Below are 113,018 nucleotides of genomic sequence, written 5' to 3'. Positions count from 1 at the left end.
GGCAGAGCTCTCAGACGTGTCCCCCCATGGAGTGGGTGGATTTGGTTCTCTTAATAATTAATTTAATTCTGTTTAATTTATTTAATTAATTTGTTTTGGATTTGGTTCTGTTCAATAATTAATTTAATTCTGTTTAACTAATTTAATTAAATTAATTGATTTGATTCTGGTTTGGATTTGGTTCTGTTTAATAATTAATTCAACTCTGTTTAATTAATTTCATTTAATTAATTTATTAAATTCTGGTTTGGATTTGGTTCTGTTTAATAATTAATTTAATTTTGCTTAATTAATTAATTTCTGGTTTGGATTTGGTTCTCTTTAATAATTGATTTAATTCTGTTTATTTTAAATAATTAATTAAATTCTGGTTTGGATTTGGCTCTGTTTAATAAAAAGAGCAGTTTCCTCCTGGCCCCTGCTCCAGGCAGAAGAGGAGGAAGGGTGGAAGCTGTGCATTATTTGGCACAGCTGGAGCCTGGCACTGGGCACTGCTCTGCCCCACCCAGGGCACCTCCAGGAGGCCCCTCTGGCATAAACAGGGGCTGGAGGAGAGCAGCACCCAACCCTGATCCAGCAGGAGAAGGTTTTCATGCAATCACACCGTGGTTAATGCTGGAAGGAGCCTCTGGATGGCACCTGGTGCCCATCTCTGCTCCAGGACTGTGCCTAGACAGAGTTTTAGGATCTGCAAGGATGGAGAGCACACAGCCTCTGTGTGCCAGTAAGAAACATTGAGGTTGGGAAAGCCCAATGTAAGCTGTGCCAGTAAAAAACATTGAGGCTGGGAAAGCCCTCTGAGATCACCCAGCACTGCCAAGGCCACCACTGACCCCTGTCCCCAAGTGCCACATCCACTTTTAAACCCCACCCCTGCCCTGGGCAGCTGTGTCAGGCCTGGAGAAGCCTTTGGGGGAAAGAAATTTTCCCTGATTTCCATCAGCAGTAAAAAAAAAAAAAGTGTTTTACTGAGGATAAGATGGTGTTCAGGTGGTGCCCACAGGCTTTGGGCACTGCTGAGTTTCACCTGGTTTCACCCTTCCTTCTTCAGGTGAGGTGAGGAGGTCCCTCAGAGCCTTCTCTTCCCCAGACAACCCCAGCTCTCCCAGGCATTCCTCATGGCTGAGGAACTCCAGTTTTTCTCTCATTTTTTATCAAACTCTCCCCTGTGTGTCCATGCTGCAGTGGGGCCCCAGAACACAGTACAGTCCTGCAGGGTGAGGCCACTGAATTTGAGAATGACTCCTCATTGAATTTGGGAATTATCCCTCACTGAATGTGGGAGTGATGCCTCCCTGAATTTGGGAATGATTCCTCCCTGAATTTGGGAGTCCCTCATTGACTTTGAGGGCGATCCCTCCCTGACTTTGGGAATTATCCCCCCCTCCTCCTGCAGCCCAGGCTCCATCACCACCCTTACCAAGGGCACCCTGAGGCTCAGTGGCCGCCCCAGTGCCCAGCAGGAGCCCAGCCCAGTCCCTGTCCCAGCTGGGTGTCCCTCAGGGTGTGCCTGGGCTTGTTCCTCCCCAGGGCTCCCAAACACCAAATTCTGCCTACTCAGGCCAAGCCTGGAGCTCCCACAGCCCAGAATTGGACAGAGCAGAGGCCTCAAGGCCGATCCTGGCCCATGTGAGCTCAGGAATGATGACAACCCCTCTGATAAGGAAGAAATTCTCTTCTGAGCAAGGAATACCCATGGCTGCTGTGCCCATCGCTGCTGGAGATGACCAGGCTGGTGGCCCAGGTGGCCAAGAGGCTGATGCCAGCTCCTAAAGGGTGGGCACAGCTTGAGCAGCTCCTTCCTATACCTGTGCCAGTGAGTTTGGGGCAAATGGGAGCAGCACAGGGAGTGCAGAGGTTGTCAGTACTTTATTGGTGACAGGGACAGCACCAAGGGACACCAGGGACCCCAGAGCTCACCCCAGGAGGGTCTGGGTGTGCCCCAAGCTGGCCAGGTCACGCTGGGAGCTGCTGGGGGGGCTCCATCCCCATCTCCAGGTGCTCCAGGGTGGGGTGACAGGGCCATGCTGTCACTGCCCTGAGGCTGCAGTGCTCCCACCATCCTCCTCCTCCTCTTCCTCCTGGTCTGGCAGCAGCTCTGAGGGGTTGGCACCTCGTATGGGCAGAGCTCTGGAGGGCTGGTCCTCCTCCAGGCCTGCAGGAGATGGGCGGAGGGAACGGTGAGGAGATGGCTGGAGGTGCAGGAGGCAGCTCTGGGTCACCCAGAGCAGGATGAGCCCCTCCAGGGCTGCATCAGAGATCCCCCCAGGGATGGGGATGGAGAGAACCTCAGGCCCTGGAGCAGAAATCCCATCATGGGGCCATGCCTGGGTGTTTAGGGACACCCGGGGTGGAGCAAAAAGAGAAGGAGACTGCCCAGGAGCACAAGGTGGAGATGGCAAAGCAGAGAGAATGGGCTGGGGGTGCCTCAGGGACCATCACCTTCCTCATCCAGAGCCTCTGATGCCTTCCCCTCCGGGCTCTGGGACAGCAGGGTCAGCCTCTTGAGAGCCAGCAGGGCTTTCCCTGTTTTCTGGAGGGAGGAGAATGGGCACTGAGCCCTTCAGAGCCACCCCCATGTCCCCATCAGGGGTACTGAGCCCTTGGGCAGAGCCACCCCCATGTCCCCACCAAAGGCACTGAGCCCTTCAGAGCCACCCCCATGTCCCCATCACCTCACCAGGGCCACTGAGCCCTTCAGAGCCACCCCCATGTCCCCATCACCTCACCAGGGCCACTGAGCCCTTCACCAGGTGCATCCCCATGCCCCCGTCAGGGGCACTGAGCCCTTCAGCAGAGCACCCCCTGTCCCCACCAAGGGCTCTGAGCCACCCCCCTGTCCCTATCACCTCACCAGGGGCTCTGAGCCCTTCAGCAGAGCCACCCCCTGTCCCCACCAGGGGCACTGAGCCTTTGGACAGAGCCACCCCCCTGTCCCCATGTCCCCACCAAGGGCACTGAGCCTTTGGATAGAGCCACGCCCCTGTCCCACTGTCCCCACTAAGGACACTTAGCCTTTGGATAGAGCCACGCCCCTGTCCCACTGTCCCCACCAAGGGCACTGAGCCCTTCAGCAGAGCCACCCCCCTGTCCCCACCAGGGGCTCTGAGCCTTTGGACAGAGCCACCCCCCTGTCCCCATGTCCCCACCAAGGGCACTGAGCCTTTGGATAGAGCCACCCCCCTGTCCCCAGCAGGTACCTGCCACTTCCTCCTTGCCAGGAACTGCCTGATCCTCTCCTTGGACAGCGCCTTGGGGCTGCTGGGCTGGGGGTGCTGCAGCCAGGGGTGCAGCAGAGCCCCTGCACTGGGGAGCCGCCGGCTGCAGCACACACAGGGGTCACGGGGGGCTCCTCCACCCTGGAGCATCCCCTCCACCACACAGGCAGAGCTTTCCCTCACCCACCCCCTCAGCCCTCCAGAACCCGGCCCAGCTCCAGCTGAGCAGCCCCCAGGCCCTACCTGGGCTCTTTCTGCAGCAGCTGGCTGATGAAGTCCTTGGCTTGCTGGGAGATCTCCGAGAAGGTCTCCTCCTCAAAGCCCCACCGGGCAGCTGTGACATTGCTCAGGGTCTCCATGTCCGTGTCCCCCTGGAATGGGGACTCCCCGCTCAGCCTGGAGAGGGGAGCCCAGGCCATCAGTGAGAGCTCAGCCCCCTGCAGCCCAGCCTGCCCTGCCCACTGGGAGGGCACTCACAGGATGTAGCAGATGACACCAACGCTCCACATGTCCGTGGAGAAGCTCACGGGCTCGAAGGCGACCACTTCTGGAGCCATGAATTCAGGGGTGCCATGCAGCACCTTCACAGGGGTGTCTGGAGCTGCAGAGAGGAGGCAGGAGGTCAGCTGGGATCTCCCTGGGCCAGGAGGCCCAGCTGGGATGGTCCTGGGGGCAGCTGGGATCTCCATGAGGCAGGAGGCCCAGATGGGATCTCCATGGGATCTCCTGGGGCAGGAGGCCCATTTGGGATCTCCATGGGATAGGAGGCCCATTTGGGATGGTCCTGGGGAGTTGGGATCTCCTAGGGCAGGAGGCCCAGCTGGGATGGTCCTGGGGCACAGGACACACCAACACAGCCCAGGTGGAGGAGCCTCTGTGCCTAGGTGGAGTATGGATGGATGGATGGATGGATGGATGGATGGATGGATGGGCTCCTCCAGCCAGGTCTCATAAGATTTTGGAGATTTATTTCACACCCAAGATAGCTCAGCTACTTTAGAGGGCGTAAAATCAGCAGGATGGCTTCTGTGGTAGTGTTGGACACAGAAAAGTTTTTTAAAAAGGCAAAATAACAAAAACTCTTTACAGAGAAAAACTAAGCCAGCTGCAAAAGGTTCTTGCTGCTGGTAAAACACCTCACAAAAGCAATTTAGTTCCTTTGTTCTCTTCTTTATCTAGTGAATTGCTTAGGCTGGACTTTTTGGCTTCTGTCCAATTAGCTGTCCTTAAGTTTGAGGTGAAGTCCCCCAGGTGCTATGAGGCATCTTTTTTGCTAATTGAGAAAAAAAACTTCTGAGCTTTCATCCTTTTTAAGGAGACAAAGGATAATTTGTTCACTCCATCAACAGGGGACACATTCCTGTAGTGGAGCTGCCACCCTCCAGGGATATTGCAGCTCTTGGTGCTCTCCTAGAGCCTCTCTGTGTGCCCCCACCCATGGGCACAGGGGGATCTCCACCTCTGAAGCAGGGTTAGGGACACACAGAGCAGTGGTGGATGGCAGGGAGGGCCCAAGCAGGAGGACACCGAGCTCCTCACTGCTGTGCCAGGCCAGATGTGCCCCTGTGGCAGTGTCAGTCCCTGCCCTGGACCCCCAGGAGCCCCTTGGTGCTCACCCATGGGAATCCATAAAATCAGAGGGGTTTGGGAAAGCTGCAACAGGCAGGCCTCAGAGACAGCAGGATGTGATTAGAGCTAAGCAGTAGCCATGAGATAGATCAGCAGAAAAATGATGTAAAATATAGAAAAGTAAGGACAAATAGAACAATGGCCTGTGTATTAAGGCTTGGCTAGAATAACTTTGCTATCTCTGAGGCCTGCCTGTTGCAGCTTTCCCAAATGTTGGGGAAGATGAAACAGGAAAGCCTTATAAATATGATTGCCTGGCAAAAGATTTTGAGAATATGGAAACTATAGGCGAGATTGAAATGAAAGCAAGCTTTGAGATCCCTCAGTTAGTGAACAACTGGAAAACAATGGTGTGGCCAGCTGAAGGTGATCCCCTTTTGATGGAACAACACCCTCTGCTTGCAGACAGGCCCAAGGGTCAAAGCAGACCCTGCCAGCTTGGCAGAAGGGTCCAAAGAGGAGTTTTTAGGGTTTAAAATGTGACACAGTGTGGTAATGTAATGATTCTTATAGGCTGTATGGAAATGCTGTAGGATTTGTATATTGTACTAGATAGGTTAGTGAGAATTAGAATATTCAACACAGAACAAGATTTATTGTATTGGAATGGGAACCTCACTCTCTTATGCTTTTGCTCTCTTGCCCTTTTACTCTCTCACCCTCTCATCCTCTCTCCCCCTCTCTTCTCTCAGGCCTGCTCTGAGCTGTGCCTGGCAGCTCCCAGCAGGGCCCTGCACCCAGGCCCTTTGCAATAAACCCCAAGTTCCTGTCCTGCCTGCAGAGATCTCTCATCTCCATCCACCCCAACTGTCCTACCCCCAGACCCCTCTGATTTTATGGGTTCCCACACTCACCCAGCCTCCGTGCCAGGCCGAAGTCGATGATCTTGACGTGGTGGCTGCCGGGGCTGACGCAGACGATGTTCTCAGGTTTGAGGTCCAGGTGCACGATGGCCTGGCCGTGCATGAACTGCAGCCCCTCCAGGATCTGCTGCATGTACTGGGCACTGCTGGGCTCTGTGTGCTCAAAGTCATCGTCCACAATTCGCTCAAAGAGCTCCCCACCTGCCACGCTGGGGACAGCCAAGTGCTGGGGACACTTTGGGGTCTCACCAGCCCCGAGAGGGGAAACCCCAGTGGAGAACCCAGACCCAGCACTGTGGGAGCATCGCTCCACCCTTATCTCCAGGAGCTGTGGGTTCCCCATCCATCCCACCAGCACCCCATGGCACAGGGACCCATCTCCACCTGCCACTGTGGGGACAACCAGGTGCTGGGGGCCCTCCACACTGGGGACCCCTTTGGGATCTACCAGCCCCAAAGAGGAGAAGCCCCAGTGGAGAACACAGACCCAGCATTCTGGGAGCATCGCTCCACCCTTATCTCCAGGAGCTGTGGGTTCCCCATCCATCCCACCAGCACCTCATGGCACAGGGACCCCTCCCCATGTGCCACTGTGGGGACAAAAAGGTACTGGGGACCCTCCACACTGGGGACAGCCAGGTTCTGGGGACCCTTTTGGGGGTCTACCAGCCCTGAGAGGGGAAGACCAGCAGAGAACCCAGTGCTCTGGGAGGACCTCACCACTCATAACTCCAGAGTAGTCAGGTTCTCCATCCATACAGGGACCCCTCCCCACCTGCCATTGTGGGGACAATGAGCTGCTAGGGACCCTTTTAGGGTCTCACCAGCCCCAAAGAGGGGAAGCCCAGCAGAGAACCCAGCACTCTGGGAACATGTCTCCACCCTTATCTCCAGGAGCTGTGGGTTCTCCATCCATCCCACAGCAGCACCTCATGGCACAGGGACCCCTCCCCATGCACCACTGTGGGGACAAAAAGGTGCTGGGGACCCCTTTGGGATCTACCAGCTCCAAGGAGGGGAAGCCCAGCAGAGAACCCAGTGCTCTGGGAGGACCTCACCACTCATAACTCCAGAGCTGCCAGGTTCTCCATCCATCCATCCATCCATCCATCCATCCAGGGACCCCTCCCCACCTGCCATTGTGGGCACAATGAGCTGCTGGGGACCCTTTTAGGGTCTCACCAGCCCCAAAGAGGGGAAGCCCAGCAGAGAACCCAGTGCTCTGGGAGGACCTCACCACTCCAGAGTTTCCAGGCTCTCCATCCATTGGCACAAGGACCCCTCCCCACCTTCAGTGCCCCCCTGGCAGCCCCTAGCCCTGCTCCACACTCACTATTCCATGACCATCACCAGCTGGGTGGGCTCCTGGAAGGCCTCCAGGCACTGCACGAGGCGTGGGTGGTGCAGGAGGTTCATCAGCTCCACCTCGGCGCGCGCCGCCTGCCTCTCCTTGGCCGTGCGCGCCCGGAAATATTTCCCAGCACGGATCCTGCCCGTGGCCTTCTCCTGCAGCCTGTACACGGTCCCGAATTTCCCCCTGGGACAGAGGAGGAGGGATGGAGGAGCCACCAGCAGCACCAGGGCTGTGCATGGACAGCCAGGGCTATGCCCAGGGTGGGACACGGGAGCCTCACTCACTCCCCCAGCTTCTCCAGCTGTGTGTACACATCTGAAACCTTGTCCTGGCTGTTGATGACCACGTCACGGTGTTCAAAGGGCTCCTCAGCTCCTGGGGGATGGATTAAGGTGGGCCATGCAGGGATTTCCCCTGATTTGGGGAGCAGGGGCCTGTCTTCCCCTCCAGTGATGATTTCTGTGTCCCCCCTGCTCCATCTGGGACCAACCACCCTCTGCACCAAGTGTGGATGGCACCTGGGGAGGACATGGGGACAGGAGCTGGGATAGCCTAGCACCCTGCAAGTCAGGTTTGGGGTGAAAGGTGCTTTTAGGATCAAGAATCCAAGAGAAATGGGGCCAGGATGGGATGGAGATTGGTGCTGATGGGGGGTGGACAGGGGTCACACCATTGCTGGTGTTCCCTGTGCCTCTGCTGTACCTCCTGGCTGGGACATGGTGGTGCCACCGGCTCCTCACAGGGTGCTGGCACAGTCAGGACAGGTTCTGGATGTGTCCCCCAGGCTGGGACAGGTGATGGCCGTGTCTCTGCTCCAGCTGCTCCCTGGGGCTCTGCACCTTCCCCCTGCCACAGGAGACCACTGGCATCACTCCACCAGCACCCACACTCCCCATCTCCCCGATGGACCCAAAAGGACCGAGCCAGATTTTAAAGCAAGGCCCCTTTTTGGATGGGGACGCCCCTTCCCAGGCTCCAAGCCGATGTTTTCCCCATGCATTGTCTTACATCAGGCAGGAAATCCCCAGGAAAGCCTCACTTGTAGGGCAAAGGAGCTGCTTCCTTACACGTCCATCCCCAGAAGGGTTGGGGGGACAGAAAGTGACACTCAAGGGTGTCAGGCAGTGACACCCACCCCCAACCCGGGACCCCCAGCACTGACCTGGCACTGTCCAGCCCCTCCTGCAGCTCGCTGCCCTTTCCAGTGACTGCAGAGCCACAAAAGCTGGGGAGGGAGGGAAGGGGCAATGCTGGAGGTTGAGGAACCACAACTGGAACCACACAAATGGGGATATCTCGGGGTCCAGCTGGGAGCATCCCTCCCACTCCGGCACTGGGAGCAGCCCTGGCTGTCCCCTCCCTTTCCTTCCCAGCAGAGCGCTTCCGGACGGACGTGGGGGATAAACAACCCCCACCACCCACGAGCTGTCCCCAAACCCTGTCCCCAACGCCCCCTTCGGCACCGTGCAGGGCCACAGGTCTGCAACACAGAGCTGTGGAAGCCCAGGGCAGGGGGAATGCAGAGAGCTGACACACTCAGCACACAGCAGAGACCCCCAGCTCTGCCCTCCCAGCCCCTGGCAGGATCTGGGGCCTCTCACGGGTTAAATCCACAGCCCACCCTGGGGGATAAACAACCCCCACCACCCACGAGGTGTCACCAAACCCTGTCCCCAACGCCCCCTTTGGGTCCCAGGTCTGTAACACAGAGCTGTGGAAGCCCAGGGCAGGGGGAATGCAGAGACTGACACACTCAGCACACAGCAGAGACCCCAGCTCTGCCCTCCCAACCTCTGTGCAAGATCTGGGGGCTCTCACAGGTTAAATCCACAGCCCACACAGCCTCTGTGCAGGATCTGGGGCCTCTCACAGGTTAAATCCACAGCCCACCCAGCCCCCGCCCCCGTCCCACCCATGGGTGGGTTCCTGCAGAGGGGCTGAGCACCCACAGCTGCTCCCCTGTCCCTGCTCCACCTGCAGCCAATGTCCCATCCCAGGGCTTCGGCTTCCCGGGAATGCTCCAGGTGAATGGGGAGTTACAAAACTCCTCTGGGCCTCCAAAGCAGGTGATTTGGAGGAAAAATGTGTTTCCCAGCTTTTATACCCCAAAAGCGGGAGCGTGCAGCCGCTCTGTGCCCGGTGCTGCCGTTTGGTTTTCCTGGTTTGCCCAGATTTGAAATGGGAAGGACGCCGTGATTTCCTCCCGGAGCTGACTCCAGACCCAGGATCAGGCAGTGGCACCTCACAGGGACATGAAACCCCTGGGGACCGCGGTGGCACAGCAGTGGGGACACAGGGGGGGTCACCTGGGGTTACCTGCTGTCCGCAGCACCTCTCGGGGACCTTTGGGGCGATGCCAGCGCCTCCAGACGCGTCCCAGCGCCGCTCCCAGGCTCGGCTCAAAGTCCACGGGCTCCGGCAGGGAGTAGGTGACAAAAGTCCCCAGGGCAATGGCGGGGTCACCACGACCTCGCCGTGCCTTTGTCACCGCGACCTTGGAGCCCGGGGGTGTCCCCGAGTCACCCCCAGGGATGCGCGGATGCTCCGGGCTCGGCGCTCGGCTGGACCCCGCTGCGATATCGACTGCGGGGACACGACAGGACACGGGGGTGGCCGAGCTGGGGACAGGCGGCTGGAGCACGGCTGGGTGCATCCCGGAGCCCCGGGGCAGGACGAGGCCAGGCAGGCGGTGCTGGGCAGCTCCCGGTGCACCGGGACCGGAGACAGCCCCGGAGCGAGAGCGATGCCGGCAGCCGCTGGATGTCAGTGTCGGCCCGACGCTGGCAGCGGAGAAACGAGCAGAAAAATAAAGATTTAGGGGTCTGGGGGATCTGGGGAGGGCTGGCAGAGCCCAGGTCCTGCGGGATGGAGTGCCTGGCTGGAGGGGAGCCCCTCGGGAGCCGCATTCCCGGGGGATGGAGCATCGCAGCCATGAGACAGCAGCGGCAGCAGGGAAAGCTGCTGCAGGGATCGACAGCAGATCAATCCATCCTTTGGGGCTGCCAGCTCCATTTACCGGCCCTGTCCCACCCCTCTGCCTCCGGAATTGTCCCCTCCCTCGTGCCTTGACACCCTCTCCTTGTGCCTTATAAAATGAATTAATTAATCGAATTAATTAATCATTCGTGGTCACACCAGGCAGCCATGTGTTCTGCTTTGGGAATCAAGGTGTCCCCATCTGCCCAGGGATCCTCTGGCACGGCCGGGATGGGATTCCCAGGTGATTCCCCCAACCCCAAACCCACTCGTGCTGCCCATGGGGTGCCCCCCAGTTCACCCCAACCCCCCGTGCATCCCCTCCTTCCCCTTTGGGTTCAATCAGGACCCTCTGGGCAGGTTCAGCTGCCTCTGCTTTTCTGTACGTCCCACAATAAACGGTGTCACCCTGGTGCTGAGTGACAGCAGGAGAGACAGGGTCACATCAGTGGGTGCTGGATGTCCGTCTGTCCTTGAGCCCCTTGTGCCTGAGGGAAGGGCTCAATGACCTCAGGGGGACACAGTCCCTGCTCCCATCACCCGGGGGGGGACACAGCCCCTGTTCCTGTCACCCAGAGGGGACACAGTCCCTGTTCCCATCATCCAAGGGACACAATCCCTGTTCCCATTACCCAGAGGGGGACACAGTCCCTGTTCCCATCACCCAGAGGGGACACAGCCCCTGTTCCCATTACCCGGGGGGGGACACAGCCCCTGTTCCCATTACCCAGAGGACACAATCCCTGTGCCCATCACCCAGGGGGTGACACAGTCCCTGCTCCCCATTTTCCCAGGAAGGAAGACTCAGCACATGTGCCAGACATGCGTGGGGACATGGGTGACATGGGGACATGGGGGGCACTGGGGACTTGGGGGCACAGGGAACACAGGGGCACACGAAGGACATGAGCACAGGGGACACAGGGGGGTACTCAGGGGGACTTGGGGGGACCAGGGCAGCATGGAAGGGACACAGGGAAGGCAGTGGACACTGGGGACAGGGGGACATGGGAGCCACAAGGGCCCACAGGGCCTGCAGAGGCCATGGAGCAGAAGACATGTGGGGGACATCAGAGGGACACGGGGACACAGAGGACATGGGGGCACACGGGGGGACTCCAGGGAGACTCCATGGTGGGGGCAGCAGGGACAGCCCAGAAGGAGGGACATAGGGGCACAGGGGACATGGCAAGGGCTCGGACACCTGGGGGACACGGGGGCACACAGAGGGACACAGGAGGGGACATGGGGGGACACGGGGGCACGCAGAGGGACACGGGAGGGGCGGGAGGGGACATGTGGGCACAAGGGGGGACTCCAGGGGGACACCAGCGGTGGGGACAGCAGGGACACCACAGATGGAGGGACATGGAAGCACAGGGGACCTGGCAAGGTTTGGGGACACCTGGGGGACACGGGGGCACACAGAGGGACACGGGGGGGGGGGGGGGGGCACGGGGGCGGGGCCATAAGCGGGGGGGGCGCCGCTGGTGGGCGGGGCCGGCTGCGCACGCTCTGGGGGCGGGGCTACGATGGGGGCGGGGACGTTCGGAACGCGGCTTCCGGGTTGGGCGGGGCCGGCCCGTTGCGTAATGCTGTGGGCGTGGTCATCCCCTTATTGGGAAATGTGGGCGGGGCCAGGCGGAGCGCACGTGTGCGGCTCTGGCGCCCCGCAGCGCTCGCGGGAGGGGGAGCGGCCGGGAACTGGGAGCACTGGGAGCACTGGGAGCACTGAAAGCACTGGGAACACTGGGAGCACTGAAAGCACTGGGAGCACTGGGAGCACTGAAAGCACTGGGAACACTGGGAGCACTGGGAACACTGGGAACTGGATGCTGGGAGATGGGAACGCTGGGAGCACTGGGAGCTGGATGCTGGGAATGCTGGGAGCTGGATACTGGGAGCACTGGGAGTGCTGGGAGCTGGGAGCACTGGGAACAATGGGAACACTGGGAGCTGGATGCTGGGAGATGGGAGCACTGGGAGCAGTAGGAGCGCTGGGAGCTGGATGCTGGGAATACTGGGAGATAGGAGCACTGGGAGCAGTGGGAACTGGGTGCTGGGAGCACTGGGAGCTGGGTGTGGAGAGCTGGGTGCGCTGACAACTTGGTGCTGGGAGTGCTGGAAATACTGGGAGATCAGTGCTGGGGATGCTGGAATTACTGGGAACTGGGTGCGGGTGCTGGGAGTGATGGCTGATGCCTGCTGGGAGCACTGGAGCTGGGTGCAGGCTGCTGGTGGAAATGGGAGCACTGGGAGATGAGTGTTGGGTGCTGGAAGTCATGGCTGATGCATGGTGGCAGCGCTGGGAACACTGGGAACACTGGGATCCCGGAGTTGGGACATGGAGCCCTGGGGGATGGATGCGGGATGCTGGGGGATGGATGCGGGATGCTGGGATATGGAATTCTGGGGGATGGATGCGGGAGGAGGGGACAAGGGAATGCTGGGACATGGAATTCTGGGGGATGGATGCCAGGAGCTGGAGCTGTGGGTGCTGGCAGCTCAGTGCTGGGTGTAGGGCACTGGGAGTTGGGATTGTGGCTGCTGGGAGCTGGGGTCAAACCCCGTTCTGCAGGATCAAGGTTGTGCAAACATCCATCGCCCCAGAATTATTCCTGACAGCGTGGAAAGGGTTGTGGCAGCCTGGCTTTGGGATGCCACAAAGGGTGGGAGGACCCAGGGGTGGCAGTGCTCAGCCAGACTCGTCAGGGTGTGGAGGAGCTAAAATATGGCTGGAAAAGACCCAAATACATGGCAAATAAATCAATCTGGATCTATAAACCACAGTATCTCTGGCACCAGCTCGGGAATCAGCCTGTCCCTGTGTGGGCTTGGCTGATCCAGCTCCTCCAGGCAGCCTCGGGACCTTGGACCTGCTCCTGCAGCCCCAGGAGGGTGCAGGGAGTCAGGGATGGACTGGGGAGCGCCCTGGGGAGGGGGAATTGCCTCTGCAGCCTCACAAAAATCCCGCAAGGTGACAAATAATGGCCCGTGGCACCTCAGAGAGCCCCCGGTGGCTAAAGGCACGGCGGGGGAGTGCCGGAGCTGGGCTTAGAGATAAGCACAACGCCCCGAGGGGTTATCAGCTTTATCAGCAGCCCGGCTGCTCCTGCCTCCTCCAAAGCCCTGCGGGCTCCCTGGGAAGGGAAGGGAAGGGAAGGGAAGGGAAGGGAAGGGAAGGGAAGGGAAGGGAAGGGAAGGGAAGGGAAGGGAAGGGAAGGGAAGGGAAGGGAAGGGAAGGGAAGGGAAGGGAAGGGAAGGGAAGGGGAACAGCAGACAGGAAAGGGAAGGAGCAGAGAAGGACAGGAGCAGGCAGGGAAGGGCAGGAACAAGCAGGAAAGGGCAGGAGCAGGCAGGGAAAGCCAGAACAAGCAGGGAAGGGCAGAACAGGCAGGGAAAAGGAGGAGCAGGCAGGGAAGGGCACAACAGACGGGGAAGGGCAGGAGCAGGCAAGGAAGGGCAGGAACAGGCAGGGAAGGGCAGAACAAGCAGGGAAGAGCAGGAACAAGCAGAGGATCCCATGGTTGAGGCAGTCATCAGGCTCTGTCCCTCTGACAGCACAAAATCCCAGGAGATGGGACACGCTAGGAGTCACACCCCACCTGTGCTAGCTGGGGACTGATGTCACAGCTTGATACAGAAATCCCCAAAAATGGGTATTTTCTGGCCTGGAGGGATGGGTCAGCACAGGGAGAACATCTGAGAGCTCAGGGGTGCCAGGAGCAGCCCCCCTATCCCCGGAGCACCACAGAACTCCTGGCTCTGCCTCCCGGGGAGATCCCATCAGACCAGGGTGGGGGACAGGGACAAACCCTCTGTTTACACCTCCCCATCCCCTTTCCCACTTAGGAACAGCCAGGCCATATCCAACACCAACCCTCTGGCCAGAAAACGTTTGGCACAATTAACCCCCCACTCATTAAAATACATAATGGGGAGGAAAATTTATGATTGGGGTTTATCAGCCCAGAAAACAAACAAACAAACAAACAAAACCAAAAAACCCCAAAAAAACCCAAACACAACCCCCCCCCCAAAAGAAAAAACAAAAAAAACCCAAAAAAACCCCACCCAACCCAATATAAAAATAAAAACACCTCCCCCCCCCCCCCCCCCCCCCCAGAAAATTCCTCTTTGTCTTTTTGGAACATCAGAACTTAATTCCACATGCTTCAAGTGGCTGCTCAGGCTCATCCCCTGAACTGTTCCTTCCCAAAAATCACACAGGGACAGGACCAGGGCCCAGCCTGCCCCAGAAAATGGGAGTTCAAGATGACCAACTTTGAAGGGAGAGACATTTCAGGTTGGTAGTGAGGGGTTTTTTTCCTTTTATTTGCAAACTGTATTGCTTATTTTTGCCTTTTATGTGCCCTGATCCCCCAAGGACACATTCCCTTCAAATTCCTGCTAACTGAACCCCCCTGTCCACACCCCACAGGGCTCAGCCAGCAAGGGGCACAACCAGTGGGGGAAAAGATCCCCTTGAAACCCTGGGGAAAGCTCATGGACTTTGCACTGTGGGTCACTTATCTCCTTGAGACGAGAGATGGAGGCCAGATAAGCCTGGGAGGAGCCCTTGGCAGAGCTGGAATTGGGCAGATGGTGATTTGGGAGTAGAACTGTCACCAGCCGGGTGATTTGAGGGTAGAACTGTCACCTGAGCACACCAAGCTCCCACCGTGCTGAGGGGATACGTCTCTGCTAATTGTGGTCTGTGTCTGCTAATTGTGATCCATCTAATTGCGATCTCTGTGTGCCAATTTTCATCCTGATCTGTGGCTGCTGCTGCTGGAACGGTTCTGGAGAAGGACAGAGCATCGGGGAGTTAAATTCAGACGGCTGAAGAGAAAGGCACCCTCACTTGGGGCCGAACACCCCCCTGAGGCGCTGGGGTCACCCCCTCGACCCGTTCCTGGATCTTCCCCGCCCCCGCCTGAGCAAGGTCTCGGCGACTGGGCCGCCCCGGCCGAGCAGCCCTCAGGGCTTTCGGTGTCGCCATCCCGGACAAAATTCTCCTCTCGGAGCCCCACGGGCCCTGCAAGGCCTCCCTGGGCACATCGGGGCCTGCGGAGGCCTCGGTGTTCGGTATTCGTTGTTCCGCCCCCGCGGCGGAACCGGGCCCGGTTCCTCCGCCTCCCGCCGTGACACAGCGCCCGCCACGTGCGGCCGCGGAGCGTCCTGGGGCGGCGAGTCCGCAAGCGCCCCGGCCTCACTACCGCGATGCGCTGATGGACTACAGCCCCCATAATGCCTCACGGTAGAGACAGGCACCGCCTCTTCCTCTGCTATTCGCGTTTCCATTGGCTCCGCCGGGCCGTCACGCAGCGGCACGACGGGTTCTGATTGGCTGGAGAGCGACGGAGCCGGGACGGCGGCTATGGCGGCCGGGCGGGCGGAGCGGGAGCGGGAGCGGTGCCGCCGGCGCCATTTTGTGTGTGAGGGGCCGGGCTGGGCCCGCTCCCGTCCGCGGCCCCGAGGCGGCAGCAGGGGCGGCCCGGCCGGGGCTCTGTCCCGCGAGCGGAGCGTGAGGCCCCTCGTCGGCCCTAATGGGGGGCGGTGCCGCGGCGCCACCGGCCGTGTCTCCCTCAGCGCTTCGGGACCGGAGCTCACGGAGCTGAGCCGGTGGGGTGGAGGAGCCCGGCCCGGAGCTCTCCGGCTGTACCTGTGTTACTGGGCGGGGGCTGGGGCTGTTTTTCGATCAAAATTAGCGTTAAACGGTATTTGAACATTTGTCACGGCCGCAGCCCGATCTCGTGCGGGGCTGGCCCTGCCTGCCCCCCGTGAGGAGCAGCGAGGGAAGGAACAGCGCAGTTCTGAGGGAAATTGGGGCTGGATGTGCCGGGGTCCCTCACACCCCGCGGTTTGGGTGGGGGGAGATAATCCCTGATATTTATTTAATCCTTTGTTTCACACATTTCAGCCAAAGCCCGCGGGGTTCCCGGAGCGATCCCGGCCGGATCCAGTGGATCTCAGCTAACATGGCCTCCCCGGCGGGGAGCTCCGAGACTCAAAAACAAAAGCGTTCGGCTGTTGCCAGGGCCCGGGGGAACTTCTCGGGCGGTAACAAACGCGAGCGACCCCGGGCTCGCAGGGAGCGATGCCCCTCCGGGGCTGGCGAAGCACCTGCTGCGTTGTTTACCCCGTGCAAAGTCAAAACCCAGCTCTTTAAAAACTAAAAATGGCTTTTTTTGGGGGGAGGGATTGAGCTGGCGCAGCCTCCCCACGGCTCCTCAGTGGAGCTCCAGTTGCCAGCCCCGTTGTTGCCTCGATAACACCAGCTCATCCCCTGGTATTTGTGGGGCTGGGTTTAGGTTTAAAACAGGGAGATTTGGGAGCCTTCTGCTCTAAGTGCGGATTGTGCTGTCAGACGTGGGTCAGCAAGTTAAAACCAGATTATTTGACATTTAGGCACTTGGTGGGTGGGGTGGTTTTTGGGTGTTTTTTTTTTTTAATTGTATTTGTTGTTGTGACTCTGCAAATGTTGCTGTAGCAGGTCCTGAATTCCAAAGCATCATATGGAAAGGTGAGGGCTTCCCCATCCCTGGAAGTGTCCAAGGCCACACTGGACAGGGCTTGGAGCAACCTGGGACAGTGGAAGGTGTCCCTGCCCATGGCAGTGGGGGGGAACTGATCTTTAAGGTCCCTCTAACCCCATCCATTCTGTCATTCCATTATATTTTATATCCCAGCTGCATTTCCAGGGCTGGGATGTTTATTGTTTATGTCTTCAAATGCTTGTGACAGCTGAGAATGCAATTTCAAGCTGATTTTGCCGAACTCATGAGGGTCACACTTGGTTTGAGCTGTGAGCTTTGCACCTGCCCAGGTGTCACAGGGTTTGTGGGGAGCAGAAGGGGAACAATCCTGAGGGGCTGGAGCTGCCAGGATTTTTTGTGATGGCCCCACCAGCTGCAGGTTGACCTCTTGTTTCACCAAAATGCCACTTGTGTCACCTAGAGTCACCAGTCACCAACGTGTGCTGGGAAGGTGGGGCCAGTGAGGGGGAGCTGGGGCAGGTGAGGTGGTGGCAGGACATGGTGGGATGCCAGAGCTGTAACCCTGGCAGGGACCATGGAGCCACTGCCACAAAAGGAGCACCAGGAGCAGCTCCAAGGGGCTGCTGTGTCCCAGGGCAGGATTTGGGGCTCACCTCACCCCAACAGACACTTCCTTCTTGGATTTGCAGTGTTTCCAGGGATCTGCTGTGTCCCTGCTTTGCTCCTGTCCAAGGGGAAAGGCCATTCCTGCACATGGGGTGGAGCAGTGTCCATTTTTGTGTTGGTGCTGACAGAATTTCAGCCCTTTCTTTTGAAAACAAAATCCTTGGGAGGGGAGGAGCTGGGGGACCCTTTGCCAGAGGATCTCCCAATGCTCTGTGTTCCCTGGTGCCCCAAATCCAGCGTTGGTGCTGCCTTCCCACAGCCATGGAGCCCTGGGGAAGTGATTCCTGCCTGTCCAGAGAATCATGGAATGGTTTGGGTGGGAAGAGACCCTAAAGCTCATCTCATTCCACCCCCTGCCATGGCAGCTGCTCCAAGCCTGGTCCAACCTGGCCTTGGACATTTCCAGGGATCCAGGACCAGCCACAGCTGCTCTGGGAACCTCTGCCAGGCCCTCCCCACCATGGCAAGGTTGGCACTGGATGGTCTTGAAGGTCACATCCAACCCAAACCATTCCATGATTGCAGGCTCTGGTTGCAAGCTGAGCTGTGCCAGGCTGATCCCTGCTGCTGTGGCTCTGTGCTCACACAGCTGAGCTCCAGTCAGCTCCTGGAGCTTGTGGGAAGCCTTGGGATGGGCAGCTCTGTCTCCAGCCAGGGAGGAGCTCCTTGTCCATTACTGACCCACTCCGAGGTTCCAAAGGTCCCCAAATGTCCCTGGTCTGTGTCTGCAGGAGCTGCACCGAGCCCCTGGGATCAGGATAACCTGGTTTAAACAGATGGAATAAAGCAGGAGAAGCTGGTGGGGGCAGAGGAGGTTGGAGGGTTGATGGTTATGGTCCTTTTAGTTGGTTTGTTTGCTTTGGGTTTTTCTAAGTTGTATTTTTTTAAAGCATTTGCAGAGAAAACATTTATTCCAGGGCCTTGAACCTGGCTGACAGGTGTGGGGTGAGTGGATGAGGGCAAAACCCGGCTGAGAATGTCGCCTTGGCTCGAGCTTTTCCCACAAAGCAGGTACCGGGAGCTGCATTTCCCAGAGCTGGGACCATCAGGAACCCCCATCGGTGCCATCAACCCGGGGACAAAACGCCTCTTGTGGGAATCGCGGACACAAAATCGCTCTGCAGGGAAATAAACAGCGGGGAAGCATCGCCCGGGCCCGGGCCGGAGGAGCACGGGGGCTCGGCCCCATCCCAGCCCGCAGGACCCCGCAGATCACGGCCCCCCCTCCCCGGCGCTGCGGTGATGTCATGGCACAGAGAAGGAGCCGCTGGCTCCCGGGCTCTTGAGCAAGTGGCCCTGGCTCGTTTCCTTCCCCCCGCCGTGCCCCAGAGCTGGATGGGGGCTGGGGGGAGTTCAAATCGGTGTCATTCCCCCTCCAGCGGCTCCCTCGCTTTAACCCCCGGGTTTACACCGCCCCACCTGCGCTGGGGACGTCGCTGTCCTCTCCCCCTGAACAAGGCTGGTTTTCCCCCGTGGAGCCGCAGGGGTTTGGCCAGGCTGGGGTTAAACCTGGTGGGACCGTTCCAGCCCCGATCCTGCCCCGGCAGCGCTGGGACAACCCCATCCCTTCCCTCGGGTTTTGTGGAAATGCCCAATTCCCCCATTGCTGGGCATGTGCCCGGGCCCATCCCGGCTCCGGCTGTCCCCGGAGCGCTGGGACAACCCCGTCCCCCTCTCCTGCCCTTCCCGAGCCCTCGGGTTTTGTGGAAATGCCCAATTCCCCCATTCCCGGGCAGCTGCCCGGGCCCATTCCGGTTCCTGCTGTCCCCGGAGCGCTGGGACAGCCCCGTCCCCTCCCTCGGGTTTTGTGGACATGCCCGATTCCCCCATTCCCAGGCCCATGCCGGCTCCTGCCTCACCAGGTCCAGCTTTCATCACCTCCCAGCCCCATCCCCACTTCTGGCTGCACCTCAGCCCCTCCTCCCCTGCTTCACCCCTTCATGGACCTCTTCACCCCCCAAAAAAAGCCCCAGGCTCGGAGCTTCTCCCTCCTCCTCCCCCTCTCAGGTGCAGCAGGAGGGAGGTTGAGCCATCGCCTTTCCCTCGTCAGCCATTTCAGAGGCCAAGTGCTGACTACCAAAACTTTTCCTTGGGCTGCTCCAAAACTTTAAGGTTTTTCCTCTCACTTGTAGCTTTAAGTATTTTTTTTTTTAATTTTGGGGCAGTTTTTGCCCAGATTCCAGTTAATGACCTGGATTCCTGCAGAGCTGCGGGGAAACAGAGTCAAGTTTAAGTGAGCCTTAGGCAAACAGACAGACTTGAGGCTACTCCTACTCCTCTGTGTCCATCACACACCATTTTACCCCCCCTTCCAGGTACTTTGAACTATTTCAGCACATTAAGCAGAATTAAAATTGAAAACAAATGGGGTAAAATAATAACAAAAAGGGTTAAGCGGGGAATTACAACTAAGTTTAATCAAACAACAGTTATAACACCATGAAAATAATCCAGGATGTATTCCCTGGTGGAATGTCATTCTGATTATTTTCGAGAAATCACACCAAAACTATTACAGTTACAAGTAATTAAATTTATTAGACCTCTGTATTTTTTTTTTATAGTCAGTTTTGGCCAATTTACAGCTTTCCTGGGGAATTTTTTTTCTTTTTTTTTGGTTTAGACACAAAAAAAAAAAAAAATCAAAACAAAACAAAAAAAAAAACAAAAACAAAACCATAAACCAGATATCACCAATACATCAACCCCCCCCTCACCCCATCACAGCCACCTAAAAAAGGGGGAGCCCTCGGCCCACCCAGCTGCAGTTTAGCCCGTAAAAAGGGTCCGCGGCGATTCTGTACAAGGACCGAATGTTCCACCCAGCACTGTAAAAACCCCCCCGCGCCCCCCTGCCCAGTGTCACTCCCCCGGCTTGCAGGGGCCCTTTTCCTGCCGGGGCAGCTCCCGCTCCCGCAGCAGCCGCAGGTTCTCGGCTCGCAGCCTGTCCACCTCCCGCTCCAGCGCCTGCACCCGCGCCGGGTCCGCCGCTTCCCCGCCGGCTTTTTTGCTCTCCATCCTCAGCCGGTTGTTCTCCTCCTCCATGCGCGACAGGCACTTCTCCAGCTCCAGGTACTCCTTCACCAGCTCCTGCTTGCTCATGTTCTGCAGGCTCTCCACATGGTACCGCTCGTAGGTCTCCGAGAAGTCCCTCTGCAGAAACTCGCTGCCGTCCCCCCCCATCCCGTCGCTGCCCCCGTCCTCGTCCGCCGCGTCGTCCAGGAAATCCTCCTCGCTCGTGTCGTCCGACTTGGCGGCCGCTCGCCGCGGGTACAGCCCGGTTTTCAGGTCGGGCTCCTCCTGGTCATGGTCCTCCATGAGGAACTGCGTGGTGTTGTAGGGAGCCACCGGCTGCCCCTTGGCGAACATCTCCGCTCGCAGCCGGGAGGCGCGGAGGCTCTGCCGCTCGTCGAACTGCTGCTTCTCCTCCCAGCTCAGCTTCGAGTACGGCTTCCAGCGCCGCTTCTTCTTCGACGGCCGCCGACGGTGCTTCTTCTTCACCGGCCACTCCTCGGTGCGTCCCACGGCCCGGTACCGCGGGCCCAGGCCGGGACGCCCCGCTCCGCCCGCCGGCGGCCGCCCCTCGGCGCCGCCCGCCGCCGCCTCCGCCCCGGGGGGCGGCAGCCGCCCGGCATCGCCGTCCTCCGTCGGCGCCTCTCCGCGCTCGGGCTGCGGCTCGGACTCGGACTGGGGCTCCGGCCGCGCCTCGGGCTCGGAGCGAGGCTCCGCTTCGCACTGGGGCTCCGGCCCCGGTTCAGCGGGCGCCGCGTCGGCCATAGCGCTGCGCTCGGCTACGCTCGCTGACGGGCGCTACCGGCGCCGCATGGGGGCTGGCCCCGCTCAGGCCGCCCGGGACATGGCCCGGGGGAGGTTTAACGCCGCCGGGCCCGCCTCCCCGCGCGCACTGCACGCGCCGCCGCCGCCGCTCCCGCCGCAATCCCACCCCACGGCCCAACCCGCGCCCGCCGCCGCCCGCTCCCGACTGCCTCTCCCCGGCCGCGGCCGCTCCCTTTATAGCCGCGCGCGCCCCGCCCCGCCCCGCGCAGGCGCCCTGCGCGCCCCGCCCCGCCGCGCGTCGGGACCCGCCCCCGCCGCGCAACCCGCGCCGCCGCCACGGCCCCGAGCGCGCGGGCGGTGCCGCCTCGCGGCCAATCAGCGGGCGCGGGGGGCGGGCTGGCCCGCCGGGACACGCCCCTGGCCGTTGCGGGGACTGGTCGCCATTGGCTGGGATGGCCGTCACTCCTGCGCGGCGCCACCAATCGCGAGGGGGAGAAGGCGGGACCGGGCCGTACCACGAGGCGGGGGAGTCCCCGTGCGCGGGGACGCGCGCGCCCCGCGACCTTCAGGTCCGCGCCGAGGGCAGCGCGCGCGTTCCCCCCGCGGCGGGGCTGTGGCACGGTCCGAAAAGAGTCCCTGCGCGGCGGAGGTTCCGCCGACCATGCTGCGGCCCCGGGACCGGGGGGGTTGTACAGGGCCGGGCCGGGCCGGGCCGGGCCGAGCCAAGCCAGACTGGGCTGTAGGGGGCCCGGGAGGGGCTTCGGGGGTGCGCAGGCCCGGGGGGGAAGGGGGCGAGCGGAAGGATCCCGGTGCCGTGTGGAGTGCGGCGGTGCTGCAGTTGGCGGAGGGAGATGTAAACAAACCGAAGCGGAAAGAAGTCCTCTCTTAAAGGCGCCGCGTCCCTTTTCGCAGGGGCGGTGCGGAGCCGCGCTCCCGAAGCCCGGGGGGTGCGGGGGGAGGGGCACGGCGAAGGAGGGGGATGGGGAGGCCCCGGGCCTTGTGCCGGTCCCGGTCCCGATCCCGGCACTGCCACCCCCAGCCACGGTGGCGATGTCCCCCTCGGGCCCCATGTTCGGGGGGGCTGGCAGGGTTTGAGGGCCCCGCTGAGGGACACACGGCGGGGGGAGCCATGGCCGGGCCGGGGGGGGGCTCCATGTCTGAGGGGGAGCAGCACAGGAGGGCCCCGGGGCAGCCGCGGCCTCACGGGGGGAGGAACCCGCGGGTGGAACCCGCCCTGCCCAGCCCCGCACCGGGCACCCCCTCACGGAGGTCCCGGGGAGCCCTGGGGCTTCCCCACCGCCGCCTCCCGAACGGGGGCCGGTGGCACCCTCAGGGTGGGCATTGCACCCGGCCGGGGGGGGGCAGGCTGGGGCCTGGAGACGGACCCGGCAGGGGGACAGGGGGTGACCAAGCAGGGACAGGGGGTGACCAGCTGGGGACAGTGGCTGGGGCCGGAGCGTTTGGCCGCACTCCCCTCCCCTGGCAGGCGGGCACAGGCAGCGGGGCTGAACCGAAAATGCGACTTTAATTGAGGCAGGCTCGGTGATGTCCCCGGTGAGGCCGGGCCGGGCCCGGGGCTGCTCCGGCTCCGGCTGTGCGTGGTGGCGGCGCGGGGGCCGGTGCTGGCCCTCAGTGTCGGTGCCGGTGTCCCGGTGGCTGCTGAGGCGGTTCCCGCGTGGCTCCGTGCGAAGCGGGATGGCGAGGAGGGCTGGCGGTGGCGGTGGTCGGGGGTCACCTCTTCCTGCCCTGCCAGTGGCGCAGCAGCCACTGGGTGACGAAGGGCCAGGTGGCCAGGAAGAGCAGCGTGCGTGGGGACACGGGCAGGCGCCACCGGGACACGGCCTGGCCAGGGGACGGGGACAGAGGTGGCACCGATGGCAGCGACACCCCCTCACCGCCACTGCTCGGTGTCCCGGTCACATTCCCCCTCCTGTGTGCATCACACCGCTGTCCCTGGCAGTGTCCCCATGGATGGCCCTCCCCTGACCTCCCCCAGCTGTGTCCCCACACCCCCGTGGGCTGTCGGGTGGGCAGGGGGGCAGCAGGGCCACCCCCAGCACGTCCTTCAGCCCCAACTCACCTGTGGAGCGAGTGCCGGGCTGGGGTCTGTCTCCCCCTGAAAGACAGGAGAGGGTTTGGGGTGCAGCTGGGGCTGGCACCCCCTGCCAGCCCCTGGGAGAGGGAGGGAACGGCTGGAGAGGCTGTGCAGGGATCAGAGGGTGCAGCTGGGCCAGGAGCCCAGAGCTGTGGGAATGAGGGGGGAAATGGGAATGAGGGGGGAACTGGGAGTAAGCAGGGCAATGGGAATGAGGGGAAAACAGGAATGAAAAGGCAGTGGGAATAAGGGGGGCACTGGGAACAAAGGGGGCAGTGGGAATGAGGGGGGCAGGAATGAGGGAGGAAATGGGAATGAAGGGGCAGTGGGAATGCGGGGAGCAGAGGGAATGAGGGGGAAACAGGAATGAAGAGGCAGCGGAAATGAGGGGGGCAATGGGAATGAGGGGGGCAGCAGGAATGAAGGGAAAACAGGGATGAGGGGGCAGCGGGAATGAGGGGGGCAATGGGGGTGCGCAGGGCAATGGGAATGAGGGGGGCAGGAGGAATGAGCGAGGCAGTGGGAATGAGAGGGGAAAATAGGGATGGGGGTAGCAGTGGGAATGAGGGGGCAGTAGGAGTAAGTGGGGCAATGAAATGAGGGGGGCAGTGGCAGCAAGGGGCAGCCCTGGGCACCACCAGGCTCGGCCCCGGCAGGATTTGTCACCACCAAGCACCGGGGTGTCCCCACACCGGGGCCACCCCTTGTGGCAGGGCCCGGAGCCGAGCCCAGCGCTGCCCCCGGCCGTACCTGGGCAGCCCCGAGCGTCTCCAGGCGGCTGAGCCGCTCCCGCACCCGGCGCAGCTCCTCCTGCAGCGCCCGCACCGCGCCGGCCACGTGCGCCTCCAGCTCCGCCGGCAGCCCCGGCTCGGGGCTGCTCCCCACGGGCAGCCGCACATCTGCGGGCACAGCCACGGGCACACGGCTGCCAGGCCAGGCTGGCACTGCCCGCCCCGCGCTGCCACCCACCGCTGGGCAGCGACTCCCACGGGGCACCTGCCGTGGGCTGCCCACCCACAGGATGTCCCCAGGGCCATGCACCACTGTGACACTGCCTGGTGGTGGCAGTGGGTGGCCAGCCCACCAATGGGGTGGGTGCTGTGGGTCACCTGGTGACACCTGGTGAAGGTGCCACCACTGGGCTGGACACCCAGGGCCAGAGCAACTCATGCCTGGGCCCAGCAAAGGCCCCAGATCAGGCTGGCAAACCCCTGGGTAATTCAGGCAGGGAGCAGGACAGAGGCAGGGACTCGCTGCCAGCCCTGGGGACAGCCCAGCCTGGCCTGGGGACAAGCTCACTGCCAAGGTCAGGCAGCCTGGAAGGGAACAGTAACAGGGGAAAGGGTGAGACACGTGGGCTGTGCCCAGGTGAAGCCATGGCACCAGTCCCATGGGTGAGGGTGGCAATGCCACCCCAGGGCAGCCCAGAGTGTCTGGGCACAGCACAGAGGGTGCTGTGGCACAGCTCAAGGCCTGGTGGTGCCCAGGGGAGTGGCACTGCTGTCCCCAAGGCCTCCAGGGCACAGAGCCCAGCTTCCCCCCTGCCCTGCTGGCACAGCTCACCCTTGGCACCACCCACATCTGAAGGACAAGGGGCAGGGCATGGGGAGCCAGGGCCCTGCTGGAGGGCCAGCAGAGCATCCTCCAAACTCAGGCAATTCAGTACCACAGCAGGAAATGGGCAAAGGAGGGGCTGAGCTGCTTAGGGACCAAGGGATGCAGAGACAGGACATTTGTGGCTTCCTTCAGCTACTGAGCACCCAGTTGTGGGTGCTGGAGCCAAACTCAGCCCCCCAACCCCCCAGCCCAGCCCATGGAGGTGAGCAGCAGCAGGAAGGGGCGCAGGGACAAGCTCTGCACCCACCTGTGTCGGAGCCCAGGGCTGGCAGGTCTGTGCTGCTGCTCCCCTCGGCTCTTCTGCCTTCGCCCCGCTCGCCCTGCCCAGCACTGAGGGGCTCAGCCCCAGCCTGGGGGGTTTTTGGGGTGAGCCCCCGCATCTGCCTGGCCTGTGAGATGGGAGAGAAGGGCCCTGAGACCCCCACTCCCCTCCCCAGGGCAGGGGGGGCAATGCCAGGGCAGCAGTGCAGTGCTGCTCTTGGGGTGGCATTTTTGGGGAGGCATTTTTGATGGCATTTCTGGTTTGGGAGGTGACATCTGAGGTGAGTGAGTGCCCAGATCTGAGGTGGAAAAAGCGGGGGAGGGATTTCCTTCCTCCTTCCACCAGACCCACCAGGCCTCAGCATGGCACCAAATGTGGCAGGGGAACAATCCAGGCGGTGGCACTCATGTACACGGTGGAGCCTCACCACAGCAACGGGGGGCTGGGGAGGCTCCTCAGCATCCCCCAGTGACAGGGACAGGCTCCAGGAGTGACACAAAGCACAGAGAGCTGCAGGAGGGTGTCCCTGCTGGTTTTATGAAGCTCCCAGGCTGGTGCTGCTGTGCAGAGCGAGCAGGGCAGGGGTGGCAAAGCCTCCAGCGCTTCCTCCGTTACCTTCTCAGGCTCCATCTGCTCCAGGGTTTCACTGAACGTGTCCCCATCAGAGTCACTCGTCACCTGGGTCCCCTCGGGGGCAGGAGCCAGCCCAGGTCCTGGAAGGGAAGCACAGGGCTGAGCCCTGGGCAGGGCAGGACTGCCCAGCTGTGTAGAGGGCACAGCTGGAACAGGGGATGAGCATGCCCAAGACAAGGCTGGAGAGGGAAACTGAGGCACTGCAGGGGTGGGAGCAGCTCTGCTCACGTGGCCATGAAGCCAAGGACTGAATTCCCCCTTCTGCACAACCCCCAGGGCAGCAGTGGCACAGGCAGGGACACTGCCCAGCTCCTGGGCAGCACTCGAGGCTGGCACACTGGCACTCGCTCTGTGACCATATTTGCTCCTGGGGGAAGGCTGGAGCAGCAGCAGGAGGAGGAGGAACCTCCCTGCAGCACCCTGCCCACCCCAGGGCACAGCCAGGGGCCCTCGAGGGGGGCACAGCGAGGCAGGGGGTGAGAGAAAAGCCAGGGCTGAGGCACCACCAGGGCTTGGTGCTGTGAATCTCAGTGCCAAGGAAGCAGCAAACGTGGCTTGAGCCACGGGGGAACATCCCCCCATGGATCAGGGACCTTCCAGGGTGATTTTTCCCAGCCCATGGGGCACCAGCCTCCCCTTGTCCCTGCAGTTTAGCAGATCCTGGCCCCTTTGCACAGCAGGAGTGAGGCAGAACCAACCCCACAAGTCCAGGGAGAGCCAGACCCCTGACCTGGGCAGTGCCCAGAGCACCCAGGGCTGGGCCAGAGGTGCCAACAGCTCCATGGATGGATGGAGCCCCAGCCCTGGTTCTGCTGCACAGGGCTCTGCAAGGCAGGGACACCAACCTGGCCCCTGCTGCTGCTGCCCAGGCAGGGCGTCCCTGGGGCTCTCTGGAGCTGGGCTGCTCTCTGTGCCATCCTGGCTGGTGCCATCCTGCTGTCCCTGGCTCTCTGCATGGAGGGAAAGGCACAGCTGGGTCATTTTGTGGCTCAGAGCTGCTGTCCTGGCTGGGCTGGCTCCCTGGGGCCGGGCTGCCCATGGAAATGCCAGGGAGGTGCCAGCAGCTGGCAGGGAAGGAGAGGAGCCAGGTTTGTTTGCTGAGAGCCCAGGAACCCACCCTACTCACCCAGGGGTGGTGGGGTGTCCCTGTCCCCTGGGGCAGCAGGCAGAGGGATCAGCACTGCTGAGTGACAGTGACACTGCTGTCCCCTGGCAGTGCCCACAGCCCAGGGCACAGCCATGGTAACAGCCCAGGGCAAGAGGTGTTGGCTGGAGGAGCCTTGTGTGGCCAGCAGCACCCCAGAACCTGGGCCAGCAGCACCCCAAGATCTGGGCCAGCAGCACCCCAAGGAGCTGGGCCAGCAGCACCCCAGGGATCTGGGCCAGCAGCACCCCAGGGATCTGGGCCAGCAGCACCCCAAGGACCTGGGCCAGCAGCACCCCAGAACCTGGGCCAGCAGCACCCCAGAACCTGGGCCAGCAGCACCCCAAGGACCTGGGCCAGCAGCACCCCAAGGACCTGGGCCAGCAGCACCCCAGGGACCTGGGCCAGCAGCACCCCAGGGACCTGGGCCAGCAGCACCCCAGGGACTTGGGCCAGCAGCACCCCAGAACCTGGGCCAGCAGCACCCCAAGGACCTGGGCCAGCAGCACCCCAGGGATCTGGGCCAGCAGCACCCCAGGGACCTGGGCCAGCAGCACCCCAGGGACCTGGGCCAGCAGCACCCCAGGGATCTGGGCCAGCAGCACCCCAGGGACCTGGGCCAGCAGCACCCTGAGGGTCCTGACAGGCCCCAGCCCTCCCCAGCACCCCCTGGAGCCCAAGGGGTTAATCCCAGCCAGATTTCCAGCAGCCCCCAGGACTTTGCTCTCTGCTCCTGGGCAGGTGTGTGGCAACGCTGCCCTGCTGCTCCTTCCCTCAGTTTCTGCTGTCCCCAGCCTGTCCTCGCCATCACAGGGGACATTGAGGGGGACAAGGCAGCTGCACCCCACACAGGGGTAGTGCCACTGCTCTGTGATCCTCCCAAATCCTCCTCAGATTCCCAAAATCTTCCTCCCCATCCCCAAACCCTGCTCGGGGTGTGCTGTGACCCCCAGAGTGTGGCTCCTGTCACCTCCCAGAGCACCAGGACAGACCTGGCTGCAGCCACCACGTTCACAGGGCTCTGCTGAAAGCAGAGACCTGGATCCATCCACGGTTTGGGTTCCAAGTGCTGCTTCATAACTTTATATATAAATAAACAAACCCAAAGCTGCCCAGACCCCCAGCTCTGTGAGCTCTGTCACGCACAGGGACACCAGAGTCACACCGAGGGACACCAGAAGCTGCTGGAGGCACCTGCCACGCTCCACACTCTGAAATCTCCTTTCTGCTCCACCAAAGCTGAGATTGCAGGGTCTGAAGGTGATTTGGGAGCCTTTAACACAAATGACTCAACACCTTGAGGAGCTCAGTGCTTTGCACCTCAGTTCCAGCCACCCTGGGCTCGTTGTTCCACCAAGTTTGGATTTAAGTGACAATGTCACCTGTAAGTGACGCTCCCAAGTGGATAATGACCCGTTGAGACATAGATTTTAAATTTCAGAGAAAAACCAAATCTGCCTTTTAAAGGGATTCAGCATCAAAATGGAGAACAAAGCACCTGGGACACAGAGGGACAGTGGTGTCACACATGGGGACACCTCTGTCACACACTGGGACACCTCTGTCACACACTGGGACACCTGAGTCACAGAGACACACTTCGGTCACACACAGGGACACCTCTGTCACACAGAGGGACACCTCTGTCACACAGAGGGACACAAATATCACACACAGGCAAACCAGTGTCACACACAGGGACACCTCTGTCACACACAGGGACACCAGTGTCACACAGAGGGACACCAGTGTCACACAAGGGGACACCAGTGTCACACAAGGGGACACCTGTTTTACACATAGGGACTCCTCTGTCACACACAGGGACACCAGTGTCACACAAGGGGACCACTGTCACACAGAGGGACACCAGTGTCACACCCGGGGGCACGGCAGCTCTGGGAGCAGCACCGGGGGCAGCACCGGGCACGGCAGCACCGGGGGCAGCACCGGGCACGGCAGCTCTGGGAGCAGCACCGGGCAGGGCAGCACCGGGCACGGCAGCACCGGGGGCAGCACCGGGCACGGCAGCACGGGGCACGGCCCCACTCACCCGCTGTGCTCCTGAAGAAGGACTCGGGGGGCCGGGGCAGGTCGTGGATGACCTCGTAGAGCGGCTCGAAGTAGCGGAACATCTCCTGCGTGCTCTCGTCCATGGGCACGGTGTCAATGACCTGCGGAGGCCGCGGCTGGGCACGGGCACCGGGCAGCACCGGGCAGCGCCCGGCCCGGCCCCGCCGCCCACCCCGGTACCTTCTGAGCCACCTTCTTCATCTCCGCTACGTACGCGGCCATCGCCTCCTCCTTGGACATCGCGCCCAGGCTGTGCCACGCGTCCCTGCGGGGCCCGGGCCGTCAGCGGGGCCGGGACCGGGACCGGACCGGAACCGGAGAGGAACCGGAGCGGGACCGGCACCGGAGCGGGACCGGAACCGGAGCGGGACCGGAACCGGAGCGGGACCGGGAGGGGGACAGGGACCGGGACTGGATCAGGACCGGACCAGAACCGGAGCGGGACTGGAACCAGAGCGGGACCGGAGCGGGACCAGAACCATAGCGGGACCGCGACTGGGACCGGACCGTAACTGGAGCGGGACCGGGACTGGGACCAGGACCGGACCGGAACCGGAGCGCGAGCGGGAATGGAGCGGGACAAAAACCGGAGCGGGACCGGGACTGGACCAGAACCGGAGGGGGACCGGGACCGGACCGTAACTGGAGCGGGACTAGGACCGGGACCTGACCGGAACCGGAGGGGGAGCGGGAGCGGGACCTGACCTGAACCGGACCCGGACCGCACCCGGAGCGGGACCGGGACCCTCCGCCCCCCTTACCACTTGTAGCGGCCGATGGGGTCCCAGAAGCCGGGCCGCGGGCCCTGGCAGCGCCCCGCCGTCGCCTGTTTGTAGTAGCTGTAGAAGCGCAGCATCTCCTCGTACGAGGGCCGGTACGCACCTGCGGGGCACGGTCAGCGGGGCCGCTCACACCGCAGCCGCCCGGCCCCGCTCCCGGCCGCTACTCACCGCTCCGCGGCAGCCCCTGGATCACCTGCACGGCGGCGCGGAACTGCGCCCCGCAGCCCGGCTCCTCCATGGCGGGACCGACCCCGCACCGGCTCCGGCTCCGCTCTCGGCTCCGCTCCCGGTCCCTCTCCGTGCGGGGACAGAGCGGGGCCAATCAGGGCCCGTCTTACATCGGCCGCCCCGCTCTATGACCAATCAGCGTCTGCCTTACATTGGCCCCCTCTGAGCCGTCCCCAATCAGCGCGCGGCTCCCGGAACGGGCCCCGCCCACCCTGCGCTCCTGGCGCCCCCTGCCGGTCGGAGCGGGCAGCGCGCGGAGAGCGGGGAGGGGAGGCGCCGCCTGGCGGGGACGGGAGGGACTGCAGGGCTGGGACAGAGGGACAGAGGGACAGGGGGACAGGGGGACAGAGGGATAGAGACTGGGACACGGACAGAGGGACAGGGACACGGGACTGGGACAGGGACTGGGACAGGGACTGGGACAGGGACTGGGACAGGGACAGTGGGACAGGGACAGGGACTGGGACACGGACAGAGGGACTGGGAGAGAGGGACAGGGACAGGGACAGGGACAGAGGGACAGAGGAACAGAGAGACAGAGGGACTGGGACAGGGAGACTGGGACAGGGACAGGGGGACGAGGACAGTGGGACTGGGATGGGCACAGGGACAGAAGGACAGGGACAGGGGGACAGGGACAGGGACAGAGGAACAGGGGACAGGGATGGGGGCAGGGACAGTGGGACAGTGCACAGGGATGGTGAGCCAGGACAATGAGAGTGCACAGCGACAGTGGGACAGTGAGAGACAGGACAGGGACAGTGCGCTGGGAGAGGGGACAGTGAGGTGGTGCCTAGGGACAGTGCCCAGCACCTCGGAGCACCCAGGCTGTCCCCAGGTATGGAGCTCTGGGAGCCAGCCCTGGCACAGGGACCCTGTGCAGGAGCACAGTGCCATGGAGTGGTGGCAGAGCCGTGACACTGCAGCAGGCACGGGGACAGTGCTGGGGGTGCCACCTGGGCTGTGCTGAAAGTGCCAGGGCACAGGGATGCTCTGGGACACTGGCACAGGCTGCCCAAAGCCCCTCAATCCCTGGCAGTGCCCAAGGCCAGGCTGGACATCGGGGCTTGGAGCAGCCTGGGACAGTGGAAGGTGTCCCTGCCATGGCAGGGGTGGCACTGGGTGGCTTTAAGGTCCTTTCCAACCCACACCATCCTGGGATTCTGTGACAATCATCCAGGATTCTGGGGCCACACATGGGGACACTGGGGCCACGCACTGTGACACCAGGACACTGCAGTGGGGACAGGGACAATGGTGCCAAAGGTGCCAGGGAAAGGGCCCAGGGACTGGGACACTGCACTGGGAGGGTTGGACACTGCACTGGGGTCTGGAACAGGGCACTGGATGTGGAACATGGCACTGGGACAGTGCCACCGGGCCACCAGGCAGGAGAGGGGACAGCTGGGTCAGGCAGAGCAATTGTTAATTATTACCCAATTGCATCCACTGTTCTTTTATTCACCGGATACTTTTAACCACTGTTAATTATTATCCAACTTCATTAATTATGGTAGCAAGGAAGGGGCAGAATTTGGGGTCTCTGAGGGGTGAAGCCCCCCTACTCCAAGGGCTGTGGGGACATGGGGACGTGTGTGACCTGGCACAACAAGGTCCCCTGGGGGGGGTGGGAGGTTCTGGGGGCTGTGGGAGGTCCTGGGGTGCCGTGGAAGGTTCTGGGGTGCCATGGGAGGTTCTGGGATGCCATGGGATGTTCTGGGGTGCCATGGGAGGTTCTGGGGTGCCATGGAAGGTTCTGGGGTGCCGTGGAAGGCTCTGGGATGCAGTGGGAGGTTCTGGGATGCCATGGGATGTTCTGGGGTGCCATGGGAGGTTCTGGGGTGCAGTGGGAGGTTCTAGGGGGCCATGGGTACTCCCTGGATCCAGCCTGGCCCAGGATGCTGGGGTTGGGATGCAGAGCAGCTTTCAGCATCCCTGTTTCATCCTTGCCTCCCACTCTGGTTTTCCAACCTTAACCCCACCTCCAAATCCCAAATCCAAGTGGGTCAAGACCCCCCAAACCCTTCTAAATCCCATCCACATCGCCTGGGGAAAGATTTCCTTTGCCAATTAAAGACAAATAAATAAAAAGAAATAAATCATAATAATAAAAAAATGAAACAAAAGCAGTAAAATCTTTTAACTCCCCGGCCATTTCCAAGCTCTGACTCAGGATTCCTGCGCTGATTCACGGCACTCGTGCTGTGCTATAATCGGCCGGGAATGCGATCCCGAATCCCGCGGGATCCCTTCCAAGCTGGCAGAAAACAGCAGCGCCAGGGAGGGGAGGAACCAGAGCAGGGATTTGTTGTGCCGCAGGGCTGGGAAAGATGAAACAGGAAAGCCTTATAAATATGATTGTCTGGCAAAAGATTTTCACAATATGGAAACTATCAGCGAGATTGAAATGAAAGCAAGCTTTGAGATCCCTCAGTTACTGAACAACTGGAAAACAATGGTGTGGCCAGCTGAAGGTGATCCCCTTTTGATGGAACAACACCCTCTGCTTGCAGACAGGCCCAAGGGGCAGAGCAGACCCTGCCAGCTTGGCAGAAGGGGCCCAAAGAGGAGTTTTTAGGGTTTAAAATGTAACCCAGTATGGTAATGGAATGATTCTTATAGGCTGTATGGAAATGCTATAGGATTTGTGTATTGTACTAGGTTGGTTAGTGAGAATCAGAATATTCAACACAGAAGAAGATTTATTGTATTGGAACGGGAATTTAGTGCTTACTTTCTATTCTCTTGTCTCTTACCTCTTGCCTTTTACTCTCTCACCCTCTCATCCTCTCTCCCCCTCTGAGCTGTGCCTGGCAGCTCCCAGCAGGGCCCTGCACCCAGGCCCTTTGCAATGAACCCCAAGTTCCAGCCCTGGCTGCAGAGATCTCTCATCTCCATCCATCCTATCCCCCATCAATCCTACACCACGGGGTTTTTGCAGCCAGAGGTGTTTATCCTGCTCATCCCACCCAGGCGAGGCTGAACTCCTGCGAGGAAGAGAGCTTGGAGCAGAGCCCGCTGATGTGGGTTGAAATTGCATTTTTGGGGTGACTCCGGTGTCCTCGTGTGTCTTGGTTTGGAAAGACAGGAGTCTGCTAAGTGTGAAAAATGCCAGTCACTTGTCTTTAAAATTTTTAAAAGTTTAATAGTAATAAAATGGTTATTAAAAATAATAATACAATTAGAGTAATAATAATTTGGACAATTTGAATTAAGACAATATGAGACAATAAATACAAAGAGTTACAGATGTCCAGGTACCTCTTTCTGGGCAGCACGAGTCCAAAAAAGGACCCACGTTAACAAAGGATTAACCCTTAAAAGCAACAGCCTGTTGCATATTCATACATTTCATACATGATGCATAAATTCCATTCAAACACAGGATTCTGTCTGGTCATTGTCAACTTCTTCCTCTGAATCCTGACAGCGCCTTTGAGGCAGGAAGAAGTTCATTTCTTCTGATAATGGAGCAATAAATTCTTTTTCTCTGAAAGATTCAGGTGTCCTGTGGCTGCTCTCTCACTGCGAGTCCTTTCTTTAAAAAAAGCATCCTACCCAGCATCGTTTCTATTTTAACATTTTTATAACCTAAAACTATATTTAACACAGTACTTAAGAGAATTAATACAGCATCACTTTCTAACACAACACATATAATAGTCATTTGAATATTTGTGAAAAGCCAATCATAAAATGCATGCATTTTTCATACTAAGGAATGCAGGAGCCTTTTCTGAACTGGAGAATGTAAACCCTCCCCACCCCTCTGAATTGCTGTAAATTTTAAATTTAGGGGCTCTTAGGCAAAATTATGGGAGCAGGAAATAACAGTTCTTTAATAGGGAAAAAAAAAAAAAAAGGATAAAATAAACAATGCAGTACACCAGAACAACACTGCCAGAGTCAGAACCCAACCTGACACCCTGTGGGTCAGGCTGTTGGCACAGTCCCATTGGAATTGTGGCTCAGCCCTCCTGCAGTGTCAGGGGTGGCTCTGTTGGAGCAGGGATCCTGTAGAGAAGGATGGATTCTGCCTCTGAAGATCCAGTGGAGGAAGAGGCAGCTGCTGTTCCTCTGGGGAATCCAGTGGAGAAGCTGTGCTGGTGTCTCCAAACCTCTGGATTATATCTGGGTAGGAATGCTTGGCTCCTCCCTCTGGGCTCACATCTCCCAGTGGGATGCTGTAGTTCTTATCAGCCATGCAGGGACATTCCATAGCTGTTATCAGCAGTGTCCCCTCCTGAGGGAGGTGTGAATGTGGTCACTCAAAGAGAGAGATAAGGCAAACTGCCCACTTGACAAAGATAATCTGCCATACAGATGGTAATGGAAAACATCTTGCATTGCAGTCTTCAACACCCTGTCCCCAAAGTCTTCAGGAAGAGCTTTATCCCCCCCAAACACAGCCCAGATGTGTCCCCAGCTGTCCAGATGTGGCAGGAACTGCCCAGGTCTGGAACTACAGCACTGAAACTCTGTCCCAGGCTGCTCAGGTGCTGCCCAGATGTCTCCCTGTGTGTCCAGATGTTGCTCTGGGATAAGCAGAGATTGTCCCAGGAGTCCCCACTGGTGCCCAGATGTTGCTCAGGACACACCCAGGGTGCCCAGATGTTCCCTCAGTATCTTCCAATATCCCCCAGGGTATCCAGATGCTGCCCTAAGAGCCCAGATGTCATCCCAGGACACTCAGCTGTCACTCCAGGTGCCCAGATGTTGCCCAGATGTTGCTCCAGCCTGCCCTGCTCTCACCCCTGCATGCCCAGCTGTCCCACCCAGGGGCTGGGGACAGTCACCTCCTCCTCCTGTCCTGCAGCTCCTGGTCCCCACAGCCCCGCCAGGCCTGGGGTGCCCTCCCTGCTCCCCTGGACACTCTGGAATTTTGGAGAAGCCTCCAGTGACCCATCCCCTCCTGCCCCACCACCCTCAGGGGGCAAACGGCCTCAGGGCAGGCTCAGGGTGGGCACCAGCAGGAATTTCCCCATGGAAAGGGTGCCCAGGCCTTGGGAGAAGCTGCCCAGGGGGCTTTGGGGTGCCCATCCCTGGAGGTGCCCAAGGAATTCCTGGATGTGGCACTGAGTGCCCTGGGCTGGGGACAAGGGAGGGGTCAGGCACAGCCTCAATGATCCCGGGGTCCTTCCCACCCTAAACCCTTCTGGGGTCTGTGTGAGCGTGGCTGCACACTCACACTCACACTCACACTCACACTCACACTCTCGGGGCTCTGGGACTGGCACCTCCCGGCTCATTCTGCTGCCCCTCCCCAGGTGTCACTCACTGGGGACAGTCCCCCTGAGCTCCTCAGGTGTCCCTCACTGGGGACGGTCACCGGGAGGTCCCGGGCAGAGGGGGCTCTCCGCCGGTGCAGGCGGGGGACAGCGGGCACCACCGGTTTGTCCCGGGCTCGGACAGAACGGGACCGGCTGCACAGAACCGGGGACACGTCGGGACCCGGCCCGTTCCCGGTGCTGAGGCAGCCGCGGTGCAGAACGAGCCCGGTGTAGCTCGGCCCCGTCCCGGTGAGCCCCGGTGAGCCCCGTTCGCCCCGGGCCGGCACAAACGGTTAACAGAGCCCGGCTGCCCTGTGGCTCCTCCCGGTCCCTCCCCGCGGCCGGCCCCGGTCACGGCCCGGCCGCCCAGCCCCAGCCCCAGCCCCAGCCCCGACCTCCGCCACCGCCCAGCCCGGTTCCACCGGCCGGGGGCACCGGGAGCGCCGGGAGCGCCAGAACCGGCCGGGGCACCGGGAGCACCGGAGTCCCGAAACACTCCCGAAACACCGGGGGTACCGGGGGTGCCGGGGGTCCCGGGCCATGATCTGCGGCAGGAGGGCGCGTCCCGCCGCCGAGCAGCTCCGAGCCCCGTCCGAAGGTGCCGGGGGCTCCCGCCGGCCCGGGAGAGCCCTGAAGAAAATGGGTGAGTTCGGGGGAACCGGGGAGAAACCGAGAAACCCCGGCAGGGCTGGGCCAGGGGGGTCCGGGAGGGGTCCCCGAAATGGGGGGACAGGGATATTCCTTGGGACGGGAACAGGCCCCAGGGCAGGGGGGTCCCCATGGCTGGGATGGGTCCCCCTGACAGGGATGGGTCCCCCACAGAGGGAGGGTCCCCAAGGCCACCCCAAAATATCTGTGCATCACCCCAGCCTTTGGGGGACAGCGGGATCAGGGTTTGGCCGCATCACAGGTGACAGGAGCCCCCTTGCTCAGGGCATTTGTTGTCCCCAAGGCTCGGGTGCCACTCCCCAGCACCGTGCCTCAGTTTCCCCGCCCCAGGGGCGCTGCCCTGGCACAGGGGGCACACGGGGCTCAGCAGCCCAGCAGGGCAGGGGGTGCCCGCAGGGTCAGGGCGGGTCCTGGGAGGGAGCAGCAGGAAGGGGCAGGTCTGGCCCTGTGCCCCCAGCCCTGGACACGGGGCCGAGTGCCCGGAGCTGCTGCAGCTCCGTGTGTCTGTGTGTCCGTGTGTCCGTGTGTCTGTGTGTCCGTGTGTCCGTGTGTCTGTGTGTCCCTGTGTCCGTGTGTCCGTGTGTCCGTGTGTCTGTGTGCCCCTGTGTCCGTGTGTCTGTGTGTCCGTGTGTCTGTGTGTCTGTGTGTCTGTGTGTCTGTGTGTCCGTGTGTCCCTGTGGCTGTGTTGTCCTCCCACCCATCTGTCCCTGCACCTCTATATCCACACCTCCACGTGTCCATGTGTCCATCTGTCCTTGTTCCTCTATACCCACATATCCACATGTCCATCTGTCCCTGCACCTCAGTATCCACACATCCATGTGTCCATCTGTCCCTGCCTCCCAGCACCTGTGTGTCCATGCCTCCCCTGGGCTGTGTCTGGGAGCACCCACCTCTCTATGTCCATGCATGTCCGTGTGTCTGTCTGTCCATCCCAATGCTTGTGCCCGCATGTCCGTGTGTCCTGCAGCAGTGCATCCATGCTGGTCCATGCATCCCTGCATCCTGTCAGTGCATCCCTGTGTCCCCTGTGTCTGTGTGACTGAGGAGCTGTGTCCATGCACCCACATGTGCCTGCATCCCTGCATCCATGCACCTGTGCATGCACCCACCCACCTGAATGTCCGTCTGTCTGTCTGTCCTTCCATCAGCAGATCCATGGATTCACACATCCCTGCATCTCTGTATCCATCGTCCATGTGTCCTGGTGTCTGTGCATCCACACACCTGTGCCCATGGACTTGACATTCCCTGTGCCCACAGAACTGACATTCCATGTGCCCATGGATCTGACATTCCATGTGCCCACAGATCTGACATTCCATGTGCCCATCCCTGTATCCATGTGCCCATCCCTGTGCCCATGCACCTGTATCCATGTAATAATCCCTGTGCCCACAGACCTGACATTCATTCCCTGTGTCCATGCACCTGTATCCATGTGTCCCTACATCCCTGTGCCCATGGATATCTGACATTCCATGTGCCCACAGATCTGACATTCCTGTGCCCATGGACCTGTATCCATGAGTCCATCCCTATATCCTCATGCCCATCCCTGTATCCATGTGTCCCTCCATCCCTGTGCCCATGGATCTGACATTCCCTGTGCCCATGGAGCTGTATCCACGTGTCCATCCCTGTATCCATGTGTCCCTACATCCCTGCAGCCCCATGTTTGTGTCCCCATGTCCCCTCACCTGCCCTCTGTCCTGCACCTTGGGCAGGATGTGATGGTGCAGAAGATGCTGGCAGCTGGTGGCTGCACCCCCGAGGCCATGGTGGCTCAGAATGTCCCCAAGCCCCCAAACCACCCTTTCCCAGCCCAGGAGTGGAATCTCCATCCAGAGCAGGACGTGGTCATTGGAGATCTTAGAAATAGCTGCCAAAAGAATAAAGGGAGGAAATAACCATTCTGTGAACAGATGGAAAAATCCTGGCTGAGGCGTGGGCCTGCCAGTCCCCTGAGGCCACCCTGTCATTGTTCCCAGCCTGAGCTCTGCTGCTGGCACCGTCCTGGCACTCTCCATGCAGGATCTGGGCAGCTTTGCTGGGATTTAGCAGCTGGGCTGTGTCACTGCTGTGCCCTGTGCCCCCTGAACAGCCACACTGTGCTCCAAAGAGGGCCAGGGCAGTGGCTTTTCCTGTCTGTCCTCTCCTGCCTGTCCTGTCTCATTCCCATTCCCATTCCCATTCCCATTCCCATTCCCATTCCCATCCCATCCCAACCTGTTTGTTCCACCCCATCTGCTCTGTCCCATCCCATCTGCCTCATCTTGTCCCATCCCACCCTGTCCCATCCAGTCCAGTCTGCTCCACCCGCTCCTGTCCAGTCCTATTTGTCCCATCTTGTCCCATCTGCATTGTCACATTTGTGTCATTCACGTCCCACCCCATCAGCCTCTCCTGTCCATCTCACCCTGTCCTGTCCCATCCCACCATCCTGTCCTGTGCCATCCCATCCCACCCCATCCCACCCCACCCCATCCCATCCCATCCCATCCCATCCCATCCCATCCCATCCCATCCCATCCCATCCCACCCTATCCCATCCCATCCCATCCCATCCCACCCTATCCCATCCCATCCCATCCCATCCCATCCCATCCCATCCCATCCCATCCCATCCCATCCCATCCCATCCCATCCCATCCCATTTGTCCCATGCCATCCCACAGGATACAGATGTGCACCCAGATGTGCACCAATCCCCCCCAGCCCATGCCCCCCGTGCCCCCGGTAGCCCAGGGCTGTCCCCGCAGGGCTGACGGAGGATGAGGACGTCCAGCGGATGCTCCAGGGGTCGCTGCTGTGGAAGGTGAAGGCCCGGGGGGGCTCCAGGGCGCGGCTGTTCCGCCTGCAGGAGGACGGGGTCACCGTGAGCTTCGAGGGACGGTTCCGGCGCGCCCGCGCCCCCCGGAGCTGTGAGTGCTGCCCCTGTCCCACCCCCAGAGCTGTGAGTGCTGCCCCTGTCCCATCCCCGGAGCTGTGAGTGCTGCCCCTGTCCCACCCCAGAGCTGTGAGTGCTGCCCCTGTCCCATCCCAGAGCTGTGAGTGCTGCCCCTGTCCCATCCCCGGAGCTGTGAGTGCTGCCCCTGTCCCACCCCAGAGCTGTGAGTGCTGCCCCTGTCCCATCCCAGAGCTGTGAGTGCTGCCCCTGTCCCACCCCAGAGCTGTGAGTGCTGCCCCTGTCCCCCGGAGCTGTGAGTGCTGCCCCTGTCCCACCCCGGAGCTGTGAGTGCTGCCCCTGTCCCACCCTGGAGCTGTGAGTGCTGCCCCTGTCCCATCCCCAGAGCTGTGAGTGCTCCCCCTGTCCCCCGGAGCTGTGAGTGCTGCCCCTGTCCCATCCCAGAGCTGTGAGTGCTGCCCCTGTCCCCCGGAGCTGTGAGTGCTGCCCCTGTCCCATCCCAGAGCTGTGAGTGCTGCCCCTGTCCCACCCCGGAGCTGTGAGTGCTGCCCCTGTCCCATCCCGGAGCTGTGAGTGCTGCCCCTGTCCCATCCCAGAGCTGTGAGTGCTGCCCCTGTCCCATCCCAGAGCTGTGAGTGCTGCCCCTGTCCCCCGGGGCTTGGGGACACCAGACACAGCCTGGGCTGCCAGCAGCTGCAGGGAACAGGAGCCGGGCACTGCCCCAGACACACCCCTGGACCCCACCAAGGACCTGACCCTTACCCAGACCCCACCTGGGACCCCGATCCCAGTCCAGGACCTCATCCACAGCCTTGGGTCTGGACTCCCACACAGAATCCAGATATGGACATGTCCGTGTGAGACCCAGACCCCAACCCAGGACCCCCACGTGGAATCCAGACCCCAACCCAGGACCCAGATCCATTCCCAGCATCCAGAGCCCCACCTGGATGCTGACCACAGCCCAGTTCCCAGATCCCCACCCAAGACCTGGACCCCCACTCAGAACCCAGACCCCCCCTGAGTTCCAGGACCCAGATCCCAGCCCAGGACCCAAATCCCGCAGTGAGAACCAGGGGATTGCCAATCCTGGGGCATGGAACTCCACAATCCAGACCCCAACTGTGCCCCAGATGCCCCCTGTGCCCCAGATCCCTGCCTGGGTCCCCACCGGTGACCTGGACCCAGAACTCTGACATCCCCCTCACTCAGACCCCAGCTGAGCACCCAGACCCCAAACCTGCACCCCAGCCTGGGGTCCAGACCCTCAGCTGAGCTGAACCCAACCCAAAATGTGGACCCCCACCCAATACCTGACCTCCAGCACCCTTTACTCAGTGGCTCCCAGAGCCTTCCAGCCCTTCCCAGTGCCTCCCAGTACATGGAGCTGGGAGAGCCCCCACTATTCCCCATCCCCCGAGGTCCTGTCCCCATCCCCGCTGTCACCCGTCCCTTCCCACCCTCAGCCGGGATGGGTGCCTGGAGCACGGCGGCTCCGTCCCCTCCCTGGCAGCGTCCCCGTCCCCATCCCCGCGGGGACAGCGGCTCCTGTCGCGCCTGGGATTAGCGGGATAAGCCCGGCAGCGGCACCGAGCGGAGCCCAGCCCCGTCCCGGGGCTGTCTGTCTGTCCCGGGGGGTGTCTGTCTGTCCCGGGGGGGGGTCTGTCCGTCCCGGGGATGTCTGACTGTCCCGCGGGGTGTCTGTCCATCAGCAGCCAGGGTGTCTGTCCTTCCGGCAGGGTGTCTGTCCGTCCCGGGGGCTGTCTCTCCGTCCCGAGGGTGTCTGTCTGTCCCGCGGGGTGTCTGTCCTTTCCGGGGGTGTCTGTCTGTCCCGCGGGGTGTCTGTCCGTCAGCAGCCGGGGTGTCTGTCCTTCCCGGGGGCTGTCTGTCCGTCCTGGGGGCTGTCTGTCGGTCCCGGGGGCTGTCTGTCCGTCCCGGGGGCTGTCTGTCCGTCCCGGGGGTGTCTGTCCATCCCGGGGGTGTCTGTCTGTCCCGCGGGGTGTCTGTCCGTCAGCAGCCGGGGTGTCTGTCCTTCCCGGGGGCTGTCTGTCCGTCCTGGGGGCTGTCTGTCGGTCCCGGGGGCTGTCTGTCCGTTCCGGGGGCTGTCTGTCCGTCCCGGGGGTGTCTGTCCATCCCGGGGGGTGTCTGTCCGTCAGCAGCCGGGGTGTCTGTCCGTCCTGGGGGCTGTCTGTCCTTCCCGGGGGCTGTCTGTCCGTCCCGGGGGGTGTCTGTCCGTCAGCAGAACGGGGTGTCCTGCAGGGATGCTGGCGGGTGGGTGACCGGCCCCCGCTGCCCCGCTGTCCCCGCAGTCTCGGTGGCGCTGATCGAGGCGGTGCGCGAGGGTCGCCGCTCCGAGGGGCTGCGCAAGCACGGAGCCGCCTTCCCCGAGCGCCACTGCTTCAGCCTGGCCTTCAAGGGCCGCCGCAAGAACCTGGACCTGGCCGCCCGAGGCGAGGAGGACGCCCGGCACTGGGTGCAGGGGCTCGGCAAGCTGATGGGGAGGCTGCAGGCCATGAGCCAGATGGAGAAGCTCGACCAGTATCCTTCGAGGAGGGGTTGGGGACAGGGTGGGGACGGCTGTGGGTGACACCCAGAGGTTTCCTTAGCCCGGTGCAGTTGGATCCACGGGGTCCTGCAGCGAGCAGACAGGAACAAGGACAACAAGATGTCCTTCAGGGAGGTGAAGAGCATGCTGAGGATGCTCAACATCGACATGGATGATGTCTACGCCTCCAAGCTCTTCAAGGTACCTGAGCTGCACCACCAGTGGCTCCTTCTCTGCCTTGCCCAGCACAGAGAGCTGACAAACCCCTCACACCAAGGCTACCAAGGGTTGGGTCCCACCAGGGGCACGTGGTGGAGAGGGGTGAGGTGGTCTGAGCTGTGCCAGCCGCTGCTCTGTGTCCCCAAGGTGGGACATTTCTCCCCTATGGAGAGCTGCTCCTCTGGGCATCTCCCACAGATGGACACGTGGATGTGTGGATATAGAGGTGCAGGGACAGACGGACGCATGGGTGTGTGGATATAGAGGAACAAGGACATATGGACACGTGGATGTGTGGGTATAGAGGAACAAGGACATATGGACACCTGGATGTGTGGATATAGAGGTGCAGGGACAGATGGACACGTGGGTGTGTGGGTATAGAGGTGCAGGGAGGGATGGACATGTGAGTGTGTGGATACAGAGGCACAAGGACAGACTGACACGTGGGTGTGTGGATATAGAGGTGCAGGGACAGACGGACACGTGGGTGTGTGGGTATAGAGGTGCAGGGACAGATGGACACGTGGGTGTGTGGATATAGAGGCACAAGGACAGAAACTGAGGCACGGAGCTCTGCTCTGCTCCATCCCAGAGTGGGGGGTCAGGGGGCTCTGGCTGGGGGAACAGAGGGGTCAGGACTCACCCCACTCACCCTGCCCGCTCCGGGGACAGGCAGAACAAGGCAGGGGGTGGCTGTACCCTGTCCCCACGGGCAGGGGACAGTCCCTGAGGCTGGGCTGTGCCACCAGGAGTGCGACCACTCGGGCAACGAGCGGCTGGAGGGCCGGGAGCTGGAGGAGTTCTGCCGGCGGCTGCTGCGGCGCCCCGAGCTCGAGGAGCTCTTTGGGCGCTACTCGGGCGAGGACCGGGTGCTGTCGGCCGAGGAGCTGCAGGATTTCCTGAGGGACCAGGGAGAGGAGAGCAGCCTGCGCCAGGCCCGCGCCATCATCCGCACCCACGAGCTCAACGACAAGGGTGAGGCTGGGGGATCGTGGGCTGGGCGCTCATGGATGTAGGGATGGGGCTCTGATTTGGGGTATCACCACCCCAAATGGGTATGGGGTCCTCCAAGGTTTCCATTGCTGTCCTGGTGCCCATTGCCAGTGTCTGCCATCCTACACATGGCCTGGCTGGCACCTGGTGGATGTGACACCGTGGGAACAGGGCACATTCCCTGGGGATGGTGGGGATGGGCAGGTCGTGGACTTCCAGGTCTCATGGGTGGTGTGATGCCAGCTCTGCTATGAATGTGACACTGATGAAGGACTTCTGTCCTCCTCAGGTCCCACCATGGCAGGTGCAGGGTGAACACAGCACCAGGGGACATCATGGTGGGGATGAAGGACCTCCATGTCACAATAGTACCCTTAAGGTAGATGTGGCACTAGGAGGATGGAGGACATCAGATGGAAGATGGGACACAAAGGGGACCTCCCCTGAGTGCCACAGTGCCAGGTCTGGGGTGACACGGCACTGGGAGGACAGAGGGCATCAGGGTGGGGACAGGGAACCTCCACAGCTCATGGGTGTCACCATGCCACATCCAGAGTGAATGTGGCACCAGCAGTTTGGGTGACATCAGGATGGAGATGGGACATTAAGAGAACTTACACGTCCCCTGGGTGCCACAGTGCCAGGTCAGGGATGAACATGGCACCTCCAAATGGGGAAAGCCCTCAGGGTGCCACCCTGCCAGCACCATGTGACACCTGCCACCGTGTGACACCTGCCACTATGTGACACCTGCCACCGTGTGACACCTGCCACTGTGTCCCACAGCCAAGCAGCAGGACCTGATGATGCTGGACGGGTTCATGATGTACCTGCTGTCAGCTGCTGGGGACATCCTCAACCAGGAGCACACCAAGGTGCACCAGGACATGAGCCAGCCCCTGAGCCACTACTTCATCTCCTCGTCCCACAACACCTACCTGACCCGCAACCAGGTCGGAGGCAGCAGCAGCACCGAGGCCTACGTCAGGTGTGTGTCCCTGGGGAACAGAATGGGGACAGACGGACACATGGGTGTGCAGGGACACATGGACACGTGGGTGTGTGGGTATAGAGGTGCACAGACAGATGGACACATGGACACGTGGAATTGTGGATATAGAGGTGCACAGACAGATGGACATGTGGACATGTGGATATAAAGGAACAGGGATAGATGGACACATGGATATGTGGATATAGAGGTACAAGGACAGATGGACTCGTGGACACATGGATGTGTGGATATAGAGGTGCAGGGACAAATGGACATGTGGATGTGTGGATATAGAGGAACAAGGACAGATGGACACATGCATGTGTGGATATAGAGGTGCAGGGACAGATGGACACATGGACACGTGGATGTGTGGATATAGAGGTGCACAGACAGATGGACATGTGGACATGTGGACACATGGATATAGAGGTGCAGGGACAGATGGGTGGGAGGACACACAGCCACAGGGACACACGGACACAGGGGCACACAGACACAGGGACACACGGACACACGGACACAGGGGCACACAGCCACAGGGACACACGGACACAGGGGCACACAGTGACAGGGACACACAGACACAGGGACACATGGACACACAGCCACAAGGACACACAGCCACAGGGACACACGGACACGGGGACACACAGCCACAGGGACACACAGACACAGGGACACACAGACACAGGGACACACGGACACGGGGACACACAGCCACAGGGGCACACGGACACAGGGACACACGGACACGGGGACACACGGACACAGGGACACACTGCAGCTCCCGTGGCTCCGGGGGCACAGGGGCTGACCCGGTGCTGGTGTCGGGGCAGGGCTCTGCGGGCCGGGTGCCGCTGTGTGGAGCTGGACTGCTGGGAGGGCCCGGACGGGGAACCTGTCGTGTACCACGGGCACACCCTCACCTCCAAAATCCTCTTCCGTGACGTCATCGAGAGCATCCGCGACTCCGCCTTCGAGGTGAGACCGGGCGGGAGCCCCGGGGGTGCCCGGTGTCCGGTGCCTGGTGTGGAGTGCGGAGTGTGGGGTGCCCGGTGCTGAGTGTGGAATCTGGGGTGCCCGGTGCTGAGTGTGGGGTGCCCGGTGCTGAGTGTGGAGTGTGGAGTGTCCGGTGCTGAGTGTGGGGTGCCCGGTGCTGAGTGTGGAATGTGGGGTGCCCGGTGCTGAGTGTGGGGTGCCCGGTGCTGAGTGTGGGGTGCCCAGTGCCCGCTGCTGAGGGCATCCTCCCCATGCCCAGAAATCGCCCTACCCCGTCATCCTGTCCCTGGAGAACCACTGCGGGCTGGAGCAGCAGGCCACCATGGCCCGGCACATGAAGGCCATCCTTGGGGACAGGCTGCTGACACAGCCCCTGCAGGGCCAGGACCCCCACGACCTCCCCTCACCAGAGGTAAGGCCACCCGTGTGCCACCAGGGCGTCTCCATGTCCCCTCCGAGCCCTGAGCTCGCACCTGCCCTCTGCAGCAGCTGAAGGAAAAGATCCTGGTGAAGGGCAAGAAGCTGCCAGAGCTGTGGCAGGAGCCACGGGGTGTCACCTCCCTTCTGGACCCTGAGGAGGAAGAAGAGGAAGAGGAGGAAGACGAGGAGAAGTTGCAGGAGAGAAGCCCCCGGCGAGTAAGAGATTTCCCCAGGGATGTGGTTTTGGGGGACCTGGTGGTCCTGATGGATCAGAGCATCCTGGTGGTTTTGGGGAACCATGGAATCCTGGTGGTCCTGATGGGTCAGAGCACCCTGATGGTGCCAGGGGACCACGACATCCTGGTGGTGCTGATGGATCAGAGCATCCTGGTGGTGCCAGGGCATCCTGGGGCTGTCCCAGCTGAGCGCTGCCAGCTCTGCCATGCCCTCTGCAGCCCTGCTCTCTCCTCTTTCAGTCGCTGCAGGAGATCAAACCTCTGCAGGTGGGTGATGCTGGAGCTGGGGGGGCTGACAGGGTGGGTGCTGTGGGGGCAGTGAGTGGCTGTCAGAGGGGACAGAGCTTGGGGACAGCTCAGATGTGCCTCCCTCTTCCTGTTTCTGGGGTTTCCAACACTTTGATTTCTTTGTCACCTCAAGTTCTCCATTGTGTTGGGCCTCCATCACATCCAGGGTGACCTGTTGGGGTCGGCACCACCTTGGGGTCTCTGTCACCTCAAGTATTCCATCCTTTTGGGGTGCCCATCACCTCAGGGTCTCCAGCACTTTGGGGTCTCCCTCATCTTGGGGTCTGTAACATCTCAGGCCGTCCATTCCCTTGGGTTCTCCATGACTGCAGGTTCTCAACTTCCTCGGGTTCCCCCAAGCCCCTGGTCCATCACTCCATTGCCTGGGGTTCTGCACCACCTTGGGGTCTCTGTCACCTCAAGTATCCCATCCTCTTGGGGTCTCCAGCACTTTGGGGTCACCACCTCAAGTATTCCATCCTCTTGGGATCTCCAGCACTTTGGGGTCTCTCTCATCTTGGGGTCTGTAACATCTTGGGTTGTCCATTCCCTTGGGTTCTCCATGACTGCAGGTTCTCAACCTCCTTGGGTTCTCCATCAGCCCCTGGTCCATCACTCCATTGCCTGGGGTTCTGGGTCTCCACAGCCCTGGGGGTCTCAGCACTCAGCACTAGCAGGGGAGGGGGTCTGTAGCCCCTTTGACCGGCAGATGGCCACCAGGGCCAGCTTGTCCCTCCCTGCTGCCACGGTGGCTCCCGCTGCAGGCCAAGGACGCGTCGCAGGTGTCCCCAGAGCTGTCGGCGCTGGTGGTGTACTGCCAGGCTGTCCCCTTCCCTGGGCTGGCCCAGGCCCTGCGCCACCCCCAGCCCTGCCACGTGTCCTCCTTCAGCGAGAGGAAGGCTCGGAAGCTCATCAAGGAGGCAGGTGAGGGTCACCAGATGGGGACGGGGTGGGGACAGGGTGGGTCCCTACTCCTGAGCCACTGGGATGGGCTGAGGATGGGCTCAGTCTCTAGGGTGGCTCCATGAGGGGTCAGGGGCACGCTGGCCTCACCCAGGCTGCCCTGGATGGGTGGGACTGGGGTCTGCTGGCAGGGCCTGCCTGGGGCCGAGGCCAGAACTGGGGTCACACAACCAGGATCAAGGTCTGGGATCAGGATTTGGGATGTGGCATCTGGGTCCAGGGCCTAGGGCAGGTATTAAGGTCTGGGTCAGAGTCCAGGGATCAAGGGGGGGGGGGGTCTGGGATCAAGGGCTGGGGGTCAGGGTCAGAATCTGAGGTCAGGCAGGGCCTGAGATTAAGATCTGAGTCAGATCTTGGGTGTTCAGGGTCTGGGGTCCAGGGTCAGTGTCTGGAGTCAAGGATTAGGATCTGGGTCAGGGCATAGGCTTGAGGGTCTTGGTTTGGAGTCTGAGGTCCAGGGATCAGGGTCAGGGTCTGGGTTCCATGGTCAAGGTCCAGGGTCAGGGGTCTAAAGTCCAAGTGTGAGGTCAAGATCAGGATCAAGGTCAGAGGTTTGGGGTCAGGGATCCAAGGTCAAGGTTCAGGTTTGGGGTCTGGTTTCAAGGTCATATATCAGGCTCAGGCCCACCCATCTGGGCAGGCTCTGTCCGTGTCCTTGGGCCCCTCAGCCTCTGTTGGGGTCCCCCAGCAGCACTGGAGGGTGCAGCAGCCCCCCCTGAGCCGTGTCCATCCCCAGGCCCAGCCCTGGTCCGGTACAATGCCCGCCAGCTGAGCCGCGTGTACCCGCTGGGGCTCAAGATGAACTCTGCCAACTACAACCCCCAGGAGATGTGGAACGCTGGCTGCCAGCTGGGTGAGACCCCGGGCCCCTCTCACCTGGCACCCACTCCTGGAGGTGTCACCCACCCCTGACAGCCCCTCCTGCTGTCCCCACAGTGGCCCTGAACTTCCAGACGCCGGGCTATGAGATGGACCTGAACGCCGGGCGCTTCCTGCCCAACGGGCGCTGTGGCTACGTCCTGAAACCGCCCTGCCTGCACAGCCCCCCCGGCGAGGGCTCCCGGCGCCTGGCCCTGCACATCAGGGTGAGGACACCCTGCCCGCCTGTCCCCAAGGGCAGCTGAGTGCCACCCAGGTCCCTGCGGGGTGACATCCCTGATATTCCAATGGCTGGCCAGGTGCCACCTGCAGGTGACACCAACCCTGTCCCCAAATCTGGCTGGTATCAGCTCTGTCCCTTCTCTGAGATGGCATCAGCCACCTCCTTCCTCCCCACCATGTCCCCAGTGCCAGCCAAGGGCCACCCACATCCCTTCTCCTGATGACCCAGCCACATGTCACTCATGTTCCTTCTGTGTGGTACCAACCACCTCCCTCCATCCCCTTCTGGGGACACCACCTTGTCCCCAGCCATGTGCCACCCATGTCTCTTCTCCTGGATGGCACCAGCCACCTCCCTCCTCCTCATCCCATCCTCACTCCTGGCTGGGTGCCATCTGCTCCCTTCTGGGGACACCACCTTGTCACCAGCCATGTGTCACCTTCTCCTGGATGGCACCAGCCATCTCCCCCCTCCTCATTCCATCCCCACTCCTGACTGTGCCACCCATGACACTTCTGGGTGACACCACCCCTGTCCCCAAATCCAGCTGGTGTCAGCCATGTCCCTTCTCTGAGATGGCATCAGCCACCATGTCCTCAGTGCTAGCCAAGGGCCATCCACATCCCTCCTCCTGATGACCCAGCCACAGGTCACTCGTGTCCCTTCTCCTGTGTGGTACCAACAATGTCCCTCCTCTTCACCCCATCCCCACTCCTGTCTGGGTGCCATCTGCTCCCTTCTGGCGACACCACCTTGTCCCCAGCCATGTGTCACCTTCTCATGGATGGCACCAGCCACCTCCCTCCTTCTCATCCCATCCTCACTCCTGACTGTGCCACCCATGACACATCTCCTGGGTGACACCACCCTGTCCCCAAATCCAGCTGCTGCCAACCACTGGGTGGCATCAGCCACCTCCCTCCTTTCACCGTGTCCCCAGCCCCAGCCAAGTGCCACTCAGGTCCCTTCTGAGGACACCCACATGTCCCCTGTGCCCTGGTCCCTGTGCCCAGGTGATCACAGCCCAGCAGCTGCCCAAGCTCAACAGGGACAAGGGCAGCTCCATCGTGGATCCCTTCGTGCGCGTGGAGATCCACGGGGTCCCGGCCGACTGTGCCAAGCAACAAACCCACCACAAGCTCAACAACGGTGAGTGCTGCCACCTGGGCACCCTGGGGACACCCCTGGGCACCCTGGGGACACCCCAGCCCCCAGGCACATCCAGTCACAACCCCATTACTGCCCCAATCCCAGGAATGCCCAAGAACAAACCAGGGTCTCTTGGAGCACCCTGATCCCTGCAGAAACCCCATGGAACCTGATCTCCAGGGGGGCTCCAGGGACACCTCAGGGCACCCTGATCCAGGGACACCTTGATACCAGGGGCACCCTAATCCCCATGAGGGACATGGGTACCCACAGCCCAGCACTCACTGCCAGTTGAACCAGTGCCCAGCACACCCCAGTGCCCATCAAATCCCAGTGCCCAGCACACCCCAGTGCCCAGGACACCCCAGTGCCCAGCACACCCCAGTGCCCAGCACATCCCAGTGCCCAGCACACCCCAGTGCCCAGCACATCCCAGTGCCCAGCACATCCCAGTGCCCAGGATATCCCTAACCCTATCCTAACCCTAACCCAGTCCCCTCCCCAGCACAGCCTGATCCACACCAGTGGCAGGGTTCATCATGTCCCAGTTCTCCCAGTGCTGCTCCCTCATGGTACCCAGTACACCCAGCCCAAGCCCAGTGTGATCCTCATTCCCCCCAGTATGACCCCATTACCCCAGTACACCCCACCACAGCCCCAGTATGACCCCCTTTTCCCCAGTACACCCAGCCCAAGACCAGTATGACCCCATTACCCCAGTATACCCCACCATGGCCCCAGTGTAACCCCCATTCTCCCAGTATGGTCCAGCCCAGCTCCAGCATAACCTCCATTCCCCCAGTACATCCCATCAGATTCTCAGTATGATCCCATCCCTCCAGTCTGTTCCACCACAGTCACTGTACAACCCCCCTTCTCCCAGTATAACCCAGTCCAGCACCAGTTTGGCCCCATTTTCCCCAGTATACCCCATCAGGGCTCCAGTATGACCCCCATTCCCCCAGTACAGCCCACCACAGCCCCAGTTTGACCCCCATTCCCCCAGTACTGGCCCAGTATCACCCCCTTTTCCCCAGTACACTCCACCACAGCCGCAGTATGACCACCATTCTCCCAGTACAGCCCCAGTATGATCTCCTTTTTCCCAGTACACCCCATCATGGCCCCAGTATGACCCCCTTTCTCCCAGTACACTGCACCACAGCCCCAGTATGACCCCCTTTACCCCAGTATGACCCCAGTCCAGCCCCAGTATGACCCCCATTCTCCCAGTCCAGCCCCAGTATGACCCCCATTCCCCCAGCCCAGCCCACTGTAGCCCCAGCATCACCCCCATCCCCACATCCCCAGTGCAGCGCGGCAGCTCAGCCGGGGCAGGGGCAGTGCCCGGGGTCCTGCCTGTCCCCGGTGGCCCCACCCAGCCCCCTGCCGGTCTCAGGTTTCAACCCGCGCTGGGAGGAGACGCTGCGGTTCCAGGTGCGGGTGCCCGAGCTGGCCCTGGTGCGTTTCGTGGTGGAGGATTACGACAGCACCTCCTGCAATGACTTCGTGGGGCAGTTCACGCTGCCCCTGCCCAGCATGCGCCAAGGTGGGGGCAGGTGCCACCCCGCTGCCCCCCGGGCATGGGGACAGCGCCTGGCACGGGCTGAGCCCCCTGTGTGTCCCCAGGGTACCGCCACATCCACCTGCTCTCCAAGGACGGCGCCTCCCTGGCCCCTGCCACGCTCTTCGTGCACGTTCGAGCCAAGAGCCTGTGAGGGTGCACGGCAGGGACAGCCTGGTGTCCCCGAGGTGCCCACGGGGGACATTGTGGGGACAACAGGCTCCTCCCTGCGTGGGGACAGCCCGAGGACACTGCTCACCTGTCTGTGGAGGACCCAAGGGAGTGGGGGCTCCCCTACCCAGTGCCACCCACTGGTGTCCCAGTCCTGTCCTTGAGGGGACAGAGATGCTGTGACAACCAGGATTGGGCCAATAACAGCCCAGCACAGCCACACAGGGGTGACATGGGTGACAGCAACCAGCAAATCTCACCAGTCTTGGCCACGCTTGGGGTGCAAGGATGGGCCACCCCAGCCCCTCTCTCTGGGGGTGCAAGGATGGTGCCATCATCACCCTGGAGTCCCTGAGGGGACCCTGCCACCACACACTCCATTGTGCCCGGGTGGGCACACACTGCCAAGCTCTGGCACCAGTGACAGGCACAGATTTACAGCCTGGGATCAAGCCAGTGGAATAAAGGTTTTATTTTAACAGAGCCTGTCCCAGTGTCCCTGTCACCCTCCGGGGCCCATCGTGGCTGGATCAGGGCTGAGCCCACCCCCAAACCAGCAGTGCCCTGGGGAGCAGCCCTCAAACCTGCCATGGGGACAAGGGGAGGGTCCCCCACCCACACCCAGGACAGCAGGGAACAGCGGGGGACACAGAGGTACTTGCATAGGTGACACAGGACCCCGAGCAGGGCGATGTGATGGCACTGCCAGGGGGGTGTGATGGGCTCCTGGTCCCCTCTGAGGCCCCACAGGTCCAGGCTGGGGCGGGCACAGGCTCTCAGGGTCCGTGGTGCCACGGGGTGTGACAGGGACACGCCAGCACAGGGAGGTGTGACAGTGCATAGACGGGGTCTTGGCCTTGGTGTGCAGCTTTGGAAACCTTTGGCTGGGCAGGCAGGAGCATCTCAGAGCTCTGGGCTCGGGACATGGCAGGAGGATGTCCTGGCACTCCTGGATGGGATGGAGGGTTGCCATGACAACGTTTCCTTTCTCTCAGAGGATCCCACAGCACGAGGTGACACCGGGAGCTGGTGCTGGAGGCACCGGGGAGGATGATGCCGATGGAGTATCCAGATTTCCATGCTTCCAGAGAAAAGCAGCTGAGCAGAGAGGCTGTGGCAGTGGCAGTGGAGCATCCCCAGTGGGGAGGCTGAGGGGAAGGAGCCCCAGGAGCCTGAGCAGAGCAGGGTGTGCCTGGAGCTGAACCCCTCTGGATCTTCGGGCACTGCTGTCCAGCAGGAAGGGTTGGAGTCTCTGTGGCTGGGCAGGAGGTGGGACAAGGCATCTCTTGCACAAATAGCCCTTGGAAAGGAATCTCCCCCTGTTAAACAGAGTCAGGAGCAAACCTGGGGCAAAGAGCCTGAAGCACCCTCGGGGCAGGCAGGAGGGTTTTGACCAGCAGCCACCATCAGCATCAACCTCAGCTGTCCCCACGGAGAAAAGTCCCAGTCCAGCAGCCCAGTGGTGACCTTCAGCAGCCGAATGTAACTCATGGCAGTTGGGAACAGGAAAGATTTAAAATATATATAATATATACTTTTATTATTCACCCGTTAAATCCATTATATGCCAATCATGATCTAGTTTCAGCAGTTACATTCCCTTGATCATGTCTTTAGGAGGATGCAGTTAAATCAAACAAGGAGGTGGCTGGCAGCAGCAGGGGGGCTCTGGTGCCCCTCTCTCCCGGCGTGGCTCCGGCTTTGGCAGAAAGGATGAGGGCAGCACCTCCTCAGGCCCGGCTCCTCCACGCTCTCCTGGCAAGGGCTCCCTTACTGCAGCACCAATCCAACCTGGAAATAGGGATCAGGACAGAGATTGGGCTCATCAGGACAGAAATTGGGCTCAGGAGGTGCCCTCTGCTCTGTGCCCAGCTCGGTGCTGTCTGTGTTGGTTTCTGTCGCAGACATCTTTTAGGGAAAACCCTTTCCTTAGGATTTTTCCTCCTGAGAAGCTGAGAGGCCTCAGGAACAAAATGTAACCAATGGTTATCTGCTGCTGTGGAATGAAACAGGTGCATCTGGGATTGGCTCATGTTGGATGTTTGTAATTAATGTCCAATCACAGCCCAGCTGGCTCAGACAGAGAGCCAAGCCACAAGCCTTTGTTATCATTCTTTCCTTTTCTATTCTTAGCCAGCCTTCTGAGGAAATCCTTTCTTTTAGTACAATTTTAATGCAATATATATCATAAAATAATAAATCAAGCCTTCTGAATCATGGAGTCAGATCCTCATCTCTTCCCTCATCCTCAGACCCCTGTGAATGCTGCCACAGGTTTCCCCACTGGTTTTGGGGTATTTGAGAGCAGCAAAGCCCTGGGTTTGTGGCTGAGAGGGCACACAGGCCCTGCCCAGCTCTGATCTGGAGGTGACCAATGTTTGGGGTGTGACAAGCCCCATCAGGTTATGAGGCAGCCTCGATTCATGAGCCAAGGGTGTTTCTCAGCTCATGATGAGCAGAGGGATGGAACATCCCTGCTGGGAGGTGGGGTTGTTCAGCCTGGAGAAGGCTGCAGGGAGGCCTCAGAGCCTCTGCCAGTGCCAAAAGGGCCACCAGGAGGGACTTTGGACAAGAGTCTGGAGAGACAGGACAAGGGGAATGGCTTCCCACTGCCAGAGGGCAGGGTTAGATGGAATATTGGGAAGAAATTCCTCCCTGTGAGGGTGGGCAGGCCCTGGCACAGGGTGCCCAGAGCAGCTGGGGCTGCCCCTGGATCCCTGGAAATGTCCAAGGCCAGGTTGGACACCTCCAGGGAACCTCCTGGGGCTTCCTAGCAGGCAAGTGAGGCTGGTTTAGGGCACAGAGCTTGTGCCCAGGGACAGACCTGGCCTCACACCAGAGAACCCAAAGCCCTGTGACTGCCATCAAGGCATTAATTAGCTGTTAAGGCATTAATTAGCTGTGTGTAGCTGGGCAGATTCTGGTCTGCAAGGTGCCTGTGGACTGGAGAGGGGCTGAATCACATCTCTGGTGTGGAGGGACAGCAGCAACCAGGGGCTGCCTCAGAATGTCCCAGGGCAGGCAGGTGGGGACCCAGGCCAGCTCTGGGAGCAGTGGGGAACAGGCTGCTGGCCCTGGGGACAAAGGACATCCTGGGATCCTGTGGCTCAGCTCCTTTGTCACAGCTCCTGCTCCAGCCTGCCTGCTCTCTCCAGAGGGGTGGCTGCTCCTCCCAGCCCACCAGGACACAGTGACACCCATGAGGGATCACAGGTGACTGTCACAACCCCCAGTGTCACCTCTGTCACCCTGCAGCCCTCTGCTGTCTCCTCTGTGCTTGGCCTCCTTCCTTAGAGGGAAAGAATTGGTGTGAAGGACTAAACCTGCACTAGTGCAGGAATAAAATCAGCTTTGGAAGATGAATGTGGAGGGGTTTTCCCCAGGGACACACTCTGCAGGCACCGATGACAGAGGGATCCACCCTCACTGTGTGTGACACTGCAAGGACACCAGCTGGGCTGGAATGCTGAGGTGACAGCAAACCCCTGTCCCCAGGGCTGTGGGGACAAGACCCCTCCTCACAGCACTGACCTTCTCTGGTGCCATGCTGGGACACTTCCAATTGTACAGGTAATACTGCAGGTTCCCATCCCCGATCCCAAACTTCAGCTTCTCCAGGAAGGTTTTGTTTTCCATGAGATCCAGTGCATTGAAGACGTCAAATCCTTTCTGCACAGGGAGACATGAGGCCATCAGTTCCTGCTTTTGTGCTGGGCAGCTCCTCCCACCTGTGAGCAGCCTGGCCCCCTTTCCTGACTGGTTTTGAATCCCAGAAAAATGGAAGAGCCCAGTTTTGGTGTTCTCACCCTCAATCCAACTACTACAGACTGTTTGCTGTAGGACATGAGCAACCACCACAAGCTGGAAGGTTCAAGGTACCCCAGGACCCCTCTCCTGGGTGGCAGATCCTTTTGGATTTGGATTTTTATAGTGCTGGGATCAAGCCCTTCCCACAAACCCAAGGGTGGCCAGCCTGCAGTGAGTTTCCTGTGAGTTCCTGTGAGCTGCCCAGTGTCCCATGGTGCCAGCCCATCTCTGCATCCCTCACCTGTGGGAAAAATGGATTTGTAGAGGATTCTCAAAGCCTGACAGAAGGCTCACATAGCAGAACCCATGAAGGGTAATTTGAGATTATTGGCTTTAAGGCATTTACAGCATGGTGTGACAAAAGCTGATAGGCCAAGAAACACTTATAGTTTATTGTAATTAGGAAATAGTTGGCTTCTGATTGTGATGGCATGAATTATAATGCCTTGGTGTTCTCACCCTCAATCCAACTACCACAGACTGTTTGCTGTAGGACATGAGCAACCACCACAAGCTGGAAGGTTCAAGGTACTCCAGGATCCCTCTCCTGGGTGGCAGATCCTTTTGGATTTGGATTTTTATAGTGCTGGGATCAAGCCCTTCCCACAAACCCAAGGGTGGCCAGCCTGCAGTGAGTTTCCTGTGAGCTGCCCAGTGTCCCATGGTGCCAGCCCATCTCTGCATCCCTCACCTCTGTGAAAAATGGATTTATAGAGAATTCTCAAAGCCTGACAGAAGGCTTTGAGGGTAATTTGAGATGATTGGCTTTAAGGCATTTACAGCATGATGTGACAAAAGCTGATAGGCCAAAATACACTTAAAATGTAATTAGGAAATAGCTGGCTTCTAATTACGATGGCGTGAATTCTAACATCTGTATTGTCTCACCCTTCACATGAGACTGAAAATGGAATGAAAGCTTTTTAAAACACCCCTCAGCTGCCCCATCTGTGGCTCGGGGAAGGGCTCAGTGCAGCACTCACCGACTTGGCGAGGATGAGCGCGTCGCTCATGAGGTCGATGAGAGGCGTCTTGGTGTGGACGTTGTAGAAGGAATAAGCAGCTTTCAGGCTCTTGTGAGTTGGGTGGTTCATGATGGTGGAGGGCAGGGTGTAAAAGCTCAGGAAGTCTGTCACCTCTCCTGGGGCACTCTGGAAGGCAGAAGTGACATCATGATTGTCACTGTCACATTTTCTGAAAAATCCTCTTTGCCCAGGATTCTTCTCCTGGGAAGCTGAGAAGCCTCAGGGAAAAAGGAAAACAATATTATCTCATTTGCTTCTCCTGGGTTTTGCTCACGTGGGAATGTGTTGGGAGATTATTATCCAATAGGTGGTTGTTTGATTGGTTTCATGTGAATTGTTTTGATTTAATGACCAATCACCATCAGCTGTGTTGGGACTCTGGAGAGAGTCACAGGTTTTTCATTATTATCTTGTTAAGCCTTTTCTCTATTCTTTAGTAAAGTTTTAGTATAGCATAATATAATATGATATGATATAATATATGTTATATCATATTATAACATAACAATATAGCATCATATAATATAGCATAATATATAATATATTGGTTGGTGCAGGGTGCAGGGCCCTGCTGGGAGCTGCCAGCCACAGCTCAGAGGGGGAGAGAGGATGAGAGGGGGAGAGAGTAAAAGGGTAAGAGAGCAAAAGGGTTAAGAGCTAAGAGAGCAAAGTTCCCATTAGAAACAATAAATCTTCTTCTCTAGCATAATGTAATGTAATATAATATATGATATAGCATAATGTGATATAATATTATACAATTTATATGTGATATATGATATTATATAGTATAGTATGATATAGTATAGTATGAGATTATATGATAAGATGTAATGTAACATAATGTAATGTAATGTAATGTAATAATAAATTAGCCTTCTAAGAACATGGAGTCAGATTCATCATTTCCTCCCTGCCACAGAGGATCCTGAAAATACCACCCATGACATGTCAGGCTGGGATAAAGCCTGGCCAGAGCCTTAGAGGGGCTCCCAGTTGGGAGTGGTGGCTGCAAGGAGACTCCTGGCTCAGGATGGAGGCACCATCTCCAGCAAATTCCCATCCTGGAGAGCCAAGGAGCTGCTCCCTGATGGCTCCCACAGCTCCAGGAGAGGCCAAAGCCCAGGAGAACACCCCTCCCATCCTGTTCCTGCCCTCACCTCTACCACAAAGGTGTCGATGATGTTCTCCTGAGGTACAAACCAGTGCTCCACCTCCTCTCTGCTCATCACAGGTGTCAGGTGGAACTGCTTCAGGTACTCAGTCAAGAGCTTGTGCACAGCAGGGATGTCCTTGTGCTCCATGGGCCGCAGGCCAGGAGTCTTGGGAGTCTGCACAAAGTGGGACAAGATGTTTTGTTGCTTGCACAGTGGTTTTCATCACCCAAGGGCTCTCCAATGAGCAGCACAGAGACACTCTGTGCTTAGATCAGCCCATTTCCAGCCCCCCAGCCCTGTGTGCCCAGCAAAGGATGGATGAGATCTGCTGTGACACCGATGGCAAAGATCACAGAAAGCACAGCACGTCCCAAACCCCCAGGTACCAGGTCAGGTCCCAGTGGAAGTGCTCCTACCCACTAACAGCACAAACTCTGCTTCCCTGCAGCTTCCTGTTCCCACTCACAGCAGGCACAGGCTGGGAGATGTGTCCCAGGCTCCACAAGATGTTATTCCCAGTTGGCCTCAATTACTAATTTAGGGTTGGGATGGCTCAGCAAGCCCAGATCTGCTCTGAGGCTGAGTTTCTATGCAAAAACCAGTAGCTCCAGCCCAGCAACTGCTGTCTGTGTGGCTGTGGGAAGCAGGAGCTGAGAGCTGCCCAGCATGAAAGCAGCACTTCCCACCCCAAAGGGGTGACAGAAAGGAGCCAACAAGGTCAGGGAAGGTGGTGGCAATTTTAATGCAGTTTGCTTCTTTCTCTTCCATCTCCAGCTGGGGAACTTCCCCAGCAGGACAACTGCAGTGCCAGAAGTGATCAGTGTGACTGAAGAATGAGGGACTAACTCGATCCAAGGTCACACTGAGGCTGTGTTTGGACAGATGAAGGCTGTCACATCTGCCTGCTTGTTTTACCAGAATGACAGGCTGTGACTCACCAGCAAACAAAAGCTCACAGGCTCCTCTAACTGCAAGAATTTGCCCTTAAAATGCAGGTACCCAGGCAAAAATACATAAAGATTAAATAAAGCACAACTGCTTGACAGAGCCATTTACTACATGGAACAAACTCTGGGTTTCCAGGCAGAGGACTTGACCTGGACCTCCTTTGTGTGTTTTGCCCAGGGAGGAGCAAGCCCTGAGCCCTGGCAGGCTGGCACCCACCTCGGGCAGGCGGTACAGCTTCGTGGTGCGTTGCATAGTCATGTTCCTGCTCAGGTGGGAGAACTTGACCTCGATGAGTTTCCGAGGGTTCAGGGAGCGGTGCCAATACCTGCAGACACAAACAGGCAGTGGGACACTCGTCCTGGGGCAGAGGGGTGGCTGCAGGGGCAAGTGAGAACATCAGGCCAGCAGCTCCCCACAGAGAGCAACACAGTTCTTGTGAGAGTGTCGGGGGGTAGGATGGATGGAGATGAGAGATCTCTGCAGCCAGGACTTGGAACTTGGGGTTTATTGCAAAGGGCCTGGGTGCAGGGCCCTGCTGGGAGCTGCCAGCCACAGCTCAGAGGTGGAGAGAGGATGAGAGGGGGAGAGAGTAAAAGGGTAAGAGAGCAAAAGGGGTAAGAGCTAAGAGAGCAAAATTCCTGTTAGAAACAATAAATCTTCTTCTGTGTTGAATATTCTGATTCTCATTAACCAATTTAGTCCAAGATACAAATCCTATAGCATTTCCATACAGCCTATAAGAATCATTACATCACCATACTGGGTTACATTTTAAACCCTAAAAACTCCTCTTTGGGCCCCTTCTGCCAAGCTGGCAGGGTCTGCTCTGACCCTTGGGCCTGTCTGCAAGCAGAGGGTGTTGTTCCATCAAAAGGGGATCACCTTCAGCTGGCCACACCATTGTTTTCCAGTTGTTCAGTAACTGAGGGATCTCAAAGCTTGCTTTCATTTAAATCTTGCTTACACTTTCTATATTCTCAAAATCTTTTGCCAGACAACCATATTTATAAGGCTTTCCTATTTCATCTTCCTCAACAGTTCTGAAGTGATTCTGCTGCCAAAGCCTCCTCTCCTGTGTTACATGAGCAGCTTTAGCAAAGCCACTGCACTTAATCCTGGGAGGAGAAACCTGGACTGGGATTACACTCCCCTGTCCTGGGGAATCCCACAGTGGCCATAGAGGGAAGATCTGCAGACAGAAACCTGGGGAGAGCCACAGACACTCACCTGCAAGTCCCCACAGGCTTTGGCAGCACCACTCCTGCAGTGTAAACAGCCTGGAAGATTCCCTCTAGATGCACCCTCCTGGTGATCTCACGGATCAGAACCGGAGCCACCCGTTTGGAGCGCAGCTTTTTGTGCACACACAGGAAGTTTATCTCCACCATCTTCTTCTCTCTTGGGGAAGAAACAATGCAGAGCATGAGGCTTGACTGTCCTGACCTGGGAGGGTCAGACCAACGCCCTGGGCAATCTACCTCCAAACCCCTTCAAGGGAATGAGGAACCAACACCTCAGGGAAGGGGCAGGGGCTGGTTTTGGAGAACCCACCCTTAATCTGTGTCAGGGGAGGGTCAGGTTGCATATTAGGGAAAGGTTCTTGCCCCAGAGGGTGGCAGGGCACTGCCCAGGGAATGGTCACAGCCCCAAGGCTGCCAGAGCTGCAGGAGAGTTTGGACAATGCTCTCAGGAACAGGGTGGATTGTTGGGCTGCCCTGTGCAGGGCTAGGAGCTGGACTGGATGATCCTTGGAGATCCCTTCCAGCTTAGGATACTCTATGATTCTACATCTCCATCTAACCCTGGATGATTTCTGTAAGCCAGAGCCCTAAGTTAACCCACCTCGTTGAGGAAAACAGCCTTCACAATGGTTAACTACAAGATAATCCTGCCCAGAACCTCCCTGCCAACCCTTAAATATCCCCCACCCTCCCCTCCAAGCAGCAAAACACCTCCAAAGCTGCAGGGTGCAGGTCTGGCTGTGTGCTGGGGAAGACAATGGAGCCAGAGCCCCTGAGCACTCCCAGAGCCCCAGCAAGGGGCAGGATGAGAAATGCAGCAGCACTCACGTGTCATAGATGTGGATGGTGGCTGGAATGGCGCTGATAAATCCCACCAGCTTCTTGCTGGACACCACTCGGACCCCACAGTGCCACTGGGGCAGCCAGCCTGGAGGACGCAGTGCCCTGGGGAGGGGACACACCTCAGGACACACCCAAGGTCCCTGGTGTACCCACTCCTGCCTCCCACCCTGCCCTGGGACACCCTGAGTCCTGCTGGCCAGCAGGAGGATGAGAGAGTGACAGGGATGTGACAGGGACTGTTGGGATCCAGGGCAATTCCTGCACCCCACAGCCAGTCCTCACTAGGGACACAAGAGGAAATCTGTTCCTGGATTTAGGAACACCCTGAGGGAACAGCAGCTCTGCTGCAACTGGACTCCAAGGGGAACTGCTGGCAGCTGCCTTCATCCCACAGCTCCAGGGCACTGAGGAGTCCCTCAGCTACTGGGATTTTCACAAACACTTGAGGGATCAAACCAAAGAGGAGAAAAATCCACTTTTAAGCTCCCACATCTCAAAGGAGCCAGAAGCAGGCAGGGCGGGTGACAGCCCCTCTCACCGTGTCCCTGGGACACCATACACAGTGACAGATGGGGAAGGGACACTTCAGGAAGAAGGGAGATGGCATAAGCAAAGGCAGCTGCAGCTCTGTCACAGGGATCAGGCTTGTCAGCACCCCACACCCCTGCTCTGCAGTGCTGGTGCCACTCACCACAGCAGGAACTCGGGCGAGTAATCGAAGCGGAACATGTTGTCATCATCCTCCACGTAGTTCTCGTTGAGCAGAGTGTACAGCTCCTTCAGCTGCAGCAGAGAACACTCAGGTTAAGGAGTTTACTCAGCCATCAGCTGCCCCCAGACAGGACCCTGAGCACTGAATGTGTGGCCACAGCACTGGGGCACCATGTGCAGCCATGGCCCTGCTGCGGGGTGCTGGAGCGGTGCCACACAGAGCAGGGGAGCAGCAGGACACAGAATTTTGGTCCATGCAGTTATTAGGGTAGATAGCTTTAGGGCTTAGATTGTGTTTAGGGTGAGGAAAATGGTTGCAGTTTTTATAATGTATAGGTAGAAGTTGAGGAGGGTGAGTTTAGGGTTGGAGATGATAATGATTGCTATTCAGCCTCGGTGGGAGATGGTAGAAAAGTCTAGGATTTTTCAGATTTGTGTTTGGTTGAGTCCTATTCATCCTCCCAGGGCTGCTGAGAGGATAGCCAGGATAGTTAGGAGTGCAGGGTTTAATGAGGGTGAGGTTATGTAGAGTAGTGTGATTGGAGGGAGTTTTATGACAGTGGATAGGAGGAGGCCAGTGGTGAGGTAAGCCCTGTGTCACCTCCCAGGGAGGTGGGACATGCTCTAAAAGGGGCTCTCACAGGAGAACTCCAGGCTTCAGGCATCCTTACATCCCCTTGGAAAAACCAGGCCAAGCTGCCCAATGTAGGATGGAACTGCAGAGGGGAGAGTCAGACCCATCCAAGCCCAAGGTGTGACAGAGCCCCAGAGTCACCTCCTGTGCTGAAGGACCCCTTTCCACCCCAAAACCATCTCCAACAGCCCAAGCATTGAACTGTCACCCAAAACACTCCAAAATGAATGTGCTGAGCTGCCTGGGATTGTGGGGAAGGATCAGGCACCACGTGTGGAGCTGTGCTGAGCTGCCTGACCCACCCAAGCCCAAGGTGTGACAGAGCCCCAGAGTCACCTGCTGTGCTGGGGATTTCCATCCCCACAAGCATCTCCAACAGCCCAAGCATTGAGCTGCCACCCAAGACACTCCAAAATTAATGTGCTGAGCTGCCTGTACTCACCACACCTCTATCCCCCAGGTCCAGGGCATCCCAGGTGAAGCCCTGGGGCAGGGTGTAGGGCTCCTGGCGGATGTTGTCCTTGTCTGGCTCCACTGGGCCGTGGGTGTTCACAACTTCTCCTGTAAGACACAGCAGGGAGCATGAAGAAGTTTGAAACTGGGGTCTCCCTCGAGTTTCTGTGGTTGAGATGACCCCTGAGGGATTAGAAAGTCTCTTTTTCCCAGCCCTGTGACCAAAGAAGAAGTTGGGATTCATCAGTTCTGCTTTTCAAGGTTGTTTATTTTCTCTCATCTATTTCATTCTTTCTCTGACCTGCTGAGATCTGTCCAGCAGTTGGGGTTGTGGCACAGTGACAGCCCTTGGGGTAGTGTTAATTTTTATATTAAAAACTACATGTATTTTATTTACAATAATTTTCCAATACCTATCACCTATGTTAGACAGGCTGTCTCTACTCTAAACCAATCCAAAAATGCCACCATCACAGCAGAAGATGGAGGACAAGAAGAAGGAGAAGGAGGACAGGACACTCCCAGATTCCTCCATCTTGCTTCTTGAACCCCCATTCTAAAACCCCAAAATTCTACTTTTTCATCCAGTGATAAATTCACTCTCATTCTACTCAAACTCTTGTGGCTTGTAAATCTTCACACAAAGCTGGTAATTGTTTCCATGGGTTAAAATCAAAGGCACAGGTGTCTGTGACTCCATGCCAAGGTCTCTGAGCCCCCTGCCAGGGTCTGGAATCACCCAGGGCAGCCAGAGCAATGTCCTGGGTCCCAACACGTCTCCTCCAGCCAGGTCTCATCAGCTCTTGGAGATCTATTTCACACCCAAGATAGCTCAGCTACCTTAGAAAACATAAAATCAGCAGGATGGCTTCTGTGGTAGTGTTGGAAACAAAAAGGTTTTAATTAAAGGCAAAATAACAAAACTCTTTACAGAGAAAAACTGAGCCACCTGCTAGAGGTTCTTGCTGCTGCTAAAACACCTCACAAAAGCAATTTAGTTCCTTGGTTCTCTTCTTTTTCTAGTGAATTGCTCAGGCTGGACTTTTTGGCTCCTGTCCAATTGGCCATCCTTAATTTTGAGGTGAAGTCCCCAAGGTCTTATGAGGTCTCTTTTTTGCTAATTGAGGAAAGAAACTTCTGAGCTTTTTTCCTTTTTAAGGGGACAAAAGACAGTTTTGTCACTCTGTCAACATGGGCCACACTCCTACAGAAGTTCTCTGCTGTGTGAGGCCTCCACAACACCTCAATCTCACCTCTCCCACCCCTGCAGTGGCAGACAGGGATTGTCACTTCACCCACCCACTTTGGGATGTGGCAATGGGCAGGCAATCAAAACTTCCAGGGCAAGGCTGGAGCCCATTGGGTGAGCAAACACAGCCACAGCTGCATCCTCCAGCTCCACACTGGTGGTGCCTGATCCTTCCCCATCCCCACCATCCCAGCCTGGGCCAGCACTTCCCTGGGAGTCCTTCCAGGGGACAGTGATCTCCTGCCAATTCTGGCCACTGCCACTTGGCAAGTGTCAGGGTTTCCTTCCCACTGTGCCTAGAGGAGTGAACAACACAACTTTTGTTGTAAAACCACTGACTCCTAAAGGCCCTGATTCAGCCAGGAGGTGTCAGCTCGAGCTCTGGCTGTCTCAGGGATGTCAGTCCAGCAGCATCACTTCAGTGCTGCCAAGAAAAGCAAGTTGTGCTAATTAGGAATTCCCTTAAAAAGGCTTTGAAAAGGTTTCCAAGCAATGGGGAGGTGATGAAAGCCCAGACCAAGAACTTCTCCCATCACACCCACCCCAGGCAGCTTCCAGAAACACTCACCCCTGGCTGCCCTCTCTGTTCTGAGCAGGTGCTGAACTGTTTGGAGATCTGGCCCCAAAAATCCCAGCCCTAAATAGCCCCATGCCCACGTGTCAGAGCACTGCAGGAGCACTGGGACACTGTGAGTGGCCAGGGCACAGCCACCAGCCTGGTGTTGGGAGTAACGAGCTGCTGTGTGCCCCCCACACCCCAGGAGACACTTTCCACCCTCTCCCCAGGGTTTTCCCAAGCAGAAATTATGTTTTCCAAGCCCAGGATCCTTGGAAAAAAGGGCAAATGCAAGACTTTGCTGTCTCACATGACCATGTCCCATCTCACTGGGATTTTCCCAACTTAAAGCCAAGATTGGTGCTCCCAGGAAAATTTTTGAGACCCAAAAAAGCCTCAAAAAAGTGCTGTGGACAACATGGAATAGGGATCAAACACTGCACCTGCAGCAAAGTGGATACAAACTCATTGTCACAGACATCTTTTATGGAAAATCCTTTCCTTGGGATTTTTCCTCTTGAGAAGCTGAGAGGCCTCAGGAACAAAATGTAACCAATGATTATCTGCTGCTGTGGGATGCAACAGGTGGAGCTGGGATTGGGCTCATGTGGTTGTTTCTAATTAATGGCCAATCACAGTCAGCTGGCTCGGACTCTCTGTCTGAGACAGAAGCCTTTGTTATCATTCCTTCTTTTTCTATTCTTAGCCAGCCTTCTGATGAAATCCTTTCTTCTATTCTTTTAGTATAGTTTTAATGTAATATATATCATAAAATAATAAATCAAGCCTTCTGAAACATGGAGTCAGATCCTTGTCTCTTCCCTCATCCTCAGACCCCTGTGAACACGGTCACAACTCGTGAAGGGAAATCCTGAACAGCAGCAAATCTGAAGCCATGACAAGTTTTGGATAAATCTAGAAAATTGTGGGCTTGGACTCATTCTGTAGTTCCCCTGAGCTCTGGAGGATGCAGATGAGGAGAGACTGAAGCAAAGCTATCCCAGGCACCCCAATCAGCCTGGGAATGAGCCTTCCAGACAGGCAGCTCTCCTGCAGGTCTGCTCTGAGAGCTCCTGCCATGCTTTCAGTGGCAGATCACTGCCACAGGCTGTCAGGAGCAAGGCCCAGAGCTGGGAAGCACCACTGGGATATTTACAGGGGACAAGAGATGGGGCTCTCCATCCTTAGATGCCCATGGCAGCTTGGGGTGGAGCTGTTTATGTTTGTGCTTCCCCTCTCCTGCCTGTGCCAGGGAGGGATGTGAGCCCAGCAGAACAAGGATGTGGCAGCTCAGCACTGGATTTGCTTCCCAGAGCTGCTCCCTGCCCCAGCTCACCCCAAATTACCTTCCCCACCAAGGATCTCTGTCTGGGAAGCTCCAACCCCCAGGAAAGGGAGAGCTGGACAGCTCTGAGCCCATCTCAGGATGTGGAAACACCACACACAAAACTTGGGTACAGAAGGCTGGGGAGACACAACTGCAGGGCTGGCAGGAGATCACTGTCCCCTGGAAGGACTCCCAGGGAAGTGCTGGCCCAGGCTGGGATGGTGGGGATGGGGAAGGATCAGGCACCACCAGTGTGGAGCTGGAGGATGCAGCTGTGGCTGTGTTTGCTCACCCAATGGGCTCCAGCCTTGCCCTGGAAGTTTTGATTGCCTGCCCATTGTCACATCCCAAAGTGGGTGGGTGAAGTGACAATCCCTGTCTGCCACTGCAGGGGTGGGAGAGGTGAGATTGAGGTGTTGTGGAGGCCTCACACAGCAGAGAGCTTCTGTAGGAGTGTGGCCCATGTTGACAGAGTGACAAAAATGTCTTTTGTCCCCTTAAAAAGGAAAAAAGCTCAGAAGTTTCTTTCCTCAATTAGCAAAAAAAGAGACCTCATAGGACCTTGGGGACTTCACCTCAAAATTAAGGATGGCCAATTGGACAGGAGCCAAAAAGTCCTGCCTGAGCAATTCACTAGAAAAAGAAGAGAACCAAGGAACTAAATTGCTTTTGTGAGGTGTTTTAGCAGGAGCGAGAACCTCTAGCAGGTGGCTCAGTTTTTCTCTGTAAAGAGTTTTGTTATTTTGCCTTTAATTAAAACCTTTTTGTTTCCAACACTACCACAGAAGCCATCCTGCTGATTTTATGTTTTCTAAGGTAGCTGAGCTATCTTGGGTGTGAATCCAAGATCTCCAAGAGCTGATGAGACCTGGCTGGAGGAGACGTGTTGGGACCCAGGACATTGCTCTGGCTGCCCTGGGTGATTCCAGGCCCAGACCAGGCCTGGGATTAAGGGATGCACAAATGCAGGAAGCATCAGGTGAGATGTAGGAAGGGGTTCCTTGTCCCTCTGTACCCCTGAAGTGCTTGCACAGCTCTTCAGACCCTCCCCACTCTCCTAGCCCACGTTGCTGAATGGTGGGGAAGTGGTTTTGGTGCCTTTGAAGCCCAGGCCAGGCATGAACTCACCTGGTGGCCACAGATCAGCACCTCCAGGCTTCTCTGAGGGCTTCCTGGAGACCACAGGGCCTCCCCCAGGGCCCACAGGACATTGAGAGGCTGCACATACCTAACTTGGGCACTGGCTGTGTGTCCCAGAACTGGTAGCTCCTCTTGCTGGCTTCCTCCATGGTTTTGGCAGGTCCCTGACCTACAGAGAAGAGCTCGATGGCTTTTTGAATCTCCTGGATCCTCTCAGCAGGTAAAGAGTTCACCTGAGGGCACAGAAGGAGGGTGGAAAGGCAAAATGAGTAAGCTGAGCCAGCAGGGCTCCTCCTCATTAGGGGAATGTGGAGCTGATCCTGTCATGGAGAGCAGGCAGGAAGTTCCCTTCCCATCCTCAGTCCCTGACAGGCCTCCTGCCCCTCATCTAGAACTGGTTCCAGGCACTCCCAGGACAAAGGGGATGGCAGAATTTTCTGAAAAATGCTTTAAGTGGGTGCTGTGAGCCCCAGGAGCAAACCTCCCCACCTGACATCCTGCAGAGACAGATGGATCAACCCACACCCAGCACTTGAGATGCTTTCAGTGGCTTTTCTCTCACTGTTCAGCCTCCTCCCTCCAAGCTGTATCCACAAACTGCAGCTTCCAGAGGAGTCCCTGGACCCCAGGGACTGGGACAAGGCAGAGGGGTTGAGTCAAGATGAAAGACACTTTCATCCTCCTCTTCCTCAGGGGGATGGCTCTGCACTGAATTCCCAACCCCAGCTCCTCTCTGATCCCTGAGGAATTTAATTTGAAAAACACAAAGCCCCAATTTAAAGCTCTGCAGTGTCAGATGGACAAAATATTCAAAATATTTGGACAGGAACTGGCACCAGACAGGAAACAGCCTCTGCTGATGTGTCCCCTCTGCCACAGGACCAGAGGGGACAAGTGGGCCAGGAGGGTCAAACCCTGTGTGTCCCATTCCTGAATCAGTGGCTGCTGGAGAGGATCAGGCAAAGCCCAGAGGGATAAAACAGAGCCTGCTCTCTCCAGCTGCTGTTCTTGGGATCATCAAGCAAAAAATCAACACCAGCAGATGTCCCCTCTGTGCTGCTGAAGGCAGGACTCACCTGGCAGTGGCAGTTCCTGCCTGTGACAGCAGCTGCTCTCTGGGAAGAGTAACTTGGAGGTGCCAGTCTGAGCCTGGAACTGGCTGAGATATCCAGCCAAGGACTGCATTACCCCTGGAGTGCTCTGCAAACACCTTCTGCACCAACAGGAATTCCCACACATGGAGAAATCGCTCAAAATCTGAAGTTTTTTGAGCAAACAAGTGCCTAAAACCAGGGCTGGGAACTCCTTCCTTGGCCTAAGTAACACTGGAGGGGTTTGGGAGGGCCTGGATTCTGGGTAGGGGGTGGTCACCTTCACTGGCTGGTCCTGAGCCTGGTCAGCCTGGTCTCCTCCTCCCTTCTCTTTCTTCCTTTTGGGTTTCTTTTTCTTCTTTTTGGCTCCGCTGTCATTTGCTGGACTCAGGCCCCTGAGGAACAAAAGAAACATCATTGGAGCCTTGGGGTTTTCTTTTGGGAGAACATTTCTTTGGTTTCTGAGGCACTCTGAAGAAAATGCAGGCTCCTGCTGAGTCCAAGTCTCCAGGAAGGGGAATATTCTGTGCACACTCCATGGCACAGAACTCCCTGGGAGTCCCCAAAAAGGGACAGCACCAACAACTCCCACCCCCAGGTGTGCTGGGCAGTGGGGACTGTGCCCTGTGCTGCAGGTGACCACATCCCTGCTCTGCCACCCATGCCCAAACCCACCCTTGGAGTGCTGGGGTGCTCAGCTTTGGATTTTTCCTCTTGTCCAAGCCCAAGGATGGATGTGGAAGCAGAAATAACTGATCCAGCCCCAGGGATGAGGCCTCAGAGCAGGTTCAGGCACCACAGAGAGGTCACTGGCCAAGGACATTGTGCCAAGTGTCACCCCTCCTGCAGAGGTGATGCTCTAAGGAGATGAAGCTGTTTATTGGAAAATTATCATATTGTTATGCTGGAGCCGGAAAATTGAGAGTGAAGAGCAAATTTCTGGGAGTGCAGGGTGGGAAGTGCCCACACCAGGGCACAGCTCCTCCTTCCAGAGCTGCAGGGCAGCCCTGGACATCCAGATCATCATCATCATCATCATCCCCAAACAGCTGCTGGTGTGAAACCCCTCACTGAGCCTGGCTTTTGTTCCAGCTTTTCCTCTCACTGAGCCTGGCTTTTGTTCCAGCTTTGTCCCCTCATTGAGCTTGGCCTTTGTTTGGCATCCTGGTGCCAAAACCCAGGAGAGGTTCCTGCTCCCAGCATGGCAGAGGGCAACTGATGATGATGATGGTTTTGTGATCCTGCATGGAATGACCTGACACAGGACATTCAGCGTTATGGGGGTGCTGGGAGCCTCTGAGGCACTCAGGGCTCAGGGGGAAATGCAGTCCTGGAGAGGCTGGAGCAGGTCTGAGGGGAAGGAGCAGGGGCAGGAGAGCTTTGCCAGCTGCCAGCACATGGCTCAGCTCTGTCCTGCCCCTCAGTGCTGCCCAGCAGGGTCAGGGTACAGCTCAGCTGTCCCCCTCCTTGCACCCCAAAACAGGGAAACCCCACAGATCTGACCTGCCCAGAGGCACCAGCCTGGAATCCCCCCACAAAAGCACAGTTTGATGTCTTTACAAACACAAGATGTGGTAAAGAGGGTGGAGCAGGAAAAAAATATAAGAAATGTGTTGGAAAATGTGTTGGAGCAGCATCCAATTATTTATTTTAGCAAGGCCAGGGAGGAAAACAGAGCTTGGAAGGTGGAAGGTGTCCCTGCCTGGATGATCTTCAAGGTCCCTTCCAACCCAACCACTCTGTGCAATCCCTGGGCTGAGCAGCAAGGTTATGAAACTGGGGAAAAGTGGATGGAGAAATGGTTTTGGAAGGATGAAATGGGATGTAGAATAGAAAGCCAACATGATGGGGAGCAGAGAAGGGTTTGCAGGACACTGGGGAAGCTTTTCCTCTGGATAAAACCTGAACAGCAGCAGAGACTCTGCAGACAGCACATGCTGGGGAAAAGGATCCTCATCCACCAGCAGAGCCTGTGTGGGACACCTGGGGATGGAAGGGACACCTGGAGGTGGAAGGGACACCTGGAGGTGGAAGGGACACCTGGAAACGGAAGGGACACCTGGGGATGGAAGGGACACCTGGAGGTGGAAGGGACACCTGGAGGTGGAAGGGACACCTGGAAACGGAAGGGACACCTGGAGATGGAAGGGACATCTGGGGATGAAAGGGACACCAGGAGGTGGAAGGGACACCTGGAGGTGGAAGGGACACCTGGAGGTGGAAGGGACATCTGGAGACGGAAGGGACACCTGGAAACGGAAGGGACACCAGGAGGTGGAAGGGACACCTGGGGATGGAAGGGACATCTGGAGATGGAAGGGACACCTGGAGATGGAAGGGACACCTGGAGACAGAAGGGACACCTGGAGACAGAAGGGACACCTGGAGGTGGAAGGGACACCTGGAGGTGGAAGGGACATCTGGAGACGGAAGGGACACCTGGAGGTGGAAGGGACACTTGGAGAGGGAAGGGACACCTGGAGATGGAAGGGACACCTGGGGATGAAAGGGACACCTGGGGATGGAAGGGACACCTGGGGATGGAAGGGACATCTGGAGACAGAAGGGACACCTGGAGACAGAAGGGACACCAGGAAATGGAGCATTCCTGGTGTGGGAACAAGCAGTGGTTCAGGGCAAGCTGCCCCACAAAAGGGGGTGAAGATAAACCCCCCTTCTTCTCCAGAAGAACAAGAAGGGAGAGGAGCAGGAACAAAGCTCCAAGGTCCAGCAGCCCTGGGGGGAATCTCACCTTCCTTCCCACTGCCAGGAAAGGGCTTTGCCTCCCCCTGGGAGATGCTGCTTGGACATGACAGCAGCAGCAATGGCAGCACAGCGCTGCTGACACCACTATTGATTTTAGTGACAAATGTGTGATGGCTTTTTTAACTCTCTGGGGAGGAGCACAGGCAAATCCTGGTCACACTGAAGTCCTGGGATGAGCAAAGCCACCTTGGAGCTGCAATAAACACATCCAAACAATTTCCTATCAATTTTGACAGCACCAGGAGAATTCCTGAGCACACCTCAAGGGCTGACACTGGAAGTTGCCCCTTCCAAAGGGGAGGGACACGAGTTCCCAGCTCACCTGCACGTTGGGATGCTGCAGGTGTCAGCTGTGACAGACAAAATGCTCCCCTCATACTGTGTCAGCATTGCTTTGCTTCATAAATCAGAGCTGCCAACTCCCAGCTTGGTGCTAATGAGCTCAGCCCAAGCTTGCAGGTGAAATCTCTGAGAAAATTCCTCCCTGATTTATGAGCAAAGCTGTCGTGACCTGGAAGAAATCAGGGTGGCAGAAGGTGGGATGAGCTTTTGCATTCCAGGTGGCATGGCCTGGGGAAGGGCCCTGCTCCAGCCAGGAGATGAAAACCAAGCTGGCAGAGGAGGCACCAGCATGTAGGGAAATGCTGGAAAACCCAAAGACCCCACTCACCACACCCAGAGAAGCAACAATTACAGGTGGTTTTTATTTAAAATCTGTTTAGGAAAGGAAATATCTTCTTTCTCCAGCTACACCACCCAGATACTCCCCAAATTAATGACAATGTGTGGGACAAATCACCACCACCCAAAATCTGCAGGTGGCCTGACAAAGCTGAGAGGGCTGGAGGAGTTTCATCCCCAGGAGGGGTGAGCTGCCAGCCCATCCCACATCCCACATCCCACAGCCTTCCCAGCTGCATTTAAGGCCCTTTTTTTCCCTCTCATATCCCTTTGCATTCTGAGGTGCACTGAGAGATGAAGTAGCAGGACAAAGGCACCTTGGGTGCAAACATCTCCCAGCTCCCTGTGGGATCACCATGCTCTCTTTTCTGGCTAAGGAAAACACTTTTCTCCTGGGAAAGGCATCCCCACCACCATGGCCATTGCTCCAATCCCTCCTTTTCTGTTTCCAGGTGTCTGCAAAGGCTCCAGTCCCAACCACTGCCCAGCAAACAACCCCTGTGAACAGAGTGAACTTGAAAATTGATTTTTGGAAGCATTTAAAGACAGCAACCAGGCTTGTTCAGGGTGAGACCTGCTCAGACTGGCTCAGCACCTCTAGAGGCTGGAAAACACCAGACTCACCCAGTAACAAACTGGTGCAAACTGGAAAACAGCCTCTAGACTCACCCAGTAACAAACTGGTGCAAACTGGAAAACAGCCTCTAGACTCACCCAGTAACAAACTGGTGCAAACTGGAAAACAGCCTCTAGACTCACCCAGTAACAAACTGGTGCTCAGCACCCACTCATCCATCCCTGGGTGCTCCCAAAGCTGAGGGAGGAAGCACAAGGGGAACAGCCCCAGCTGTGGGCAGCTCCCTGAGCCTGGTGGGAGGCTGAAAGTGTCAGATGAGAAGGAGAAGATCCCTGCTCTGTATTTAGGTGCTGGAAAATCCTTCAGCCATGCCAGGGGCTAATCAGGCACAGTGCTTAGGCTGTAATCTCTGTAATCTCGTTAGGGGCTGTGGCAGGGAGGATCTCCAGATGGCAGAGCTCAGCTCCCAGAGCCCAGCATGCCACCAGTGCCTGTCCCAGGAACCCTTTCTTGTGGCTAAGAGCAGGCAGGGGTTGCCAAACCCCTCTGGTCTGGAAAAGCCCCTGTGCCCCCTCACACAGTGGCACTCCCAAACTCTTCCAGCCTGAAACAGCTTCCCCAGATGGCTCTGAACTGTTTCAGGGGATTGGGACACTGCCATCCTTGGTGTCACCAGTGCCTGGGAGGTGACAAACCCCACCAGGCCGAGCCCATGCCCTTCCAGAACCAGGGAATAAATCCTGCACAGCAGAAGCTCCCTCCACACAAAAGGAAATATGAAAAACAACCGAGTGGGATTATTTTCTTTGGAAAATCAGCTTGGATAGGCACAGCAGAGAGCACTGCAGCCACCTCCCCGTGCTGACACAGGACTGAGGCTGAGGAAACTCAATTCCTCTTTCCTGTCCTTAAAAGGAAAGGAAGTATTGCTTTCACTGAGGAATACTTTTATGTTTTAAACCTCAGGGCCAAAATCCACTGAGTCCCAGCACAAACTGGCACAGGAAGGGCTCTGAGGGTGGCTCTGCAAAGCCTGGCAGCTCAAAGCCCTTCCCTTGCCCTGTTTTTGGGGACAGTGTCACTGGGGTGACAGGAAACACTCCCACACCCTGCTCTAATGGGATGGATGGTATGGAATCAACAGAATTCATGCACCCAGTGAGAAATCCATCCTCCTTCCCACCACTTGGTCTCTCCCTGGTGGTTTTTGGGGCTTTGCCAGAGAGCTCCAAAGCCTCCCTGCCTCGTGCTCCTTATGTGCCCACCAGCCCCACTTTTGGTGTTTTTTTTCCAAGTCATCCAAACTATTTCCTAGTGGATATTCCCCAGGCTGCCTGTGGTGGCCCAGCTCCTCGAGGTGCCCAGAATCCCAGGAGGGCTCCAGGCCACACCTTTTCCTGGCAAAGGGCAGGAGGAACTGCTGGGCTGAGGAGCAGCAGTGATTGAGCACCGTGTCTCCTGTGCTCAGCTCTGGCTTCCACAAACCTAATCATGTCAGAGGGAAAGAAAATAAAAATCTCCCCCAAGCACAGCTAAACCGATTAAACTGAGACACGGTGCCACACCCGGGAGGCAAATGAAATATAAATGGGCAGCTGTGCTGTCATAAAAAAAAGCCTCTGTGATATTTCTTGTGTGACCTTTTATTCACTTTGGGCAGGCAGGATTGAAGGGAGAATGGCTCTCCAAACCTGTGGTCTCTGCTCTGCAGGGCTGGGGAAGCAGCACCAGGAGAGAAAGAGGAGCCCAAGGAGGCTCAGCTGCAGGAAAAACAAAGTGAAAACCACCGGGAACCTCTGGAAAGCCACACATGGGTGTTGGATTCCCAGCAGGAACGAGGACAGAGCCTCTCCCCCAAATCCCAAGCATAGTGAGGCAGCTCTGCACCGTATTAATTAAGGCAGTGAGTAATGAGGGTGCTACGTTAAGCATCCCAGCTCTTCCCTGCTGAGATAAGGACCTGCCTGGCTGCCTGTGCTCGCTCCCTGCCTTGTTGTTGTTATTCCACCATTCCATAGCCCTGGAGGCTGCGCTCCTCCAACCACGAGACAATGTAGCCAGAGCTTTGCAAAACCCTGGGCTGTGTTTAGGATAACGACGGGATGAGTGTGCAGAAAGCCGGGATTATTCCAGGGATGCCACATGCTCCGGAAAGCGGCATCACGCGTGCCACCACCCTGGGTGGCACCGCGGGGATGGAGATGCCACGAGTGGGCTGAGGCTCCTGCGGGAGGGCAGAGAGAATGCGGGGAGACACACCCTAACGCAAGGGCAGGAAGAGCTGCTAAATGGGCTCATTTCTGCCCCAAAAAGGAGCTCACGGCCCCGTCCCGGCCGCCCCGCAGCACCGCAGCCGTCACCCATCCACGCCGGGCCGCGCCCGACCCTGCTGAGCTTCGGACACGCTCCCGCAGCGGGCGTGAATGGGCGCCAGCGGCACCGCCCCCCCGCCAGACTGACTGGCGCCTCGACCAATCGCTGCCCGGGATGCTGCCCAGCGGCCAATCAGCGCACGCAAGGGGCGGGGCGCCCCTCACTTCCCGGCCGTTCCTCGCCTCAATGGGCCCGGCCGCTGCCGTGGCACGCGGTCCCGGCCGCCGCTCACCCCCGGTTGGAGCCATGCTCCGCCTCGTTCTCGCAGTCGCTGCAATGCTCGTGGTCGTTCTCCTCCGCCGTCGGCCGCGAAGGCCTCGCCGGTGGCCGCCTCACTGCTGTCTCACTGTCGTCCGCCATCTTGAACGGGGCCTCCGCGCGTGCCGCGCCCCCGCAACAAAGCGCGCCGCGATTGGCCGGCGGGCCGTGAGGCATGCCGGGAGTGGTAGTCCGCGTGGGCTTGCGGGGGCCGGGCTGCGCCGGGACCGGAACTACAATTCCCGTCAGATCTCTGGTGGTGTCTCGGGGCGGGCCGCCGCTGGCGGGAGGGCTCCCTCACACCGGGCAGCCGCGTGGATGCCCCGGCGGACGGAGAGCCGCGACCCGTTCCCCGTTGAAGCCGCGGTGGTGGCGTCTTCACCCGTGAGGGATGGGAGGGATGCTTGAGGGATGGGTCGAGTCTAATGAGGACGGCGCTGATTGGCTGGGAGAGACGCCCCCTCTTCCCGCCAGCCAATGGGCGCGCCGGACACTGCGGCGTGGGTGAAGCCGGGCGGAGGGTGAGTGTGAGGGCGGCGGCCATGGCGGCGCCCGCGGGGTCGGTCACGGTGTTTGCGGCGGTTCTTTCCCCGCCAATTAACGATGATTCTTCCCTTTGGCTGTAGCCTCCTCCAACCAAACACCAGCGCTCTCAGCCCCAGCAGAGATGAGGAGGGCCGGGTGAGGATGGTGCTGGAGGACACGCTCCAGCTTCATCCCCACTCCCTAGGCTTCCCTGCTGGATGGATTGGGGCTGGCAGCTTGTGCTGTGCTCAAAACCCTCCAGAAGCTGGGACACGGGAATTTTTTGGGCACTTAATTCTTTGAAAGACATTTCCTCAATGCTCTGGGTGCGTCTCCCCATTACAGCTCACCAAATTTTCCTGAGCAACCTCTTTGGGTGGTGTTCTGATTTTTCCCCATGTCTGGTTTAGTTGGAACAGGCCAAATATATCCCCCAAAAATGCTGTATTTTGGGGAAAACTAGTTCTGGCTCCTGCCAGTAACATCTGCAGGAGCAAGCTGCCCTCTCCCCTCGTGTGCACTTCAAACCAGAGCTTGTTAAATATTGATGTGTGAGATCTGTGCAGGCCCTTGGACAGCAAAAGTGCTCAGATCCCTGCCTGGCCCTGCTTTCCAGGACAACCCTTCCAAGGGCTGCTTTCCCCTGCAGTGATTCCTGTGGAGGAGGGACAGAAATAGCAGGGTTTTGGGAGCAAGTCCCAGCTGAGGCTGGAGGCCAGAACTCTGGAATTACTGCAGTTAAAACCCTGTTTACAAGGGCAGGAGAGTTTTCAGAGTATTTTTACAAATCGTATTTATTTCAGGGTATTTTTACAAAGCAGGAGCCTGCACTGCCGTGATCCAGCTCCTCCTGGTTCCTCCTCCTACAGGCTGCAGCAGTGGGAGGATAAAATCCTGGTGGGATGGCAAATAAATAATAAATAACCAGCCTCTGTGTTACTCCAAGCCCCTTGGGACACCAGAAAGGCTCTTCATGGGGGCCAGGTCCTGTTGGGGATGTAGATAAACCTCCACAGTCTCTGCTGTTTGCTGGTCATATTTTGGCCCTCTTGATTTTCCTTGTTGCTGCAGGGGAACAGATGTTCCCATCTGCTGTCCTGGTGTCTGGAAAAGGGAAGGAAAAGGGAAGATGTTCCCATCTGCTGTGCTGGTGTCTGGAAAAGGGAAGGAAAAGGGAAGATGTTCCCATCTGCTGTCCTGGTGTCTGCTCCAGCTCTGCCCCTTCCCTCTGCCTCCAGCTGCCACAGGCCTTGCCCACCTCCTCCTCCTCCCTCCAAACTGTGGGTTTGGCTCCTGTTTGAGGACTGGATTATGACTGAAATGTCTTTTTTTTGTTGTTGTTTTCTGTTTTGTTGTGTTCCCAGCCATCCTCTGTGCCCACCTGGGCAGTTTGTACCTGGTTCTTTTATGGGCAGAGTTTTTTGCAGGGCTCTGGGCTGGGCTGCAGGAGGGACACTGGGCTCTGTACCCTGCTGGGGCTGCTCTGTTTGTGGGATTCAGATACTCACAGTGCCCTCAGCTCCTCAGAGCTGCCTCTGTGTGGCTGAATCCCTTGATTTGGAGAACACACAAGCAGGATTTAGAGGATTGCAGGGTCTGTGCAGTGTCACCAACCAAACAAAAACCCCAAAATCAGAGATGTGTGCTCAGGGCAGCTCCCAGACACCAGTGTGCTGCTCAGAGCTGTGAGTGCCCTGTCCTTAGGGCTGCCACTGGTGTGGGAATGGCATTTCCTGAGTGCCTTGTGGGTTCTGGTGGTGTCAGAGGTGGCTGAGCTTTGATTCCTGGCTGCAGGGACTGAGCAGGGCTCTCCCTCTTGGGCCTTGTGTGTCCCTGGCTCAGATATTGTCTGAATTCTGCCCTTTTTCCAGTCCTGGCTCAGATATTGTCTGAATTCTGCCCTTTTTCCAGTCCTGGCTCAGATTTTGTCTGAATTCTGCCCCCTTTTCACTGCTCCTGGATCCCACTCCTGGCTCAGATATTTTCTGAATTCTGCCCCTTTTTTATTCCTCCTGTGTCCCAGTCCTGGCTCAGATCTGAGTTGTGCCCTTTTTCACTGCTCCTGTGTCCCTGGCTCAGATATTTTCTGAATTTTCCCCTTTTTCACTGCTCCTGAGTCCCAGTCCTGGCTCAGATTTTGTCTGAATTCTGCCCCTTTTCACTGTTCCTGTGTCCCAGTCCTGGCTCCGATCTGAATTCTGCCCTTTTTCCCTGCTCCTGGATCACCCTCAACAGACCTGCCAGAAATTTCCTGATTTCTCTGAGCAGATCCAGAGGAGGCCATGGAGAATGCATCAAAGGCTGGAGCTCCTCTGCTCTGGATCCAGGCTGGGAGAGCTGGGGGGGTTCACCTGGAGAAAAGAAGGATCCAGGGAGAGCTCAGAGCCCCTTCCAGGGCTTAAAGGGGCTCCAGGAGAGACATGGACAGGAAATGGAGGGACAGGACAAGGAGAAATGGAATATTGGGAAGGAATCCTTCCCTGATTTTGGACAAGAGATGGTGGGACAGGATAAGGGGAAATGGAATATTGGGAAGGAATCCTTCCCTGATTTTGGACAAGAGATGGTGGGACAGGACAAGGAGAAATGGAATATTGGGAAGGAATCCTTCCCTGATTTTGGACAAGAGATGGAGGGACAGGATAAGGGGAAATGGAATATTGGGAAGGAATCCCTCCCTGATTTTGGACAAGAGATGAAGGGACAGGATAAGGGGAAATGGAATATTGGGAAGGAATCCCTCCCTGATTTTGGACAAGAGATGGTGGAACAGGATAAGGGGAAATGGAATATTGGGAAGGAATTCCTCCCTGTGAGGGTGGAGAGGCACAGGGTGCCCAGAGCAGCTGTGGCTGCCCCATCCCTAAAAATGTTCCAGACCAGGTTGGGCAGGGCTTGGAGCACCCTGGGATAGTGGAAATCCCTGTCTATAGCAGGAGGTGGAGTTGGATGGGCTTTAAAATCTCTTCCAATCCAAACAATTCCATAATTCCATGGTCAGGGTGCTTGTGACCGTGTTCACAGGGGTCTGAGGATGAGGGGAGAGACGAGGATCTGACTCCATGTTTCAGAAGGCTGATTTATTATTTTATGATATATATTATATTAAAACTATACTAAAAGAATAGAAGAAAGGATTTCATCAGAAGGCTGGCTAAGAATAGAAAAGGAAAGAATGATAACAAAGGTTTGTGGCTCGGGCTCTCTGTCTGAGCCAGCTGACTGTGATTGGCCATTAATTAGAAACAACCACATGAGCCCAATCCCAGCTCCACCTGTTGCATTCCACAGCAGCAGATAACCATTGTTTGCATTTTGTTCCTGAGGCCTCTCAGCTTCTCAGGAGGAAAAATCCTAAGGAAAGGAATTTCCATAAAAGATGCCTGTGACAGGTGCTGTAGATGGGGCTGTGGTTTGATGATTGGAGATGCTAAAGGGGAATGAATTGCTGGAGCTGCAGATAAACCAGCTGGAGGAACTCAGGGCTGGCTCAAGTGGCACATCCAGAGCAGCATTTTTAATCCAACGCTGTCCTCCAGCCTGTGGAACACCCAGCTCAGAGGCTGCCAAAATCCTGCTGCTGTCTCAGTGACACCCTGAGAAAGTAGGAAAATGAGCTTTGAATGAAGTTGCCTGTTTGGGACTAAATATTTGATGTGCTCAGCATGAACAGAATTCAGACAATACCCTGGCATGCTTTGCAGCTTTTCTCTTTCCCTTGCAGGGACGGGCACCATGTTCCTGGTGGGACTCTCGGGTGGCATCGCGTCGGGGAAGAGCGCGGTGGTGGCCGTGCTGCGGGAGCTGGGCTGTGCCGTGCTCGATGCCGATGTTATCGCCAGGCAGGGTGAGTTTTCCAGCGCTCCTCCCGCTGCCTGAGGTTCCCCTGACAACCGGGATCGCTGACGGCAGAGGGTGCTCTGGGTACATCGCAGAAAGGTTTTCCCTCCTGCTTCCCAGTCCCAGCTGCCCCGGGAGGGGGGATTGGAACGGGGATGTATTTTTAATAAAGGGAAAAAAAGAAGATTATGACCAAAAAACACCGTGGGGATGTTGTACTCTGTGTCCATCCCCTGGAGTGTGGTGATTCCCGGGTCTGAAAGCCAGCTCTGGGCAAAAGGAAATGTGGTTCCCTGTCAAGTGGGATCCCTTGGTGAGTCCAACATGCCCCCTGAGCCCCAGGACACCCATCCTGTCACTCAGTTACACTGGTGGCTGAAAGAGAATGTCCCTCTGTGCTGGATGTTGTTTTTCTGGTGATACTGAGAGATCAAAGCACAAAATTAATGTGCTCAAAAAACCCAACAAAAAAAAAAAACAAACAACAAAAAAACTACAAAACAACAACAACAAAAAAAAACCAAACAAAACCCCCAAACAACAACAACAAAAAAAAGGCTTGTGCTGCTTGGGCTGGAGAAAAACCCCAAAATCCCAGATCTGTTGACTCAGTAGGACCAGAGCAGACCTTGTTTTCCCTGATTACCTGTGAGATGTTAATCCCTTCACCCCACCAGGACAATGAGGAGAGCAGAGGGTGCCCAGAGCAGCTGTGGCTGCTCCTGGATCCTTGGGAGTGTCTCAAGTCAGGCTGAATGGGGCTTGGAGCAGCCTGGGACAGTGGAAGGTGTCCCTGCCATGGCAGGGGGTGGCACTGGGTGAGGTTTCTCCCCAAACCAGTCTGGGTTTCTGAGGGCTGTGGCCCCTGCATGCAGCAGGTTTGGGGTCTGCTGTTGAACAATGGTGCAGTGGTGTCATTTGGAAGTGCCTGAGCTTTTCTGTTTGGTGAAGAACTTACTGTGTAGCCACTCAAAGCTGTGATGCTTTAACATTTTATTGCACTGTAATTCCCCTGGAGGTGCAGGAAATTTGCTGGAGGTGCTAAAAGCCCTCAGAGACGGTAGGAAAACACTACAGATACTCTGTGAAAGTTTTCTGCCAATCACTTTATTTTGCACCAATTCCTTTTTTATATGTGTTTGTTTACTATATGGATTTCACCCATCCTGAAACTGCCTTCCACAGGAGAAAAAAATTGGTCTTAAAGACTTTTATGAGGTTGGCCTGAGGTTACAACCTGTGGCAATGTTCCTGGATTTGGGAGAGATGATTATCTGTGGTCTGTCCTTGCTGTGGTTACCCTCAGCTGGAGCTTAATTATGGTTTTATTGCTTCATCCCTTTTGTTGGATTTTTTTTTTTGTGTGTGTGGCTTTCAAGTTATACACTCCTGTAACGTCAGAGCCCCTGCAAGAGCTGATTGGGGATTGAGCTTTCAGAATCTTTTTCTGTTCATTTTCCTGAAGGATTTAGTGACTGATGTGAAAGACAATAAAAAAAAACCACATCAGCAGCATCCAGGGCCACGTTACAGCAGTGACATCCACACAGTGCTGAAGTTTCCAGCTGGTCCTGGTTCCTTTAGGATCTCCCTGCTCCATCCCTGGTGGGAATTGGCTCAGCCCAGCTGCTCCCCCAGCCCTGGCTTGTGGCCATCACCGTGTCCTCCCTGCTGACCGGTCACCCTGAGCAGCAGCACGTGCCACCAGGGTTGTGCTGCTGAATTAATGTCTGCAGGGCTTCCATCTTCCAGGTGTCAGCCCTCAAAGGGACCTTGGGCTGGCAGGAGCTGCAGAGGTGGTGCCAGGACAGATGTGCTGGAGGCAGATGTGCTGCCACGGCGAGCATCAGCTCTGTGGTGAATGAGCAAACCCCATCTGAGGGTGATTGCTGATGCAAACACCAACTGTGCTGTAAAACTGGCTCTCACCCCCAGCTCTTTGATGTTCTCAGTGGTGCAGCCCCACTCCAAGGCCCATCAGCAGATCCTGCAGCACTTTGGCACCGAGATCCTCCTGGAGAACGGCGAGATAAATCGGGAGGCTCTCGGAAGCATCATCTTCTCCCAGCCAGAGAAACGGCGGCTGCTGAACTCCATCACCCACCCTGAGATCCTGAAGGAGATGCTGAAGCAGATCCTGAAGTATTTTGTACTTGGTAAGAGGTCTTGTCCAGGCTCCTGCCCAAGTAGGAGCCATCCCTGCTCCCTTGAATGTGAGGAGAGGGACAGGGTTGACAGAGGAAGGGAAGGGACATAGAGTGACAGCCTGAGGTGTGTTTGGTGTCAGCCTTGTCCAGCCTGCCAGGACTCCTGCTTGGGCAGGAGCCATCCCTGCTCCCTTGAATATGAGGAGAGGGGCAGGGATGACAGGGGAAGGGAAGGGACATTGAGTGACAGCCTTTGTGCTCTGCCTGCCGTGGCCTTTGGTGTCAGTGTTTGGAGGATTCATTCCTGATTCACTCCTGCCTTTCACTGCTGCCCTTCACTGCTTTCCTCTGTGGTTTCAAGTGTATCTGTAGGGCCTGGGAGCAGCTTTGCTGAGATTCCCCACCGGATAATGCCACATTGCTGAAAATGGCCACATGTCCCTCCCTGCCCCCTGCCTGCTCCAGCTTCACTGCAAGCTCTGGAGCCCTCTGAGTGTCGATAAGGTGAGGAATGGGCTGACAGCTGTGGCTTCCAAAGTGCCACGTTCCCCCTGATAAAAGGAACAAATGCAGCTGTCAGGCTGGGCTGGGGAAATGCCAGATAAGATCACCAGCTGTTCCAGAGGTCTCCGTGTAGACAGAAGGATGCCTTAATAGAGTCAGTCTGGATTGGTGGTGCTTATCAGAGCTGAGCCCTGAGAGAGCTGAACAGGCTAGGGCACCACGGGGCCAAGCTCTGCTGCGGGGTGAGGAGGAGGAGGAAGCACAAAGGAAGCAACAGGCAGGAATGCCAGGAGCCAGAGATGGAGTCTTGAACTCCGGGCTGTGGGCTGAGGAGGCGGATGCTGTCCTGGCCCTTGGCTAGAGCTCTGTGTGGCTTCAGCAGGCTGCTTTGTCCTCATTAGTCAGGATTTAATGATTTGGGATAGCTGGATGTTGTCTCTGAGGATGGCTGTGTAAGGAAAGCTCTGATCGATCCAATCAGAGGGCAGCCAGAAGCCTCTCAGGATGGAGGTGCTGGTGGAATGGTGGCTCCTTGGATGATGATGTCTTTGTCAAGACTTTACTTGCTGTGGGCAGCTCGATTTTAGGGGGGTTATAAAGAGGGGACACCAGCCTGAGATGTCCCCATGACTGGGGGACACACAGGGGAGTGAAGTCCTGACTTAGAGCTTTCCCCTCTCCCCCACACTCAGCAGGGCACCTCCCCAAACACTGGCCAAGGGCAGGGGCATGGAGAGGACCAGGGGACAGTGATTGACTGTGAGAAGCTCCTTGGATGATGATGTCTTTGTCAAGACTTTACTTCCTGTAGGCAGCTCGGTTTTAGGGGGGTTATAAAGAGGGGACACCAGCCTGAGATGTCCCCATGACTGGGGGACACACAGAGAAGTGAAGTCCTGACTTAGAGATTTTCCTCCCCTCAGCCTCTCCCCCAGACTCAGCAGGGCATCTCCCACCTCCCCAAACTCTGGCCAAGGGCAGGGGCATGGAGAGGACCAGGGGACAGTGATTGACCATGAGAAGCTCTGCTCCCTGTGCTGTCAGAGGTTTTAAACCAAACTCAGCCCGTTTTGGTGAGAGTTCAGCCCTTGGGCTGTGCCTGGAGGCTCCCCTCACATTTTCAGTGTCACAGCTGCAGGAGGTCTGTGGGGATTTCCTTGCTCCCCTTGGAAAAATGGAGCTGTTTAGCCAAAGCTTTTCATAAAGGGAGGAAAGCTGAGCTGGGAAATGTTGGCTCAGATGGCTGCAGCCTGGTGAAGTCTTGGACAAGAGAAGGAGAGGAGAGCAGATCCTGCTGTGGGCACTGCTTCCCGGGAGAGGCCAGCACAGCACACAGCTGCTGCTCCTGCCAGCCAGGCACTGCTGCTCTCATTTCAGCTCCTCGTTTCAGCTCCTCATTATATTTCTGCAGTTTCACCTTTGGTCTGGAGCAGCCAGGTTAGGGTTGATTTTTTTTTTCCCTCTGGAAACTTGGAATGAAACCATTTCCTCCCTGTGAGAGGGAGGAGGGCCAGCAGGCTCTGCTCTGCTTGGCTGTGATCATGGAGCTGAAGAGCTCCTGCTTGCTTTGCTTTTCCTGACCATGGTGTGTGTGCAGCATGAGGGATTTGGGAATGGGGGTTAACTCTGTTCCCTTTTTTGGGGAATGTTGCCATTTCCACAGGTTACCGCTACGTGATCCTCGACATCCCTCTGCTCTTCGAGACCCGTGGCTTGGCCAGGCTGATGAAATACACAGTGCTGGTTTATTGGTAAGTGCTCCAGGAGCCACGAGGACAGGGACAAAGCCACCTCTCTCAGATGGGACCCTCATGTGCCTCCGCTCTGGAGGTTCAGCCTCAGCCCTGGTGCAATTGAGAGAAGTGATACCTCCTCCCTTTATAGTGCATGAGGGCCTTCCTGAGCTTTCCCTGGCACCATCACAGAGGGGAATTCACTGCCTTTGGGCCTTCCACGGCCCATGTTCTATCAGGGCAGGATCTGGGGCACTGTTACAGGCTGTGTGAATGCTGAGAACAGCCCAGGCAGCAGTGGCTCTGCTGCTCCAAGTGCAGGCTGACTGTGTCAGAAATGACAAGGGGGCACCTCTCTCATTCCCACTTTATCCCAGCGATTCCCCCCGGTGCCCGAGGAGGGCAGATCCCCCTTTCCCTCCCTCCCACGCCCAGCTCAGCCCAGTGCTCCCCCCGGCAGTGACCCCCCGACGCAGCTGGCGCGGCTGATGAAGAGGAGCGGGCTGGGCGTGGCCGAGGCCGAAGCTCGGATCAGCTCCCAGCTGCCCCTGGAGGAGAAGCGCAGGTGGGCCACGCACGTCATCGACAACTCCGGGGACTGGGAGAGCACTCGCCGGCAGGTCCTGCAGCTGCACACCCGCCTCGAGGATTCCCTGGATTTCCTCTGGGCACGGCTCGTGGTGGGCACGGCCGTTGCCGGGCTCGGCGGGCTGGTGTTCCTCCTCATCCGGCATTTCATCTCTTAATTCACCTTTTCTCTTAGGCAGGGAAGGGGCCTGAATTTCCCCGTTTGAAAAGGGCAGTGAAAGGCCACCTCTGCTAATGAGCTTTGCCAGCTGAATGCAGACAGCGGTGTCTCCTTGCATACTTCCCAAGGTGAACACAGCCAGAGGTTTTTTCAGGCATATTCTCCCTGCTCAGGTTCTCACCCACCAGCTGTGCCTGTGGGATGATGCCCTTGTTCCCATGTGGGTCCATTGTGGGACTTCACTGAGTTGAGGCACTTTAATCAGGCACAATCTCACTTTAATCAGGTACAATCTCACTTTAATCAGGTACAATCTCCCTTTAATGTCTTCCAGGACAATCTCCTCCCTAGGGCTGTGGCCTTCTCAGGCCCTGTTATTGCCTAGAGTGTCGCCCAGGGTGATTCCCCATAGCTCAGCCCTCCTCATCCAGATTTAGATTTTGGATTTCCCCTCTTTCATGTTGATTTAAAGGAAAGCTGTAAAATCAGTGAGGGGGAGGTCAGCACCTCATTCACATGGATGGGGTGTTCAGCTTGCTGCTCCTCCCCTCTGTGGCCATCACTCATGGGTCACCCTTGGCTTTGGATCCAGGGGTATGATCCACCCTGGAGCAGGCTGAGACCTGGGCTCATTCAAACTCATTTCCTGCTGTTTGAGCTTCCTTTGGCAGCAGTTCCCCGGTGGGAGAGCCGAGCCTGGGCGAGGCGGGTGCTGGGTCTTCACTCTTGTTTTAATAAAACACTGAAAGCAGCTGCTCACATCCCGTGGCTCTTCCCAGCCTGCTCCCAGGCTGTTCCTATGCCGGGGCACGGCTGCACTCTGTAAAGTTCAGCACACGCAGGAAGAGCTGCTGGCTGCTCCTGCTTTTCCCAGTAAACATCCCTGAGCTGCTCCAGGAGCTGCTTGGAGCTTCAGCCCTGCCATGGCCTTCCTCTGGGGGGGCTGTGGCTCAGTGTTGGCTCTGGGCACCCCACAGGGTGGGTCTGGCTTGCTGGGATGTGATCCTGGATCTGCTGTGGTTCCCTGTTCCCTCTGGGCTACCCCTGTCCCCAGAGCCACTGCTTGTCCCCACACTTTGAGAAAGGTGGGTGCTGCAAGCCCCTGACCATGGTGATCCCTGGGATTCTCCAGAGTGTTCCCACCCTCCTGCCTGGCCTTGGGCCTGTCCTGCCTGTCCCCTGTGCCATCCTTTAGCCCGGGGTGTCCCCAGCCACCATGTGCCCCTTTTTGGGGCCAGGGACTCATCCACCTCCATCCTCCCCTGAGCCCCAGTGTGCACCCACAGCTCCCATGTCTCACCCACCTGGAGGGAGGAGAGACCTGGTGGTCCTTGTGCAGCCCCAGGGAGCCTCCCTGAGCCGTACCCGAGCGCTGACCCCTCCTGCTCTAAACGCTCCGTAATTGCGCCGTGCCGCTGGAGTCCCTCGCAGCCAGCCATCAATCAGAGCCGGAGCGCGATTTCTCGGCCGAGATAAGAGCCAGTTCCGCCTCCCTCGGATAAATGGAGCCCGGGGTGGAAGGATGGAGCGAGACGGAGCCGTAATCGCATTTGGCGCTTCGCTCCCGCCCGGCTGGGCTGACGTTCACCCGCCGCTAACGAGTTTAGCGGGGCCGGGAAAGCGAACGGATCCAGGGCCTCGCTGAGGCCGGGGGAGCCTGGGCTGAGCCCCCTGCGTGGGCTGCACCCACGGGGAAGGGCTCTGGAGTAGTGTCCGTGGGAGCTGTGAGGTGCCCGTCTGTGGGAGCTGCCCCAGCTGCACCAGTCCCGCTCCTGCATATCCCAAATCCCCTCGGGGACAAGCACAAGGAAGGGGGGCTCCAGGAAATGGGGTACACCAAAGAAGGGGGGCTCCAGGAATGGGGTGCACCAGGAAAGGGGGGCTCCAGGAATGGGGTGCACCAGGAAAGGGGGGCTCCAGGAATGGGGTACACCAAAGAAGGGGGGGCTCCAGGAATGGGATACACCAGGGAAGGGGGGCTCCAGGAATGGGGTACTCCAGGGAAAGGGGTGCTCTGAGGAAGGGATTACCCCAGGGAGGGGGTGCTCCAGGGATGGAGCTCCATGGCCACCTGGGGCCGTGACAGTGGCCGTGTGGCCAAGCCTCAGCCATCCCCTGTCGGTGACAGATGGCTCAGCTCCCTGGACCGGTGATCGGTGGCCATGGAGGGGGCCTGGAGGACCCCCTGGCTGAGCCCTGCGCTCCTGGAACAGGTTCTGCCCCCTGAGCGGGCTCCACGTGGGCTCCCAATGCCCCTGGGTGCTGATGGAGGATCCCGGATGCTAATGGAGGCCCCTGGGTGCTGATGGAGGATCCCGGGTGCTGATGGAGGATCCCGGGTGCTGATGGAGGATCCTGGGTGCTGATGGAGGCCCCTGGGTGCTGATGATGGGTTGTGGGTGCTGATGGAGGATCCCGGGTGCTGATGGAGGGTTATGGGTGCTGCACCACGGCCCCAGCCCCGGTCCCGCACATTGAGGCCGCCCCAGCTCCCCGCAGGTCCCGCCATCGATCGCGGAGCAGCCGCCACCGTCACCGCGGGCCCGCGCCCACCGGGGCAGCTCGAGCAGAGCCGGCCCCGCGCCGCGAAGCCAAATATTTGACTGTGCAAATTGGCGGCCGGATCGATTCTGCTGCGGCTGGCGGGGGCTCGTGACAGACGGACCCTCCTCCTGCCGCACCCCTGCTCCTGCACCCCCTTCCGAACCGGAGCAGCCCCCCCGAGCACTTCCTTCCCCAGTGCACCCCTTTCCTGGGGCACCCCCTCTCCTCTGCACCCCTTCCTCAGAGCATCCCCTTCCCCATTCCTGGAGCCCCCCTTTCTTGGAGCTCCATCCCTGGAGCACCCCCTTCACAGAGCACCCCCTCCCTGGTGTACCCCATTCCTGGATCCCCCCTTCCGTGCTGTACCCCATTCCTGGCTCCCCCCTTTCCCTGGTGTACCCCATTCCTGGATCCCCCCTTCCGTGCTGTACCCCATTCCTTGAGCCCCCCTTCCCTGGTGTACCCCATTCCTGGAGCCCCCCTTCTTTGGTGTACCCCATTCCTGGATCCCCCCTCCCTGGTGTACCCCATTCCTTGAGCCCACCTCCCTTTCCTGGTGTACCCCATTCCTTGAGACCCCCTTCCCTGGAGTACCCCATTTCCTGGAGCCCCCCCTTCCTTGGCACTCCCTCCATGGGACAGCCGCTGGGGCAGAGGGTGGGGTCAGATGTCCCCTCATGAAGCTGCAGGTACAGGGTGATGTCCCCCCATGGGACATGTCCCCAAGTGTGAACTGGGCGGGTGCCTCAGTAGCCACAAAGGGGAGCAGGTCGGGCTGGGGTGAGTGTGGTGTCACCAGTGTCACTGCATGGCGTCTGTTGTCACAGGTGTCACTGTCACTGCACGGCCCCCGGGGTGTGGCACAGTGTCAGTGTCACTGCACACCTCCCTGGGGTGGCACATAGTGTCACCGTGGCTGCACAGCCCCACTCGTGTCACACGGAGCTGCTGCACAGCCCTGCGGTGCTGCACAGCTTCACTGTTGCTCCCCGGAGTGTCACATGGTGTCACTGTCACCGCGCAGTGCACAGGGTGTCACTGTCACTGTGGGGCCGCCGGGTGCCACGCAGTGTCACCGCAGCTCCTGTGGATTGTCACACAGAGTCACCGTCAGCGCCTGGTGCTGGGGCTGTCACACAATGCTATGTCACTGCGTGGCCCACGGGGTGTCACCCACTGTCACCGTCACTGCCGGCCCACAGTGGATCACCCAGTGTCACTGTCACTGCACGGCCCACGGCGTGTCACCCACCGTCACCATCACTGCACAGCCTGGGGTGCCACACACCGTCACCGTGCAGGACGCTCCCGGTGCCACCGCTGCACACCCCATCGCTGGCACCCCCTTGTCACTGCGCACCCCCTCTGTGTCACACCCCGCCCCCGCGACAGCACAGCTGTCCCAGCACCCCAAATCCCCCAGGGCTGCTCCCCCTGGGGACACATCCCCGAGCCCGTCCCCTCCGCCAGCCGTGCGCCGTCCCCTCGCAGCGCTCACCGCCGGCGCTAATTAACTGCCGGTGTTGGCAGCCCTTAATTGCCGCGCGGTGGGAGGGTGACAGCCCCGCCGTGTCCGTAATGAGAGGCAGCGTGACGGGGACAGCGACGGGGATGTGCCACCCACACCTTGTGCCCTCCCCCTGCCTGCGGCCGGGCTCTCCCCGCTGGGCAAGGGACAGTGCCTGGTGTGGGGCTGGGACATGCTGGGATGGTGCTGGCTGGCCACCAGCCAACTGCTCAGCTAGCCAGACAAGCAGATGGACAGCTGGACAGACTGGTGGCCTACTGGCCAGCCAGCCAATCAGCCAATCAGCCAACTGGCCGGCCAGGACACCGAGCCACCATCCAGCCCAGCCCGCCTGGGTGTCCCACGAGCCCCCTCAGTGCCGGTGAGCCAGCTGGCCACCAAGCACTGGTGAGCACCAAGCTCACCACCCGGCCATCCACGTGTCCTTCAAGGCCAGCAGGCAGCTGGACCTCCCTGCCCACAGCTGAATGTCCCCCTCCCCTGTCCCATGTCCTTCCAGAGCCCATCCTGAGGACACAGTTGGAATTTGGGGCATCATCCAAACTCCTTGGGGCCTGCAAATGGCTGCTCGTCACCATGAGACAACATTGGGCTCGTTGGTTGCGTCCAGCTCTGTCTTAATTCTATCTGAGCCACGCCTTGGCTGAGCCACGGTGGCACAATGTCCCTGTCCCCCCTGGCCAAGCGTGATCCTATGGGCAGCATCTGCCACAATGCCAGGAGGGGAAACTGAGGCACGGCACAGTGCCAGCCCCCACAAACCCCCTGCCCTGGCCTGGCCACCCGTGCCCTTCCCCAAACCCTCCTCCATGAGTTCCACAGCGAGCAGGAGGTGCCGGGCACAGCCACCCCCGGCCCAAGCTGCGCCCCTGGAGCATCGATTGTCCCCATCCCCGCTGCCGGCGTCCCCAGCGCGGCCCAGCCGCCCCCGCCCGCGTTGCCAAAGCAAACAGCCGAGGGCTGGGCCGGCATCGATTCTGCGGGAGCTGCTGTTTGCTTAACCTTTGCAGAGGAGCGGCGGGCGTCGAGAGGAGCCGCAGCCACCGCCACCGCCACCGCCGCAGCCACCACTGCAACAGCTGCAGCCATCGCTGCCACCACAGCTCTGCAGCCATCACTGCCACCACAGCTCTGCAGCCACCACTGCAACAGCTGCAGCCATCACTGCCACCACAGCTCTGCAGCCACCTCTGCCACTGCTGCAGCCACCACTGCCACCACGGCTCTGCAGCCATCGCTGCCACCACAGCTCTGCAGCCACCACTGCCACCACAGCTCTGCAGCCACCTCTGCCACCACGGCTCTGCAGCCATCGCTGCCACCACGGCTCTGCAGCCATCACTGCCACCACGGCTCTGCAGCCACCACTGCCACTGCTGCAGCCACCACTGCCACCACAGCTCTGCAGCCACCTCTGCCACTGCTGCAGCCATCACTGCCACCACAGCTCTGCAGCCACCGCTGCCACCACGGCTCTGCAGCCACCACTGCCACCACAGCTCTGCAGCCACGACTGGCACTGCTGCAGCCATCACTGCCACCACAGCTCTGCAGCCACCAGTGCAACAGCTGCAGCCATCACTGCCACCACAGCTCTGCAGCCACCACTGCCACTGCTGCAGCCATCACTGCCATCCCCACAACCCCTGCAGCCACCACTGCAGAGCTGCAGCCACTGCTGCCACTGCTGTCACCATAGCCTCTGCAGCCACCACCACCACCACAACCACTGCAGCCACCACTGCAACAGCCACCCCTGCCACCACAGCCCTGCAGCCACCACCGCCACTGCTGCCACCACAACTGCTGCAGCCACCACTGCCACTGTTGTCACCATAGCCACCACCATCACTGCAGCCACCACTGCAACCACTGCAGCTGTGACAGCCGCTGTTGTCACCACTGCTGCCACCGCTGCCACCACAGCCACTGTGGCCACCACCCCTCCCACTGGAGTCACTGCTGTCACTGCAATCGCTGCTGCCATCGCTGCCACCACAACCACGGCAGTCACAGCTGCTGCCACCTCCTTGTCCCTTGTCCCTTTCCCACCTCCTGCACTCCCGGCCATGACCATTTGGAGCTTTGCCATCCATTCCCTGTGCCCATGGAGCTGGTTCAAGGGGCTTGGGGACAGGGAGCACCCCAGTGTCACCTGGGGTGTTGTACCCCCCATACAGTGCTGCTGTCCCACAGGCTCTGTGGCTGTAGGGCCACAGCTTGGGGACATGGTGGCCGAGGGTGGTGGCCTTGCCATGGGGACAGGATGGCCCAGAGCGATGCAGTGTCCTGGGGTGGTGACTATGCCAAGGGGACACAATGTCCTGTGGCAACAAGGTGACCTGGGGCTGTGTCCCCACCACGAGGATGCAGCAGCCAGGACCAGGGATGTCCCCTGAGCCTCCAGGTGAGACGAGTGCCCTGATGCAGCCAGTGTGCGCCTGTCCTCCCTCTGTGTCCCCACCACAGCCACCCTGTCCCCACGCAGAGCCCCCTGCCCACCCGGGCCACCCTGTCCCCGTGCTGCTGGTGACTCACGCAGCCCGTGACCTCGCCAGGCGTATTTTTAGGCACTTGTTAAAACAGAAAGATAACGAGGAATGGGGGGGTGTGCAGGAGGGAGGGGGGGCGACAAAAAATGATGGAGAAAAGCATCAGGGAAACAGCTGGTGACACAATGGTAACAAACTTTGAGGAGGGGATCCAGAGCTGGCAGCACCCCCACCCCAAAATACTCTCCCCCTCCCCAGCCTTGTAAAGCCCCCAGGAATAATTGCCTCCTTAAAGGTAGCTAATTGATTTCTGCTCGCTGATTAAAGCCTCTGCGGGAGCCGGGGGACATGCGGGGGCGATCGATGGCTGTCAAAAGTCCCCTTGGTTCCCCCTCTTTTGGGGCGGGGCTGGGGCTTGTCCCCCGTGTGTCCCCTGGGCTTTGGCAGCGAGGGGGATGAGGGGATGCACCCCCAGGGTCGTTTCTGGGGGCAGGGGGTTGATGACCCTATGGAGCTCACAGGTGCCACTGAGGCTGATGCCACCTCGGCGTTGTCACCCAAGCGCTGTGGGGCCGGCACTGGGAGTGGCCCCGGGCCGCTCTCTGCCCGTGTGTCCGTGTCGCCCTCCCCCATCCCCGCGTCCTTCGCTCACCCCCGGCGCTGGCGGCGCCTGTCACTTGCCATCGCGTCCCGCTGTCCCCGCCGAGGCTGATGGAGATGGCAGGCGACGGAGCGGGCGCAGCCGCGTGTCCCCGTGCCATGAGCCCTCCGGGGCTCGGCCCCGGGCACGGCTCTTTCGGGCAGCCCGGCCACGCCGGCAGTGGCACCTGCGGCTGTCCCGTTGTCACCGTGCCACCAGCGGTGACATCCCATCCCACGGAGCCACGGCTGACCGCGATGGACGCTTGGGTGTCACCTGCGCTGTCCCAAAGTGTGGGAGGGGAAACTGAGGCAGGGAGTAGGGGCGGGCCCTGGGGATCACCCCCGGGGGTGTTCTGCTCTGGGGACACAAGTGACGGGTTCCAGGAGTGTCCCCAGCTCCACGGGGACGCTCGCAGTGCTCGGGGTCTGGCGTGGGGACACGCGGGGCCGGGTCACCGAGGGATCTCCCATTGGAGGAGAGGGGTCAGTGGGGCAGCCGGGGCCGATGCCACCTCCGTGCCTCAGTTTCCCTCCCGGGGCGTGGTCAACACCGACGGAGGCGTGTCCTGGGTTGGATGGGCGGCATCGAGGAGGCGTGTCCTGCCGCGAGGTGGGCGTGGCCCCGGCGGGGTGGGCGTGGCCCGTGCGGCGCGGGGCGCACCGGAGGCAGCGGAGCGCAGCGGAGCCGCCGCCGCCAGCCCGAGCCCCCCCCCCGCCGCCGCCGCCGCCGCCGCCCTGCTCCCCCCCGCCGGCACCATTCCCTCCCCCGGGCGCCAGCGCGCCCCGGCCGGGCGGCGGCTCAGCCTGGGCCGGAAAACTTTGCTGGCGGCCGCGGCGGGGGTGGTGATGGTTCTGGTGCTGGTGGTGCTCATCCCGGTGCTGGTGAGCTCCGCCGGTACCGATGGTCGGTACGAGATGCTGGGCACCTGCCGGATGGTCTGCGAGCCCTACGGCCCCGCCGCCCCCCCCCAGCAACCGGCCGAACGCGGCCCCCTCCCGCCGCCCTCCACCCTGGTGCAGGGTCCCCAAGGCAAACCGGGCAGACCGGGCAAACCGGGACCGCCGGGACCGCCCGGAGAACCGGGACCGCCGGGGCCGGTGGGGGCGCGGGGTGAAGCAGGAAGACCGGGACCCCCGGGATTACCGGGACCGGGCGCTACGGGCGCGGTGAGCGCGGCCACCTACAGCACCGTGCCGCGGGTCGCCTTCTACGCCGGCCTCAAGAACCCCCACGAGGGCTACGAGGTGCTCAAGTTCGACGACGTGGTCACCAACCTGGGCAACAGCTACGACGCCGCCTCGGGCAAGTTCACCTGCGCCATCCCCGGCACCTACTTCTTCACCTACCACGTCCTCATGCGCGGCGGAGACGGCACCAGCATGTGGGCCGACCTCTGCAAGAACGGGCAGGTAAGGGCTGCCCATCCCGGCTCCTTCCGCGGGACCGGGAGCTCTGCCGTCCCCCAGCACGGGAGAAGGGCGATGGGTGCTTCCCCGTCCTTTTCCTGGCCTCGGAATGGGTGTTCCATCCTTCTCCTGGCCCCGGGAATGCACCCCCAGGTTGTCACATCCTCTCTTCGTGCTGATGATGGACCGCGGGTGCTTCCCCACGGGCCCCGTCCTTTTCCCGGCCCCTGGATGCACTCCTGGGTGCTCCATCCTTCTCCTGGCCCTGGGGATGCACCCCCAGGGTGCCACATCCTTCTCCCAGTGCTGATTAAGGGCTCTGGGTGCTTCCCCAGGGGCCCCATCCTATTCCAAGCCCCAGAGATGCATCCCCAGGGTGTCACATCCTTCTGCCAGCGGCAGTGATGGGCTCTGGGTCCATGCACATCCTTCTCCCAGACACTGCCACGCACCCCTGGGGTGCTTGATCCTTCTCCCAGTGCTGAAGATGGGCTCTGTGTGCACCCCCAGAATGCCCTGTCCTTCTCCTACCCCCAGGTATGCACCCCGGGATGTTCTGTCCCTCTCTCAGTCACAATGATGGGATTTGGGTGCGTTTCCAGGGTGCCACGTTCTTCTCCTGGGCACGGAGGTGTAACCCCAGGGTGCCCTGTTCTCCTCACAGTGGCGTGATGGACTCGGGGTGCACCCCGAGGGGCTCTGTCCTGCTCCCATCTCTGGAGCTGCATCCCCAGGATGCCCCATCCTCCTCCCATGCTGGAGATGCTCCCCCAGGATGCTCCATCCTCCTCCCAGTGACAATGACAGCCTCTGGCTGTGTCCCCGGGGTACTCCCCGCCCTGAAGGAGCAGCCCTGGGGTGCCCTGTCCCTCTCCCAGTGACAGTGCAGGGCTCTGGGTGCACCCTGGGGTGCCCTGTCCCTCTCCCAGTGACAGTGCAGGGCTCTGGGTGCACCCTGGGGTTCCCTGTCCCTCTCCCAGTGACAGTGCAGGGCTCTGGGTGCACCCTGGGGTGTCCCATCCTCCTCCTCCTCCCGTTCCCAGATGCTGCTCTGTGTGCCCTGTCCCTCTCCCAGTGCTGGGGACAGTCACCATCCACCCTGGCGTGTCCCCAGGGGTTCCCTCAGCTCTTCCCTTGGCCCCGGAGATGTTCCTTGGGGTCCCCGGGGTGTCCCTCCCGGCCATGCCATTGTCCCCACGGAGGTCCCTGCGGGGACAGGGCTCCTCGGCAGGGACAGCGTCCGCAGTAGCTTCGAGAGGGGCAGCGCCTGCCCCGGTTTTGGGGGGCTGCACCCCTGGGGCTGCGTGGGGACCCCGCGGGGGACACCCCGAGGGTGGCTCCATCCTTTCCCCTCCTCTCTCCCCCATCCCCACCACCTCATCCCGCTGGAACCCCCAATGCCAGGACTCAGCCTCGCCATCCACACGCTTTTGGGGCGCCCCTTTCCCACGCCGCGTCCCCCTCCCGGCCGCGACTCGAGGGACGCGATGTGGCTGTGTCCCCCCGGGGATGTCACCGGGCTCAGTTCCCCTGGATGTCACCGCAGCCGGCATTCCCGCGGGTCCATCCACTCTGCTCCCGCTTCCCGGCGCTTCCTCCGGCGCCACAGCCCGCGATGCATCCTTGTCCTGAGGATCCAGGACCCCGAATTAACCCAAAACTGAGTTATCACCCCGAAAAGAGCCGGGCTGTGAGGAGGAGCGGGAGCTTTGTCACCCTCCCCGAGCCCTTCCGAGCGGGAGCACAGCAGGAGCCGCTCGCTCGGCAGCTTTTCTCCATCCAAACACTTCCAATTTCCTTTTATTGAGATTATTTTTGTCCTCCCCCGCCCTCCAGCCTTAAATTTTGGGGGGTTCCAGCGCCGCTTGGCACTTCTGGCTCTTTCTCCCAAGCACTCCGGACTGAGCACCCCAAAAAGTCCCCTCAACCCTTTGGCTTCCCCCAAAATCTTTTTGGGGACCACCCCAACCCTTCCTACCCCCTCAGATCTGTGGGGCATCGACATTTCTGGATGAATTTCCAGGAGCTATGGAGCCCCTTGTCAAGAGGAGCTGCGCTCGGGCGGGCGATGCAACTTAATTAACGGCTTGTTAATTACTAACAAGGCATCGCCGCATCGATATCTAGAAAGAAGATCCCCCTCAATGGCCCAAATAATTGAAAAACGGGGTTATTTAGGGGGTTGCTGCCAAAAATCCCCCGTTCCTGTCATGGTGTGGGTTCCCTGCAGATAAAGGTCGATCCTGGCATATTCAGAGCCAGTCAGAATTTGGGGGGCCCCCTCTGGCCCCCCAAAAATCCCCTCGGTGCTGCCGGTTTGGGGGCTGCCCATCACCGTTGAGTCGGGGCTGGAGTTAATGAGAGCCAGGGGAGCTGCTGCTGGTGGTTAATTAGCATTAATTATTATTTGTATTAGCCCGTAGCTAAGGCAAGGGCAGTGAGAGGTGGACGGACGGAGGGACAGATTGATTGATTGATTGATTGATTAATTGATTGATGGGCAGGGCTGGTACCAGGTGGTTTTGGGGTCCCCATGCTGTAGAAGGCCATCCCCCAGAAGGCTCAGGGAGGGTCACAGCCCCAGGGGACTCTTGGGGACAGTCCCCAAGGGTACACAAGGACGTGCTGGGGGGTCCTGGGGGCTCCCACTGCCCTGTCTGGGGTCGGGGGGCAGCTGCTGGTGCACCCAAGGGCCCTGGGGGGCACCCAGAGCTGGGCCCGAGGATCCTGAGGAGCATCTGCCACTGCATTTGGGGTCTCAAAAGACACCCTGAGGTGCTGCTGGGCCATGGTGGCACATGGGGCACGTGGTGTCCCCGAGGCCCCAAGTGTCACCGCACATGGCAGCGCCCCACTGTCCCCTGGCTGCTGAAAGCTCTCGGGTGCAGCCACCTTGGGGACCCCTCCAGAGTGTCCCTAACGCCGGGGACACCCCCAGCATTGCCACTGGGGTCAGAGCCCAGGCTGGGGCCATGCCACCCCCAGCTCCCCGCTGTGCCATGGGGAAACTGAGGCACCGAACAGCACAAAGGGGTGAAGCCATCGCGGGTGGCCGTGGTGGCAGCGCCCCTCCTGTGCCACTGCGGTGCCGGCAGCGGCTCAGCCCGGGCCCAGCGCTGCCATTTATCTTCCCTGGTTAGCGAGGGCTGGCGGGCGCGCCGTGATGAGGCGGCTCCTTAACGAGGGAAGACGGATGGCACCGGGCAGCTCCAGCTGTGGCGGGGGGGACGCCGCCAAATGGCTTTTCCTGGCTCTTCTTCCTCACGGCTTCTTCCCTCGCTCCCGTTCCGCAGCAGGACTGCCCAGGAGATTGGGGCGCTGTGACTGACCGGGATTCGGGGTCCCCCACCTGCAGTGGGGACCCTCGCGGTGGCAGGGTGGGCACAGGGTGACTTTTAACGGGGTGAATGTTAAAGTGAGTCCTGTGGCACCACCAGCCCGGCCCTCTGTAGGTTCCAGAGTTTACAGCGTCCCGCCCCAGCATGGCAGGCTGCGGGTGAGGTGCAGCTGGGTGAGGAGTGGTCCCCCGGGACTCCTGTCCTGGGGACAAAGGACAGGACTGCAGGGGACAGCCGTCCTTGTCCCACCGCTCCGGGACACCGCAGCCGCTCGCCCATGCGAGCCAATTAAGAGCCGATTCTCGTCGCTCGTAATTAGCGGCACCTTCTCCCGGCGCAGCGCTTCTGCATTTCACTTGGGATTTCAGCAGCCGCCTTGTCACTGTCACCCAGCGCCGCGATCTCCCCGCGAGGCTCCGGCGGAGATTTGATTACCCAAAGAATTCTGCAGCGGCTCCAGCCACGGAACCGCTCCTGCGGGCGGTGACGGCTCCTCCGGCCCTGCCGGCACCCAGGAAACCTTTGGGGGTTTCTGGGGGGAGCATCCTGTCCCGCGGTGGGTGCGGGTCTGTGTCACGGGGATGGGGGTTCAGCCCTCGCCACACGCTCACGGTCCCCGTGCAGCTCCCGGGAAGCGCTGCGGGATGCAGGGTTCAGGGTTTGGGTTGGGGCTGGGCTGGGAGATGGGTGCTGTGTCCCAGGCATGGCCCTGGATCCAAACCCAGAGACCAGGTCCTGTGTCTGAGCTGTGCGTCCAAACCTGGAGTCAGGGTCCTGTGGGAGAGCCGTGGTCCCATGTGGAGCTCTGGTGACACATCTGACCCACGGTCCTGTGTCCAAACCTGGATCCAAACCTGGATTTGGGGTTCTGTGTCAGACCATGGTCCCACATCTGACCCACGGTCCTGGATCCAAACCTGGATTTGGGGTTCTGTGCCAGAGCTGTGGTGCCATGTCTGATTCAGGGTCCTGTGTCCAAACCTGGATCCAAACCTGGATCCAAACCTGAATTTGGGGTTCTGTGTCAGAGCTGTGGTGCTGTGTCTGACCCACAATCCTGTATCCAAACCTGGATTTGGGGTTCTGTGTCAGACCATGGTCCCACATCTGACCCACAATCCTGGATCCAAACCTGCATTTGGGGTTCTGTGCCAGAGCTGTGGTGCTGTGTCTGACCCACATTCCTGTATCCAAACCTGCATTTGGGGTTCTGTGTCAGACCATGGTCCCATGCCTGACCCACGGTCCTAGATCCAAGCCTGGATTTGGGGTTCCGTGTCAGGGCTGTGGTGCTGTGTCTGACCCACAATCCTGGATCCAAACCTGCATTTGGAGTTCTGTGTCAGAGCTGCGCTCCTGTACCACGGTGGGGTCCTGTGTCTGGCTGTAATCCCGCCCCTGACCCCACACCCGCAGTCACACCCAGTGGCACCGTCCCCGTCAAACCCAGCGCCGCGCTCCCGTTTCGGTGCCCGCCGGGTCCGGGGGGGCTCCGGGCGGTGCTGCCTCCCCCCCGGGACCCGCTCACCCACGGGGGGGATCCCGGGCACCCCTGGCTCCCCCGGGGGGTGGGGGGTGGATCTGATGTGCGTGAGGCGGGACCGAGGCGTGCCCTGAGCCGGTCCCGCCGTGTCCCCTTCCTGGGCAGGTCCGGGCCAGCGCCATCGCTCAGGACGCCGACCAGAACTACGACTACGCCAGCAACAGCGTCATCCTGCACCTGGACGCGGGGGACGAGGTCTTCATCAAGCTGGACGGGGGCAAAGCCCACGGCGGCAACAACAACAAGTACAGCACCTTCTCCGGCTTCATCATCTACTCGGACTGAGCCCGGCGCCCCCCGCATCCCCCCCGGCCTCCCCGCAGTGACCCCGCAGTCCCACGGCGTCCCTGGGCCGTGGTTCTGTTCCCTGCTGCCCCCCAGCTCCCCCCGATCCCCCCCGGCTCCCCTTGCCCGCCCCCGGATCCCCCTCCCCGCGCTCCCGGCTGCCCCAAGCCCTCCTTTTCCCGTCAGCTCACACAAGGGCTGGGGGCTGCAGAGGTTTGGGGGTGGCAGGAGGCTGGGGGTGCCCCCCGCGCTGCCCCCCATGCCCGGCTGTGCCCCCCCTGTCCCGCCGCTGCTCTCCGCCCGCCCTGGGGCGCTGCCGGGGCTCTCGGGGCTCCCCGGGCCGGGGGGCTGTGCTGGGGCGGGGGGAGCCGCCCTCCTGCCCCCCCCGCGCCCGCCGGGGTGACAACATGGTAAAGCAGAGCTGTGATCTGTCCCGGTCTGCTGTGTGTGTCCCCAGTGTCCCCAACAGCGGGGGACGGGGTCTTTGTGCCACCACCAACACCTCCCACCCCGAGGCCGCTTCTTTATCAAACCGGCCCAGCCACGAGCGGCTCCGTGTCCCTGCACCGCCGTCATGGCGACGCTTGGGTGCCGCCCTCACCCCAGCCCTGTCCCCATGAGGGGGTGTCCCCTGCGAGACACAGCACGGCCACTGCTGGGGGAGGGACACACGGAGCCACCGGGACCCCCGGGCACTCGCGCCCGTCACCGCTGCCTCGGCACGGGCGGGACGCGGCGCGATTCGAGGTGACAGCGGGAGCCCGGGGCCAGCGGCTGTGGTGGGGACAGAGGATGGGAGCCCTGGGGACACGGAGTGGCCTTGGGGACAGGACGGGGCTGGGTGTCCTCCTGGCTGTATGTGTGTGTCCGTGTGTCCCCAAGAATGAGTGTTCATGTCCCCAGGTGTGTGCGTATGTCCCTCAGGTGAGTCTGTGTCACGGGGATGTGCGTGCCCCCAGGTGTGTGTGTGTTCCAGGTGTGTGTGTGTGTTCCAGAGGGGGGGGTGTGTGTTCCAGAGGTGTGTGTGTGTGTTCCAGAGGGGGGTATCTGTGTTCCAGAGGTGTGTTCGTTCCAGATGTGTGTGCGTGTTCCAGCTGTGCTCCCTCCCCCAGCTCTCCGTGTGTGTCCCAAGCCCCTGCGGCTCCCGGCGCTGTTCCCCAGCACCGATCCCGGCTGGAGGCGGCGGAGAGGCCGGGGCTGGATCGCAGCTTCGAGCAGAAGGTCCCCGAGAACGGCGCGACCGAAGCGCAACCCGGGGACCCTCCCGGACCCTCCGGAACCCTCCGGGACCTCCCAAGCCCCCTCGGGACCTTCCAAGACCCCCGGGATCCCCCTGGACCTTCCAGGACCCCCCCCCCGGGACCCCCGGCACCTTCCCCTCTCCGCCGCCCGCCGGGGCTCGGAGCTGCAGCCGCTGCGGCCGCCGGCAGGGGGCGCAGGCGGCGCCGAGTCCGCAGCTCCCATAGGGCATCGCGCGGGGCTCGGAACTACAACCCCCATGAGGCACCGCGCGGGGCGCAGCCAATGGGAGTCGGAAAGCGGCGCGGAGCCAATCAGGAAGCAGGGCGGGGCCTCGCGGGCAATTTAAAGGCGGCGCGGGAGCTGGAACCCGCCTGAAACGGAGGGGCCGGGGCCGGGGCCGGGGCCGGGGCCGGGGCCGGGGCCGGGGCCGGGGCCGGGGCCGGGGCCGGGGCCGGGGCCGGGGCCGGATTTAGATTTAGATTTAGATTTAGATTTAGATTTAGTGTTAGTGCACTAAGTGGGTACAGTGCGAGGGGTTTTGGGGCTCCAGAAGAGGCGCAGGCCGTGGCTGAAGAGGGCGGCAGGTCGTGAGGGGCTGAGCGGGCCCTGAGGGGACGGTGTCACTTCTACGGCCTGAATAGTTACAGGAGCGGCTTGGAGCCGGGGCGCCTCTCCCTGCCCTGGATCCCTTTCTCCCTGCCCTGGGATCCCCTTCCCCCGGAGGCTCCCTGAGCACCGGCAGCATTCCCGAGGGAGCGGCTCCTTCCCCGGGGTTTGTGCCCAGCCCAGCCCGGCCCGGCTGCACAGCGCGGGCAGCCCGGGAGCTCTGCCCTGGAAGTGCCTCGGGAAGGAATCACCGCGCACCAAACACAGCGCCCAGCACACGGTACAGCCCAGGATTGTAAACATTTCATACTGCATCCTATAAAATGGTTAAATGGTTAAAGGGCTCCAGGCTCACTCCAGCCTGCCTCAGAGCCTGCTCCCCTGAGCCCACAGCCCAGCCCCGTGCTCCATCCACTGCAGAACTGCAGCAAAATGCTGCACAACGGAGAGACTCATTAGAATTGGTGTGGAATCTGCTCAAGAAATTTTAACACTCTCCTTTTGTTTCCTCCCTGCTTCAAGGATGCCAGGTGAACTCATCCAGCAGCAGCAGTTGGGTGTTTGGAGAAGGAAGGTGGGTGGGGTCAGCAAGTGTTCAGGAACCTTTCTGGTCATCCATCCATCCATCCATCCATCCATCCATCCATCCATCCATCCATCCCATGGGTCAGCAATTGTTCAGGAACCTTTCTGGCCATCCATCCATCCATCCATCCATCCATCCATCCATCCATCCATCCATCCATCCCAGAGCCCCTCTGGCAGTCACATTCCTGCCCCTCTAGACTGGGACTGAAGCCCCTTCACAGCAGCAGCTCCAGAGATTCCTCACCAGGAATTCCTCCATTGTTTTTAACAGGACATTCCTGCTAATATAGTCAAAAGCAAAAGTTTCAAGGGATTTAACACTGCCCTGATATACATCATTATTGCAGGTACCAAGCAATAAAATTAAGGTCAACAGGGTTGCCATAGGCCAGAAAAGATTATCAATATAAAATCACAAAAAAAAGTTGATTGTTCCCTCCATATTGACATACTGGGTCAGTCACCTGGTGCTGCAGTTGGATGTTTGGAGAAGGAAGGTGACCTGAGGTGCATCTGGGTCAGAAACTGTTCAGGAAACTTCCCTGTCACCCATCCTGGAGCTGCTCTGGCAGCTGCACTCCCTCCCCAGACTGCCCCGGGGGCCCTGTTGGTTCCCCCACACCCCATCCCACATTTGCTCCTGGTTTCCTCTCCAGCTCAGCCCCAGGGCTCCCAGAGAGCAGTCCCAGGCTCTGGCTCCTTTAAGGAATTTTATTGTGCTGCAGCAGCTCAGTAACAGCTTGAGATGGGGCCTCTGGGGCTCATCCCAACAAAGAACCTCCATCCCCTCCTGGCAGTGGGGTGTTCCTGCTGAGCCATCCTCTCCTGCTGTGTCCCAGTGCCCTGCCTGGCACTGCAGGGCCCTTTGGGTCAGTGCCAGCTCCTGCCCACTTGCTGGGGGCTCTGGCATTTCCCTGCAGCTCCCAGGGCAGCTGCCCCACCAGCTTGGTGCCCTAAATGTGCTCCTCAGCACGAGGGACCCTCACTGCACACCCCAAACTGTGACAGAGCAGCATCCCCAGGCACCCCAATCCCCATCACAGAGACCCCAATCCCCATCCCCAGGCACCCCAATCGCCATCCCCAGGCACCCCAATCCCCAGGCACCCCAATCCCCTTCCCCAGATACCCCAGTCCCCAGGCACCCCAATCGCCATCCCCAGGCACACCAATCCCCAGAGACCCCAATCCCCATCCCCAGACACCCCAATCCCCAGACACCCCAATCCCCAGAGACCTCAATCCTTATCCCCAGAGACCCCAATCCCCATCCCCTGACACCCCAATCCCCATCCCCTGACACCCCAATTCCCATCCCCAGATACCCCAGTCCCCATCCCCTGACACCCCAATCCCCATCCCCAGGCACCCCAATCCCCAGAGACCCCAATCCCCATCCCCAGGCACCCCAATCCCCATCCTCTGACACCCAATCCCCATCCCCTGACACCCCAATCCCCAGAGACCCCAATCCCCATCCCCAGACACCCCAATCCACAGCTGCACCCTCTGCCTGGAGCTGCCTTCATCCCCTTCAAAAATCCATCCTCATCCCCGAGCTGGGGGGACACGGCTGTGAGAGGGGGGTCAGGGGCTGGCTGGGTGCAGTGGCTCCCTGTCCTGGGGGAGGCTGGTGACGAGGATGTCCCTGAGGGCTCTGGGTGTCACTGCAGTCCCCTCCTCACTGACACAGCGGCTCAAGGCCACCCTCAGCGCGTTCACAAAGGTGACACGAAGCTGCAGTGCTGGTGCCATCTAGGGGGACCTGGACAAGCTCGAGGAGTGGGACCAAGAGGACGCAGGGATGTTCGGTAAAGCCAAGGGAAGGGGCTGCACCAGCACAGAGTGGGAGAAGAGCTGAGAGTCCTGCAGAGAAGGACTGGGGGGTTCTGGTGGAGGAAACGCTGCACCCGAGCCAAACACCAAACACATCCCGGGCTGCAGCAGGAGAGGAGCGGCCAGAGGAGGGCGAGGCAGGGGGTGCCGAGATCACCGCTCAGGGTCCAGCCCAAACCCGCCAGTGACGCTGTCATTCCACGGCAATGAATCCTCGGGGGCTCCGTTGTTCCCGGCACGGCGCCATGGCCACCAGCGGCGCAAGTGACAACGTTCCAGGGCTGCCAGGCACCGGCGGATCCCGAGTGACAACGGCCGGGCTGTCCCCGCTCAGCCGCGCTCTGCTCTCGGCGTTCCCGGTGACCGGGGCTGTGCCTCGTCCCTTGCCCGGCCATGCCGACCCCAGGCGTGGGTGCTGGGTCAGTTCTGGGGGCCGGGACAGGGACAGGGGGGTCTGCAGGGCTGTGGGATGGGGCTCTGAGGAGTGACAGGGGCGGGGAAAGAGTAATGAATACTGGAATGCTCTTCCCAGGGAGGTGGTACAATCACCATCTCTGGGTGTGTTTAAAAAAGGACTGGACATGGTGCTATTGTCCAGGTGAGGTGTTAGGGCATGGGTTGGACTTGATGATCTTAGAGGTCTCTTCCAACCTCATTATTCTGGGATTCTGGGATTCTGTGTTTCTGGGATTCTGGGATTCTGTCGTGAGAGGGGCTGTGGGGGCCAAAAGAGGGGCGGGCTGAGTGGGCTGGAAGAGGGATGTTGGGCTGTGGGAGGAGACTGTGTCTCAAAGGGATTTAGGTTCTTTGGGGAGTCTCTGGGGGTCCAGGGGAGCAGTAGGAGCATGAAGGGGTTTGTAGGGTCGTTTGGGATCCAAGGAGACACGAAGAGTGGCCAGGGTTTGGGGAGAGGCTGTGGGAGCCTGAGGGGGTTCAGGCTCATGGGGAGCTCCAAAGGGGCACAGGATTGGCACAGGGAGGGGTGGGCACAGACCCTGGGGAGGGGGGAAGGCTCTGAGACCTCGCCCAGCCTGGGGATCTCTCTCCCCCACTGCACCCTGCAGCTGAAATTATCCCCCCAGACCACACGAGGACCCGGATCAGTGGATGGGGAGCCCCGAGCAGGCCGATGGCCCAGCCCCAGGTGCCTGTTGGGGGGCAGAGCCCCCGCCCCAGGAGGGCTCCGTGGCCGTGGTGCTGCGTGTGAGGCCCCCCAACCGCCGGGAGCGAGCTGCACCCTCCATCCTGCACGTCCTGAACCAGCACGCCGTGCTCTTCACCTCCGAGGAGCCCGGCGGCACCGGCACCGGCCCCGGCCGCCGCCGCAGGAACCTCGAGTTTGAGTTCGACCACGTTTTTGGCGAGAGGGCCACGCAGGAGGAGGTGTTCCAGCACACCACGCTCCCTCTGCTGGACACGCTCCTCGCTGGCTACAACTGCTCCGGTGAGTCCTTCACGCAGCCCTGATCCCTGCAGGAGCTCCTGCCCCATCCCCTCCCGGGCTGGGGGCGCTCAGGATTGGATTTGGAAGCCCCCGTGTGTCTTTGGGAATGGGGTGCCACAACCCCAAAATCACACAGCCTGAAGAGAGTTGGTTCCAGCAGTGCTCAGCACTCTGGGAATGGGGTGCAGAGGATGGATCTGGGCGTTGGGGGAGAGAGATCCCTCCCCAGGGTCTGTGCCCACCCCTCCCTGTGCCAGTCCTGTGCCCCTTTGGAGCTCCCCATGAGCCTGAACCCCCTCAGGCTCCCACAGCCTCTCCCAAAACCCTGGCCTCTCTTTGGGTCTCTTTGGACCCCAAACGACCCTACAAACCCCCTTCATGCTCCTACTGCTCCCCTGGACCCCAAGAGACTCCCCAAAGACCCTAAATCCCTTTGAGACACAGCCCCCTCCCACAGCCTGCCCTCCTCCCTGGGCAGGAGCTGGCCAGGCATTTTGAGAAAAAGGATTACTTGCTCTTGTGTGTCCTGGGTCAGGAAGGATGGGTAGAAATGTGGTGGATGCATGGAGAAAGAGCCCCTTGGCTTTGCCATCCCTTTCCAGGCTGGAATGGCTCCATAAAGCCGGGTCTGACAGGCCCTGGACAGCTCCCACAGCCCTGAGCTGCTGCTGCTGCAGCCCCAGAGCTGTTCCCACATCACAGCAGCATTCCCAGGAGGAGCCCAGCACTCCCGGGGCTCTCCCTGCACCAGGAGCTCACACCAGGGGATGCTGTTCCAGCTCCCGGTGGTTCCTGAGAGCCACTGAAGGGCTGCCCCTGTCCCCAGGCCCCAGCACTGAGTGCTGCTCTTGGGAGAGGGCTGAAAATCCAGATCAGTGCGTCCCACCCTGATGGGGAGGCTTCAGAGGAGGCGCTGGAAGATGGGGGTGAAAGAGAGGAAACAGAAATGCCTCGTGGGGAGAGGGTCAGAGGTGACCTGAGCATGGGAGCAGCACTCACCTGGAGATTCATTCTGTCCCTGCTGCACTGGAGAGGCTGAAACCAGGGAGAAAAACTGCCCTGAGGAGCAATGGGGAAAGTTATGAGTTTTACCTTGTGTCTTATCTCTGTGGGAAGCAGATAAGCTCTCCTCTCTTCTCCTTCTCCTTCTCCTTCTCCTTCTCCTTCTCCTTCTCCTTCTCCTTCTCCTTCTCCTTCTCCTTCTCCTTCTCCTTCTCCTTCTCCTTCTCCTTCTCCTTCTCCTTCTCCTTCTCCTTCTCCTTCTCCTTCTCCTTCTCCTTCTCCCTCTCCCTCTCCCTCTCCCTCTCCTCTCCTCTCCTCTCCTCTCCTCTCCTCTCCTCTCCTCTCCTCTCCTCTCCTCTCCTCTCCTCTCCTGCTGTTAGATCATTTCACCTCCCATCCCTTCTCCCTCCAGTGTTTGCCTACGGTGCTTCAGGGGTTGGGAAGACCCACACCATGATGGGCACCAAGAGCACTCCTGGCATTGTGCACCTGGCCACGGTGGAGCTCTACAAGAGGCTCGAGGCCATGAAGGACAGGAGCTGTGAGGTCCTTGTCTCCTACCAGCAGGTTTGCTGTGGCTCAGTGTGTCCCCTCCTCCCTAAGGGTCCCCAGGGAAGAGATTTGGGGTTGATCCAGAGCCACACTCAGGGTACCTGCAGTGTCCCCTGCTGTGCCTGGGGACAGCCAGGCTGGGAGCAGGATCATCCACCTGGAGGAGAGAGCTGCTGCTGTTCCTCCCTCTCAGCTGGAGCTGGGGCTTTTCTCTCCCTTGCTGTGCTCCACAGAGCAGTGAGGGCCTCCTGGCTGGAAGGGCAGGAGAGGAGCAGGGTTGGGGGAAGTGCCCAGCAAAGCTCTGGGAGCTGGCCCTGCCTTCTGAGCCCCATCAGCTGCTCTGGTGGAATGAGGTGCCAGAAGTGGGGTCAGGGGGAGCCCCTGGCTGTGCCAGACCCTGCAGGGGTACCCAGCTCCCTCCCAGAGAATGAAACCTCAGCCTGACCTCGATTTCCTGCTCCAGGTGTACAAGGAGCGTGTCTATGACCTGCTGAAGCCCCAGGGCCCTCTGAACATCTGGGAGCAGCCTGGGAAAGGAGTCGTGGCACAGGGCCTCTCCTTGCACCAGGTCTGGGCACAAGGGCTTGGACAGACTCATCTGCACCAGTGCTGGGAGCAGCTGGGAGCCCTGGGGACACGGCTGGGGAGGTCCCAGGTGCTCCTGGCTCCTGGCTGGCAGCAGAGGTGGCCCCGAGCTGCCAGGGCCCCGCAGAGCTGCCACTGCCTGGGGCTGCTCAGCCTTGGGCTGCCCTGCCCAGGTGCTGACCCAGCCCCTGCCCCTTCTCCCCCAGCCCACGACCCCAGAGCAGCTCCTGGACTTGTTGGCCAAAGGCAATAAAAACCGGGCCCAGCGTTCCACCAAGGCCAACGCCGCCTCCTCCCGCTCCCACGCCATCTTCCAGGTGAGGGCTGCTGCCTCTGCTGCAAATGGGGCTGGAAACAAACTGCACACCTGGGCAGCCCCAGGGCTGTCCCCCCCAGCCCTGAGCTGGGGATGTTGCTCCCCAGGGGCTCTGTTTTGTGCTCTCTGCTGCCTGGCTGCAAAGCTGCCCCTGGCCTGCAGTTCCAGCCAGGTCCTTGCCCAGTTCCAGGGCTGTCGCTCCAGCCTGAGCCTGCGGCCTCGCCCCTTGCTGCTGCCAGGGGAGCAGCCCAGGTGGCTGCATGCTTTTCCAGTCCCTCTGAGGACCTGCCCAGCCATACCCCTCTCTACCATCGAGTCTGGGAGGTGCTGATTGTTCCTATAGCTGTCCCTCCCTGCCACATCCCTTCCCTGGCTCTGCTCCTTGTGTCATCACCGGGTGTTTGGCTCATCCTTTCAACATGCCAAGTTCCTCTCCTCCCTCTGGATTTCCTGGCTCTTGCCCTGGAAAGAGCCTGTGTGGAGCCATCTCAGCCCCCTCTGTCCCCAGATCCAGGTGAAGCACTGGGACCTCACCGGTGGGGAGCCACGCGTGGCCAAGCTGAGCTTCATCGACCTGGCAGGCTCGGAGCGAGCCTGGGACACGCCGGGCCGGGGAGAGGGGATGTGGGAGGGCACCAGCATCAACCGCTCCCTGCTGGCCTTCAAAAGCGTCGTCCGTGCTCTGGCCGGAGCCAAGGTGAGTCTGGTTCCCCGGGCCGGCTCCGGGATGGTGTCCCCACGGCCCGGAGCTGAGCGCTGTCTCGGACAGGGCGGGCAGTGCCATGTGCCGTTCCGGGACAGCAAACTGACGCTGCTGCTGAAGGATTCGCTGGTGGGCAGCTTCCGCAGCACCGTGATCGCTGCCGTGAGCCCCGCGGCGCCCGCCGGCCCCGACACCTACAGCACGCTGCGCTTCGCCAGCCGCGCCCGGCACATCCTGCTGCCGGTGAGCACCGCGAGGGCCCCGCTGCTGCCTGCGGGCAGGAGGGGCCGTGGTGGGGTGCATTGGTGGGTGCTTTCCATACCCAGAGGGGATCTCCCAGCGCGGGGGTGCGCTGAGGGCAGGAGGTGCTGATGGAGGTTCAGCTGAGTGTGCCTGCTCTGCTGCTGAAGCTGTTCAGCCCACAGCCCGCGGCGCTTTTGCCGGGTCTCTGGGCACAGATCGTGTCCCCTGCGGCCACCCGGGTGTGGGAATCCATAAAATCAGAGGGGTTTGGGAAAGCTGCAAAAGGCAGGCCTCAGATACAGCAGAATTGTGAGTAGAGCTAAAGCAGCAGCCATGAGATAGGTCAGCAGAAAAATTATTTAAACTGTAGAAAAGCAACGGTAAATAGAATAATGGTCTGTGTATTAATGCTTGTCTGAATAGCTCTCTAAGCTACAGAAACTTTATCTAGCAAGATATTAGGAAGGTTAAAGCTTAATAATGGAGCTCTGTGCATTGAGGCTTACAAGTGGGTATTGTATTCTAAATAAGCAGGCATTGTTTTAACTAAAGGCACGTGCGCTTATGGTGATTGGATAGAACTACTGTCAATGTGCTTTTGCTTTGTGTGATTGGTCAAGAAGTTTATAAAGTGAGCTGTAACATTAAGTTTTTCGGCCTGCTGCCTGGAGTGTGAGCTGCTGGCATCTTCCCATTGTCATAATCATGTAATGAGACTGATGCTGGAAAATAAACCAGCTCGAGGCACTTTCCCAGCAGCCCCGTCCCGTTCGTGGTCTGTAAATAGCCCCTGCCGGTGTCACCAGGGGCCCTGGAGCCTGGAGGAGGCTGAGGAGCAGCCCTGGAGATGGGTCTGTGCTGCACCGTTGTGTTTTAACCCCTGCCTGATCCCAGTCCCTGCAGGACCCCGGGGTGTCTCCCTGCAGCTCCAGAACAGCCTCCCCGCCCGATCTGCAGTTCCAGACCAGGACACCAAGTCCCCTTCAGCAGGACCTGCAGGACCAGGAGCAGAAGTGAGTGTCCTTGTGTCCTCTCCATGTCCCACTCCCTTCTCTCAGCCTGGGCAGAGTGGGCTGTCCATGGTTGGGTGGATGTGGGACCAGGGCTGTGCTTGGAGATGCTGGCCTGTCCCCGAGTCCCTTGTCACCCACAGGTGCACACACACCTCACAGCTCAGGCTCTCCAGGAGGGGATTTGCAGCTTGGCAATGTCCCATGTTCCAAGTTTGACACTCTTACCCCAAATCTCTACTCACAGCCTCTGCCCTGATGAAATTACTGAGAAGACAAAGGATGTGGAGGAGCCCACAGGGCTGGAGGAGACAACAGGGCTGGAGGAGCCCAAAGATCTGGAGGAGTCCCCAGGGCTGGGGGAGCTCACAGGACTGGAGGAGCTCACAGGACTGGAGGAGCTCACAGGACTGGAGGAGACCACAAGGCTGGAGGAGCCCAAAGATCTGGAGTCCACAGGGTTGGAGGAATCCATAAGGCTGGAGGAGTCCCCAGGGCCGGAGGAGTCCCCAGGGCCGAAGGAGTCCCCAGGGCTGGAGGAGTCCCCAGGGCTGGAGGAAGCTGCACTCCCCTGTTGCCTCGAAGAGCCCAGCAAGGCTGCCCCAGCCCCAGGAAAGCAGCTGAGCTGTACAGGTGAGGATTTGGGATGGGGACAGTGAGGGTTGGCCCCTCTCCTGTCTCGGTGGGGGCTGGCTGGAGGAGCCCCCGGTGGGCAGGGGACGGGCGTGTCCCCAGTGTCACCAAGTGGCCTCGCTGTGCAGAGCGATCCGAGCTCGGCAGCTCCTCGGGAGGAGCCGGGAGCAGCCCGGGGCTCGGGGGGAGCTCAGCCCCGGTGTGCGAGGCAGCTCCCACGGGAGGGGCTGTCCCGGCCCCAGGAGCCCAAAGCAGCCGCTCTGAGCCGCGTTTCTCCCGTCTCCGTTCCTCGTCCCTGGTTCCCTTGCCCGAGCCAGCCGGGATGGAGCCTCAGCCGGCTCTGAGCAGGGCTGAGCTCTTCCTCCTCTTCCTCCTCACCCTCCGTGCCACGGCGCGGTCCTGGCAGGGAGCTGCGGTTCTGCAGAGCCCTGGGGAGTCCCTGGGAGCTCCCCTGGACCCTCCCGGACCCTCCGGAATTCTCCGGGACCTCCCAAACCCACTCGGGACCTCCCTGAACCTTCCAGGACCCCTCTGGACCCCCCTGGACCTTCCAGAACCCGGGGACAGCGCAGGCACTGCCCGGGGGCGCTGGCTGTGGGGCTGGCCCGGCGCCTATGCTGGCTCTTCGGGGCTGGATGTGCTTCGATGGGTATAGGGCTCCTGCGGGGCTGGGAGGGCGGCTCTGCACTGAGCTGGGGGCACACGGGGCTTGGGGGTGCTCCCGAGCTGCAGACACGGAGGTGATTCTCTTTCTTGTCTGCTCTTTTAGCCGAGGCTCCTGTCCCCATGCCAGACCCCCCTGTGCCCAGCACGGCCCCGCAATGCAGCCAGGAGCTCTCTCCGTGCTCCACTCCCAAGCCCATCTTTGTCTGGCCGGTGAAGAGGATGCTGGAGTCGAGCAGCGATTCCCAATCAGAAAACTCCTGCGGCTCCCGAACACGAAGGAAGCGCCAGCGGGGCTGTAGGAAGGCAGAGCAGAGCTCCCCCGTGTCCCCGGAGCCCCGCAGTGCCAGCCGCCAGCCCTCCCCTCCGCCGGGCACCCAGAGCCCGGGCACCGCGGCACCAGCACGGACCCCCAGCCCCCTGCCCGGGCCGGCCCCAGAGCTGCTTCCCCCGAGCGCTGAGCAGCAGCAGCAGCCAGAGCTCCGGGAAGCCCCCCCGAGCCCACCCCCCAGCTCCTCTCCCAGCGCCCAAACCCCCAAGGCCTCCAGCTCCTCCTCCAGCTCCCCGAGCATCCCCTCCTGTCCCGTGCCGCCCTCCTGGCCGTGGTTCCAGCAGCGTGCCGGCGTCTGTGCCCCCTCTGTTGGCTCAGTGCTGTATGTGTGTTTGCAGGTGATGAGTGGGTTTAGGAGATAGGTTATTGTGTTTTTAATAAATTGTTCTGTCCCAAATCCAAGGGCCAGCACGCAGCTGTTCTCTCCTGCCTCCTCCTCGTGTGGGGAGCCTGGAAAAGGTTCTGGCTCTGGGGTTGGGTTCTGTCCTCCTTCTCCATCATCCCAGGGCCTGTGGCTGCCTCTGCTGTCAGGGGCCTGGGCAGGGGGCCAGGGTTGGGGTCTGAGTGTCCCAGAGTGCAGGTGAGGGCTGTGGGGGCACATGGCCAAGGCCATCCATGACAACATCCCAGTCAGGTGAGCTGTCCCACTGTGTCACTGTCATTGCAGTGGGGTCATGGCCCTGCCACTGCACACTCACATTTCTAGTTCTTGTTTGTTCCCCATGCTGTGATTTTTTGTGTCCAGGCACTTTGGAGAGGGGATCAAGAAGCTGTGTGGGGTGTGAGAGGTTCCACCACAGCCACACACAGCACTGATGGGGTTTGCCCTGTGATTCTCATCTCGAGCCAAGGAACATCAGGCTGGCCTGGTCTCCTCCCCAGGAGGAAGCAATGGCACAAACATTCCACAAACATTGGAACCCACCCCCAAAGCCTTCCTTCTCATCAGACTGGCCACAGCCCATGGTTGAAGGTTTCTTTGACCTCATCATTAAAGCACAACCCAAAAATTCTCCGCCCCAAAAGCCAATACCTTCCCAATGGCACCAGCCATGAAGATGTTGATCTGCACTAGAGATCCCCTCTAAGTTCCCATCCAACTCAAACCATGATGAGATGTTGGGGATTCCACTGGCCCCAGCACAGCTCCGTTGTTGCCAGGCACGTGGGTGACAACGCTCCAGAGCTGCTTTCAGAGAGGGTGACAAAGGCTGGGCTGTTCCAGGGCAGGATGTTCCCAGCAGATCCCTGCTTGGGCTGTGAGAGTTCTGCTGGGCCAGAGAGCACCCAGGGTGATGGAGATGAGGCTGCTGGGAGCCACCATTCTCCTCTCCCTGCTGGATGTTCTCCAGGCCTTTGCCATTGAGAAGAAAGGGGATGTGTTCAAGAAGACGGCGTGTCCCGCCTTCCTGGTGTTCGAGAATGTCGCCTACCTGGCCGACATGACCTTCGAGCTGCCCTGCAAGTGCAAGCCCGAGGAGGCCTCCTCTGTGGTCTGGTACTTCCAGAAGAACCTGCACAGCCACGAAACCACGGTGCTGACGGACTTCAACGGCACCATAATCGTGGATTCCAAGCAGGTGCGTGCGGGCAGCGACCTCCTGAAGCGCTTCAGCATCCGCCTGTTCAGCCTGATCGTGTTCCGAGCCCAGGTGAGGGACTCTGGCCATTACCTGTGCGGCACCAAGGAAGGGCTCTTCTTCTACGGCTACGACGTGGACGTGCAGCCCACCAGGAAGATCACCGTGGCTTTCCTGGATAAAGACCAGCACGTCCAAGAGGACCACAAAGAGAAGGAATTCACCCTGTTCACCACCTTCTGGGACTGGACGCGCTGCGACCGCTGCGGGGTGCGGGGCGAGCAGCGGCGGATTGGGCTCTGTTACGTTCAGAGTGCCCAGCTGAAGCCCCGCTACCGCACGGCGCTGCCCAACGTCAGCTCCTGCGGCTCCAGGGCCGTGCCCAAACCCTTCGGCCGCCTCATCCGCCTCCGCAGCCCCGAGGTGGCCGTCAGGAGCTGCCTGGCCCCTTGCCCGCAGAAGGAAGCCCCCGAGGAGGGCGTGCAGTCCATCTCCAACGTCGTTTACAAGCTGGGCGAGAAGCCAGAGCTGCCCCGTGTCCCCATGCAGTACCACAACCAGCCCCCCAAAACTGACCTGGTGATCTCGTGCCCGGGGGCGCGGCCGGAGCACGCCGTGGCCTGGGACAAGGGCTCCGTCCGGCTCTACCGCTCCCACTACCTGGTGGGGGTGAGGAAGGACATGAGGCTCTTCATCGACCACGGGAACCACCTGCACCTGCAGCGGCTGCGCAGGAGGGACAAAGCCACCTACTTCTGCTGGCGGGAGGGCGAGCTGGTGGCCGGCTTCCAGCTCACTGTCACCTTCGAGCCCCGGCGCCAGCGCAGCCCCAGCGACCCCGAGTCCATCTTCGTCATGAGGGCTGTGGGCATCAGCTTTGCCGTCATTGTTGGCATCTTCTTCCTCGTCCACCTGTCCCACTGCAGATCTGAGGTGTTCAGGAAAGTGGCCAGGTTGTAGCAGCTCCACACTGGGACACCTTGGCTCACCCTCGTGCAGGAAATGTCCAATGTGAGGACCATTTTAGTTTCAACATTTGGTTTTGACTTTTTGAAGGGAAAGTGTTTTGGGTTTCTTTTTTAATAATCTGGCAATTTTTTTCAGAACTGTCTTGGTTTTTGAGGTGTTTTTAACAGCACAGAATTGGGAGTCAATATTTGTGCCTACCAGAATTATCTTACACATTCCCCAAAGGTGGTGGCATCTCTGCAGGGTTTCAGCAGGGAGCAGGATGTGACCTCCAGGCTCATCTCCTTTGTTTGAGGATGTGACTTGAGGATTTCAGCATTCCCAAGGGAAATCCTGCTGTCTGGGAGGGCACTGTGGGTGCCAGCGATGCTCTGGCACTTCAACCTTGTCGATGATGGTGAGCCAAACACCTGGTGATGACATGAGAAGCAAAATCAGGGAGGGACAAAGCTATGGAAAACAATCTGCATCTCCCACACTCAGGGATGGAGCAGGGTGCAGCTGGTTGGGTCCTTGAAGGGCAACAAAGCCCCAGCATGAGCTGGGAGGGGCTCACACACAGAGGCAGCTCCAGGCCTGGAGATTTTGCTACCAAACTCAGCCCCCAGACAGAACCTGACAATGTCCCCATGGTGGCAGTGTCACCAGGGTGGCTGGCACCAGCCAGGGCTGTGGGTGCAGGCCAGGGGGAGCACAGCCACCAAGACTCACCTGGCAGCACTGCCCCGTGCCTTCCGCTCTGAATCCCTAAAAATCTCCCAGTAGAACCCAAAGTGCTTCTCCCATTGCCCTGTAATCCCCTCACCCCCCAGGATTAACCCCTGCAGTGCCAGAGGTGCTGGAAGCTGAGGGCTGCTCCTGTACCCTCTGCAGCCGTGGTTTGCTTGTTGGGAGGCAGAGCTGGCAGCAGGAAGGGCAGAATTCCAGCACAGCTCAGGGATTTGTGCAGGCAGGAATCCAGGAGCCACCAAGGAGCCCAGCTGGGAGCTGGCTGGAAAAGCATGAAGCCACCTGGGCTGCTCCCCTGGCAGCAGCACAGGCTGAAGTGACAGCCAGAGGCTCCGTCTGTGACAGCCCTGGAACTGGGCAAGGACCTGTCTGGAACTGAAATCCAGGGGCAGCTTTGCAGCCAGGCAGCAGAGAGCACATGAACAGAGCCCTTGGGGAGCAACATCCCTGTCACTCTTGTGCCAAGATTGGGGCAGGAACAGGTGAGAGGCAGGATGGTAGAAAAGGCAAAGAAGGTTTTATTCAGAAGAACTGTGTGGTTTTTATAGAGTGGTACAATAGATTCTGTCTGTAGGAGAGTCGGGGGGTGAGATGGTGGGGATGGATGGAGATGAGAGATCTCTGCAGCCAGGTTGTGGAACTTGGGGTTTATTGCAAAGGGCCTGGGGGCAGGGCCCTGCTGGGAGCTGCCAGCCACAGCTCAGAGCAGGCCTGAGAGAAGAGAGGGGGAGAGAGGGTGAGAGGGTGAGAGAGTAAAAGTGTAAAACAGCGAGGTTCCCGTTACAACACCTTAAATCTTCTGTGTTGAATATTCTGATTCTCACTCACCAATCCAGTACAAGATACAAATCCTAGAGCATTTCCATACAGCCTATAAGAATCATTACATTACCATACTGTGTTACATTTTAAACCCTAAAAACTCCTCTTTGGGCCCCTTCTGCCAAGCTGGCAGGGTCTGCTCTGACCCTTGGGCCTGTCTGCAAGCAGAGGGTGTTGTTCCATCAAAAGGGGATCACCTTCAGCTGGCCACACCATTGTTTTCCAGTTGTTCAGTAACTGAGGGATCTCAAAGCTTGCTTTCATTTCAATCTCACTTATAGTTTCCATATTCTCAAAATCTTTTGCCAGACAATCATATTTATAAGGCTTTCCTGTTTCATCTTCCCCAACACTATTGTATTGGCTAACTAACAGAAACATCTTTTTCATGCACTGTCCTTGAGTGTGACAGCGTTCGCAGGGGTCCGAGAATGAGGGGAGAGATGAGGATCTGACTCCATGTTTCAGAAGGCTGATTTATTATTTTATGATATATATTACATTAAAACTATACTAAAAGAATAGAAGAAAGGATTTCATCAGAAGGCTGGCTAAGAATAGAAAAAGAAGGAATGATAACAAAGGTTTGTGTCTCAGACAGAGAGTCTGAGCCAGCTGACTGTGATTGGCCATTAATTAGAAACAACCAGATGAGCCCAATCCCAGATGCACCTGTTGCATTCCACAGCAGCAGATAACCATTGGTTACATTTTGTTCCTGAGGCCTCTCAGCTTCTC

The 113,018-nt window shown here is 59.2% G+C and overlaps 9 protein-coding genes and 1 long non-coding RNA gene across 15 annotated transcripts; 6 read left to right on the top strand and 4 right to left on the bottom strand.

The window, feature by feature from the left end:
• Positions 1-1,800: 1,800 nt before the first annotated feature.
• On the bottom strand, positions 1,801-10,081 carry LOC129131032 (myosin light chain kinase, smooth muscle-like). Of its 3 annotated transcripts, XM_077190881.1 has the most exons (11): positions 9,381-10,081; positions 8,227-8,289; positions 7,767-7,910; positions 7,349-7,439; positions 7,044-7,247; positions 5,702-5,919; positions 3,696-3,819; positions 3,462-3,614; positions 3,201-3,321; positions 2,443-2,533; positions 1,801-2,155 (listed from the first exon to the last, which is right to left on the bottom strand). In XM_077190881.1, the coding sequence occupies exons 3-11, from the start codon at positions 7,780-7,782 to the stop codon at positions 2,031-2,033; spliced, it is 1,143 nt and encodes a 380-aa protein (XP_077046996.1). In that variant the 5' UTR covers positions 7,783-7,910; positions 8,227-8,289; positions 9,381-10,081; the 3' UTR covers positions 1,801-2,030. The 3 variants fall into 3 exon arrangements, with proteins under 3 accessions (XP_077046996.1, XP_054505761.2, XP_077046995.1); XM_054649786.2 differs by lacking the exon at positions 9,381-10,081 and having other exon boundaries at positions 8,227-8,410; XM_077190880.1 differs by lacking the exons at positions 7,767-7,910; positions 8,227-8,289; positions 9,381-10,081 and having other exon boundaries at positions 5,702-7,479.
• Positions 10,082-15,281: 5,200 nt separating this feature from the next.
• LOC129130870 (uncharacterized) lies at positions 15,282-16,759 on the top strand. Its single transcript, XR_013185275.1, has 2 exons — positions 15,282-15,760; positions 15,964-16,759. It is a non-coding gene; the product is annotated as an uncharacterized LOC129130870 (long non-coding RNA).
• A 2,837-nt stretch (positions 16,760-19,596) lies between these two features.
• HEXIM1 (HEXIM P-TEFb complex subunit 1) lies at positions 19,597-21,152 on the bottom strand. Its single transcript, XM_054649480.2, has one exon. The coding sequence runs from the start codon at positions 20,981-20,983 to the stop codon at positions 20,069-20,071; it is 915 nt and encodes a 304-aa protein (XP_054505455.1). The 5' UTR covers positions 20,984-21,152; the 3' UTR covers positions 19,597-20,068.
• A 1,337-nt stretch (positions 21,153-22,489) lies between these two features.
• ACBD4 (acyl-CoA binding domain containing 4) lies at positions 22,490-29,892 on the bottom strand. 2 transcript variants are annotated; one of them, XM_054649780.2, is made up of 10 exons: positions 29,758-29,892; positions 29,569-29,689; positions 28,988-29,072; positions 28,788-28,908; positions 26,436-26,540; positions 25,573-25,670; positions 24,943-25,084; positions 23,829-23,977; positions 23,064-23,099; positions 22,490-22,825 (listed from the first exon to the last, which is right to left on the bottom strand). In XM_054649780.2, the coding sequence occupies exons 1-10, from the start codon at positions 29,825-29,827 to the stop codon at positions 22,715-22,717; spliced, it is 1,038 nt and encodes a 345-aa protein (XP_054505755.2). In that variant the 5' UTR covers positions 29,828-29,892; the 3' UTR covers positions 22,490-22,714. The 2 variants fall into 2 exon arrangements, with proteins under 2 accessions (XP_054505755.2, XP_077046970.1); XM_077190855.1 differs by lacking the exon at positions 26,436-26,540.
• A 5,555-nt stretch (positions 29,893-35,447) lies between these two features.
• Positions 35,448-50,796, top strand: PLCD3 (phospholipase C delta 3). The gene is made up of 16 exons (XM_077190818.1): positions 35,448-35,730; positions 38,519-38,680; positions 40,974-41,202; positions 41,281-41,410; positions 42,181-42,406; positions 43,211-43,412; positions 44,258-44,402; positions 44,680-44,832; positions 44,907-45,056; positions 45,296-45,343; positions 46,129-46,288; positions 47,064-47,180; positions 47,264-47,412; positions 48,443-48,578; positions 49,978-50,127; positions 50,208-50,796. The coding sequence occupies exons 1-16, from the start codon at positions 35,628-35,630 to the stop codon at positions 50,294-50,296; spliced, it is 2,349 nt and encodes a 782-aa protein (XP_077046933.1). The 5' UTR covers positions 35,448-35,627; the 3' UTR covers positions 50,297-50,796.
• Positions 50,762-73,327, bottom strand: NMT1 (N-myristoyltransferase 1). Its single transcript, XM_054649520.2, has 12 exons — positions 73,125-73,327; positions 66,776-66,890; positions 65,493-65,637; positions 61,122-61,240; positions 60,026-60,117; positions 59,320-59,436; positions 58,478-58,648; positions 57,467-57,575; positions 56,306-56,476; positions 55,104-55,271; positions 53,845-53,982; positions 50,762-52,104 (listed from the first exon to the last, which is right to left on the bottom strand). Exons 1-12 carry the CDS (start codon positions 73,325-73,327, stop codon positions 52,084-52,086), a joined length of 1,569 nt encoding a protein of 522 aa, XP_054505495.2. The 3' UTR covers positions 50,762-52,083.
• Positions 73,328-73,539: 212 nt separating this feature from the next.
• On the top strand, positions 73,540-83,401 carry DCAKD (dephospho-CoA kinase domain containing). Its single transcript, XM_054649746.2, has 5 exons — positions 73,540-73,671; positions 77,400-77,522; positions 79,468-79,671; positions 81,830-81,917; positions 82,360-83,401. The coding sequence occupies exons 2-5, from the start codon at positions 77,411-77,413 to the stop codon at positions 82,643-82,645; spliced, it is 690 nt and encodes a 229-aa protein (XP_054505721.1). The 5' UTR covers positions 73,540-73,671; positions 77,400-77,410; the 3' UTR covers positions 82,646-83,401.
• A 7,074-nt stretch (positions 83,402-90,475) lies between these two features.
• C1QL1 (complement C1q like 1) lies at positions 90,476-96,853 on the top strand. Its single transcript, XM_054649815.2, has 2 exons — positions 90,476-91,263; positions 96,247-96,853. The coding sequence occupies exons 1-2, from the start codon at positions 90,700-90,702 to the stop codon at positions 96,424-96,426; spliced, it is 744 nt and encodes a 247-aa protein (XP_054505790.1). The 5' UTR covers positions 90,476-90,699; the 3' UTR covers positions 96,427-96,853.
• Positions 96,854-98,164: 1,311 nt separating this feature from the next.
• On the top strand, positions 98,165-108,565 carry KIF18B (kinesin family member 18B). 3 transcript variants are annotated; one of them, XM_077190885.1, is made up of 12 exons: positions 98,165-98,554; positions 98,797-98,848; positions 100,556-101,117; positions 101,781-102,142; positions 103,557-103,711; positions 104,160-104,264; positions 104,488-104,598; positions 105,106-105,294; positions 105,367-105,543; positions 106,438-106,556; positions 106,801-107,186; positions 107,956-108,565. In XM_077190885.1, the coding sequence occupies exons 3-12, from the start codon at positions 101,092-101,094 to the stop codon at positions 108,540-108,542; spliced, it is 2,217 nt and encodes a 738-aa protein (XP_077047000.1). In that variant the 5' UTR covers positions 98,165-98,554; positions 98,797-98,848; positions 100,556-101,091; the 3' UTR covers positions 108,543-108,565. The 3 variants fall into 3 exon arrangements, with proteins under 3 accessions (XP_077047000.1, XP_077046999.1, XP_077047001.1); XM_077190884.1 differs by having other exon boundaries at positions 98,165-98,848; XM_077190886.1 differs by having other exon boundaries at positions 98,165-101,117; positions 106,447-106,556.
• Positions 108,566-109,415: 850 nt separating this feature from the next.
• FAM187A (family with sequence similarity 187 member A) lies at positions 109,416-110,720 on the top strand. The gene has a single exon (XM_054649387.2). The coding sequence runs from the start codon at positions 109,476-109,478 to the stop codon at positions 110,718-110,720; it is 1,245 nt and encodes a 414-aa protein (XP_054505362.2). The 5' UTR covers positions 109,416-109,475.
• The last annotated feature ends 2,298 nt before the right edge of the window (positions 110,721-113,018 follow it).

Source organism: Agelaius phoeniceus, chromosome 26 (assembly GCF_051311805.1).
Source record: "Agelaius phoeniceus isolate bAgePho1 chromosome 26, bAgePho1.hap1, whole genome shotgun sequence".
NCBI lineage: Eukaryota > Metazoa > Chordata > Aves > Passeriformes > Icteridae > Agelaius > Agelaius phoeniceus.
This window is presented reverse-complemented; position numbering and strand designations above follow the sequence as displayed.

Excerpts from the sequence above, each read along its gene's own strand:
- LOC129131032 (XM_077190880.1), bottom strand. The coding sequence starts at position 6,257 with ATGGATGGGGAACCCACAGCTCCTGGAGATAAGGGTGGAGCGATGCTC. Across the intron at positions 3,820-5,701 it reads CGGCCTGGCACGGAGGCTGG|CTCCAGACACCCCTGTGAAG; the intron begins GTGAGTGTGGGA and ends TCCTCTCTGCAG. Across the intron at positions 3,615-3,695 it reads GGTGTCATCTGCTACATCCT|GCTGAGCGGGGAGTCCCCAT; the intron begins GTGAGTGCCCTC and ends TCCCCTCTCCAG.
- KIF18B (XM_077190885.1), top strand. The coding sequence starts at position 101,092 with ATGCCGACCCCAGGCGTGGGTGCTGG. Across the intron at positions 104,599-105,105 it reads GCTCCCACGCCATCTTCCAG|ATCCAGGTGAAGCACTGGGA; the intron begins GTGAGGGCTGCT and ends CTCTGTCCCCAG. Across the intron at positions 106,557-106,800 it reads CTGCAGGACCAGGAGCAGAA|CCTCTGCCCTGATGAAATTA; the intron begins GTGAGTGTCCTT and ends CTCTACTCACAG.
- PLCD3 (XM_077190818.1), top strand. The coding sequence starts at position 35,628 with ATGATCTGCGGCAGGAGGGCGCGTCCCGCCGCCGAGCAGCTCCGAGCC. Across the intron at positions 43,413-44,257 it reads AGCACCGAGGCCTACGTCAG|GGCTCTGCGGGCCGGGTGCC; the intron begins GTGTGTGTCCCT and ends GTGTCGGGGCAG. Across the intron at positions 48,579-49,977 it reads CCACCACAAGCTCAACAACG|GTTTCAACCCGCGCTGGGAG; the intron begins GTGAGTGCTGCC and ends TGCCGGTCTCAG.
- C1QL1 (XM_054649815.2), top strand. The coding sequence starts at position 90,700 with ATGGTTCTGGTGCTGGTGGTGCTCATCCCGGTGCTGGTGAGCTCCGCC. Across the intron at positions 91,264-96,246 it reads ACCTCTGCAAGAACGGGCAG|GTCCGGGCCAGCGCCATCGC; the intron begins GTAAGGGCTGCC and ends CTTCCTGGGCAG.
- DCAKD (XM_054649746.2), top strand. The coding sequence starts at position 77,411 with ATGTTCCTGGTGGGACTCTCGGGTGGCATCGCGTCGGGGAAGAGCGCG. Across the intron at positions 77,523-79,467 it reads CGATGTTATCGCCAGGCAGG|TGGTGCAGCCCCACTCCAAG; the intron begins GTGAGTTTTCCA and ends TGATGTTCTCAG. Across the intron at positions 81,918-82,359 it reads TACACAGTGCTGGTTTATTG|TGACCCCCCGACGCAGCTGG; the intron begins GTAAGTGCTCCA and ends TCCCCCCGGCAG.
- HEXIM1 (XM_054649480.2), bottom strand. The coding sequence starts at position 20,983 with ATGGCCGACGCGGCGCCCGCTGAACCGGGGCCGGAGCCCCAGTGCGAA.
- NMT1 (XM_054649520.2), bottom strand. The coding sequence starts at position 73,327 with ATGCCTCACGGCCCGCCGGCCAATCGCGGCGCGCTTTGTTGCGGGGGC. Across the intron at positions 60,118-61,121 it reads ACCTGGGGGATAGAGGTGTG|CTGAAGGAGCTGTACACTCT; the intron begins GTGAGTACAGGC and ends TCTCTGCTGCAG. Across the intron at positions 55,272-56,305 it reads TCGACACCTTTGTGGTAGAG|AGTGCCCCAGGAGAGGTGAC; the intron begins GTGAGGGCAGGA and ends TCTGCCTTCCAG.
- FAM187A (XM_054649387.2), top strand. The coding sequence starts at position 109,476 with ATGGAGATGAGGCTGCTGGGAGCCACCATTCTCCTCTCCCTGCTGGAT.
- ACBD4 (XM_054649780.2), bottom strand. The coding sequence starts at position 29,827 with ATGGAGGAGCCGGGCTGCGGGGCGCAGTTCCGCGCCGCCGTGCAGGTG. Across the intron at positions 29,073-29,568 it reads CCCATCGGCCGCTACAAGTG|GGACGCGTGGCACAGCCTGG; the intron begins GTAAGGGGGGCG and ends CGGGCCCCGCAG. Across the intron at positions 25,085-25,572 it reads AGCAGATGGAGCCTGAGAAG|GCCAGGCAGATGCGGGGGCT; the intron begins GTAACGGAGGAA and ends CCCATCTCACAG.